The 144,179-nt window shown below is 38.5% G+C and overlaps 4 protein-coding genes, 1 long non-coding RNA gene and 1 pseudogene across 16 annotated transcripts in view; 3 read left to right on the top strand and 3 right to left on the bottom strand.

Annotated features, from left to right (window-relative positions):
- GYG1 (glycogenin 1) overlaps positions 1-25,186 on the top strand; it is a 39,708-nt gene extending 14,522 nt beyond the window's left edge. Inside the window, exons 6-9 of the mRNA XM_029938761.1 lie at positions 8,770-8,896; positions 21,702-21,921; positions 24,008-24,058; positions 24,323-25,186. Coding sequence (XP_029794621.1) covers positions 8,770-8,896; positions 21,702-21,921; positions 24,008-24,058; positions 24,323-24,496 — 572 coding nt within the window. The 3' untranslated portion in view covers positions 24,497-25,186. The remainder of the gene's footprint in view (positions 1-8,769; positions 8,897-21,701; positions 21,922-24,007; positions 24,059-24,322) is intronic.
- Positions 25,187-30,839: 5,653 nt separating this feature from the next.
- Positions 30,840-83,173, bottom strand: HLTF (helicase like transcription factor). Of its 6 annotated transcripts, none has more exons than XM_029940082.1 (26): positions 82,965-83,173; positions 81,718-81,925; positions 72,760-72,926; positions 71,141-71,274; positions 70,043-70,140; positions 68,304-68,378; positions 67,953-68,144; positions 65,264-65,359; positions 62,193-62,268; positions 60,778-60,868; positions 59,174-59,253; positions 59,047-59,088; positions 58,084-58,173; positions 55,377-55,474; positions 50,441-50,584; positions 49,491-49,629; positions 48,705-48,840; positions 47,048-47,227; positions 42,149-42,273; positions 41,522-41,712; positions 39,479-39,604; positions 39,046-39,158; positions 38,545-38,725; positions 35,689-35,769; positions 32,801-32,972; positions 30,840-31,980 (listed from the first exon to the last, which is right to left on the bottom strand). In XM_029940082.1, the coding sequence occupies exons 1-25, from the start codon at positions 82,982-82,984 to the stop codon at positions 32,820-32,822; spliced, it is 3,036 nt and encodes a 1,011-aa protein (XP_029795942.1). In that variant the 5' UTR covers positions 82,985-83,173; the 3' UTR covers positions 30,840-31,980; positions 32,801-32,819. The 6 variants fall into 6 exon arrangements, with proteins under 6 accessions (XP_029795942.1, XP_029795943.1, XP_029795941.1 ...); XM_029940083.1 differs by having other exon boundaries at positions 32,806-32,972; XM_029940081.1 differs by having other exon boundaries at positions 30,840-32,972.
- LOC115292149 lies at positions 35,018-58,308 on the top strand. The gene is made up of 4 exons (XR_003908823.1): positions 35,018-35,292; positions 46,763-46,854; positions 49,813-49,900; positions 58,114-58,308. It is a non-coding gene; the product is annotated as an uncharacterized LOC115292149 (long non-coding RNA).
- A 4,443-nt stretch (positions 83,174-87,616) lies between the features above and the next one.
- LOC115292792 lies at positions 87,617-88,322 on the bottom strand (annotated as a pseudogene).
- Positions 88,323-100,254: 11,932 nt separating this feature from the next.
- HPS3 (HPS3 biogenesis of lysosomal organelles complex 2 subunit 1) lies at positions 100,255-142,498 on the top strand. 5 transcript variants are annotated; one of them, XR_003908821.1, is made up of 19 exons: positions 100,256-100,597; positions 109,074-109,565; positions 110,094-110,265; positions 110,370-110,455; positions 112,423-112,615; positions 116,992-117,073; positions 119,961-120,115; positions 122,157-122,265; positions 124,039-124,220; positions 125,312-125,492; positions 126,673-126,906; positions 127,982-128,167; positions 128,521-128,709; positions 129,908-130,015; positions 133,520-133,726; positions 134,389-134,479; positions 138,371-138,561; positions 140,205-140,331; positions 140,750-142,498. XR_003908821.1 is itself a non-coding variant. In XM_029940078.1 (17 exons), the coding sequence occupies exons 1-17, from the start codon at positions 100,381-100,383 to the stop codon at positions 138,496-138,498; spliced, it is 3,012 nt and encodes a 1,003-aa protein (XP_029795938.1). In that variant the 5' UTR covers positions 100,256-100,380; the 3' UTR covers positions 138,499-139,211. The 5 variants fall into 5 exon arrangements, 3 of the variants coding, with proteins under 3 accessions (XP_029795939.1, XP_029795940.1, XP_029795938.1); XR_003908822.1 differs by lacking the exons at positions 140,205-140,331; positions 140,750-142,498 and having other exon boundaries at positions 100,255-100,597; positions 134,385-134,479; positions 138,371-138,458; XM_029940078.1 differs by lacking the exons at positions 140,205-140,331; positions 140,750-142,498 and having other exon boundaries at positions 138,371-139,211.
- The window catches only part of LOC115292146 (ceruloplasmin), a 65,520-nt gene continuing 49,623 nt past the window's right edge, over positions 128,283-144,179 (bottom strand). The window contains exons 18-20 of one of the 3 annotated variants that reach the window (XM_029940074.1): positions 143,709-143,871; positions 132,429-132,533; positions 128,283-128,706 (exon numbers count right to left, since the gene is read on the bottom strand). In XM_029940074.1, coding sequence (XP_029795934.1) covers positions 132,430-132,533; positions 143,709-143,871 — 267 coding nt within the window. In that variant the 3' untranslated portion in view covers positions 128,283-128,706; position 132,429. Of the gene's footprint in view, positions 128,707-132,428; positions 132,534-139,757; positions 140,218-143,708; positions 143,872-144,179 lie in introns of those variants that run through there. The other 2 variants (XM_029940075.1, XM_029940076.1) reach the window with 2 other exon arrangements.

Raw genomic sequence — 144,179 nt, 5'->3', positions numbered from 1 at the left:
GTGCCGTTTTCAATTTTGTTTAGATGTCCTGTCCTAGGCCTGGAGATAGGAACATTTCAGATGTTTCATTTCACATTTTCTAATATCCATGGGGATTCACCATCCACCCAGTTTTACTCCACAGGGGCCTTAGGACCCACCATCTTTGGATTGGTATTAAAGAAAACCCATTTGTAGATGATTGTATCTTAGTCCGAGTATTTTGCAATTCCTGCTTAATCTCTTGCATACGTTCAGCAAAAACTATGGGGCCTGGTGTCCACTGACAAGCCACACGGCTGCTGATGGCTGAGTGTTGGCAGCTGCTTTCACAGCCCTTCTAATGCAAAGGAATGTGGCTGTCCTGCTTCTGATCACCAGCCCTCTAATTAGTACCCCCCAGGGCCTCTGGCCAAGAGAATAACCCTGAAGTGGCAAATCATGCTAGATACCTTGATTTTTTTTTCCTTTCTTTACAAATAAGTATTAGAATTTACAACTAGTGATTTACACACTTCATTCATGACTGATGCCTGATTTTCTGTAGTGAAGTGTGTAAGTTCTATACTGTTTGTATTTGCAAACTGTCTTGGCACTTAAGTCATAGCTGACGTTACATGTTTCCTGAAAGTTGAACAATAACTGTTGTGAAATAGATATGCACTAACCTTTTTGAGAGTGTGACAAGATCAGGTTAATTCAGCAATGAGAGGAAGAGAGAGGTCATATTAGATACTAAGAAACAGTTTTGTCTCCACATACTCAAATACAACAAAGGTGATGCACGTGGCTCTTGAAACCAATCTGAGTGCGAGTTGAGGCTTATTTTCTTTTCCTCTGTTACTCTAAAGCATCCTAAAGAAAGGGTACTTGTACGGTTGGAGAGTTTAGTTGAAATTTTGGCCTATATAATTTTCAGAAAGAATAGGAGACCATAAACTGACAGTAGAATATTAGCCATGATTTTACTTTAAATAGAATCCAAAATCTTCTGTGGGGTCCTTATACCCACATGTTCCATATTCTGAGTGCTCACTGAGACCCTTAAACTAGAAGATGTTTTTTTTCTGCATAGAGATGTAGTAAACCAGGAGAGTATGATAAGTTTTTATTTTAACAGGATCTTAACAGAAAAGATCTGGTGTTAAATTCTTACAAATTGTAAAATGACCCCCTCAGTTAATCTTTTAGTTAGGCTTCATTTGGACCTGCCCAAAAATGGAATCAAGGTGAGAGGAATTTCCAGATAGCACTTGTTTTGTCCAACCCAAATGAGCTCAGAAATTCAAGTGTGCCTTATTTGGTTTGCTGACTTGATGGGTTCTACCTTGACAGCTGCCTGTAGGCTTGCCCCAGCTGCCCAAACACTGGGCTGCTTGTGGCCCTTAAGGTATTTCATCAATTGTTTTGAAAATTACTCTGCTCTCTTGCATTTGTAACCTTTAATTGATAAGTATCTTGAATAAGTGAAAAGCAAAAGTCATGATGACATGTAGTATCAAGATAAGTAAGCACCCATGTTTCTTCTCAAGAGCTATTTTTATCTCATTGTACCCATGAGTATTTCTTTTAAGTTAGCCATCTGTTTGTCTCTAGCCTTGTAACCACAGAGATCATGAACTGCGTGGGAAATCTAGGAGGGGGAAAGGACAGACGGGTTCTGCATGTACAGGCTCTCGTACTGGTCGTGCTCCTTTTTTACTTATTTCTTGGCAGTCCTGTGAGGGTAGGCATTCACTCATTAATGCACTTATTTAACAGGTAATTATTGAGGGCCTGCTGTATAACTAGTACTAGGAACCCCCTGCTGTTATGATTCAGGACAGCGACTTGCCCAGGGTTCCTTAGCTGGGGGTAGAGCCAGGTCCTAACCACACAGTGTTCCTTGACTCTCTGTGTGTGTGTGTGTGTGTGTGTGTGTGTGTGTGTGTGTGCGCGCGCGCTCCTTCCCTCTCCAAACTAGTTCATACTGTGGCATTCACAAAAATGTATCCTGATAATGATCTCTATTAACACAGGCCTTATTACAGATTAATTACTTAAAATTCCTTTCTCTGAGTGGTGAACAACTGATATATTCCACATGTTACAGATAAAGAAATGGAAGCTCAAGTCTCCTATCTCTACAGCTTCTTGCTGTTCTCTCCTGAACCACAGTATCGAGAAGTACTTTTCTTTTTAAATCAGTTGCATGGTTGATAGTCTTGCATTGGTTTGTGAGTTGAAGTATTCTTGGAAGTATTACTCTCTACATGTCTATAATCCATTTAGCATTTATATAATTTAGGGACTAATCTGGGCAAGATGCATTTAATGGGCAACAGTACACTGGCAAATAATTCAGACTTGTATCCTTGCCCCTATAAAGCTTCTAGGAGACCTTACAGGAATTTAATAACTTAATTCCATAACTCACGTAATCATGTAATTGTGAGTTGATAAATTCAGAGTGCTAAGCAAATCTAGACTAGGAGGGCCTGCCTTAAATTGAGGAAGTAAAATTTAAGCCAAGAAGAAATGCTCCCTCTCATTTATATATTATTTAATAAACATCTTGAATATTAAGAATCATTCACTAAAAAGTAAAAAACAACAGCTATAACATGAAGTGGTAAAAACAAATCAGTTTCTTTTGGCTTAAATGAGTTGAGGCCAGTGAGATGCAGTGAGAAACCCAGACTTGAAGTGCCTGGATTTCCATGAAACTACCTGGGGTTAATCCTCCCATCCTTGGTAAACCTCCTAGAAATATCCCCAAGATCTGGGCTGTTCATGAGCCGTAATCCTTGGCATGCTTGCTCTAGGCAGAAATGATGATTCTAGTATATGGTAGAAGTCCGTATTAACAAGTGAGTCACATTTTCATTTCAGCACTTGGCCCGTGTCTCTTATAATATATTAAGCATATTGTACTTTTCTTTGCTTGATATCTCCTCCTCTTCTCCTCTGTTAGATAGAGAACCATTTGAGAGATGAAACTTAACCTTACTAAGCATTCTATCCATAATGCCTATACCTGATTTGTATAATTTCAGACATTTTCTATAGAAGTGACACTGATTGCATTCTCTGATAAGATTTAAAAAAAAAAAGTCATTCCTGGGGCACCTGGGTGGCTCAGTTGGTCGAGCATCCAACTTTGTCTCATGTCATGATCTCAGGGTTCGTGAACTTGAGCCACACATCTGGCTCTCTGCTGTAGGTGCAGAGCCCACTTCGGATCCTCTGTCTCCCTCCCTGCACCTGCCCTACTCACGCTTGCTTTCTCCCTCTCAAAAATAAACAGATTAAAGTGTCATTCTCTAAAAGGTTCTAAACCAGTGCTTCATATATTCTAATGTGCAAAGAAATCACCTGAGGGCTAAAATGTGAACTCTGATTCTGTGGGTCTGCGTTGGAGCTTAACATTGTGCATTTATGTCAAGCTCCCAGATGATGCTCCTGGTGCTGAGACCTGGACCACTTTGTTGTTGTCGTTTTAATTTTTTTTGTTTTATTTATTTTCGAGAGACAGACAGTTTGAGAAGGGGAGGGTCAGAGAGAGAGGGAGACACAGAATCCAAAGAAAGGCTCCAGGCTCTGAGCTTGCTGTCGGCACAGAGCCCGACACGGGACTTGAACCCACAAACAATGAGATCATGACCTGAGCCAAAGTCAGACGCTTACCCAACTGAGCCACCCAAGGTGCCCCTGGACTGCTTTAAGTAGGACAATTCCAGGGGGAACATTCCTGTGGCTGAAACTTTGGCATTCATCTTTAAATCAGAATTGACCCATCCTCCCTGTTATCCACAGTAGGCAAGCCAACTGCCAACAAACACACAAATTTGAAAGACCGCAATTCATGCCATTTCTGTCTTATAAAAACTAGCCTGAGTTTCTGATAAATGCTGTGAGGTGTCTGTGGTTACCAGGTTCATGACCCTGCTCAAAAGACCTGGAAAATACCAAGTGGTTGTAAGGCTATTACTATACTTGGGTAGTCAGGTGGAAGGATGTAGAATCTGATATTTGCTCTTGTTTGCAAAACAGGGACCATGTGCCCCTTGTTCCATTTCCTTTCTATCTCTCACCTGTGTTGCCACGCCCCGGCGAGGTGGATCACAGCTACTAATCATGTTTGTCGGTTCACAGATGATTTGGATTAAAAGTATCTTAAGCTGTCAGAATAAATAATGTTGCCTCGGGAAGTCTAACTAAAATGCACTGGACTAAAAAGTCCTGGGGGCTTTGTCGTGAAAATTCAGCCATCTTCGTTGCTTCTCTTGTAGGTTTTGTAGCACAGACATGCTTAGATTTACATTCTGCTTTGAGTTGTGCTCTTAGGGACTTCTAAAAAAAAAAAAAAAAAAAAAAAAAGGTATACGTATAGATTTTTCTGACGAAGTTAAAACATTTGCCTGACCTTGAAATGTGGAATTGTGCATTTGGGAAAAGGATTGGAATGCTAAATTTAAAAATTAATATGAGAAGCTACAGACTTCCAAGCAGAGTTTAATTCTATTTTTAATTCATAATTTTGGGCTAAAAGTTGACCCTCGGTAGTCACATGATGAGGTTGGTGGCGGTGGAGGTTTCAAGGTCCATGTTGCGTGTAAGGATTTGCTAACTGAATGGGCTCCACTGGTTCACAAGTCATCCCTGCCTGTTCAGTTTCTCACTTGTTGCTTCCCCCACAGTGCGTCTCGGCCCTGCTGTGGCACATGGCTCAGGGACTGGTGATGTTTGTGGGATACCTGAGGGTAAACGGAAACAGCCTTTTGTGGCCAGAGGCAGCCGGCCAGGGGCTCTGAGGGATCAACAGCTCTGATTCCCGTTTCCCAGGATCATCCTGTCCGATTGGGAAGTTCTGCTTTACAACTACTATTTTGACCTTCATGGAATTTGATTTCTTCATTGTGCTGCATGTAAGCAGTAGTCCTTTTCAACAGAATTGCTTAACTTCAAGAAGGTCTTATAACGTGGCACTAAAAAATGGTAGTAGAAAAAAAATATATAGCCTGATCCCCAATTTTACAAACTTCAGAAACAAGTGAAACTACATATGTTGTGTGGGGATACATATATAGGTGGTAAAGCCAAGGAAAGCAAGACCATTAGAAACAAAATGCATGATCAGTAGTTATTTCTGGGGAACGGGTAGTGGGATTGGGTTAGGGAGCCCACACAGAATTTAAACAGCATTGGTAATGTAAGAGTTTTTTTAAATGAGTATTGGTAGAGTTTTATTATTCATGTGCTCTATAAGATACACATATAATTTTCTTTTAATAGTGTCATACTTCATAATGAAAATAAATGAACAGGTCAAGAATATTTAGAAAGAAGAGGTCTTAGCACAATTCTCATTCTTGTCCCTCATTGTATTATTTTAAAATTATAAAATTACAAAAGTAATAAAACTATACTAAAGAACAGTCAGGGAGAGAACATATCTGTAATACCAATCCCCTTATACTATTACTCTTTATTTCCTATGTGAGTGTTTATATTCTCGGTTATAATGATGTGTATCACTGTAAATATTACACTGCATGGTGGACTAATCATCTTTATAGCCATTAGTTTTAATGGCTGAAATGATATTCCCGTGAGTGGGTAGTATCCTAATGTACTAACCATTCTGCTATAATGGAATATTCAGGTTCTTTCAACTTTTCTGGTATTACAGAACGTCTTCAAGTTTCATTCATTCCACAGTAATTCACATATGTGTAAGGCATTCTACTAAGTGCTATAATTACAGTAGTAAGCAAAAACAGCCATGGTCTCTGTTCTTGTGGATTTAGAGTCTGATGATAAACAGTTCTGGATTGTATTTTGCATTTTAAGCACATTAATCCTTAGATTTTCAAGTAAGCTTATTTGGAGAGAATATACACATGCAGTTGTAAGAACCAATACAGAAAGGCCCCATGTACCCTCCACCCAGTTTCCCCAGTGGTAACATCTTACGTAATTCCAAACACAGGAAACTGACATTGATATGATACATCAGATTTCACCAGATTTACATGGTATGTGTATGTGTTTTCTGTTTAATTTTATTGTGTGTGTGTAGTGAGGTGTGACCACCACCACAGTTGAGGTAAAGCAGTTCCTTCAGGGGCATCCCTCATTCTCCCTTTTATAGCCATGACCGTTTCTCTTCATCCCCCCCACCCCTTAACTGCTGGCAACCACTAATCTGTTCTGTCTTTATAATTTTCTAATGTAAAGGATATTCTATAAATGGCACAATATAATGTAACTTTGCAGTACTGGATTTCTTAATACAGCATAATTCTCTTGAGATCCATTCAAGTTGCTGTGGGTATTCGTACTTTTTTCCTTTATATTGTTGAATAATGTTCCATTGTATGGAGATATCACATTCATACACCTGTTGAAGGACATTTGGAACTGTTTCCAGTTTTATGCTGTTATGAATAAAGCTACTCTAAATATTTCCTCAGCCTTTATTTTTGATGATTACATGTAAAAGGAAATGAGTAAGACTTCAGGCCTCTCTGTACCCCAACCACCACTGTCTATGCCCACATTTGGGGTATCTCTTTGTAGAATCCAAAGTAAGCCTCATGAATGGTATGGTGTTTGTGTCTCGATATGTTTGTGTCTTTGATATTTTGTGTCTCAAAATATGTTAAATTGCCAATACAGCTAAATTCTGCTTTTGTTCATGTGACCAGTGAAGCACATCCTGCTGGCGTCTTTATTGTCCTTTAGAACTTACGAGGGTAAAATCTCGATTTTCTGTTGATTTGTCCCTTGAGGAATGGGGAGCCTAATGCAAAGAAGTTACTCAATAGATATTTGTTCTACAAATGCCTTTGGTCCATAGAGTTGATTGAGGGTATTTAGAAAGGATGAGATGGGCAGAGGATAGATCAGGTACACTTGGACTTCAAACCTATTTCTTTGGTCTTCCTACTTAGTTCCAAATATTAAATCTCCAGATTTTTAAAAGTCTCTTTCAAAACCAGTGAAAACCAAATAATAATGACAGCCAGTTGAGCCTGCTGTGTATTTAGGAGGGAAACTGAGTCTTCAGGCAAAGCAGACTGAGGGAAGTAACTGCTCAGGTTACTAGTCTCATATTTCAAAAAGGCAGGATTCTCTCCCTGCCTGCCATCTCCTGTACACACACACACACACACACACACACACACACACACACACACACACACACACACAAATACACTCATCCATATGTACACACACCCAGACATCCAAACGACTGGTTTGCTGTATAGGAAGACTCTGGCTCTGTTCATGTTTTCCGAGCTCTCATGAGCCTGAAACAGAAAGGACGTGGGCTATTTAGCAGAATATGTTTTGAGGTGGCTTAGTGGCCTGTTTAGTTACTTGTGTGTTTATGATTTAAGTCAGATGCTTAGCTGTTTAGATTTTTATTATTTCTTTTGAATGACTGGCCATGGTTGGCACTTTCTTTTTTTTTTTCCATAATATTTTATTGTCAAATTGGTTTCCATACAACACCCAGTGCTCTTCCCCCCAAGTGCCCTCCACCACCATCACCACCTCTTTTCCCCCCTCCCCCTTCCCCCTCAGCCCTCAGTTCATTCTCAGCATTCAGTAGTCTCTCAAGTTTTGCATCCCTCTCTCTCCCCAACTCTCTCTCCCTCCTCTGCTCCCCCTGGTTCTCCATTAGGTCTCTCTTGTTTTCCTGCTAGACCTATGAGTGCAAACATATGGTTTCTGTCCTTCTCTGCCTGGCTTACTTTGCTCAGCATGACACCCTCAAGGTCCATCCACTTTCCTACAAAGGGCCATATGTCATTCCCTCTCATTGCCATGTAGTACTCCATCGTTGGCACTTTCTAAGGAAGAGTTGAAGATCAAGAGCCCCCAAGGGCTGAGCGTGAACTATGCTGTGTAGTTGTGAGCCCAGTGATGACTGACCTGGACCTGTCCAGAGGTGTGCTTGGTGGTAGGAAAGGTGATGTGTCCTTCTGAGTCACTTGATGAGCCAACAGTCAGGGGCTCTGGAAAACAACCCCATTATCCCAGTTTGTTCTTTTGCTTTTTACTACCCTCCCCCTCCCCCATTGTTCCTAACATAAAGTCTAAAATCTTTAACTGGGGATAGAGTCTGTGCTGAGCCCTGTGTGCGCTAGTCCATGCCCGCCTCTCTGAGACTCCCGCGGGCGCCATGTAAGCCCTTCCTGCATTCTGCAGTCCGCTTACAAAGGCCGCCTTCGTGGTCGTCTTCCCACAGCTTCATGTTCTTGCCCACCTCAGATCTTTGGTACATCCGTTCTGCCTGAAACACCGTCTGCCTTCCCTTCTCTCCTCCTGTGTTTGTCAAGTACTCCTATACTCCCCTTAGATCTTGGCTTCAATACAACTTCCTCATGGAAGCCGTCCCTGACCCATAGATGGTCTTGAACCACTCACACACGCCTCAAAGCGCCCAGGACTTGGTTTTGATGCCCTCCTCCCCATGTGTGATGATGTTTATGGACTCTTAGTTTGCTGGTACCAGTGTATCTTCTCTCCTCCTGCCCTGCCCATCATGAAGATATTGACCATCTTTGTTCACTGTTGACTCTTTAGTACCTAGTACAATGTCTGGCATATAGCAGCTGCTCAGTAAATGTTGTATTGTGAAATAATGAAAAAAAAGTGACCTTGGTAGGTTTAGCATGAAATTTCTTATTTTAACAGTGGAATTCATACCAGTTTTTAAAGATCCATTTATACATTTCTATAAGATTATTGACCTCTCTTTGAAGTATATGACTGTAATTCATTTTTTTTTTCTTTCAGGTGGGGACCAGGGTTTACTGAACACATTTTTTAGTGGCTGGGCAACAACAGATATCAGAAAACACCTGCCATTTATTTATAACCTAAGCAGCATTTCTATATACTCCTACCTCCCAGCATTTAAAGCGTAAGTGGAAATGGTTTAACTTTTGTTGGAGATGTTCTAGGGCAGGGGAGTGGGATTTAAGATTTTGGGGGTTCCTCATGATCATGATGAGGGCAATAACAAGTGGAGACTTTGATGCAAGTATTTCTCTTATGAGAAACATGCCTGTATCGGCAAAGTGAGGTTATCAATCCCTTTGTTTGCAGTGACCCAGAGAGCACTTAGCTGCCTTATGGGAAAAGGTTCCCATTGGTTCCTGGAGTGCCTGGCCCTCTGATAAGTCATCCATACCTTATGGTCAAGCATGCATACTGGGCACAAACCCAGCTTCTGCTTCATATCGGCTGTAGAGCTTCAGCTCCCTTACCTCTAAAACAAGGGTGTTCATAGCTTTCTCCGTGGTTATTATGGAGTCTAAGCAAGATGCTGGCAACAGTGTGGTGTCATGGTCAAGAGCAGGGGCTGCGGAGTCAAACTACTTCTGTTCACATTCTGGAATAGCTTCTTCCTGGTTGGTTAATAGTTACTGAACTTGTAGTTCAGTAGAAGTTAGACTAGTTACTGAACTTCTCTGCCTCAGTGTCCTCCAAAGCTATTTGTGATCATTAAGGGAGGTAATTCTATGTAGTGGTTAGAAGGGGACCTGGCCCACCCTTAGCACTCAGTAAATGTCAGATTATTGGTCTTTTTTTTGGAGGGGTGGTCTAGCACTAAGAGGGGTCTCTGAAGCCACAAAGGCAGGGTGTGTGTTGTCACTCTGCTGTTTACCTACTACATAGCTTAGGCTTTATGCCCCCATTTTCCCATATGCAAAATGAGAAGGAAAAGAATACCTACCTTCTGGACTAATCATGAGGATGAAGTGGATTCATACATACACAGAGCACTCAGTGAACATCTTGTTTCTGGCAGCATTTCTTGTTTGGCACTCCGCCTGCTGTGGTTCTGATTTAGCAATTAATACAACCTAGTTGCAGTGCTTGGTCTCAGTGAGGGCCTGAGCCCTGTTCTTTAGCCTCTGACTCACTGGTGTTGAACGAAGAAGATGATTCAGGTTTCTTGAAGGGAGGCCAAGCTGTCAGGTTGATCTGAGACACAGCCTTGAGCAGCAGAGCTCTTCAGTGAGTTGGGCTCAGCTCCCCGGTCTCTGTCCCACATGGGCATTCCTGAGTGAGCAGAAAACAAAGGGCTTTATTTCATTCCTCATATTTCATAATCCAAAGTCCTTTCTGTGAGTCTCCCACCACGGTAATGAGCATGTCTAGCTTTCTGTGGCAGAAGTGTTTCCTTTTCTGTTCTTTTCTGGGCAAACTCTGTCAACTTTCCCCGCAGATAAGGTTCCAAGTATGCTGTATTCTTTCCTCCCTAACTGTTCTCTTGCTATATGTCTCTGATGTGTTGTAGCTCCTCGCCTGTCTTCCCTCTCTAGAATGAAATGGGCAAACTCTCAAAGATGCCAACTGTGGTCTGAGTAAAGCGAATGGGATAGGATTCACGATCAACGGGTGAATTCAGAGAAGCATTTTTATTCATTTGTTTTGTGCCTCTCAGTCCTTGGCCTTGTCAAGTACTGACCTGTCTTGCTTGGAAATGTGGGTCTGATTCTTTTAATTTGCATTGCCTCACAACTCACCCTGCTACTTTGAACAGTGCTCTGCAGACCATGATAGCCTCACCCCCTAGCACTGAATTTGTTATATTAGGGCAGTTGCTTAATGTAATTGACTAGATTTGGCTGAGCAGGCAAAAAGATGAGAGGGTAAAGGAGCAAGAATAATTAGTAGTGTGAGCGATTCTACCCACCATTCCCCTTAATTCTGCACAGTGAGCATGTATCCTGGGGATGAATATGTTGAGATGTGAATCTGATATCCTTCCGGTTGGTCTCTGTTCCCAAACAGAGTCAACCTAGTGTTTAAAGATTTGTGTTTTTCATGTAATGTGGCCCCTGATGCCTAGCAACTGTCTCCCCTAAAGTTCATTTGGACTCCATCTGATTTTCTCCTTACTACTGAAATGGAACACGCTGCACTTTTCAGTGATAGCCTGATTTGCACAGATGCTGCTTGCATTTATTTTGTTTTGACAAAGGCGAACAAGAAGCAGGTAGAGCGGACTTAAGTTTTTGGGGGGAAGATGGACTTCCTTGCTAGAACCATGGCCCCTCTCTCAGGAACCCAGTTGGTTTTATATACTCTGAATGAATCTCCCAGAAAAACAGTTTGAGATCTAAACAGTGGAACTGGTTAAGATGGTTTCTTCTTCCTGGCTCAACAAATGAATGCTGATTTTGGAAATCTCGGTTTATTGCTCTAACTGTAGAGTATATGAACCACTGGGGACGCTGGGCGCAACTCCATCCATTAGCTGCACGACAGCTGGCCTGTGGCCTGATAGGAGCCACTGCTGATTGTGTACAGTCCGCCCTGGAGGGTGCCAGCCCCACATTACTGTGAGGAGACCTTTCAGGATGATGCTTTGTCTCACCCCATTGCTGCCTATTTAGGAATGTTGAAACCAGATCAGAGAACTCATTTTTCCCTTCCCTCTGCCAGAAACTGTTTTTGTTTTCTTACAGAGAGATCCGTCTCCATGACCTTTATCATACAGTTGGGAAGAGCTAAAAAAGACAGTTATTTTTTTTCTTTTGCATTATGCAAACATATAATGCAAAATTGTGACCCAGATCTTTTAAGCGAAACAGGATGATCATGAACATGGGGCCTGCCATGACTACTCCACAGATTGCCCTGTAGACCTCTGGCAGCCCAGCATGAATGTGAAGCTCCATTGCTGGGCTCAGAGTGGTGTTGGGGGTCTCCAGGACTGAGTGCCCTGGGTGTGGTGGCCTTCACTAGGACAGCATATGTGTAGTGGCAGGGAACGTGAGAAACTGTGGAGTGGTTCAGAGCAGTTTGCGCTTTGCAGAAGAAGTGAGAATTTGTCCAGCTCCAAGCGACCACGCGCCATGCATGAGGTCACCAAGAGGCCTTATAACAGTGCAGCCTTGCTATTATGTGAAATTTTTGCTAAAGAATGGGCTAATATGAATCCTATTTTTCATGAGTTTGAGCCATGGAGGTAGGATTTTTTTCTATGTTTGTTTTTGAGAGAGAAAGAAAGAGAAAGAGAACACGAGCTAGCAGGGGTGGACAGAGAGTGAGGGACACACAGAATCGGAAGCAGGTTCCAGGCTCTGAGCTGGAACACAGAGCCCAATGCAGAACTTAAACCCACAAACCATAAGATCATTACCTGAGCTGAAGTCCAATGCTTAATCAACTGAGCCACCCAGGCACCTGAAGGTAGCATTTCTAATGCCTTTCTCTGCATACCATTTGGATAGAACATAAAGGAAGCACATTTAATGGTTCTACCACTTTGAATGAATGTTCGAATCTAGCTTCTGAAAAACAAAATTAGTACTGTTTTCTATAATAGAAGACCCTCTTTAACACAACATAATTTGAGAGCTAAAATGCTTGGTTTAGTACTTTTTAAGGTAATTTATTATATATATATATATTGAGGAAAAAGTTCATAAATACATTTCTTAATGAAATGATATTTCTGAAAGTGCCTAGCATAATGTTTAGGAAAATAGGAGGCTTTTAGTCAACATTAGTTTCTTTTAAGTTTTCTCCATCTAGAGGGTCTGTTTCATTGATGTAGCTTAGAATTTCACTGGTGCATAGTGCTAGGCAAAATCTCATTAGCCTTTTAAAAAATCAGTCATTTACTTCCATTTTCACTTTCTATTCTATCCACTGACTGAAAGTTGTTCATGGTATTTCATGCTATAGAAAATGGGCCTAAAGCAAAGAGAAAGAATTTCCTGGTTTTGCTTCAAATTGCCTTGCAAATTAGTCAGTCATACTGATTGACTGCAGAACTTGTTTTACCAAATAATTTCCAAATATTTTGACTTTATCTTTTTACTTGAGTTCAGCTGTGATCTGAGACCTGGCCTGGTCCAGTCTTAGAAAGAAGGTCTACAGACCTAAAAGATTTGTTTCTCCACTTGTTGACTGCTTTAAATTCTTCTGAGGATAGTTATATCCATTATTTCTTTTTCAAGAGTGTGGCTTATTCACTAAGACCTTATCAGACCTCTTTGAAATCAGTGTTTTCCAAAAATGAAATTGAACCTTTGGTCTCCTGAATTCCGTTTGTTGTGTATTTCTGATTTGATTTTTTTTCCCTTGGCCCCTGAGACACCCTTGGGTCCAGCTCCACACTGTGACTATTGTCCTTGAAGACATAGCCTTTCTGTTCTCATTACTTTCACACTCTTAATCTTAACCTAAAACCCTGAGACCCTGTAGTTTGGATCAGTCTCATTTTTCCTGCCTTCTGTTTGTTCACTCACCTGTTCGTGCAGTTGGTAGGCCTGCAGCACGTAGCTGGTGCCCCACAGTCTGCTCCCAGGGGGCTGCAAAGATGAGTGAGGGAGCTAGAGTCCAATTGGCTTCATCCGCTTACCTGTGGGGGGTTTCCTGTATGTCAGTTGGTGGTGACTTGAGCATTGGAGAAGAATTAAGCAGTGGTTGCATGGCCGCCTTGTTCCTCCTTTAGGGTGTCAGTAATGCCTGTTGGGCCCCAGGTACCCCGGTTTCCAGCATAGCCATCTGCTCATTCTGACCTCATCTCTCTTTATCAGATGATCTGTCCTCAGCTCTTCATTCCACTCCCCTATCTCAGCCCTTATCACCAAGAGAGAAGCTTCCCCATCAGACCCAGCCCAGCCATTAGAAGCAGCTCTGACAATGGGCAAAAAGGGCACCGGAGTGATACCCCGTGGGCAGAGGTGTGAGTGAGAAATGCCTCAGTAGGAGATGGAGCTCACAGGAGGGGGAAGAGCGTGTGGATTGAGCAGAAGACATACCTTCCTCTGAGGTCTCAGACTAGTGGGTTGCCAACGATATTTGTCCGTCAGATGTATTTTTGTCTTCCTTACATAGTTTGTTTTTTTTTTTTTGGACTCAGTTGCCAATGCTTAAAAATCAGGAAATTTCTCATGAAACCTAGATTTTCAGTTTCTTTTGAAAAAAATCATATATTTGGTGGGATGTGGGAGAAAGCTGTCTGATGACTGTTATAGGTTTGGGACCTTGTGCAATTGGAGTAAAAAGGTTGCCATTCCCTGAGACAGAGAAGACTGGGGGAAACAGATTTGTGGGAGCAATACCAGAGATGTATTGTGTGTATCAGGGTTTGGTTGTATTAGGATTGAGGTTCCTAGTGAAAGTGTAGAATAGTCAGTAGATGTAAGAGTGGGGAGTTGAGAGAGGTCTGGGTGAGACACATGTATGGGGCGTCAGCATGTATGTGATATTTAATAGCCGTGAGACAGGACGGGATAATCCAAAGAGTAATGATGTAGGAAGAGTGCTGGAAGTCCTGAATCGGGAAAATGGGGAGGAGAAGGGGCCTGAGACTAGGAATGGTGAGGCCAGGGGAGACCCATGACAGTGAGGTGCTGCACCTGCTAGCCAAAGAAAGCGTTCCAAGGGGGAAGGAGGGATCCCTCTGTTGCAGATGCTGTGACAAGTCAGAGAAGAGGATAGTTAGAATGGGCGCTGACCTAGAGTGTGGAGCTCACCGGTGACTTTGACAAGAGCGTGTCTGGTGGAGTGGTGGGAGGAAGCCAGGTTGCAGTGGGTCCAAGAGGGGAGAATCGGAGGCTGGGGATGTAGGCAGCTCTTCTCAAGCATTCTCTTTAAAATATTTTTTAATGTTTTTATTTATTTTTGAGAGAGAGAGAAACCGCGTGAGCAGGGGAGGGTCAGAGAGAGAGAGAGGGAGACACAGAATCCAAAGACAGGCTCCAGGCTCTGAGGTAGCTGTCAGCACAGAACCTGCCGCGGGGCTCAAACCCAGAACTATGAGATCATGACCTGAGCTGAAGCCGGATGCTCAACTGACTGAGCCATCCAGGCACCCCATGAAGCATCCTCTTTGAAAGGGAGCAGAGAAATTGGTTGGGAGCTAGATAGGGATATAGGATCCAGAGAGGGTGGTAGAGGTGGTTTTTTTTTTTTTTAAAGGTGGGAGAAGTGTGAGCATATTGGTATATTGATGGGCATGATCAAGAAGGGCAAGAGTGAGTGCACGAATCATGCAGCAAACTGAAGGGAGACAAACTGAAGTCGTGCCTTTGTCCTGGTGCACAAATGGAGAAGTTCACATCAGATACGAGCCAGGACAGTTCAGTTCTTGTAACACAAAGGAAGGCAGAGGGTATGGATACAGATGAAAGTAGGTGGGTATATTTTTTGGTTGAATAATAAATGAGCCGGCAGTCAACCAGGAGTCGCTGAGATTGACATGCTACCAGGAAAGTCTCCCTGGTGGCCAGGCCTACTCTGAGGACAGGCCACCCTGGTAGATGAAGTAGTTGACTAGGCCCTAGTCTAGGTTATTAACGTCCACATTTGAGTACTGATCTGCTTTCCAGAGTGGGAAAGGTTGTTTAGCTTGAAAGGCAAGGAAAAATCAGGCGGGTCCCTGGTGGCCACAGATGTTTTCTGCTTATGTGTCCCCTGTCTTCCGGTGATGGGACATGTATTCACTTGTGCTCTGTGGTCTCCTTCACCAAACTGACTCCTCCCCCTGCATGGCCAGCACACCCCCTGGGCACTGGGCTCATGATTCAGACTGTGAGTGGGGGAGAGGGGAAAGGTGGCTGGCTGATGGTGAGAGAGGGGATTGTGCATCGGAAGGTGCAGGAGTGAGCGGCCGTGGGCCAGAGATCAGGAGTCACTGAGGTGGGCAGCTGGCAGCGCCCCTCATTTCCCAGGGAGAGGTCTCACAAGCGGTACCGTGTTCCTTGTTCTTGGCACCAAATTGAACACCACACGTAGAATGCTTCGTGAGAAGTAAAACGGCTCCTGTGTGCACTGTCACAGAGGTAGTTCCTTTTCCGTGCTGAGCACTTCTGTCGTCTTAGCCACACGTTACCAGCTGCTAAACTAGTCCTGAAAATTCTATCTGATCTTTTGGTAACATCAGGTCACAGGGATTATTTTAACGGCTAACATAAGCAGTATTATTGCTGGCTCGGGTTCAAACTATGTCTTGTGATCTGGACGTCTCTTTTGAGATTCTGTCAAGTTAAAATTAGAACACTTATTTTAAGAGATGTATGCAAGCTGAGACAAATCCCCATTACTGGGTCAGAGTGAATGGCTTTCAGTAATTTAGAGACAATTGTAATATGTACCCAACGTTTTGTTTGTTTGTTTGTTTTGTTCCTGGCTGGTAAAATTGGTCGATAAATCAGGCAGGGAGTCTGTGGTCCTTGTTCTGCACTGAGGTCAGTTGAACTTGATCTTTTGACATCAGTATTTCTCCTTATTCATTAGCTAACTATTTTGCTTTTAGCCAGGTGACATAAATTCGAACCAGTACCTGATTGTTGCTTTTGGTGGGAGAGAGAATTAGAAAAATACCCTGAGTTTACCCTCCTGTAAGAATATCCCCAAATTGGATTTAGGCGGAATTTTTTTTTTTCTTGAGAGAGTGTGTGTATGGGAGAGCTGGAAAGGGCACACGTAGGGCTCGATCCCACGATTTATCGTGAGATCATGACCTGAGCCGAAATCAAGAGACTCTCAACCAGCTGAGCCACCCAGGTGCGCCAGGCTAAAATACTATTTTAAACAAAAAGCAATTTCCCTTGTCAGTTATGACCTGTGCTTTTACTTCATTTTGATATGGCTATTTTGGATTTTCATAAATAATTGAAAAGTAGAATTGATTAAAAAGATAGAAAATAATATTTAAAAACATTCCTTGGGAAGCAGGATTAAGACAAACATAAATACATGAAATTCATAACTAGATTAATTGAAACTAGATACAAAAAGTGTTTTAGACCTTTTGCTCTTTTGTTTTGCAAACAAAGTGTTTTATTATGAAAGTTAATAGAGCAAGCCCTTGAGGCTGCTTTGCTGTGTAAATAAATACTGTTCTGTCTGTACAGCTAGAGCACAGTTATGTAGTTTTACTGATACAACTCATGAACCATCCTATAAAGTGGCCAGTGTTAGCCCAACGGCCCGCTTCTATCAAGTCAAGGGCGGCCCTAGGTGATCTCCAGGAGCACTGCTGCGTGTGACCACCTTATGCAAACCTGCAGGTCTGTCTTCACGTCCCTCCCACCGGCCTGTTGGGGCCCATGTTTCCCACTCAGCAGCCGCCTTGCATTGCACCCTGCCCCCATCCTCCCACCCTCAAAGGCCCTGTGGGCTGGCCGGAACCTTCCACATTCAGTGACTCGCCCAGGCCTGCCCTTCTCATAAAGAATCCTTGCTCTAAAACTTGTTTTGCTCCTACCCCTACTCATTCCATAGATATGTTTGGTGTGTGGCAGTTAGGTTAAAGAAATACCTCAGAACTTGTAAAAAAGAGTCCCCCTCCTTTACCGCACAGAGGTAGGGCCAATCATGGCCTGAGCTCCTGACCTCTGGAGCCTGCGCATGACTCCTGTGTTCCCCAGCACCTGCCTTACTTCCTCTCACCTGCATCTTTGGCTGTAACACTCCTGAATCCCCATGAGCTCTTTTTGGTCTGCCCCTTGGTACCCCTGGGCCGCAATAAGAACCTATTCACACCATGCATTTTATGGTTCATTTTGTTTTTCCTGAAATTTGGGAGCCCCTGTTGGGCGGTTACATCACACCTCCACAGTCCTGCTCACCTCTTGCCCCTCCCCCCATCTTACCGGCACCAGGGAATCCCTGGCTGTTGGGCACCAAGGCAGCTCCGTCTCATTCAGGACCCTCATCATCCCCGATTCCGCCTCAGGCAGGCTTCTCAGGGCCTTTCTTCAAACTAAGACTGCCGTCCGACCAGATGGTGCAGCGGATGCAAGTTTTTCATGGTGTTAGGATAGAACAGGTAAAGAAGGTAATTTTGAGAAAGGGAGATCCTCCCTCTAGCCACAGAGGGAAGGTATCCACGACTTCACATTAAGGAGACACTCAGGGATCACAGCTTCACGAAGGTGGAGTGCAGGCCTGAGCCACAGTGAAGTGCAGGGTGTGGACTGTCCCCGAATGGGGTTTCTGTTCACCTGCAAAGGGGAAGGCATGAGCCACATGGGGTGGAATCTAACCAGTACGAAGCCCAGTCGCCAGGCAGTTTGCAGAGGCGCCTGAGCACAGACAGAGCCAGGGTCAGAAGTGTAGACTCCTGCCTTGAGACGGGGCAGTCTCACTGGGCCATGTTTGCAGACCCCAGTGGCATTCTGCGCCGCACTGGGCACCGGGCCCTGCCTCCGCATGAGCTTTAAGGCCCAGGCATGGAGTGAGATGCTGGAGGAGCTGAGGTGCCCCTGTGACACTGTCTAGCACAGTCCACGTAGGGGTTGGCTGCTGGTCCTAAGCACACCGCCGTCCATTTCTCGTTCTTGTTCCCGCCCGCCTTCCCTGACCTTTGTGCAAACCGAACCTGGGAACAGTCTGTCTTCGGCAGTACTAAGTTGCTTGTTTTGTAGTTTATTTCCTAGTAGTAATTTTGCTCTGTCTTTGACTGTATTTGGAGTATTTCTAGGGTTCACTGAGCACATCCTTTCCACCTTTCAGACTGACCATCTGTAGGCAGGGAATTCCTGAAGTAACAGATGTCACCCTCAGATGACGTCCTTATATTTCTGGGAGTGTCTTTCAGTAACAGCCTACTTGTGGTTAAGAACCTTGGCTCGGGAACCAGACTGCCTGGGTGGGATCCCAGCCCTGTCGCTCACTAGCCGTGGGATCCTAGACAAGGCATTGCTTCATGCCTTGGTTTCCTCACATGGTTGTTTTGGAGATTAAATGAGCTAAACCGTGCAGATGTTAACCAGCGTCTGGTACGTGTGAGGCTCCATTTATGTTAGCTCTTGCTGTTTCTCCTGCCTGGTCTCTTGCAGACTGTCCGGAGAGCAAGTTAGGAAGACTTTCGGCTGTATTCACGTTTTAATATATTTTAGGTAGTATATTACCTCTCATGTAATGACTGTGTGACATTCATATTAGGGCTAGGCAAAACCATGGATTGAAATTAATGGCCAGTTGCTCTAGGAGCACGCAAGTGCTCCTTCCTGCTCCAGGCAGGACGAGTCAGGAGGGGGGATGTCTGAGAAGGCGGAGGCAACCCCTGTTCTTTCACACGTGCTCTCTTCTGGTTTTAGGTGTGTTTGTGTGGTAGGTGAGGCAGTGCCCCCCAGCCCCACATCACACACAGCATCAGGTCTCAGGGCTGGGCTCCCCCATCGCCATCAGGACGTTGGTCGAAGGGCCGTAACTGTGCCATCTTACCCGGGTCCTGCGAAGCCTCTTCTGAAAATCCCCACCTGCACTAACTGCTTTGGCATTTCCATAGCCCCTAATGTCAGCATTGCCCTGATAGCCCTGCCTTGTTGCCTCTTTTGTACTCTTGCTTCTTATTTTTTACGTTAGATGACCCCTCTCCCTGTTGGGATGGACACCTTTTGGGGTCATGCGCGGAGCATAGTGCCTTATATGTGTAACAGATGCTTATTTAGTTTAACAGTCCTGTCTGCACAAATTTTGAGCTTTTTGACTTCTATCCTTTTAAGGAAAAAATTGAGAGTGTTTGTATGCATGTGTGTGTGCACCTGTGGGCATGTGCATGTGTGTGCAAAATACCAAGAGTAAACTTGGGGATACCAGGTATCTACTGTGAAAAAGTCCAGCGGTCTTAGGAGGAAGTTTACAATAGGCTCTATTTTTCTCAGTTTTGGAGTGGCAGTACGGTAGGATTGGTAAGAGGACAGACTTAAGAAAGAGGCAGAACTGTGCCAAATCGTTTTTCTGCCACTTAATAGCTGTGGAGCTAAGGGCAACTCACGGGCCTCGAAGGGCCTCTGTTCACACAGTAGTAAGGTCTAGCATGCTAGACCGTTAATGTTCCCAGGCATGTTCCTAACAGAATTCGGGCCCCAAACATAGGAAACTCTCAGATAGTGAGAGCTATGTAATAGGTCTTTGCCATGAAAGCCAAAAATTTTTTTTAAGATCAGAGAAGTTACATGAATAGAGTTTGTATTGTTTCAGTCTGTACATCATGCTCAGCTACTTTGGTTGCCTATAGGATAAATCCAGTAAAATTCAACACTGGAGTCCAACACCCACGGACCTGTCCTGCTCCTCCTTTCCTAGCAGAGTTTGTTCTTTGGCTCCGCTGGGCGGAGCCTCGGTCTAAGCCACACATGCTCAGCACTCGCTATCTCCCCGCCTACAATTCTCCATGTTGTCGCCAGCCCCCCAGCAGGCTGTACGTCCCTGCCCCACCGAACCTGCCCTCATGACCCCCGGCCTCTGCAGTCCCAGGGCGCCCGCCGTTCCCATCTCTCTTTTGGCACATGTTATATTCACCTTTATTATTTGGTTTTATATACCTAGATTTCCTCCAGCCGGAACAGGACTGCTCTTTAACTCTTAGTCTTTTTAAGATACTCTTGTGAGATGCAGTGTATACACGGAAGGGTATGTATAAAAAATGTGGGTGTTTTTTTATCCATGTTAAAAAGTAGAACAAAACCAGTACCTCGGAAGCCCCTGTGTCTGTTCCCCCAGAGATAACTAACGTCATGACACATTGATCACAGTTTCTACTCTTTAAGCACTACTATGTTTTGCATCATGTAAGTGATTCATATGTATGTCTATTTGAATTTGAATTTTTCATATTTTTAAATTCATCCATTTGCTACATTAGCTATAATTTGTTTGGTTTCACTGCTATATTATATTCCACGATCTGGATATATCACAGTTGTCCTTTAAAAAGATTAAATGGGGTAGATCAGTCAGTTAAGCATCCAACTTTGGTTCAGGTCATGATCTCGCAGTTTGTGGGTTTGAGCCCCACATCGGGCTCTGTGCTGACAGCTCGGAGGCTGGAGCCTGCTTCAGATTCTGTGTCTCCCTCTCTCTCCGACCCTGTTCCTTTCGCTCTCTCTCTCTCAAGAATAAATATTTAAAAAATAAAAGATAAAATGGACAAGTAACCATAAAATCTCAGTGACATTCAACAGTAAATATGCATGTCTTGCTCATACTTTGGTGGATGGGCTGGGGCAGCTTTCGTCACCTCAGCAGGGCTTGGCACCAGGCCACCAGTTTGATCCACATCTGCTCCATGGGTCTTCTCCCTTCTACTGGAGGCGGTCACAGCTTCATCAGAGAGAAGCAACAGAACTGAGCAGGGGTTTTTGTTGTTTGTTTGTTTGTTTGTTTTTTAAGAAGGCAGTGTCACTTTTGCCCCCATTTCATCGCCAAAGGCAAGTGCTGCGCGCATGCCCAATTATCAGTGAGGCAGGAAACTCCCCCTGTGGAGACTGGGAACAGGAGTGAACACTTGCTGAACATTCTTAACCTACTAAGCGATGGCCACTTGGGTTGTTTCCAGTGATGACTGTTTCAAACAGTGCTGCTGCTGTGAACATCCTGATGACGTCTCCTGTGGCACATCGGCTTTAGGATGTGTGCCCAGCACCTGAGCTCCTGGGTCAGGGGCACAGGCGTTGTTGGTGTTACCAGCTAATACCAAATGGCTGACCAAGCGTCGTAACTTTCCTGCAGGGGACTGGTGTGTCGGTTGTTGCACGGATCCGACGCTACTTTTAGATTTTCATGTATACTTTACAATTGAATAATTTTACAAGTATGTCTAAAAGTTTGTCCATGAGCTTAAGCTCTTCTCCAACTGCTACTGCAAGGTGGAAGGTGCAGTGTTCAGGCTACAGAACAGAGTGCTGTTCATCTTTTTGTCCGGGCTCGGAATCCACTAATGGCTTCAACTTGTGTTCTCTTGGCAGATTTGGTGCGAATGCCAAAGTTGTGCATTTCCTGGGGCGAATCAAACCATGGAATTACACTTACGATCCTAAAACAAAAAGTGTCAAAAGCGAGTCCCATGATCCCACCATAACTCATCCAGAGTTTCTCAGCCTGTGGTGGGACATCTTCACCACCAACGTTTTACCTCTGCTTCAACACTTCGGCCTTGTCAAAGACCCCCACTCGTACCTAAGTGTGGTAGGTGCTGTTTTTTCCTTTCAGGTAATTTAATCCTGTATTCTTTAAAACTTGGTATACTGGTAGAGGTCGAGTATTTAGTGGTATTTTACCATAGGAGACTCTTAAGTAGAGAACAAACTGAGGGTTGCTGGAGGGGAAATGAGTGGGGGGATGGGCTACACGGGTGATGGGCATTAAGGAGGACGCTTGTTGGAATGAGCACTGGGTGTTCTATGTAAGAGATGAATCACTGGGTTCTACTCCTGAAGCCAATACTACACTGTATGTTAACTAATTTGAATTTAAATTTAAATAAATAAGTAAATAAATAAAAAGAATTTTTATATAAAAAAATTGTCCATCTTAGAGGGGAGAAATAGTGCCAGCAAAGACTGAAAGTAGATTTTGTGGCAAACTTCGTTAGATCTGAGAGCATAAGAAAGGGTTTTAGAGGCTTATACATCTATGTGTGTGTGTGTGTGTGTGTGTGTGTGTGTGTGTGTGTATCCATATGTAATCCTACAGAAATCTTAGCTCATTATCCTGAGGTTCTGAGATTATTCTTAAAGTCTAGATATTTTTGCCCTCTGCTTAGAAGAATGTATTTTCAGTGACCATCACAATAACATGAACATGCAACAACAGATACTTTTTTAGGATTATGGTTTGCTGTGTTTGTGCTCTTGTGGTTACATAGGATCTTGAAAAAGAAATCTTGTAAGAGGGAGATGACATGAACAGTTAAAACAACAAACTGTTTAGCCTCTTCTGACTTTATTTTATTTTATTTTATTTTACTCTGAGGTTTATTCTTTTGGAAAAATTGGAAGATGAGAAATTATACTTTTATGCTGCATAATTAAGATATATAAAGAATAGAATTCAATGAGTGAATCATAATCAAGTCTAACTAATCAGTTAATTACCTTGCTCTAATTATAAGAGGCTGAAAGGTTGTAAGAGATCCTTTTATTAGCCATAGAAGAGATTTTAGCCATTTTACTTACTAGCACTTAAACCAATCTATAAAATGGAGAAAGGGAAAAATAAGTACCACTAACATTATTACTCTAATTGCTTTATATGGACCATGAAATAATACTTGTACAGTACTTGGAATGTTGCCAGGCACAAAGTGCTTGAAGAAAGTTGGCTATTATAGAACCCATACAATTTATCAAAAATTATTGTTACTGTGCCCTTTTTTGTATGTTAAAGTTAACTGAGGCCTAACTTCTGCTGGTTGTATAACATACTCATCCGAAGCAGAACTGGGACTCAAATCTAAGTCTGCAAGACTGCTACCTTCTGAAAAACATCATGAAGTAGAGAATTCTGGGAGAACCTCCCTGCATCAATCCCGTTGCAAGTGGAAGCAAAGGCAGGGTAATGTAGGGTAAGGACTTATGTTGCTTCAGCTATAAAATAATCCCATGGAATCTGCCCAAATACTTTGGAGTTTCAGTATATACACACACGTATACACTCACATATATATAGCAACAAAAACCAGTAGTCAAAAACTCTGTTCTGCCGTTTTCTCTGTTAAAAGCAGCGCCTGTATGTATTCATTCACCTTCCTTTTTCTCTGCTAGTTCTAATACCTTCTCACCTCAGAGCTTTTTGAAGAATAGTTTTGATACTCTTTTATTGTACACTTGAAGTTAATTGCCTTTCTAGAAGTAATGAGAATCTAATTTAATGTAGGGTAGGTTTCCTCCATATCCTGCACATTTACCGTTTCTTCCACAACCCCAGGACTGAGACTTAGGAACCAAGCAAAAGCGATGGGAATTGAAACAGTTGTTCCAGATTAAGCAAATGAAACTAACACAAGCTACAGGATAAGATGCTGCTTGATAACAAGCTTGAACAGGCGGAGACGTTTGGTGCATAGTCTCGAACCATTTAGCTCTCACATTTATAACGTGACAGCTTGTGTGTGTGGTGCGGCTCTCTGGTTAGGTTCTTTCTGATGCTTAAACTCGGGTATCATTTTGTTTAAGTTCTCAACCTTTCAGGGCCCACACAGATCGAGAATTTTATCGTGAGACTTGTGTTCCCTTGTCCATCCATCTTACACTTTCTAATGAACTGTTTGCAGCTTTCAGACTTGGTCTATACACTGGCTTTCTCTTGTGGCTTCTGTAGAAAGGTATGCAGAACTTAAACATTAACCCTAATTACTTTGTTTTCTCAATGTTTTCACCGAGTCCAGAAGTCTTCATTTTGTTAGGAAAAAATCATATGACCTTTGTATTTCTGTGTCTTTTTTGTTTGTTTCATGTAATGCTTTTCAGTTTTTGCTACTTTGCATGATAATTCATCCTGGCTTTTCTCACCTTCTTCAACTTCCTGCGTTCTTTAAAACAGTCTGGTTTTCAGCTCTCAAGGAGTGTGATTATGCTCTCCTTTTTAGGAAGGTGTCTCGGGAGCCGTATCACATCTGTCCCTTGGGGAGATCCCGGCCACAGCACAGCCTTTTGTGTCCTCGGAAGAACGGAAGGAGCGGTGGGAACAGGGCCAGGCCGATTACATGGGAGCAGATTCCTTTGACAACATCAAGAGGAAACTTGACACTTACCTCCAGTAGAAACGCTGCCATTTTCCCATGGACACCCATTTCACAAGCACTTGTTTCGGATACTTAGTATCTAGAGCTGGGTTAAGAAAGGTCTTACAGTTGCTAGAAGCTTTGCTAAAATTAAAATTCATCAGATGAGGGGATTTTGCAGGACAACAGGTGAGAACTGGGCAAAAGTGTGAAGTAGCAGTTCTGTTATGTGGACAGCGTTCTGCTTTTTAACCATAGGCTTCTTCAGCAAATGGGTCAGAAATTCTTAATTTTGCTGACTGCCAACATATGTGGTAAGGGAAACTCAAACTATTAAAATGGCTGTATCGACCCTAAAACCTGCCAAGGCAGCCTCTCAGTCCGTCTCCCTTAGGACGGGACAGGGTGTCTATCTCTTGCTTGCTGTCGTACCTTTGACTAGACCCGCATTTTAGAATTGCCCAGAGGCCGCCAGAGCGATTGTAATCGTGCTTTCAGGTAAAGACAGCCTACAACACTGCTGAGTGACCGACTCCTCAACCTATCAACAGATGGCGTTAACCCATTTTATTTCCCTAGTTGTAGTGTCTGAAGTCACCAGTTTTCTGTACAGTTTATGGCATGCTAAAACAACGCTTTTGTTCAGTTCTGTGTGTCTGTAAACAGCCATGTGTTCTCTGACGGCTACCTGCAGCGGCACCCTGTATGAAATAAAGACTTATTGCCATATCTTGGTTGTCTAATTAAAGGATTCTCGTTCCCCTTGAAAAAAAATGTATCGTATTTTTTCATAATTTTTAGAATTTGTCAGTGTTTTAAAAACCAGTGTAACACTTGACACTGGAATTGGTTTCTAGATATCTAGAAATATTTAAATCTCGTGTTCTTCAGTGACGGTGATGGGTGAAGGAAAGTGAGATCAGACTTATCTGTCACCCCATTTTATCTCCATATTCAGGTGAGTACTCAGATTTTAGAAAACATTGTAACATTAAAGTCTTAATAGGGGCGCCTGGGTGGCTCAGTCGGTTAAGCGTCCGACTTCGGCTCAGGTCATGATCTCACAGTTCATGGGTTTGAGTCCCGCCTTGGGCTCTGTACCGACAGCTAGCTCAGCCTGGAGCCTGTCTTCAGATTCTGTGTCTCCCTCTCTCTCTGACCCTCCCCTGCTCATGCCATCTCTCTCTCTCTCTCTAAAATAAAAACAGTGAAAAAAATTTTTTTAAAAGTCTTCATAGGTTCATTGTCAGTCTCTAAACATACTTGATAATCTTTCAGACTGTTAGTACTGGGACTAGTGTCTTCTAGTGTTTTTATCCATGAATTAAAATGGTAGAAGTATAAAGGATATTTATTAAATGTACAGATGATTCTAGGCCGCAAGGATGTGGCCAAGCCAGGGCAGGTTCCAAAATGACCTTTAATTTTTTTTAATGTTTATTTTTGAAAGAGTGAGTGTGAGTGGGGGAGTGACAGAGAGAGAGAGGGAAACATAGAAAGCAAAACAGGCTCCAGGCCTGAGCTGTCACCACAGAGCCCGATGCCGGGCTCACATCCACAGCTGTGAGATCATGACCTGAGCTGAAGTCACTCTCAACTGACTGAGGCACCCAGGCCCCCCAAGATGACCTTTTAAAACCAATGTGAGTAATCAGAGATCATTCTATTGGAGCAGGGGAAGGGGAGGGAGAAAAGACCATGATGAGAATAAACTTGAGAGCATTAAATTGGGGAGAAACTGCAGTGGCTTTTATTTCCTAACCAACCAAGGTTGCCCTTCTTTATTTCCACATCCTGTGGGTTACACAGGTCAGCCCTGTTCAGTATGGGTGTGAATGAAGAGAGGGGCATGGAATCCTGGAGGCACGAAAGGGTGGGGGCCACCTTGGAGGCTGGCTATAGGAGAGTCCAGAAGAACCTAAAGATTTACCTAAAATTATAAAATGTTAAATGCTAAGTGATTTTTGAAGAGACACTATAATTATTTGGACTGGTGGAGAAGGAATTGCTATAATCAAGTATACAAAGCACTACCCCAGATTTAAGTGGCTCCGTGTGGCAGGTGCTGTGGTAGCTCTTCTCAAGATACACCTAAATCCAAGGATCTGTGCACTGGGGGAGATTATCGAGATGTAACCCATCATAAGCTGAGGAAGATGTGTATACAAAGTAAGGAACTGGTTTCCTGGCATCCTGCAAAGGTAACCAATGTGATTTTGAGGGATTATGTTCTAAGCATCATTATGAATTAATTTTAATGTTGTTAGATTCACTCAATTGCAGTTATTCTTAAAGATCTAATTGCCTTACCTTTAGGATTTACATTTTAAGAACACTCCTTTTGCAGCTGGTGGAAAACAGCTTGAATGAAGGACAAAGGAGTTAATGGGAAGGACAGTTAGTTTGCTGTAGTGGTCCTGGAGAGAGAGTGGTGATCCAGAAAGCTTTCACCAAGATGAAGGCAGTGAAGTCGCTGATGGACTGGATGTGGAGTGAGGAGAAAGGAGTAACAGAAAATGAGGGGCTGGAGCAACTGTGTGTCTCCAACCTCACTGCTCCCTAAAACACTGGAGACTTAATTGTAAGTACAGTTTCTTACACCTCATCACTTACAAACTGATTCAGTAGGTCTCGGTTGAGGCCATAGTATCTCCGTTTCAAGTAAGTACCAGGCAATCCAAGACTGTCCCACGTGACATATGAGAATCACGTGATACACTGAGGTATTTATACCAGATACAGCAGGGAGTGAGGTTTTCAGCAGAAGATGCGTGAGGTGAGGTGGTGGTTGCACAGCAGGGGGCTCACCTTCTAATTAAAGCCTTTTTCAGAAGACCATCTCAGCTCTGAGGGATATAGGAAACATTACCATAAAGAACATCTACAAATGTATCTGTGTAGTATTTACCTTTTTGATGTCACTGAGACTTGGAGCATTCCATTAAGTAAGATTTGTCTTCCTTAAAATAGTCTGTTATGGTTTGCTTTTTTCTCTGTTATTACAAATACACAAATGCATTACAATTTTTTTATACTTAGGTAAGTTATTTGATTAACTTATTTCTCTGAATTTCAGACACTGAAATTCAGTCTCCTCTAAATAAAACTGTAAAGTGGCAAAAAGGAAAGAAAATTTACTGGGCATTTGCATCTCAATTCTCATATCAGTCCTATGAGGTATATACAGTATACTCATTTTGCAGGTAACTAGAGAATGAGAGGTAAGTAATCTGCAGATGGTTTTGATTCAGATTTTTGTACTCCAAACTCCATAGCTCTGCTCTATTTCTATTCAAAAATAGAAAAGCTTTCATTTTGCTCTAGAGATTAAGACTGGCTTGAAATAGGACTTGGGAAATAACTTTTTACAAAGGCTTTCCTAAATTGACTGCCTGAAATTATAATGTAAAAATAGGTAAAACCCAAGGATAGAATTTGTTGTGAGTTTTGGCCGAGACCAAAATGATTCAGCTTCTGAACATAGAGACTTTGTATCCTACAACCGTCTTTATTATCCTGTTTTCAGCAGTTTCACGGGCCTAGAAGAGGCACTACTATTAAAGACTGCGCTGGAACATGGTGACGTATCTGAGGTCAGCGTTTACCTGTAAGGGCAAGGCCTCTGTACGTACACCTTACAGTAAGCAGTTCAACTCTTGTCGTCTACTCACTCTGTATTCAGTTGTTTCTTGACGTTCAGGCTGTCAGCTACCATTTCTCGCTATGGTTTGCCTGGAATAAAAATTCTAGGGAGAGTCAAATGTTCAGAAATAGGGCCTTTGAATGGTAGTACAGTTGACTCTCGAAGACGGGTTGAACTGTGAGAGTACACTTATACATGGATTTTTTTTGAGTGTACAGTGTACTTTATGATGATTTTAATCATTCTTTTCTCCAGCTTCATTATAAGGATACAGTATATAATAGGGGGTTGGTCAGTTAAGCACCCAACTCTTGATTTCAGCTCAAGTCATGATCCCATGGTTTGTGGGTTCGAGCCCCACATCGGGCTCCATGCTGACCGTGCAGAACCTGCTTGGCATTCTCTCCTTCTCTCTATGCTTCCCTCCCCCCCCGCCCCCACCTGCTCCCTCTCTCAAAACAAACTTTTTTAAAAAATACAGTATAAAAATATATATACAAAGTATGTGTTGAGTGTTATCAGTAAGGCTTCTGAGTAAGAGGCTTATTAGTATGTTAAGTTTTTGGAGAGTCAAGTTTTATTTAGATTTTCAGCAGCACATGGGGTCAGCACCATATACAGTTGTTCCAAGGGTCAACTGTGTATGGATTTTACCGAAGGCTATTATTTTAGGTGATCAAAGCCATTCTGGCTCTTGGGTCCCTGGTTGAGATGAACAGAAACCGTCTTCAGACAACAAATACTGCTTTATTGTGGCCATGCAATATGTAATCCAGATAATTAAGTGTATTTTGGAACTGTCTGTAGCAAAAAGAACAAGATTCAAAGCCTTTTTTCTTTGTAACTGAGAAAATATATCAAAACATCAAATTTGGCATGTGAGGAGGAATCAAACCTATGACTGTTTTTTGTCTTAGTATTTTTTGCTTCCTGTGTTTTACACTGCCCAAGAGATAAATCTCTAAAGTGAAAATGCTTACATACTTTCTTAGTATTTATTGAAGGCTAATTAACTTTTGGAATCTGAAAGGAGAAGCAAACCATAGAAAATAGCATATAATGGGCATAAAAGTGTCAAGAGGCTGTGAGAAGTCCCTGAACTAGGCTAGACAGATTTCCTTCCTTCATCTTCCAAGGATATGCCTTAAGGTGAAGTACTAACTTTTCTGTGCAAAACTGCACAATTACACTAAAATCTTTTCCAGGGATCCTCAAATACCAAAGTACACCTAGTATAGATGTGTAAAATGGCAACAATAACTCAAATTATAACATTTGTAGAGGATCAATATATCCTTTGTTTTTTAATCTCCTTTTGAACAGTAGTATAACAGCTTTAGGCTGTAAGACAAATTTGCCTACACAGAGGTCAGGTCCATCCATGCCTTTGGCGATCAGCTCCATGCTTGTTCAGGGTCTGTAATTCATGTACAAAATGAATGTTTATCTTGGGGCCCCTGGGTGGCTCAGCAGCTGAGTATCTAACTCTTGATCTCTGTTAAGATCATGATCCTAGGTGGGATCTGTGCCAAGCCTGCTTGAGATCCACCCCCCACCCCCCACCCTGCCCCTCTCCTTGCTCATGCTTTCTCTCTAAAATAAATTGTTTAGCTCCTTACTTCTCCTTTACCTGCAAGAAGCCTATTAGGTCTCCGTCTCCATGAAAAGAACACTTTTCATGAGATACTTCCCTTTTTTAAATCAACATATTGATACCAGGGCAAGTTTTCTTGAAAAACCTACAATGGCACTATAACAGAATGGCCCTTCCCTTGCCTAACAAAGAGGATGAATTAAGCATTCAGGAACCTTTATACTGGTTACTTTTATCTGCCTTTCGTTTTAAATTGACTAGATTGCTGAAAAGATAGCAAACTTACTGAAAACCTTCCTGAAATTTCATTCAAATCTCTTCTTAAGTATAGCACATCCTTAACAATATATACTCTTTGATGACTCTTAATATCCTTAATGGTCACATTAAATACCGTCTTAGAATTGAGTTTCAAACCTGCAAAGACATGTCCCGGCATTTTTTTAGCCACCAATCTAAGCAATCATTTTGACATTTGGTGGCCTTCTAAATGAAGTCCCAATGTAACAGTAGTTATTATAAACATTTGGACCCCTGGTTCAGGTTAATGGGGGCATGGCCTGTGCCATATATACTGAAATACAAATGTCATTAAATTGTATTCCTTTCCTATAGAAATCAATTTTTGTATTAAAAGTAGAAGTGGGATTAAATTTGTCAGAAAAATCCTTGATCAGGAAGGTTGAATAAGGAACTGGAAAAAGAAGATTTAAACCTATAATTTTTCAGGGGCACCTGAAGATAATTTCACTGGTACTCACTAGCAATAAATGTATTTTCCTGATTATCAAGCCTGGATTAGAGCAAAATCTACGATGCTGAGTGCTATCCTAATGACACCACTGTACACAGGTATTACTCTGCCTCCTTTTATTCCTGGGAGATGAGGAAGTGAGACTTGGAACCGATGTTTTAGAAGATCAAGACATTTAACACAAACTTTAAACACATATACACTGATTTCTAAGCAAGAAATTTAACCAAATTGAGCAAAATTAAAAAGGTAGAAAGAATAAACTCGTTATTCATAGTACTTTTTATGTAGTCTGTAAAAAAAAAAAAACTGTAATATATCTTCACAGAAGCGTGAGGTTTATAAAATTTTCTTCAAAGGAAAAGATCACTAAAATTATGGCACTGAAGAAGCCAATTTTTAAAACTTTTATTGATTTTAAATTTAAAACAAAATCCAGTTTGAACCACAAGGGGTAATACAGTGTCTCCAAGATATTGCTAAAGCTATTCTACATAATGATGAAACAGAACTAACAGCATTGCATAATATGAACTTTTCATTCCGGTGGCTTATAGATTTTCTTAGGCAGAATTAAATTTTGTTATCATTATGAATGTGTTTTAAAACAAGTCTATAAATGGGTAAAGTAGCAAGCAAAATCTTCACTTTTATAATGTTTGCAAGGCTCTGCCTTTGTAAAGCAAGAAGAGTAGATTATATATATATATTTTTTTTTTTGCTGAGAACTTTTTGTACTTAAATCTCACAGGAGTATTGGCATTTAGAAATCCACATACTGTATTTCATGAGCTTTTGATCAATCTGCTTTTGTGTAATGCTAGTTCTACAAGGTACAGAAATTCCCTATTGCTCCTAATGCCTGGGAACAAACCCAAAGTTATTATTCCTTCCTCATCTGTGCACAAAGTCTGTTGATCCTTTTAACCAGCCCTCTGCCTTACCTGATGCCAAAGAGAAGAGGGACTGGGAAGATTCTTGCTGTCTAATCTACTGTTCCCTTAGAGCAAGAGACAGCACAGGGAGGGGAGAATTTAGCTGTTGACAGATTTAGCATATATCTAGATGTAAGCCCTGGAACACAACACTGCCTCCAAACTCCTGTAAGTGAAGCCATTTCTTAACACTATAAACTATACTGTGTTCTTAAATCTGTATCATGAAACAGGAAGCTTCTCCTATTACAGTAATTCTTCCTTTGGAGTAAAAGGTTACTCGTAAGGAAAAATGCTACTGACTACCTAACGTGATTGCCAAATGTAGAGCTTGTTTTAAATGTGACTCAAAGAGTCATCTAGAATGTCATGGCAACTACTGAGTCTGCTTATTAACAAAAAGGAAAAAGAGGACTAATTTTATAGATAAATGTAAGGATGAATTACTGAGGTTCCAAAATCAAAGTCTGATTCTAAACACAGTAACAAAGAAATGTTTCCATTCAGGATTAAGATGTCTTTAAGAGTTGAACGATTTTGGAGGTCATCCAGCCCAACTTCCATCCAGATATCACGCCTCTCACATATAGTAGTCTTCTGAATTATAAAAATTTATAAAGTTATTTTAAAAAGAAGCTACATAAATAAAAATTATCTATATATATAGAAATATCTATTCAGCAATGCCATAATTTAAATATTCAAACTGGGTAGAAGTAGTTACTTCTCAACCCCACAGACTGTATTTACACACTAACACATCAAGTTACATGTAAACAATAATAGTACTAACTGGACTAAAATGGAAAAAAAAACAGTGTTCTAACACAGTCCATAGTATTTTCATAAACATAAAACTGCAAGTCACTTATGTGAATTACATCTCAAACTGTTAAAAAAAAAAAAAAAGTAACTTGCTAACCTGGACTTCGGTCTCTCATTTAAAGTTTGATTCTGGAATGCAAATATGGTTTTTCAAAGTAGTAAAATCTCTTGTACATAGTCTATATATACTAGTCGTTTACAAGGACTGTGACTCTATAACTGCATCACAAATGGGAAGCTCTAGTGATTAACCAAGTATGTCCAACACAGAAAATAGCTCTTTATTCTGTCAAAAGTATAAAAGGTTTGACCTTATTTGAAATATGAAAATGCTGAGTACTTGAAAGATCTATGAAAATACTCAGCAAAGATACTATGAAAAATTGAAAATAACTTTTTTCTCAAAAAATTATTTTAGGCCACAGTATGTAACAACTTACTGCTATTTAAAATATCATTAAAAATAGGTTCATCTATAGAAGAGATTATGTATCAGTCATACTTTACTAATATAAAATGATATGTTCCTTTTAGAAGACCTAACTCTCTAGATCTCATTTCTAAAACTCTGTATATATCTAATCAAACTGACCTTACCAAAATCCCACAAATTATAAATCAATTAAAGTTCTGATTTCATTAATTTTTGCTTGTTTCATCTCATTAGCATTTGACTTTTTAGTTCCAAAGGCTCCAGCAGCAAGTTCTCTCTTTGTGTTTTGTATTTTCAGCATATTTTCTTCAACAGAATCCTTCACAATGAACTTTAAAAAGAAAAAAAAATGGTAAGAACTTTTTAGGTTACAATATTTAAAATGAAAATTAAGACATGATAAAATGCGGGTCCACTAAAAAGAAATCTGCTTTCTTACTGTATTACAAAGGTTTTAAAATTTCTCAATAATCTATCAAACTGTTTAGCTCCCCCTTTTTTCTCCATATGCAGTGAGCACAGTTAGAACATGAATAGTAACTGCTGCTGAATACTGTTTCCCTCATCACTCAACATGGTTTTCTTGTATAAAGAATATGGCGGTAAGACCATAAAGTTAAATCTTAACATATAGCACCAAAACCAGCAAACTTCATAGGCAATTCTGTAACTGGAATATTAGTAAAATATAAATTTAGCATTATATTTAAGTAGCCAAATGAGACTTTCCCAGAAATGGAAGAATAAGCCTTTATCTGACTTAACTTGTAATCTGAAAAAGTTGAAAAGAGACATTTTCTCAACAGAAGCATTTCTGATAGGGGCACCTGGGTGGCTCAGTCAGATAAGTGTCCCCACTTTGACTCAGGTCATGACCTCATGGTTTTGTGAGCTCAAGCCCCACATCAGGCTCTGTGCAGACCCTGGAGCTTGCTTCAGATTCTGTGTCTCCCTTTCTCCCACTCGTGCTCTATATCTCAAAAATAAATTTAAAAATTTTTTAAAATTCTGATAAAAACCTTGATTAAAAAATGTCCTCAAACCTCAAGTATATTGTAGTATAGAGGTGGAATTTAGGGAAAGGTATTAAGCAGGCTGTGTTGTAGCTTATGAACAAGTAATAAATTGTATCATGTATCTTGAATGTATCATAGATAAGCTGCTATATAACGATCGCCACGTCAGACAGCTGTGAAATTAGGTGATTAACTAGTTGTTACTTAACCTTCTAATTTCTGTATAAGTCTAATTACATGGAATAGAAGTTGGGGTTTTGATTTTTTACTTTGCTTTTCTGTTTGGAGTGTCATTGTAACTCCTGTAGCGTAAATGATGGAAAGTAATTGCATATGTTAAAAAAATAAACAGGAAAAAAAAATGTCCTCAATAACCTATAAATATTATACAACATTAAAAGACCTGACTAAGTGTAGAGAGATACTAAATTCTTATATGGGAACACTCCTTATTAATAAAGACCACCATTCTCAAATTGATTATAAATTCAATAAATCCCAAAACAGATTTCTGAAATGGGATCTGGTAACTTCCAAATCCACCGTTCAAGAGTAAATCATCTTTGCTCAAAAAAAGGGTTAATGAGATCACTTTGCCTTGATAGACATCAAAGCATACTTTAAAAAACCATAGGAATTATAAAAGTAATATTGTCTTAGAATTAGGAAATTAGTGAAACCAGAACACAGGAACAAAAGTCCAGAAAGAGACTCACATTAATATATATAATTTGATAAAAGTGATTATTTCAAATCAGGAGGAAAACAGGATATACTATTTAAAAAAAAAAGATGGAACAAACAGCTCTTCATCTGAAAAAGGAACCATATCTAAGAAATATGGGAGAGATTGGTTTTTAAATTTGAAGATAAAGCCTATTCTAAGCAATATCTTAAAATCCATTAAGATATTTTTAAAAAGCTGACCTGTTTTAAAATCATAAAAAAAACACCCAGTTCAAAGGAAAAGCTTGATATAAATCATTTCAAATATACCTAACAAAAAAATTTTAAATCAGAATGTATAAAGGAGTCCTTTATTTTATAAAACTATATTTGTATTTTATGAAAACTGGGCAAAAACCAAGCGATTCACAGAAAAAATATTAACAGGCAAGCAAAATATAAATATGCTGATAGTCTTAGGTATACATAAATTGAAAGGGCACTTAAAAAAAATTTTTAAGTTCATTTTTTGAGGGAGGGAAGACGAGAAAGTGTGAGTGGGGGAGGGACAGAGGGAGACACAGAATCTGAAACAGGCTCCAGCTTGTGAGCTGTCAGCACAGAGCCCAAACACAGGGATCTAACTCATGAACCATGAGATTGTGACCTAAGCTGAAGTTTAACCAACTGAGCCCCTGCATGCCCCAAAAGCTGTAAGAATTCTAAATCCAGAATTCTAGTTTTCTTAACCTATCCTGAAGAAGTACTTGTATGTCATATAATGCTAATTATGGTAGTTTTTATTAGCAAAACATTAGTTAAAAGCAATTGTTAAAAAGAATGGGTTTGTAGAGTCATCAAATATACAGAGGCAGAAAGCAGAAGGGTGTTTGCTGAGGGCTGAGTTTCCATTTGAGATGAAAAAGTTCTGGAGATGGAGGATGGTGATAACGGCACAACAGTATGAAAGTAAGTACTGCCGCTGAACTAGACACTTAACAGTATTTACTCTAGCTATTTTTATGTATACTTTACTAGTATAAGAAAAAGAATAGGCTCTATATATACTTACATGGTAGTTCCCAATAAATACTGAGGAAATATGATATAGAATAATAAAGTATGACTCCACTTACCTTAAATTTTTTAAAAGAGAGATGTATACATACACATGAATCTATGTAGACTAGAGAAAACCACCATCAGTAGTTTAACATGTTATTCAAAGTCCCTTTCTCTAGAGATTAAAGGTGATCTTCATATTTTGTTCTGCATAATTCTGCAATCTTAATATATTTATGCATTATCTGTGTAATTTGAAAAACCTCATCAACCCAATTTTAAAATAATAGCTTAAAAACTCACTTTTGTGATGATAACTTCTTGCTTCTGGCCAAGTCTATGGCATCTGTCAAAGCACTGATCTTCAGCAGCTGGATTCCAGGCCTAATAAGAATATGAACTGCTTTATTACCACCCTGATCCATGAGTGTTTGGCACCTATCTTTTCATTCCAGTAATACTCATTCATCTCTTACTGACTGAAATTTCTCTGAGTTAGATTCTGACATAAATGCTCTGGGAACCCCACCCACCCCACTACTATGACAGGCACCTCCTGTCCCCATCATTTCACTCCACTGCTGCTAGTATACAGTTACAGTGCCTGATCAATAGAAAGCACCCAGCATAAGTGGTTAACAACAACAACAACAAAAAAAGATACTATTTGATGTTGTTGATCTATGTTTACATCATTAAAGATATGTAATTGGGTCCATTTATGAAAAGGTTTTCTCCCCTCTTGCTGGTCTTTAGATTTTCTTTTACTGCCATGTGTTTAAAAGTACAAAAATTTACTTAGGAGTAATCAAAAGTCCTAAAATTAAAGACTCTGTTGATGTAATTTTCTATATGTATATTTGAATCTGACTTCAAAAATGAACTAAACTAACATTAAACAAAGACATTATCATGGAGACCTTTTTTTTGGGGGGTGCTGGGGAGAGGGAGAGAGAATCTTAAGCAGGCTCCACACTCACGGGGTAAGGCAGGGGGCGGCTGGGGATGTCCTTGATCCCACAACATGGGATCATGTCATGATCTGAGCTAAAATCAAGAGTTGGATACTCAACTGACTGAGCCACCCAGGTGCCCCTTCGGGGACTGTCTTAAAGTGAAGAATAAAACAATGAAGCAAAGAAAAGAATAAGCAGAAATAATTCTTCAGTCTAGAAAGAGGAGTCAAATGGTTTGAAAATACTATTATGAACTATCAGAGCAGGAATCATTAAATTTTAAACTATGGGATGATTCTTAAAGCTGAAAATGGGTGTTTAGGGAAAAGGAACATTTACACAGCAAAGTACTACCTGAAAATGAAACAAAATCATAAATGCACATGGAAATATTTTCTTCTATTTAAAGTTCCCTTGAGTTCTAGGGAAAAGGAGATATTACCACTGTTGTTGATTTGGGTGGTTTTTGTACAGAAATCATATTTTAAGAAAATACTTGGCTTATGGTTTTCTAAAACTAATAATCACATTTTGTACATATTTTGTATTTCACAATTGGACAGATTTAGAAACAATTATACCAACAGCCCAGGTAAAATGATCTGTTATATTTTATCTAGGAACCTTCTAATGAGCTGACAATATACATCTAGTATGACTACCAGGAATTTAATCATGATGTAAAACTGAGAGCTTTCATTCTCACATTAACTGATGAAGGAAGGTAATTACCTTTATCAAAAGTTCATAATCAAACATTTAAAATACATCTTAACTCTTAAGTAACATTCCATGAAAAGGTCAAAGAATTTTATGAGTAATCTTATTTTTCTAGAACCTGGCTTTCATTTCAAAGTTAGAAACATTTGAAATGTTCAATGAAAATCAATTTACTATGAATTGCTAAAACACTGCAGTTTTTGTAAAGTGTGAAAGAGTATAGTTTCTGATCATCAGTTTTATAATACTATATTTGGTATCAACAATCTTATCAGATCCTTATCAGATATTAAGCTTATAACCAAAGAAGAAAATTGGGAATCTGTCCAAAAATCATCTTTTAAGAATATCATCAGGTCAGTTAAAACTCTAGCAAAGATTTAAAACTTCATCCACAGAACTAAGGCAAGAAAACACAACAAGCCACTGCCACCCAGGACATTTATGTGAAATCTGTGAATGCCAAAATGTGGGTGTCACTACCCTCAGGTAAGGAAAAAGCCTTAGTACTGGTAACAGATGCATGCATAAACTAGATGGCCTGACCAGAAGAACTCAAATTTGTATCTCTGTAAACTTTGTTATGAAATTTTCTGAGTTTCAGTCTACAAGCTCTAAAACCACAAATCTTAAATTTATGAATCCCACAAATAGCAAATAGGATTGCCTCTCACCCAAACAGTAACTCAGTGCAAATTAGAAACTGACTTAGTCAAGAATGCCTGCAGCTCAAACAGCCTCTTTGAGCAATTAGAACAAGGTGCTGCTTCTCTGTGGATGTTCCTCCTAGGCCAGTTTAGTGAGTAAAGTTGAGACTGAACTTTAGCTCTCACCCTACAGCTAGACCTATATTATACCAACCGCAAGGGACTGCATCCTATTAGATGCTAAAATTTGTCCAAAATATTCCATGAATGGCATTAAGTTTCTAAAATTGTGATGCTGGACACCTGCACCTGAATTGGCTATGGTCTATATTAAAACAGCTTCCTGGGTCTCATCTAAGAACACCTAAATCTCTGAAGATAGAGGTCAGAAATTACACTTTACCTAATTCTTTCCACATTAAAACTTGAGACTATTTGCGCCATGATGGTAGCTACTGTCTACCTTGTTTATAGCCAGATTCCTATGCCTATGAGACTCCCTGACATAATGCAGGACTGCATTATTTGTTGGCCAAATGGATGAAACCACTACATTAATTTCATATATAGAAGTAGAAAACCACAGCACAGAAATGAAGAACATGGACTCTGATGGGCAAGTTATCTTACTTCTCTGTGCTTCAATTTCCTTACCTGAGGACAATAAGAAACTGACTTCCTAGGGATACTGTGACAATTTCATTTGATATATGTAAAGTGCTCATCTATTTCTAAAGTTTGCCTAAGAATTTTCACAATCAATGACTTTTTTGCCAAATAGTTCATTTTTTAAAAAAGTTTAATAACATCAAAAAAAAATCTAAAGAACTACTTACTGGATCCATTAAAAACACCCGAGAAGCTGCCGAAAGATTTAAACCAACTCCACCTGCTTTTAAGGATAGAAGCATTATAGTTGGAGATCCTGCTTCAGTGTTTTGAAAACACTGAATTGATTCAACTCTTTTCTTCTGTGCCATTGAACCATCCAAACGAGTAAACACAAATCCAGAGGCTCTAATGGAAAAAAGAAACAACACTTTCTATACTATTTTAAAAACTTGTCGATTACAAATTTCATTTAACCAATTCTTCCACTCATTTATTCTGACAAATATTTAACCAGTCAGTCTTACATATATACTATATAATCACCAGTCTTCTTTTCTGATAAACTTAGTCTTTAAAATCCTATACTCCCAAGAAATATTATGTGGCTCTATCATTTTAAATAGATGAAATGACTAACTGGTAAGACAGTTTTTTTTTTTGCCATCCCAATCAAAACACTTACATAAAATCCTTTTACTCAAAGTGAGAAACAATACTGAATTTACCTGAGTGGTGTTTCTATTAAAGACAGGAATGTTGTAAACTGAGAAACAACTAAACTTTTTATGTTGGGGTTGTTCTTTCTTAAGTCAATCAATGCATGCATTAGTGCATTAATCTGCAAAAAAAATATTAGGACACCTGTTAGATTCCATTTTGAATGGGCAAAATACATATAACTTTTTTATTAGGAAAAGAAAGGCCCTGCCACATTATTTCCCTAAAATGCAAGACACCTAATATTTTTAAAAATTAAGACAAAGAATATACTCATAAACTGAAGCTTCTTTGCTCTCAAATTCACCACTAGAAAATTAAGAAGTTAATACCAACAGAGTATATTTAAATGACAGGATTAAAAGCAGAATTATTTTAATACATGGTATCCTTATACAAATGTAAAACAAATATTCAAATATTTGCTCATGTGTATTTTACCTTTGAACTGGACGTCCATTCCATATTAGACTTTTTCTCAGTGTCGCATGCCAATTCTTCTGGAGGACATTCTAATAAATTGTCTCCATGTATATCATTTCTGCATAAAGGACATTTAGCATGTGGCTATATAAGAAAGAATAAGATATGAATGAAGCTGATCAGCGGAACAAATCTAAACTTACCCAAAAATGTTTTAATCAAATTTATTAGAGAGAAAGCATGTGCATGCGCACACACATGGTGGGGTGGAGAAAGAATCCCAAGCAGGCTCTGCACCATCTGCAGAGCCAGATATGGGGCTCAAACTCATGAACTGTGAGATCATGACCTGAGCTAAAATCAAGAGTCAGATGCTTAACCCACTGAGTCACCCAAGTGCTCCAACTTCCCTAAATTTTTAAAAAGCATGGTAAATTCTAAAACCTTAATAGGTAGCTAGCATTTTATTAGACTTTTTATTAGATTCATCCATTCAAGATAAATCTATACATGCTGAACTCCAGACAGATGTAATGTTCTAATGTGTAACGTGGGGGGAAAAGGAGCATAAGTATGTCATCTTGACTACCAACAGGAACTTGAAACAAATATAATACAGTTTGCCCCTGAACATGGGTCTGAACTGCATAGGTCCACTTATGAGGATTTTTTTTCAATACAGTACAGTAAATTAATTTTTTAATGATTTCAGTATTTTCTCTTACTTTACTATGTGTCAACTGTTTATTTTACAGTAAGTCTTCCAGTCAACAGTAGACTTTTAGTAGTTAAGTTTTAGGGCACATTTTCAACTGCACAGGGGGTCTGCTTTGTTCAGGGTGAACTGTACTATTTGCAAACAAGTGAAGATACCAGAAACAACAGTATCTTGAACCGAACTACAATAAAGCACACTAGTTGGAACTGTTCTTTAGAAAAAAAAATTTCTGAGGCACCTAGGTGACTGTCGGTAAATGTCTAACTTTGGCTCAGGTCATGATCTCATGGTTTGTGAGTTCAAGCCCGGCATCAAGCTCTCTGCTGTCAGCACAGACCCTGTTTTGGATCCTCTGCACCCCCCGCCCTCCGATGCTGGTTCTCTCTCTCTCTCTCAAAACCAACTTTAAAAAACTTTTTTCCTTCTTAGATGGCTTATAAAGCTAGTTCAGACCTGTTATATCCTATCAGGCTCATTCAAAGCAATATTTTTTGTGTCCATTTGTAACAAGACATGCGAATAAACGGTCTCTGAAATAACGACATAGCAAATACTATTATAATAAAAAAGATTGTGAAACTAAATGTTAAAAGTCAGTTTAGTGGGGTTACCTTTAGGGAAGAGGGAAAAGGTAAATGATTGTAAGGGGACATAAAGAGAACAGAGCAGCAGTTAAATGGATGTGTTTACTTCATAAGTCACTCAACTGTACAATCATGACTTACATATTTTTTCTGTAAGTATACCAATAAAAAATGTTTTAAAAAACTCTACCTCAGCTGAAGACTGCTTAAAGGATTATTCCACCTCAAAAGTTCTACCATATCGAAGAATCTAGACCTACCTTATCCAAAAGCCAATAAACACATGTGGCAGTTAAGCCCCTGAAATACAGCAAAGCCAAACTGAGATGTGCTGTAACTATATAATACCTCCACGCTTTGAACACTTAGGTTAAAAAATCATGTAAAGATCTCAATGTTTACTTTTTAGATATACTGGATAAATAAAATGTCACTAACTTCACCTATTTCTATTAGAAAACTGAAAATTACCTTTAGGTCTCACATTACTGATCCACTTATTGGACAGCAATGATCTTAACAGAACTAGGATGTTAACTGTGAACATGCCTCCAAATGTGTAGTGTCTTTTTATGTTTAAAAGGGCTTAATTATAAGAAATAGATTAACTATAAAATACTGACATGATTAACTATAAAAGGTGCATTGGTAAATCCAAGTGAATAACTTCTTAGTCTGTTAAACTTAGGTTTTCATTACACTCAAGACTGATTAGTGCATTCCATCAAACCCCGACTCTGTACCTAGCATAAAACTAACCTGCTCGTTCTGAATCACTTGGCAAATGCAGGGTTTACAGAAGACATGAGCACAGTGTGTTATGACAGGCACTGTTAAAGAATCCAAGCAAATTGCACATTCTTCATCAGAACCTGAGCTCAGAATTAATTTCATCTTCCTTATTAACTTCTTTCGTAGTTCTTCAGGTGTATCATTTCCTAGAGGAAAGGCTGAAAAATTAATTTCACACCAAGATTTATAATATGATAAGAAAATCTTCTTTATATGGGGAAAGTTTTGCTTGGGCTTTTTCTATCATAGACAAAAAGCATGTTTTAAATTTCAAGAAAATCCAGAAGCTAAAATAGTAGCTAACCCACATCATATACCTTACACAATAGCATCATTATAGTCTGTACATACTACCACAGAATAAAAAACAAATCCAATTTGTCACTGCTAAGAGTACCTATCACTGGGAATCCTCGAAGACATGATTATTATTCCATCTCATTGGTAAGAATTTGTGAGTCTATTCTTGAGTCCTCTTCTAAAAACAATGTCCATTTGACAAATAAACTGTATTTACATAATATGAAAAATTTGTCATCCTGATTTAAATATCCCTAACCAATATAATAGTGTAAGCCAATCACATCTACTTACCTGAGGGACCGTTGGGAGACACTGCATTTGTAAGAAGGTGAGTATGACAACAAATCTGGCGCAATCTAAGCAAAAGTCCCAGGACATCTGCATAGTGTGCAAGGACAGTCCCTTCATTAAAATACCTAGAGATAAAAATGTTAAATATCATGAAGGCCTTTAAACAATGTATTTCCTATTCTAAAACAGTGGGATACAAATCACATTGTTCTTTTCTTCTCTGGAAATCAAAATAGTGGAAAACAGAAAACAAACTACCTTTAATGAAACAAGAGACTTGTAACAATAAAGCAAAATATATGAAAAATGGCTGCCAATTACAACAGAAGTTGGATAGAAAATACCGAGAGAGATGACTGCAGATCTCAAACAGACCTGCCAGAGTACAATTCTTCAAAACACATAGCATGGCCCTTAGGGGAAAATCAACATCTTTCACGTGCAAAAACAAAACAGGGTACATGGCTGTGGTCTGAACTCCTCTGGACAAGTTTTATACTAAAGAGGAAAGACAAGCTAAATAGGGAAACAACAGATCTACTACTGTGTTTACAGAAAGGATTATGGGCACAAAATTCCATTTTATAAGGAATCTACAGCTTCTGGTCTCTGTTGTATAAGCACAAATAAACCTAAAAGACTCAGCTATAACCCTAAGTCATAATTAAATATGAATACTTCTAAACTTCCTACTAATCTGCAATATAGCTATGGCCCTCTCCCTTCATATTAACCTCTTACAAATAGCTAAGCCAGAAAGAACTCAAGACATTCAAATATAAGTAATAATCAGCAAAGAGTAAGGGAACAACAAATGGCTGTGAAAGAAAACTCACCAAATAAATGCTTCCATAGAGCAAATAAAAATTATGAACAAGGATACTGCCATGATTTACTATCACAGCAAAACAACAGTGGTAGTACAGTTCAGAAGTGTGAAAGAGAAAAGTGAACCATCAGAGAAATGAAGGCCACACTGAAACCAGCATAAGAGAGACAAGCCACTGACAGACACATAATATGGAAACAAAAGATAAAAAGTAAAATTAATCAGGGGCACTTGGGTGGTTTGGTCGGTTAAGAATTCAACACAGGTCATCATCTCCCAGCTTGTGGGTTGGAGCCCCACATCATGCTCTGCGCTGAGGGCTCAGAGCCTGGAGCCTGCTTCAGATTCTGTGTCTGCCCACCCCCCTTTCTCCCTTGCTTGTGTTGTCTCTCAAAAATAAGTAAACTTTAAAAACAAAAAAGTAAAATTTAACAAAGATACAGAGAATTAAAATGATACCAATGGAAAACAAAAAACATCTAAAACATACAAAGATATAAAAAAATGGAACAGAAAACAACATTTAAAGAAAACTTTCCAGGAAAGGGAGGTAGGAAAAAAAGCCTAGAATCTACAGATTTAAATAGTATCACATGTTCCAGGAAAAAAAAAAAAAAAGAGAGAGAGAGAGGTCTTGGTGCTGGGCTTTAAAGAAAAACCTAAAATAAAATCAGGGTTTTCAACAGAAACATCTGATAGAAGATACAGCAGAACAATGACAATACAGGTGTCTGAAAGAAGAATGGATAATCCAAAAATTATATACAATCACATATTTAAGTATATTAAGGCAACAGAAGAAGTACAGCTTAATGATTAGGAGCACAGACTCTAGAGCTAGACTGTTGAAAACCTGGCTCTGCCAATTTAACCATGAAACTCTGGGTATGTTTCTTTTTCTTTTCTTTTCTTTGAAAGGTTTGAGACACACAGAACATGAGCTGGGGAGAGGCAGGAAGAGAGAGGGAGTCACAGAATCCAAAATGGGCTCCAGCCTCTGAGCTGTTAGCACAGAGCCTGATGTGGGGCTCTAACTTACAAACTGTGAGTTCATAACCTGAGCTGAAGTCAGACACTTAACCAACGGGGCCACCCAGGTGCCCTTGGGTAGGCTTCTTAACCTGTGTCTTCAGCTGTCTCAGCTTTACAGTGTCATGGTAATAATACATACCTCATATGACTGTTGTATTCAAAGTTAATACATGGAAAACATTCAGAATAGCATCTAGACTATGATAAGTCATATACATCTATCTACCTGCTGTTATTATTAGTAATAGTAGGAGTATGTCAACAATTTTAAATACTCAACAGTACAAAAAAGAGAATATAATATAAAGGTTACACTCACAAGCTCTAGAATCAAACTCCCCAAATTTAAATACCAGCTCTGACATTCACCAGCTGTGTGACCTACTACAAGTTATTGTGCCTCACTAGAAAATGTGGATAATCATTGTATTGACTTAGTAAGATTTGTTGTGAATTAAAACCTATAAGCACTTAAATGAATGCATAACACCTAGTAAGTGCTCAGTAAACATTACTAAATGTATTCCATATTAAAAAGAATACTTTCAAAAAACCTATTTTCTGTGGTTTCATTAAAGTTATTCTTCTCAACCTTTTCAAACAGAATAACCTTTACAACCAGTCTATTCCTTGGCATGGTCACTTACTACACAAATAGTCAGCATTTCAGTTTAACCAATTTCTGTTGAGTCCCAGATAAGAGCAGAAGCCTCCACCAGCCACTCCTGTCTTGTTAGTAAGAAACTTCACTTACTCTCTTGGTGATCGCATCCAGTCTCATGCTTTAATTACCATCTACACACAGGTGACTTCCAAATTTATATGAAGAACTATCCCATGAATGCTAATTTCCTATCTATGAGACATCTCCACTTACAAGTCTCACAGGCATCAATGGGTCCAAATCTGACCTTCTGATGTTGCCTGAAAAAACTCTGCTCCTCCCACAGACCTATTTCTGCAAATGGAAATTTCAACTTTCTAGTCACATTCATGTGAAAAACCTCAGTTATCTTGGACTCCTGTCTCCCTTCTCACCAAATATGAATCAGCAAGGTCTGTTGACTCTGGCTTCAAACTATAACAGATTTATCCAGCCCCTTCTCACCCCCTTTATCACTCCTCTACTACAGTGACACCACCATGATCTCTTACTTTGATTACTGCCACTCTTCTCCCTATCTATACCCTTACTCCTAGAATCTAAATCTTAAGATAGCAGTCAGTGATCCTTTTAAAATATAAGTAAGACTGTATCACTCGCCTGGCTCAAAACCCTTCAAAGTTTTCTAAACTAAAAAAAGTAAAAGCCAAAGTTCCTGAAATATGCAGTAATGCCTGATAAACCCACCACGTAGTCCCTACTTAAATCTCTGGCTAACATCGTCAGTTCTCCATCTTCCTCATATCACCCAGACAAACTTACTTCTTTGTCACTCTTGAAGCTCACCAAATATGCTCCCGACTCAGGGCCTTTATTTATACTTGCTGTTACCCGTCTGAAATGTTCCCCAATTCCAGTCTCTTTTAGACCTTCCCCACAGACCACCTCAGTAAGGTCTTCACTGAAATACCTATGAAAACAGCTTCAGCACTCCCTATTCCTTTTTTCTGCTTTTTTTCCATAAAATTAAATTTTTTAAAATTGTTTCTGGCCATTAAAATGTAAACTCCTTGAGGGTAAAGACTTTTGTCTACTTTATTATGCTGTATCCCAATATATATTACACAGGGACTTAATAAACTTTGGTTGAAAGAATGAGTATGAAGGAAATTTCAATCACTACTGCAAAATCTTGAATTCTGAAATCACTTGCTTAGTTAGAACAATGTTTTTCAAACTAATTCCTATTAAACCTGCTTTGTATTTCAATGAAGTTCTTATATTTTGAAGACTCCCCTATTTTTCAGCCCTCTTTTGCCTTCACTATCTCCTACTCATTCTGTATCCATAAGCACTCCCATCAAATATTTTCTTGCTTGGACTAGAATTTCTCACCTTCTATCAATCCCCAGTCCCTTTATAATCTACTTCATCAGCTCCTATTCCCAGATTCCACACGTTGGAGAAGTCACTTTGACTTCTACATGTATCCAATACTACATGAAGCCTACATGCCACTCTAAGAACCTGAACAACTTTTTATAATGGCTGCAAATTCGGCTATCTTCAACTTCCCACGACCTTTCTCTGTAGATACCCTTTGTCTCATATTTCACTGATGGCACTCTTTCCCTCCCACTAGGCTTCATTTTTATCCACCAATGTGCTTTATTCTCTCTTCTATGCTTTCTTTTCTCAAGGCAGAAGATTTTTCAAATAAAATGCAAAACAGAGCAACCAACTATCAATCCTATGTACCAGTCTCACTGTCTTCTTCCTTTTACAAACTTCATGAAAATGGTCTACCCCTACCTACAGCTGCTACTTCTTTGCAATTCCCTTACACCTACAATTTGGTACACACTTCACTATTCTGGTGAAACTACGTTGAGATTTTACACCAAAAACTTCTGTCTCTACACTACTGACTCTCCTGACCATTTCCCTTTTTCTTCATTATGCTCCTTCCTAGGGTTCTCTGTTTTCTTCACTTTTCTTCATAATTCTGCCTTTGACAAAATCTTCTACAGTAACTTCTCTTTATTTTCCTATGTCTTAAATGTGGATATTCCCCAAAGTTTTGGTCTTTAAATAGGTTTATTATCTCTATATATACTTCTCTTAATGTTCTTATCTGCTCCCATGACAGAGAGCCAGGAATAGAAGCCAACAAGGTCTCCTGACCAGCCATTCAGAATCCATCATTTCATTTGTTTTCCTCACTTAAGGAATTACTTATTGGTAAGTTGTAATACTATTTCATTTACTTCAACCACTAATTCATAAAAAACACTTTCAATAAAGAAACATTATCTTTCATTTGTATTCATTTCAGTATACTTCAGACTTTACTGTTGACATTTCTAAAAAATACTAAGTTAAATAGGAAAGAAAATAAAAATTATTTTCTAAAATGGCTTTCTTTTTCCAATACCTTCCAATAGTAGCTCTGCCTTCATTTTTGACAGACTGATAAATTTTTCTCTCTTCATCTGAAAGTGTAATGTGCTGAATAAATACTTTACGTTCTGGTAACTCCAAAACAGGTTTTCCTTTAATTTTGCTTGTCTTTGTTCTTCGAAGAGTAATATTTTTAATTAGGGACTGTAAACGCCTAGTCAAAATAAAACATAATTACATAACTTTTTATTTCTGTAGAAGTTGATTCAACAAAAACAAAAAAGTATTTTAATATGTTACTGTTCTATAACCTACTAAAAGTTTTTAAAATTTTTCTTATTTGGAATTTTATCCAATATGATACCATAAGACATATATTCTACAAATAGAAAATTGTAGCAACAATGCATTGATTGCCCCCCATTCAATACCTGTCAGTTTAATCTTCCTTTAGCTTGCCTTTATTTTTCTTAACGTCTCCATTTTTGTTCTAATCACTAACCGTTTTACTTATTTCTGTTAACTACATCACTCAATATTCAACACTCAAAATTCTTAAATACCTACTCTAAGTGCAAGGCATTATACTAAGTATCATGAAACTATGAATATAAGAAAGCATCTTACTTTCAAAAATATTTTTTCAGTAATATGAAAATCACAGTACAAAAATAAGTAATTTTTACAAAGAAAAAATTTAAAAACTTAAATTGCACAAAAAATTAAAACACAAGGTGACAATTCAGAAGAAGGGACAAACGTCTCCTAGGTTCTACAACCTTCACACTCCCTCCTCATTATCAGAAAAAAAGGAGGCACATCAATTCTTTAAGGGAAAGTTTTCCTAACACTGAAATATAAATACAATTTCTTAAATTACAATTTACATAGTTGGTTCTGAGAGTCAGTACTACAAACTAGGTTGGTGGCTTCTGAACTTTTTTCACTATAACCACAATAAGAAATATATACCATCCAGTAAACATTATTATATAAACACACATACACACATAACAGAAACATTTCACAAAACAATACTTAACTATGTGTGACATGCTCTATTTTCTTAAACCTTCTATTCTACTTCATTTGGTTTTATAAGGCTAGCTGCCATCTTTATATTGATTTCACAACCTACTAATGATCCCAAACTCTGAAAACCACTGCTCTAGGCAAAAACCTTAAACCACATTACTGGCAGAGTACCCTGTGAAATGACTATCACCAAGTTGAACTCTATTTATGTCTCCATGAGAAATACCTTTTTCTCTTAAACTCATTTAGTGATGCCAGTGTATATCCTACCATTCAATTACCACTAAATAAGGTAAGTTATGAAAATTTAGTGCATACTACATGCTCAGAGCGCATAGTTTTTCCTGCCACTGTTTAACCAATTAAAGGTGTTTTCAGGGGTAACAGCAACACACAAAGACCATAAAGTTCTGCCTTTCCTTTTAATCTGACTAATATCAAAGAAAGGAAAGCCTTGGGTTTTAGGGGTAGTTAGAAATTTTTGTCTTCCCAGCCAACAATCACTAGGTTCTGAGAGCCAAAGGGATTAAGCTATAAATGCTTCTGGGAGAAGAAAGCCAACAATGAAGTTAAAATAGTATTCAAAGTGGCAACTGGTTCAAGCTGCTTACAGTTATTTGTTGCTAATATTAATCCGTTTTCATGAAATTACTTACCTAAGTCCCCCTTCATCTCCCATTGTGACAGGACGCTGTATTGTTCTATGCCACCATTCTCTATCAAGAAATGGCTTTAGTTTTAAAAAGGAAAGAAGAGACCACAAGTCCTTTAATGAATTTTGAATCGGAGTACCTAAAAATAACAGAAAACTGTTGTAACTCCATAACCAGAATATCCATTCAGAATATCCATCTGACCCAATCAGAGAAAACAGCCAAAAATGGGGATTCTGTACTAGGCACACCCACTATCAAGCTATACCTATAATCCTTTGCTAAATATATACACAATCTTAAAATATAGTTTTGCTCTACTTTTTAGCTCTCACTTGCCATACTAACCAAAAAAAAGACCACAGGTCCAGTAAATTCAACTTTCTCCTTATCCAAGAACACGTGTTCATTTGACTTTAAATCAGCAGTACTAACAGGAAGGAAAAATTAATTTGAGTTTATATCCTCTTCCCCATCTCCTACTAGGGGAGTCACAAGTAGCAGACAAGCTTGGCTTCAAGATGAGAAATAGAGAAATCAAGATTCTGACTAAGAATTAAAGTGTCTAATGAATCTCCAAGGTTCAAAAAGAAATCTAGTGATTATTCCATTATATTATTCAGCGCTGCTATAACATGGGCAACTGGGAAGAACAAGTCAAAATATTTTATTAAATGACCTCTATGATTAATTATGGAACAAACCTTTTATACCACATAAAATTTACAAGTTATCTAACTCACTTAATGATACATATTTAAGATTTTTAAAAAAATATAACCTTTTTACCTGTTAATACCCATCTTCTCTCTGTTTCTAAATCAAGTACAGCTTTTGTCTGCTGAGCATTTGGATTTCTTATGGCATGTCCTTCATCCAGGATCACTCTTAGCCACCTTATGCTATGTAATGGACTATCACCTTTAGTCTGAAATAAATGTTTCATGTGAATTAAAAACACAGGGAAGTAAAACAGTATTTCACGTAATTTGGTAAATACTATTCAATATCAATGCTTACTACGTGGTAGATACTGCTTTAAGCAGTATATATGTTAAGTTACTGAATGCTCAGAAGCTTACAAAGTGTTATTATTACTCCTATTCTGCAGATGAGAAAACTGAAGCACCGCAGGGTGATGCACACGTGCTGCTCGCAGCACTACAGCAAGGAGCAGCAGAGCCGGCATTCAAACCCAGGTGGCCTAGCTCTCTGAGATGTTGGTTTAATTCACTGAGCTAATTCCACCTCAGATTAAAACTGTGATGATAGTCTCTTATATGTAATAGTTAACGTTCTTACCAGAAGACCAAAATTTTGACAGTAAGGTATTTTGAAAAATGTTTTAACAACTGGAATTATAAGTAAACAATTAAACTTCTAGAACTCTTGGAACTTCAGCTATTAAAAAAAGTTTGTTTTTAAACTAATCAAACCATTGCAATAGGAAATAATATCCTAAAACACTAGAAAAAGCAGAATTCACTTACAAACTGCTATCTAAACTTAGTTACAATTCTAATTTACAATGAAACTTTAAGTGTTCTAAATAGAAAATATTCATAATTAGTGGAAAAAAGTTCAACCTTACTTTGTAAAATATTAAAAAACAATTTCCTATTTACTTCCTACATATTCTTAACTACTTAGAGTATAAAATTTGAATTTTAGAACACTTTAGAAACCTACAGCATATTTCTCAAATTCAACTTCTGAAAAAGGAGTCTCGGCATACTTACTCCATAGTCATGAGTTAAAATGTTGTATGTAGTCAAAACAATATCTTGTTTTGAAAGCAAGGCTGGGTCTCTTATACGATCGGGACCATAATAAACACAAAAATTCAAGTGCACATCTGATTTTATATGTTGTCCAAACTGATCCTAGAAGAAAATTAGAAGTATTTTAAATAATAAGCAGATTAGTGTCAGGTATAATATAAAAAAATATTGTCTTGGCAGTAGTATCACAAATCAAACTATTAAAATTGCATAAAATTGCAAACTATTAAAAGTGTCCTGCAATCTAAACTAAAATAATAACCATGATAATAATATTAATTATTTTATTGTCAGGAAAACTGTCATATATGCAGTAACAATACACTATATAAATTTTGCCTGGCCTTACCAATGAGCAGCCACTTCATTTTTTGAGGAAAAACCACCAAATTTTTTTAATACAGTAATTAATTTTTAGAAAATTTAGTATTTTACCAGAAAGGTTCTACTGTTTCCAGGAATTAAGCTTCATAATATCAAAATTAAACAGTAAAAGGGCAATCAATATTTTCAAGAATGTAGGCAGAGATTTAAGCACAGTATCTACTTTTATTCATTTATCACAGACCTACTACCAGCCAGGTTGGACAGTATAGCTAAAAAGAAAAATCAGAGCTGGTCCCTGCCCTCTCTGAGGACATAATCAATTTAATTTAAAACACTTGATTTTTTTTTTTTAAATCATGAAAACAATAGGTGTGAGAGATACAGCAAGAAAAAGAAAGTCATGATTAGACTGGGGGAGAAAAGGACACCAGAGAGAGAAAGCTCTCACTCTTAGGTGAGAGATGATAAAGCCCTTAACCAGAATGTCAGAAGTAAGAACAGAATAGAAAGGACAGGTATGAAAGACACCAAAAAAAAAAAAAAAAGAGACTGATGGGACTTGAGGACTCATAAATATGGAATATGAAAAAAAAAAAAAAAGAAGCCCTTAATACTTGAAGTAAGTGCCTAGAAAAACTGTGTGATAAAGATATAAGGAAGTTTAAAAAAATGAAGGGGGAAAGCAGGTATAAAAATGGGAAAGAAGTAATAAGTATTACTATTTTAGACATTTAAAATTCTTGGCCACTACAGAATGTCTCACTAGAGATGTATACTCTGAGTATTTAGATAAACTTTATAAAGTTATCAGCAGAGAGTACATGAAATGAGGGGAACGTATAAGATTTTCTAAGAACATGTACAAAGAGAAAAGAAGGTGGGGGCAGAACCTACAAAATGACAGTCTTTAAACAGTTGGCCTCTGTTTCTACTAAAACAGGATTTAAAATATTTCAGCAAAGAAAACCTAAAGCAAATGTGGCGAACTTGAAATTCTTGAATCCTGTTTAAGTAAATACAGATTTCCTTAAAAAGTTTCCTAATACTTCAAAAAAGATACCATGCTTTAGGCAGGGGGGAAAAGCAGACTAAACAGAAATCATGGGAGAAAAGCAGTGGTCAAGAACCTGGGGGAGCAACAAAATCAGACAGGGTGAGAGGGGAAAAGTAACAAAATTTCAAGAAGGAATACAATATCAATTTTTTAACTTGGATTTATGTTCATTCCCTCTCTCTGAAAAAGGTTTAGGGGCACCTGTGTGGTTTAGCTGGTTAAGTGTCTGACTCTTGATTTTGACTCAGGTCATGATCTTACGGTTTTTTGAGCCTGAGCACTGCATCAGGCTTTCCACTGATCGCACAGAGCCTACAGATGTCTTACAAAATAAAACATAACAAAATGCTGTATAAAGAAAAATAAAAGTCAGAGCAGAGGAAAAGAAAAAGGGAACTTAGTGAACATGGCAACAATGAAGTCACTGAAGGCCTTCACGGTTACTTACTATAGAGGGTGAGAGCAAAAACCAGACCACTATGAGCTGGAAAAAAAAAAAAAAGATACCTGAAATAGTAAAGGAATAAATACTAAGAGGATAAAAGATGGAAGAGTAAAAGGTGAAAATGCAGCGAATTTTATTAAGAAATTTGGTGGTAAAGGAAAAGAAAAAAATCAATAGAAAACTTAATCAATGGGCTGCTTTGAAATGCACAGGAGCACATGTACCCCAATGTTCATAGCGGCACTGTCAACAATAGCCAAAACATGGAAAGAGCCTAAATGTCCATCACCTGATGAATGGATCAAGAAGATGTGGTATATATACACAATGGAGTACTACATGGCAATGAGAAAGAATGAAATCTGGCCATTTGTAGCAAAGTGGATGGACCTCGAGGGTGTCATGCTAAGCGAAATAAGTCAGGCGGAGAAGGACAGATACCGTATGTTTGCACTCATAGGTCTAACAGGAGAAACCTAACAGAGGACCATAGGGAGGGGAAGGGGGAAAGAGAGTTGGGGAGAGCGAGGGACATAAATCATGAGAGACTACTGAATACTGAAAACGAACCGAGAGCTGAAGAGGGAGGGGGGGAAGGAGGTGATGGTAATGGGGGGGGGGACTTGTGGGGAGAAGCACTGGGTGTTATATGGAAAACAATTTGACAATAAACTATTAAAAAAAAAATAGAGGAGAATGTTATTTGTGGAAGGACTAGAACTGAAATAGAAAAACATTAACTTTACTGGAAAAAGAGAACTATAGTATTGCGTTTCTCGTCACTGGGCTAAGTGTTCTGTGTGAATAAAATAGGTATTGTTTCATTTTTCATTGGGAGGATAAGTAACTTGTCCAAATATCCAGAGTAAGCATGTGGTGAGAGTGTGATGGTATCTTACAGCTTAAATGGATTCTTTCCCATATCTGAAGACAACAAATGGATGATAAGGTAGTTCTATCCTACTCATTAGAGGGCTAGGTCATTTACTTGGGAGCTAGGAAGAGAGTAGCCTATTTAGAGATTGCAAAATTCTAATTCTTGGCCAGGATTCCATATATGCCCAACCAGCCCTCATTCCTTTAGAAATCAGTTTTTTCCAAATCTCAGTAGGCAAAACTTTGCCAAGGTTTCCTTTCCGAAGTATATATTATCAAAAGCTTTGCTGTTTTCAATATAAAATTATAATGAAATACTGATCAGCCTTTTTAAAATACATATCCCAAACCCAAGTTCTTAAAGACTCACAGTTCAACTGTTTATACTTCCATTAATACTTGTAAACCTCACCCTGAAACTGTCATTCTAGAACCTGTGTACTGTCCTTCCAGTATGGACTACATCTCAAAAGAAAGAGAATAGTATTGTTGGAATTTAAAAAAAAAAGAGCAAAAGGGAACTAAACCTTACTCTGGTCCTAAGAGAAAAAAATGACACACTGATCTGAAAAAGGTGTTAATTTTTTAAAAATATATATACACCAAAAACTTATAATAAAAACACAAGAACCAAAGAAGGCAAGAGTACATAAAAGTCAAGAAGAAAATAAAGTGGCACAGAATTGACAATTAAATAATAACTACTAATCTTTTCCAAAGGGGTGCCTGGGTGGCTCAGTCAGTTAAGCATCCGACTTCAGCTCAGGTCATGATCTCACTCAGTTATGGGTTCGAGCCCTGCGTTGGGCTCTGTGCTGACAGCTAGCTCAGAGCCTGGAGCCTGTCTTCGGATTCTGTGTGTCTCTCTCTCTGACCCTCCCCTGCTCATGCTGTCCCTCTCTCAAAAATACATAAAACTTAAAAAAAAAAAAAAAGCCCAAAAAGTGTGATAGAAGAAAAAGGTACGAGCAGCAACTTAAAGGTGAGAAATAATCAAGAGGAAGTATTTAAAAAAATTTTTTTAATGTTTATTTATTTTTGAAGAAAACAGAGACAGAACATAAGCAGGGGAGGGGCAGAGAGAAAGGAGACACAGAATCCAAAACAGGCTCCAGGCTCTGAGCTGTCAGCACAGCCCGACACAGGGCTCAAACTCACGAACCATGAAATCATGACCTGAGCCGAAGTCAGTTGCTTAGCCTAGACTGAGCTACCCAGGTGCCCCAAGAGGAAGTATTTAAAAATGAAAAAGATCTGAGTATGTTTCATAAAAGAGCCAGTGGGAAGAGACTAAATAACCAGGCAAAGAGAAAAAGATAAAACGCAAATGTGGAAAGAGATGGGATCCAATGTATAATGGTCTTACAAAGAATAGGACCTCTTCCACCTCTAAGATTAGAGGAGAAAAGGCCAGGAGACATGCAAATAACCTTGGACATGGAAAGAACAGAAGTTCCTATCCAGTGGTCTAGATGTTCATAATGCTTCCTATAGTCTTTATTTCATTAGAACATGCAGCTTGAAGCTCAAACTGGAAAGAAAACATAACCAAGTTGCTCTTTATACATAACACATAAAGAAGTTCTATTCCAATGTATGTTTTAGAATAGAAAAGCAATCTGAGAGAAAAAAAATTTCTGGTGAGTAGCCTTAAAAGAATAGGCTCTAGAATTAGAATGTTGGAGACTATATCCTACCTGTATCATTTATTTATTCCTGGTCACCAGGGAAATGAGAATAATAGTTGTGAAGACTAATGAGAAAAATCAATGAGAAGAGCTTTGGGAAAACTGAGTACATAGGAGCTCACTAAATGCTACAAGTTGTTATATAAACAAAAGTTATTGCTAGTGTACTTCTTAGAAGACAGAGTTTTCAATAGTTCATAAACATAGTGGAATCTTAAAATTAAATACCTTTCCTACCTTAGGGGACAGAAATGGCAGAGGAAGAAGTATAAACGAAATCTTATAATAACAATTAATGATGTTTCTTTCTCTACCATAAATCTTCAAAAAAAGAATTACTTCAGTTCAGTAAATAAAACTCTGATTCACCTAACAATTATTCTGACTTAGATATAAAGTGCTGACCAAACATAATTCTCCCAACAAATGACTTTAACAAAATACTTGTAATGATAAAAACTAAAATATAATTAGGTCACATTTTAAACAGCTGTGAAGACTTACAATCCAGTTGCTTAACACAGAAAGTGGACAGATGATCAGTGTTGTTCTTGGTCTCTCTTCAACATCAGTTTTCTTTGAACTCTCCACTGCAGATGCTCCTGAAAGAGTGTATCAGTTGAAACAGGCTTTAGCTTTTTTCCCTCATATATATGAAGTCAACAAAGAGATGGCAATATTTGCTTCTATGAAGAGTAATTAAGAAGAATTAAAATGAAGCAGATAGACTTGTTTCCAGCCATGATGAAGTAACAGGAACCAGATTTTTACCTTGTCGATTTATTATTTTTTACCTGTCACTTTAACTACAACTCTAGATAGTGATTACTTATAGGAGGAGGAGGTAGAGAACTGTGGGGCACATGAATATTTCCTGATATGTACTTGTTATTCATAATTATTAAGATAACATTTCTGGTTTTTTTAAACATGTTTATTATTGAGACAGAAAGAAACAGAGCACGAATGGGGGAGGGGCAGAGAGACGGAGACACAGAATTCGAAGCAGGCTCCAGGCTCTGAGCTGTCAGCACAGAGCCCAAGGTGGGGCTTGAAATCATGAACCACGAGATCATGACTTGAGCTGAAGTTGAATACTTAACTGACTGAGCCACCCAGGTACCCCAAGGTAACATTTCTTCTATGCAGTTTTTAGAATCTGTGCTATAGTTAATGTGGTAACCAGACTCCAAGATGGCCCCCAATAATATCAACTTTCTGACAGTCAGAAAGTGGTACCCTCCCACACTCTACGAGGGATATGTCAAAAGTGGTGGTATATCGCTTCTGAGATTAAATTTCTTTCTCTCTCTTTCTGATCACTCCCTTTGAAGTAAGCCAGCTGCCATGTTGACAGGATACTCAGACAGCCTATGAAAGGACACTACAATTTTATTCTCTATTCCCTACTGGGAATTTACATTATTTCCAGTATTTTTCTAAAACAACACAGTAAGAACTTTTTTTCATGCATCCTTTTACATATCTAGGTGATTTACCTATCTTCATTATTTTTGGCCCGATTGCTTACCATGGTAATTTATACTCCATAGTGCATGAGAGTTCCTGTTGCTGCACACCTTGCCTATACTTGGCACTGTGAGATTTTTTAAATGTTTTTAAATATAATGGGTGAGATAGTATCTCTCTGTTTCTTTAATATGATTTCCCCAATGACTGAACCTTCGTATCTTTCCCATGTTTATTGGTTAGTTGTGTTTTCTTTCTTTGGAATGTACATTTATATTCTCAGTGGCTATTCTCCTACTGGACTGTTTTCCCAATGGATTTGTAGAGGTTTCTTTACACATTTAAAATGCTAAACCTCTCAAAGTTACACTTAACAGAAATATCTTCTTCAGTCTTATCATTTTTTACCTCATTTATGATGCACTTTGATGCATGAAAATTTAAGATGTAGTAGAATTTCATCAATCTTTTCCTTATGAGTTTTTGAGTCTTGCTTTAGAACACACTATCTACCATATCACTTCTTTTATCACTCACTGATTTTTTCTATTCTGCTTTTCTTCCAGAAATACGCTTGTTTTTTTTTTTTTTATTTTTCAGAGCTTTAGTATTTTAATGTTTCTCTCTTCTATTATTATGGCTATGTGCCTACAAAGAAAAGAAACTGTGTGGGAACTTAATTCTATCCGAATTCTATCTTAATTCTATCTCAACAAAAAATTCCACATGTCTTAAAATTTCTAAAATTAGGGTCCAGAGTATTCTACCTAAAATGTCTATTATTTTCTATTCCTTCTTTTTTTAAGTTTTTATTTATTTCTGAGAGAGAGCAGCATGTGTGAATGTGAGCAGGGGAGAAGAGAGAGGGAGAGAGAGAAAATCCCAAGCAAGCTCCATGTTCAGCATGGAGCCCAAGGGGGGCCTGATCCCATGACTGTGAGATCATCACCTGAGCCGACTGAGCCATCCAGGCGCCCCTATTTTCCATTCCTAACTGTCTGATTCTTAAACCAACATCATTCTGTACTGGGTCAAATAACCTCTTTAACAGGTCCCTTTCATCATTCTTTACCTTACTATTCTCCTTTATTTTATTCACAATGCTTATTATTTAAAGTTATGTGTTCACTTATTTATGTTTCCCCATCATTAGACATAACCTCCATGAAAACACACTTTTGTCTGGTATATCCCTAACATGTAAAACAAAGGAGATGAAGGCACAAAGATATAACAACTCCTTGATCTCCTGCATCAAAGGGCATCTGGGTGGCTCAATTAAGTGTCCAACTCTTGATTTTGGCTGAGATCATGCCGCCACAGTTTGGTTCATGAGATCAAGCCCCACGTAGGGCTCCTCACTGACAGAGCTCCTCCCTCCCTCTCTCTTCCCTTCCCCTGCACACAAGCGCTCTCCCTCTCTCAAAATAAAGTTAATATATATTTTAATAAAAAATAAGAAGCCATCAATTGCTCTGGGCCTTCAGTGGAAGAAAACATTTCTGCTACTAAAATGAGTAAAGGACTTCTTTCCCATCATATTTTTGATCTAAAATAAACAGAATTAAGAAAAGGTAAAACACATAAGAAGGAAAACACATAAACATGCACTTCCAAGAACAGGATTCTGTCCTGTTTTTTTTTAAACTTCTTGTACCATGTTATTATAACTTTTGTCATTAAAATTTTTTGCAGTGAAAAACAGAAAAACAAAAGATAAAAAACCATGAGATTTACTGACCTTTTTTCAACATTTTCCTTTTTGTTGCAGGGGTAGATGAAACAAGTGCACATGCAAATTCTGCATCTTCTTTAACCTTAGAAGATCCTGCTGAAGTTAAAACCACAGAACCATTAAAATCTCGGAAAATGAATTCTACTCTGTGCTTAGGTACAGGTACCTCCTGAGGACAGTAAATGGAAATACCACTTCCACCCTCTATATCTTAAGAGCTTCTACTATTAAATCAAAACAAAATATCTGGTGGCCTCTCTGACACTAAGCATATCATTCCAACTCAGAGAAGGAATACGTAGTCACTTATCAAAAAGTGTTACTTCTCTTGAGAAAAGATGTGAAAGTAGGAACAGCCATGTGCAAAGTGAATCAGCTTCCAGGTGAAAGAATATTTTCAAGGAAACAGGTGTTTGACTTTTAATGATGAGGCTACCAAATTTTCGGATCAGTTGGTGGTAATCAGTTATTTTCCAAATGCAGTACAATTTCTCAACTAATTATGAATATAATATGATCTAATTTACAAGAAAAGAAAAATATAAAGTTATGGTTTAAAGTAACAGGTAAAAGTAATGATAATGGTTATTTTTACAACTGTATGACAACATGAACTAACAATATTACCCAGAGATGCTCCCACCCAACTTTTGTAATTAAAATTTATATATATATGCACACACACACATACAAATAAGGTTCTATTGAAGTCATTTTATAAGTAGTAAAAATTACTCTTTAAAGTTAGTTTAAATATTTTCTTAGATTTTAATTTGAAACCTTTCAATTTGCCTTATTCATTTATCACCCTTGATAAGTTCGATGGAACAGTTCAAATGTGAATAGCAGTTAAGTTTAAGATCTGTTACTAAAAAATTCTAAGCTAGAGATAAAAACCTATGGAGTTTTACTTTAATAATCTTTAAGAGCAGATTACAGATACTGAGATGTATATACATATGTACATACCCTTTACTCTTTTAGTCTCAGACTGTGAATTTTTCAGTTTGCCTACAACAAAACCAAATATAAAAATGGTCACACTAGGAAATTAGAATATAAGACACATTATCAAATTAAATCCATTTCACATTACCTTTCATTTTCTGTGGCAATTCACTTGTTTCAATTTCTTCTGAATCACTGCTTTCAATATACTGGACAACAGTTTTTTTCCTAAAATAAAGTATACATGAATTTTTTATCAAACCAAAATAAAATGAGATATGAAAACATAAGGTTTAATAAAAGTAGTACAATCCTTCTGTGTTGCCTGTTTATTTTTTTTAATTCAAGGAAAATCTGACAAATGAAAGTAAAATTTCCTAAAAAGCATTTTGCTCTCATAAATATACATTTACATACAAATTCAGTACCATTTGAAAAATGTAAAACATTTTGAAAAAGTAAACATTCTAAAATAGTAATCATTTTAATACTGAATTTAATATTCATGAATTCAAACAAAACACCTATGTAAAACTGGAACTAAGAAGATATAACTCTTATCAAAGAAAATAATTCCAACATAATAAAATGAGCAGCTAAGAGGCAAAAACATAATTCTTTCACAATGAAAAATTTTATTTATTTTGTGTAAAAAAGTACATTACAGTGATGAAGCTCCTAAAAATCATGGACTCTGGAGTCAGGGCTACCTATATTCAAATTCTCATTCAGCTACTTTAGGCAAGTTATTTACTATTCATCTATGCCTCAATTTCTTTATTTGGAAAATATGAGTAAAAATACAATTCACTTCATAGGATAAAATGTGTTACTATATGCAAAGCCCCTAAAATAATGCCTGTTGTACAGTAAACATATATGTATAAATTATCATATATATTGGTTATTATTTTATCCCATGTCCTTTAATCTTATCTGGTCAACCTAACAGTGCTATTCTCAGGCTCACGGTCAATTCATAATTGTAAGATATGAGATCTAGATGAGAAACTGAGAAGCCCTGATTTTGTGCTCAGTGTAAGATAGGTGTTAATGAAGAAAAACAATTAAAAGCCCCAGTTTTGAGATCTTTATTGGACTAGTAACAGAGACTCAGATTTGAAATCACATCTGCAGATATTAATGGTAGACAATACAAAACAAAACTAAGTCATTTAGACCTACGTCAGAGAGTAAATTAAATTTATAAACTTAAAAGATTCGAGTTAACATCAGAGGAGCATTATGTGCTTTATTCAAACTCCCCCTCTAGTCTACATAATACAACAGTCTCCATAAATAATTTCATCCCATCTTATTTCTACTAAAGGTGAGGAGAGAAAGAACTGAGATAACCAGTGTGCTTCTATCAAGTCATTTAATAAATAGTTGTCTGTTTTTATGTCCTGAAAATGTAAGGAAAACTCTTCCAAAGTCAACAAAAACAAAAAACTTGGAAGGTAGATCTTAGTTCCTATGTTAAAGAACAGAAAAGAAAGTGGTAGAAAGGTAAGTGATTATTAAAAACAACCAATTCGCTTCTTTTATAGATTAGAATTACTTTTCTTCACCTATAAAATGAGAACACCTACCTGCCTAAGTAAAAATGATTTTGGCAGTTTCAAGTAACAGAATGAATTTGAAAAAACTATGTTACTGAGACAAAATGGTCTTATCTCTCTCCTATATATAAGAAAATAGAGAAAGAGTTTAAACAAATGTTACATACAATCAAACCATAATAAAGTTTACCTTTTGGGGCGGGAGCTAGACAATTCTGACTTGGGATATTTATTCTTTCCCTTGACATCTGAAATACTGGGTTCTCCACTACATCTAGATCCTTTCATTTCAAAGAAAAGGACAAATATACAGAGTATTAGTAAATTGTCTTGACTACAAGTATCCTTAAAACCTTGGTTTTCCAACTCAATAGTTCAACTTTCATAATATCTTCATTCCTATTCTTTCAATCAGCCAGCTAATTCTCTCTACTTGTTTTTAAATATAGTATATTCTCACTAAAAAATACCTTCAATTTCTTGTACTCAGTCTTTTCCCTGTAGTCATCCAGCCAATTCCCAAACTGGCTGAATTTCCTGCTGTACACCAAGGCAGCTAAGAGCTGCTAGAGAAAAATGAATAAATAGGTGGCATTACAAATTTACATTTTCAAATCTGAGCTGTTGCTTGTGTCACTTAGCAACTCTTTTATATATCACACAGGCTCCCTACCCACTTACCACAATGGTCTATACTATACTGGATCCTTTATCTAGATTCTTAACTCCCTGGACTCCTATGTGATGACCTACTTAACCTTCAAAGAAAACCAAATGCCATCTTATATAATCCCAGTTTTCCTACCGTTTTAAAATTCCCTCAATTATCTATATTTTCCATCAACTTTACTTCCTTTCCCGTCTAATGCTAACTCACCTATCTATGCTCTCAGTCTCACTGCCCCCCACAAGAGGCCTAAAACTTATTCTCTCCACTGTATCCCAAATCTCTTACCCATGAATTTCTTTCCTAATGCTCCCCCCTGCAAAAAAATAACCCTCAATTCTGCCTTCATCTCCAAAGGTTTTTCCATTTCTCTATTTCAAACTTATTAGCAAAATACAGAAATGGCATACAACTGTTATTTCCAATTCTTCACCTACTATCCTATCTTAAATATTTTCAGTTTTGCTCTGCTCTAACCAATCTTCAGAAATTAATTTTGTGAAGATCATTAACAGCTACACCAGCTATCAATTGCCAAATCCAGAGATCTCTCTTCGTTTCTCCTCTAATTTCAGAATTTGGTTCTAACCTACCTTTCTATCATTATCTGCTGTTATTCATGCATATTACTTTATAATTACCATAAACTACTCTGAGGCCCCAGAACAAAACAGGCTTTATGTTGCTGTTCTTTTGTTTATACTGCCCTTTCATGAAATTTTTTTCTCAACCAAAAATGTTCTTCCTTAGCTTCTCTGGTGTACAAACACCCAATTCCATCATGACCTCCTTGATGAAATTTTTCCTATCCGTTCTCATGAGATTTTTAGAAAAAAAGACCTAAAATTTGTGTATATTACAAAGCCAGAACTTGAATTACATCAATAAACTGGAAAATTTAAATCAAATATGGGTCATGGTTCAAAAGTAAACTTTACCTTTGATTAGTCCATCTGCCTTTTCACTGGTATTGTTTCCTCCAAGTTTCATTGTTTGATCGTTAACATTACACTCCTGGATGAAAAAGCATATTTCTTACAAAGCACTGCTGTCAGTTTTAAATAAAGTTAAAATGCATCCTATTTTATACTGCTTTGCTTTACATAATAAAGATTACTTAGATTTCTATCCCATTCTGGGGCAATGGGGGGAGATGCATTAAATGATAAGGAAAAATAAATTGATTAAAAACTTTTTCACAGGTATCTCAAAAGAGAAAACTAGTTGGTCTTTATCTGTTCAAAAGAAATACAAATAACAAAACTCAATTATAAACAGCATATTCATTACTATAAGAAACATCTGTGAAATGGAATTTACTTTAGAATTAAAGGAATTCTCAGACTAGAAACTTTCAAACCAAGGTTCCCTACTCAGTAAGTAACTGATCTTTAATGAGGCCCTCATTGCCATCTTTGTTCTCTGGAACACCCAGGGTAGGCAGATGGCAACAGTACAGATTGTAAAGTACCTCCTACCATACTCCACTGAGGATTTTCTTGCCAGCCCTGACTTTTTCTTTTTACCCTTCAAGTATATCCCTTTGTTTAAAATGTATCAATGTAGACATGAGTACAAAAAGTTCTATAGAAGTGTAATTTTATACTTCTTTGTAAAAATATTTGTAGATTATTCTAATAGAGCAGGGTTCTGCCATTAATTCTTCACTTAATGATTGTGTAGGCTTTGAATTTAATTCTTCCAGTTAAAAAAGAAAGATAGGTGACGAAGTCATATTGACAGAGATTAGAACCAGTGAGCAAGAGTAAAAAGTAATTTGAAAATAGGGCTAAGAATAGTCTGATTTTAGTTTTTTAAAAAAAATACAATTTGAAACATCTTATAAGATTTCAATCAGAGTTAAGTTTCACTAAAAATGTAGGTAAAAAGACCAATCCCCTTCTAATGGTAGGAGTCTAAAATTGAAAATCTAAAATGTAACATATGTAGAAAAATTTAACTAGAGGAATCATTTTAGATAATTTTTACTTTAATCAATGTCAAACATTTAGTATTTAAGACTGCACAGCCATTATTAAAATATTAAAAATATTAAAATATTAAATATGATATATAGCAGCCCAAGGTTGTCATTTTTATTATAGCAGTATTACACCTTTTTTTTTCCTCACAAGCTACACAAATGGATTTTATTTTTTTCACCAAGTTTTAATTTAAAATCCAGTTCATTAACATAGAGTGTAATATTAGTTTCAGGTGCATATTTATTTTAGTGATTCATCACTTATATACAACACCTATGGCAAGAAACTGATGTTAAAAAATGCTTCTTATCAAATGTTTTACCTAGTCTTCTTCAATAATTAGTACAACCATTTATATTTAACAACATGCAAAAAAGAACCTAGAGGTTCATCCACAAATAAAGGATGTCCTTTATGTTACTCTTTTATATTAAATGATTTTGCTTAGCAAGTTTTTTCTTCAAAGTTCAAAAATAAACCTACAAAGTCATCCTATTAAAATCATACTACACTACAATCTAATGGAACTTAAATCAGTGACATTTTTTTTCATTCTGTAAGCTTGGAATATCTAAATCTACTTAAAACAGTGTAAATTTTGTTGCAATAAATTCTTAGCTGGAAATCACATTTTTCAGCCTCAATTTTAAACTAAATAGCCTGAAACTGTCCTGCTGAAACATAATACCTTAAATGCATGGCTGATTGGGGCGGGGGAGCCTTACTGATATTAGATAATTTTTAAAGCTGTTAATTGCTACTGAGGCTGTCAATAGTCTTAGGTGCTGTTCTTCTGTTTTAAAAACCAAATGTAGGAAGAACAGGATATAAAGCATCAAACTACTCATGGTAAGCAGTTGAATCTCAGACATTCAAATAAGAGAGTTAAACTCCCAATAAAAGTACAACGAAGGAAATGCAACTAAGTGCAGTTTAATAAACAGACTCTCAATATGCAGTGGCAGGAAACTGATATGCAACCTCTTTAAAAAATAAAAAATTATGGGATGCCTGCATGGCTGAGTCCTTTAAGCAACCAACTCTTGAGTTTGGCTCATGTCATGATCTCCTGGCTTGTGGAGCCCACGTTGGGCTCTGTGCTGTTAGCTCTGTTAGCACAAAGCCTGTTTGGATTGATTCTCTCCCTCTCTCTCTGCCCCTCCTCTGCTCTCTCTCTCAATAATCTTAAAAAAAAAAAAAAAACCTAAAGGAAAACTTTAATAAGTCAAGAAAAGAGGTATTTTGCATATGCCATTTTCTGTTATTTCCTACTTTAAGTTCTTTGAATTTTCATCTGTGAATGAAAAATAATTGTTTCGTTCTAATAACATTTATTTTTCCCATAAAACAAATTCATTTTAATTCTTAGAAATTAAATATAAATTTACTGTGTTTCTATACCATATATAAAAAAATATATAAATTAAGTATCAAGAAAGTCACCCATGTTATCATCACTAGGACATAATTATCACTATGTGTGACTATATTCAAACATACATAAATATGCCTTTCCAAAATGAGGACTCAACTAATAAATGTGTAACTGGCCTTATTTTTTTAACTAAAAAATATCATAAAAATAAGTATTCTTCAAAACTAGGATTTTGTAGTTACATAATATTAAATTTTATGATGATTTATTAACATAACTGTTACCTTATTGAAAGTTTCTTTTCTGCCTTTAAAAAAATGCTGGGATTCAGGGGAGAAATTTGTACTTTTTTAATCTCTTAAAAATGCATTTCTATTAACTTCCTTAGGTAGTTTCTCTGAAATGGCATTACTGAACCACAGATTATAAACACTTTTAAGATTCTTGACATACATTACCCAATTACCCTCAAGAATTTAGTACCTATTTTTCACTCTTATCAGCAACACATGAGAGAGGTCTTTCATTGCTTCTCTGAAAACACTGGAGATATTACCAATTTTTTAGCAAATTATTTTTTAATGATAAAATTAAAAGGTCTTATAATGAACCAGACGGAGACTTCAGAGAAAACACTCTAGTACTTTACCTTCTTCAGTTGACTTTTTTTAATTCTCTCAACAGGAAGAGGTTTGCCATCATGGAAGTTGGTAAGAATTACTGCAATGGCTGTCAAAGTTTTGCCCTTTTAAAATGATTTTAAAAGACAAATGGTCAGATCCTGAAACTGAGATGACCAGAGACCATTCCAAAACCAATTTAAAAATCAAGTAAGCAAATATCATTCAAGGCCACAAAAACATCCTGTTGTATTAAGTAATTAATGTATTAATGAAAGTATTTCATTGATTAGGAAATGCCTTCCCACGTTGTATTACTAGGAATTATTAAATGGCTTACTTCATAAAGTACTATAAGCATCCCTGAGAAATGTCATTCTATTAAGTGATTGCTATTCTAAGATTTTACATTAACCCTGAACTAATAACTTTACCAAGAAACTACATCTATTTGTTTGCCATGTAGTTCAGAGCTAATTTAAAATGATTAGTAATTCCAATATGCACATGATATAATCATTTTATTATTTCATTTAAAGATAACTACGACTTAAAAGCTATAACTTATCAATAAAGCATAAAGAACATATTTCTTAGCCTTTTTTCTTAAACAGAAACATGTAACCTTTCATTATTTTCCATAGCTGAATTTAAAATTAGCAACACAGAAAGAAGTCTCTGACAATTTTAAAATAGTTAAGGCAACAGTTTTCTAAGTATAGTCCACAGGCCCTAGGATTTCCCAAGACCCTCTCAGGATTTGTGCCATCAAATCTATCTTCATAATACTACTAAAACATTACTTGTGTTATATCTTTGGTAATGTCACAAAAGGGAGGTGTAGGTAAAACTGCTGATGCCTTGGCATGAAACAAAGCAGCTGGCACTACATTATACAGTGTATTTTTAGCTGCCACATACTCAGTTTTTAAAAAATGCCAGTTTCATTTTAAAAATGTTTTATAAGAATATTCTTGATGAAGCAGTACACATGAATTTTATTAAATCTTGCCTCCAGTACACACCTTTTAAATATTCTGTATCAGATGGGAAATATATATATATAAAATACTTCTGTTGCACACCAAAATATGAGGGATATCTACAGAAAAATTACTTGTAAGACTGAAGTTATACCCTTCAACTAGCCACCATGCATCATCACTTTTTCATGCATCACTATTTCTTCTTGAATGACCAACAACCAGTTATTCATGACTGAGTGGTATACTTTTGAAAAATGAACAAACTAAGGCTATCTTCAAGGGAAAATAATTAACAGATTTGGTGTTAATGGTAGTATCTGAACTTTCAAGCAGAAATTAGAATGTTAGAAAACTTGCATCTGACACCATGAGTAGAGACAGCTTCCCAAAATATAAATGCCTAATATGATCAGCAGTAATACCAAAGAATAGAAACTTTAGATTCTATACAATGAAACGCACAGACATCTGCCAAATCTGTATAATTCAATGAACCAATATTTTCTAAATAAGCAATGCCTGATGTTACAAAATCATGCATGAGTAAAATATCCATTCAATTGGCAAGCTAAACCAATGGATTTTAATGGAACAGAATACAAAAAGCCCACTAATACCATTTTTAAGTTCCACACTGTAACTGCTAACTTTAATAAACTAGTATTTGCTTCATTTCACTGTTGTATCAAAGAATTATAAATGTTATCTAAAAGAGCTATTAAAATCCTTCTCCTGTTCTCAACTACATATCTGTATAAGAACTAATCTTTCTGTACCTATACCAAAACACGGTATCACAACAGACTAAATGAAAAAGCAGTCAGAACAATTCAAAATTCATCTTATTAGGCCAAACATTAAGGTTATTTGTAAAAATGTAAAACAATGCCAGTCTTATCAAAACTGCTTTTGTGTTGTAAAGTCCCTTTTAATTTAAAAATATGCAATTTATGTTAATAAGTAATGAGTTCATTAACTATTATTTTAAAATAACTTAAAATTTTGTTTTAATATCTAATACTACAAATATGTATATAATTCACAAAAACAAAAAGCTCTGAAATTCTCAAAAATTTTTAAGAATATTAAGAGTTAACACGACCAAAAATATAAAACCTGCTGGTATAAGGAATCATAAATATATATTTAATACTCTGTATATCACAATACTGTGATACAATAAAATTTCATGTAACATTATTGTCTTTCCTTTTTTTTTTTAAAGAAAATCCACGAGGGGTGCCTGGATGCCTCAGTCGACTGAGCATCCAGCTTCAGCTCAGGTCATGATCTCGCAGTTCTTGGAGTTCATGGGTTTAAGCCTCATGTCAGGCTCTGTGCTGACAGCTAGCTCACAGCCCAGAGTCCGTCTTCAGATTCTGTGTCTCCCTCTCTCTGACCCTCCCCTGCTCACGCTGTCTCTCTCTCAAAAATAAATAAACATTAAAAAGAAAATTTTTTAAACTCCGTGAAAGATAATCTACTTGAATTTGAAAATTGAAAAACATGTTTAAACATTATTGCTAATTAACTGTACCTCAACCAAATAAACCAAAATAAAAAACATAGCCTCATTTTAAGTCAAAGACCTAGAGAAAACTGTTCCATATTTAAAAGTGAAATCTAGTCCCACATTGGCATCAACATACTCATATCTCTATTTAGTTCAAAATTAGTTCTATAAAATCGTAATTATAAAATAAAGTTTTATTAATAAGAAAAGAATAATTACCAAACCCATATCATCGGCTAAAATTCCCCCATGGACATTTTCTGGTCGATCCTTCTCAGAAAAATTTGTTATTGTGTTGTAGTACAAGTCATTTCGCTGTTCCCAAAATGGTGGAAGGTCTTTACTGTTTTCCCGTGAAACCATCCAAGCTAGAGCTTGTTTTTGATGTGGAAGCAATGGTGTTTCAACAGCCTATAAACAAAAAGAATGTCTTAAATAGAAATAAAACAAACCCATTTTTCCCCCCATGCAGATTCTGTAAAACACTTGATCTTATGCTAAAAACTTTAAAGACACACAGCATATTTTAAAATTCTAAATATTTTAAAATAGAAAATATTGGCTCAGTACCTCAGCTGGCTCCATTTCATGAGTTTTATCATCTTCTTTTAAATCTTCAAATAATTTGTCAAATTCTGTTTTAAGCTACAACAAATAACAAGAAACACCATGAAACAAACCAATTAAAATAATAACTTCACTTAATTCAGAGTTTTCAAATCATTTAGTTAACTAAAAGATTTGAATAACAAAAGGTACCTAAAATATTCTCTGAGTTGCTGCGCTGCTCATGGAAAGCAGTATGAACAGGTACTGTGTATAAAAGGTTACTGTGGGGGCAGCTGCGGGGCTCAGTCGATTGAGTGACCAACTGCCGCTCAGGTCATGATTTCACAGTTCATGAGTTCGAGCTCATAGGGCTCAGTGCAGACAGCTCAGAGCCTGGAACCTACTTCAGATTCTGTGTCTCCCTCTCTCTGCCCCTCCCACGCTTAGGCTCTGTCTCTCTCTCTCTCTCTCTAAAATAAACACACACTCAAAAAAAAATTTTTTTTTAAAGGTAACTGTGTTAGAATCCAAAGACTACAGAAGAGATAAATCTGAGGTTTATCCCAGCTCTATCACAATCTAACCCATATACAACACTGGATAAGAGACTTAAACCTTTATGGTCCTTTATCTTATTTCTGTAAAATGAAAGGGATAATTTAGATTTAGAACGTCTCTAAGGTTCCTTCTGCCACTGAAATTCTGTGATTCTATTAAGTTGTATTCAAACCATTTTGGCAGAGCCTACCAGGTACATTTGACTTTTTTCTTGTCAAAGACATTTCATTTACTATTACTAAAACAAAGAACTTGCTATGTGCTACAAAACATTAAGAAATGATTTCATTCTTATGTTAATTTAGTTGGGACTGATCTAGTCTATGAGCACCTGGGTGGCTCAGTTGGATGAGCAACCGAGTTGGGCTCAGGTCACAATCTCACAGTGAGTGAGTTCCAGCCCCACATCCAGCTCACTGCTGTCAGTGCATAGGCCACTTTGGATCCTCTGTCCCTCTCTTTCTCTACTCCTATCCTGCTCATACTCTCTCTCGAAAATAAAAGCATTAAAAAAAACAATAAACTGATCTAGTCTAATTTTATAGTAACATGTATGTCTTGTAATTACTTTTACAAATTACCACATGAATAAATTTAGGCAGTAGCCCAGAAGAAATGGGGCCAGATCAAAAAAGTTAGAGAAAGGTAACCTGGGGTTTACCCACCAGGCACAGGCTCAAGCCCTACTAATAATGATCAGGTAAAATATGGCAAGTACAACTAGATAAAAGGGCTAACACAGATGGATGAAGACAAAAAAGATTTGATGTAAATTGTAAGCTAATCTCCATAAATTTATTTTACATCATTTTTTCCATTAACTCAGCTTAACATTATATTAGCTTACAAATTAGACAAAGTTAAGAACTATACCAATGCTAAAATTTGGAATTTCTTTTTGCATTTCATTTGCAACCTTACTGAATGTTTTCAAATACAAAAACATTAAAACATAATAAAACATTCCATGTCTATATAATCATGTATGTGTTTTAAAATACGTATGAATGTGTATCCATTACTTATCACTGCTTTCTTTTTACATGTTTTTAATATACATTCTATTGATTCTATAGCATGTTTCATAACTTAATATACCTGAAGATCACAAATACCAGCACATATGTATCTTATTATTTTAAACATCAATCTTCAATATTTAACATCCACTCTTAAGAATACAAAATAAAACAGAAACATACCTGTTCAGTTGTCATCTGTACTGCAGCATAAACTGGCATACTATAGCTTGGTCCAGCTCTTCCAGAACCCCAACTACTTTCTAAACTGAATCCTAAAGCTGTAATTTACAAAGTGAAAAGAATAAAATCACCAAATGAATTATCTTTTAGTAAGTAACTTTTAGAACCTGTCTAAGGTGGATTAAAAAAAAAATCAGGGGCGCCTGGGTGACTCAGTCGGTTAACTGTCCGGCTTCCAGCTTCAGCTCAGGTCATGATCTCACGGTTCGTGGGTTTGAGCCTCACGTCGGGCTCTGTGCTGACAGCTAGATCAGAGCCTGGAGCCTGCTTTGGATTCTGTGTTTCCCTCTCTCTCTGACCCTCCCCTGCTCGTGCTGTCTCTCTCTGTCTCTCAAAAATAAAAACATTAAAAAAAATTTTTTTAATATATTTAAAAGATTTTTTAAAAACTAAAAGTCTTTTGGGGAACCTGGATGGCTCAGTCAGTTAAGCTTCCAACTTCGGCTCAGGTCATGATATCTCACGGTTTGGGAGCTCAAGCCCCACATGGGGCTCTGTGCTGACAGCTCAGAGCCTGGAGCCTGCTTCCGATTCTGTGTCTCCCTCTCTCTCTGCCCCTCCCCCTTCAAGCTCTTTCTGTCTCAAAAATATTAAAAACAACAACTAAGTCTTTTAAAAACAAACATTATTAAAACAATTCCACATTATTTGAATAAATTCTTGCCAGATAATATTACTTCATTTGCTATTGGAAGGTTATTTTTGTCTATAATTTATCGAAGATAATACTTAAAATCAGGGATCTCCAGAATGTATCATTAGGGGAAATTAGAGGAGGGAATATAGGACCGCTTTGTACATATGTGTGCATGCAGGTGTGCAAACACACACAAACCATCCTATGAATCTACAATTATTTCAAAAGAAAAAGAAAAAAATTTCAGGATTTCCTTAAAAAGATTCCTGAGTGAAGTTATAACTCAGAACCTTCAGCACAAATTAGTTTAGCCAAACTCAAATTATTACTCAAGAAGAAATGTTTAACAATTCCTGCATCTTATGATATCAAAATAATAGAAGCTTAAATCCTAAACTTACTTTTTGGTGCAGGACCCAATTTAAATCCATGTTTCTTTAACTGATCTAAAACCGCTTTCCTATTTTCTTCTTTTCCCCAAAAAGTCATATGGAGAGGCATGGTAAAAGAATTGTTTGCACCAAAAGGAACGACCCTATTATATTTAAGAAGAGAAAAAAAGGGGCAAATTAGAACTGTTACTTTTCACTTCCACGAAGAATGTGACTATTAAATATTATAAGTGTGGCATTTTATTTTTGCAAGGAAGTAAAATAAAGAACTATTTGGACAAACCAGAAAGACAGAAAAAGTACAAGGAAAAGGATCAACAACAACCAGAAGATAAGAGTGATTTTTAGGAACAGAAAGTCAGAAGAAACTGAGAGGATGGAATAAAGCAGGATAGCCTATAAATGAAATTAAAAGAATGGTTAAATAGTAAATTTAATTGAGAAGGTGAGCTTTCAGTAAAAGAACCACTAAGAGTAGCAATTATTCTGAGAATGGGAATGAATTGCAAGAATTACATGTGACCCTTGATCAACATGGTTTTTAGGTATGCTGACCCCTGGTGCAGTCAAAAATCCACACAGAACTCTGACTCCCCAAAACCAACTAATAGTCTGTTGTTACCAGAAGTCTTAGCAATAACACAGTCAATTAACACATATTTTGTAGCTTATGTATTATATACTCTGTTCTTAAAATAAAGAAAACATTAATAAAATATTTTCACATTACTATGCTACATTTATTTTTAAAAATCTGCATATAACTGGACCCATGCAAGTCAAACCATGTTGTTCAAGGGTCAACTGTATTTCTGATCCAGGATTCACTAAAGTTTATTCTCAATATCTGAAAATTTTAATAAACTGAGGTTGGAGAAAACAAGTAAAGTGAGAAGATATTACTGAACATTTATCATCAAACTTCAGCTTTTCATATCCTCAACATTCCACTCTTCAGTTGAAATCACAAACTAAATGCCTAAAAGAGAAAAGGTAACCAAGGAGACTGGGAGTTTAAAAAAAAAAAAAGAAGAAGAAGAAGAAGTGGTGGTAGAACTGGGAGAGGCAGTTGGGGCATTAGGCAGGGTATTAAAGCAGGAACTGCTACCCTGCTCCAGTCAACTAATGTCCTGTGAAAATAAAAGTCAGCTCTTCCATTTGTCAAGAGAAATTTTCATATATAATTTTTCCATTAGGGAAAAAATTACCCTGTATAAAATGTTGAATATACAGATATTTGAATACTGGAAATAAATGAAAAATTGTAAAATATTCTGTAGGCAAAACGAAATGCACCTACGTATGTTCACAGGTTACCAGTTTACCACTCCAGGTTTAAAAAAACACTTCCAAACTCCCAAATCTATGCACTAAAAGGCTTAGACAGATGGTGTGGGCTTCCTAATATTTGAGCAAAACCTATTTTTCTCTGTGGTAATAATTCAATAGGAAAGTGAGAAAACTGTTGTTTCATGGCTGAGGTAGTAAAGGCAGATGAGAAAAGACAACACACTAATTGAACACAAACTAAAGACACAGTGATAAAAGATGTCAGGGCAACTATATAGATTCTTAACAAATTCAAAGATCACAATAATTATTAAAACTAAACTCTGAAAGTACATTACCCTTCAATTTGTGCCAATTTGTTGTCCATGATATAGGCCAAAGCAGCTGCAAGCTCTTTCTTTAAATGGCCAACCTGATTTCCATTCACATTATTTACTTTAACTGCATTCTTATCATAGGGGTTATTGGGTTCTCGTTGTAATGCAACCATTTCATTATTATTAACCTAATAAAATAATGAACAGATAATATTATAAATAATAAACAATAGGAGCGTTCTTCATCAAACTTTATCTGGGATTTCCATTCATTTTTTTAATGCTTACAACACTGCATATAAGAAATATGTATTTTCTTGGGTTCATATTTGTAATAGTACTATTATTTTTTAACTCACTACATTCACTGGAAAGTTAACAAATCCTTGATTTCTGAAAGATACAATCAAAACTAAGTAAAAGATTCACACTATCTAAACTTTCCAACATCATAAATTCTGGAAATAGGTAATCTTTACCGAGTGCTTATTACATACTATTGTTCTAAATACATAACACAGATCTGACTTTTTAAATCCTCACAACACTATTTGTAGATACTGTCATTACACCCAATTTTACAGATTAAAACTAAAGCATAGAAAAGTTAAGTAACTTGCCCAAAGTCACAAAGCTAGTAGTAAGCAGCAGAGCTAGAATTTAAATCCAGGAAGGCTAGTTCCTAAGTCTCATTTCTCCAGACTCTAAAAGGGGGGAAAGATACTAATTATGTCAGAATGGAGCTGAATAAGAAAATATACCCAACCTTCATCTCATGCCATTCTGATTTCACTTGATTAAAAGTTGCCTGACATCACTGAAAATGGAAGAGTAAGGACTTTTGAAAATTCTTGTATGAAAGCAATGAAAAAAACTGGCAATAACTGTCAGAATCAACTTTTCCAGACATCTAGAAACCAGCCAAAAGATTGGAGAAACCCTGGGCAGGGGTGTTAATTCAAGAAAAACAGCTGAGAGGTGCCTGGGTAGCTTGGTAGGTTAAGCGTCTGACTTTGGCTCAGGTCATGATCTCACAATTTGTGGGTTCAAGCCCCACATTGAGCTCTGTGCTGACAGCTAGCTCAGAGCCTGAAGCCTGCTCCAGATTCTGTATCTCCCTCTTTCTCAGCATCTCCACCACTCATTCCCTCTCAAAAATAAATATTTTTAAAAAATTAAAAAGAAAAATAGCTGAACATTAGTACCTTAGTCCCATCTCCAGCTTTCAGAGGCATGACAGCCTTTAAAATAACCTTCTGGAGATGTCTGGGTGGCTCAGTCAGTTGAAGGTCTGACTCTTGATTTCAGCTCAGGTCATAATCTCATGGTCCATGTGATACAGCCCCTCAGACTCTCTCCACTGACAACATGGAACCTGTTTGGGATTCTCTTTGTGCCCCCACCTCCACTCAAAATAAACAAACATTAAAAAAAATTACCTAAGAAAACTCTTGGTGCAGTCTAGCAGTCACCAGCAAGAGTATAATGGAACAGAATCTTTCAGATTTATTCCCAAAGAACTGTCGTTATTTGACCTGTATAATGGTTCTCCAGAAGATCCCACGTGCAAAGTGATTTCTATTTGATCTCCGAGCTCATTCAGCACCAAAAAAACCTCCCTTGGGTGGATGTTTGTTAAAAACAATTTTACAGGCAGCAGATAACAACTGGAGCAAACAATACAACAACCAAAAGGATTAAAGGAAAGCTGAGGAATAAGATATCAATAGGGGCTTTGAAAAGCTCTAATACATTCCTGGGAATGTAGAAGACCATATGCAAGCATAGGGCTGTATGCATGCACAGGGCTATACACGATCAGGAAAAGATCTGACATGACCCTAAACTCTCACCTCTGGATAAACTTGAGGCTCTGAACAACCAGGACATGAAGGTTAAGGCAGAGTTGTCAACTGCCTGGCTGAGTACTAAAGGAGTGCTGCAAATGCATACAGACCCTCTCTTACTAAAGACTAACAGAAGGGCACCTGGGTGGTTCAGTTAATTAAGCTTCCAACTTCAGCTCAGGTCATGATCTCACGGTTTGTGAGTTCAATGCTGACAGCTCAGAGCCTGGAGCCTGCTTCGAATTCTGTGTCCTTCTCTCTTTTGAGAGACAGAGAGAGAGGGCGCGAGCAGGGGAGGGTCAGAGAGAGAGGGAGACACAGAATCTGAAGGCAGGCTCCAGGCTCTGAGCTAACTGTCAGCACAGAGCTCTATGTGGGACTCAAACCCACGAACCATGAGATCATGACCTGAGCCGATGCTGGACACTTAACCGACTGAGCCACCCAGGCACCCCCCCAAAAAAAAATTTAAAGAAAAGACTGGTAGATTTACTGGTTCTGTGCTAACCATGCAAAGACATCAGATTATACAGGTTAATTCAAAAAAGTCACTAAACAAGCAACAATTATGAAAATCAGAAACAACAAACAACTCTGGAGATAGAGAAGAATCTATAATTTTTACAGTTGCCACATTATTTTAAATGTCCACTTTTCAACAATAATAAAAAATGAGATTTACAAAGAAATGAGAAGGTATGGTTTACTCGCAGGAAAAAAACTATCAACTGTCCCGAAGAAAACACAGATATTTGCCCTAACTAGAAAAAAAAATTTAATTTAAATTTTAACTATGTTCAAAAACCTAAAGGGGCACCTGGGTGGCTCAGTCTTAAGGTTAAGTGTCCAGCTTTGGCTCAGGTCATGATCTCACGGTTCGTGGGTTCGAGCCCCGCATAGGGCTCTGTGCTGACAGCTAGCTCAGAGCCTGGAGCCTGCTTCAGATTCTGTGTCTCCCTCTCTCTCTGAGCCTCCCCGGCGCGCACTGTCTGTCTGTCTGTCTGTCTCTCTCTCTCTCTCTCTCTCTCTCTCAAAAATAAAAACATTTAAAAAAAACCTAAAGAAAACCATGTACTAAAGGATAACACAAAAACTAGGTCTCACCAAATAGAATTTATGTTGTCAAAAGTACAATAAAGTCAAAAAATTCACTAGAGAGGCTTAACAACAGATATGAGGAGGCAGAAGAATCAATGAAGTTAAAGACTGAGTCTAAGGAAAGTTACAGAGTCTGAGGAATAGAAAGAATGAAGAAATCTGAACAGGCCTCAGAGACCTGTGGGACAATGACAACCCTATCTAACATTCAAATACTGAGTCTCAGAAGAAAAGTATAAAAGGGGTAGAAAGAACATTTGAAGAAATAATAGCCAAAAACTCCCCCCAAAAGGATGAAAAACATTAATCTATATATCTTGGAAGTGCAATAAACTGCAAATAAACTAAACTCAAAGAGATCTAAACCCAGACACATCATAATCAAGTTGTGAGAAAAAAGTCTTAGAAGCAACAAGAGGTGCAACTTTACAAAGTGCTTCAAAACAACTTCAGCCAAGATTTCTGTATCTGATAAAACTATCCTTCAAAAGTACAGAAGAAATTAAAACATTCCAGTTAGGGGTGCCTGGGTGGCTCAGTAGGTTGGTTTGGCTCAGGTCATGATCTCATGGTTTGTGAATTCAACGCCTGTGTCAGGCTCTGTACTGTTGGTGCTTGGGATTCTCTCTCTCCCTCTCTCTGTCCCTCCCCTGCTCATACTCACTCTCTCTCTCTCTCAAAAGTAAATAAACTTAAAAAATAAAAATAAAATAATACATTCCACTTATACAAAAATGGAGAAATCACCACCAGCAGACTTGTCGTACAAAAAATATTAAACGGAGACCCTCAGGCTGAAATCAAAAGACTAGACAATATTTGAATCTGCACAAAGAAACAAAGACTTCAGGTAAAGATAATTAAATAGGTAAATATAAAATGTATAATTTGTTCTGGTTGTAACTTTTTCCCTTCCATCTGACTTAAAAGTGCATAAAACAATCATCATAAATCTATATTGATAAGCATACACTGTATATTAAGATGTAATTGGTTAACAGCACAAAGGAATGGAGGTAGAGAAAAATAGAGCTTTCTACGAACAAAATTTTTGTACACTATTGAAATTAAGTTGGCACTAATCCAAATTGGATTCTTATGAATTCAAATATTATCTTTAATTCCCCAGAGCAACAACTAAGAAAACAATTCAAAATGTATAATAAAAGAAATGAAAAAGTTAAAATGGCCCACAAGAAACTATTAACACAAAAGAAGGCAGTAATGAAGGCTAGACTCAAGAGCCACATATTATACGATTCCATCATATGGAATGTATAGAATAGGCAAATCCACAGAAATAGAAATAAATGAGTGGAACCAGGGAATGAGAAGGAGTAAGAGGGCGATTTAGAATTGGGTATGGAGTTCTTTCTGGAGTGCTTAAATGTTCTGGAACTAGACAGTGAGGATGGTTGCACAATCTTGTGAATAAAAACCACTCAATTGTATGTACACTTTAAAAATAGTAGATATGCTGTGAGAACTGCCTGAAAAAGACATAGGAATGCTGCTTCAAACCACTATCAGCGTATCTTGAGTCACTCAAGAGACTACAGCCTGAACAAATTATCAAATTCCTCTCTAGGCCTTTGGAGATATTTCATAAGGCACAACTCTATTCTCTCCCAGCCCCATCCTCTCCACCAATGCCTACAGCAAGATCTTTTTATGCAAATCCTGGGAAATATATAACTCCAAAAAAGTTGGGCTAAAAACTAACATATTTTTGAGCATTTCATATCAAACAAGAAAATTTTCATTTATCATATTATCACTTATTAAAATTAGAAAACTGTCATTTACTACAGATGATAGCTAACTACTAGTAGAATTTAAAACAGAATACACTGGGAAACCTGGATGGTTCGGTCAGTTAGGCATCCAGCTCTTGATTTTGGCTCAGGTCATGATCTCACTGTTCATGAGAATGATTGAGTCCCACATTGGGCTCTGCACTGACAGTGCAGAGCATGCTTGGGATTCTCTCTCTCCTTCTCTCTCAAAATAAATAAATAAATAAAATAGAATACACACAGGTCAAAATGTTGGAGACTATAAAAACAAAAAAACCATGGTCCAAGCACCACGACCCAAAAAAGGACACATTAAAAAAAAGATTAAAGTAACAAAGAAACAAAATTACAATTATAACAATACTTTTAAAATAGGAAAGAAATAATCTACTTTATTATAAAATACTTTGATATATCAGAAATAAAAAATTTAACCATAAGCTTACCAAAAACACATTTAAAAAAAAGTTAAAAATTAGCAATGCCAATGTTACATATCAAAACTTAGAAGATACAGCCAATGTAGTACTTTGAAGAATGTTTTAAAGATTAAGATTTTTTAAATTATTAAATGTTCAAATCAAAAATCTAAAAATAAAACTAACAAAAATAGGATAACAGAATATAAAAAAGAATGAACAAAGAAAAATAATAACCAGAGGAAAAAAATCTAAGGAAGGTTGCTTGAAAAGATGAAACAGATAAATATCTATCAAGGCTAATCAATAAAAACTAGACACAAATACATGAGGTGCCTGAGTGGCTCAGTTGGTTGAGTGTCCAACTCTTGATTTCAGCTCAGGTAATGATCCCAGGGTCATGGGATCAAGCCCTGCCTTGGACTCTGAGGATGGAGCCTGCTTAAGATTCTTTCCCTCTCTCTCCCTCTCTCTCTTTCCCATTCCCTCCTCTGCCCTCCTCTTCCCCCCGTTCCACCCCTCTCCCTCACTTGGGCTCTCTCTCTCTCTAAAAAAAAAAGAAAAAACAAACAAAAACAAAAAAACTAAACTAGACACAAATAAATAACACAAAGAATGAAGACAGGCAGGTATATAACCATAAACACAGTTAAAATATTTTCAAGTATAAAATTTACTAATACTCTGTAGAAATACACTTGGAAATTTAAATAAAATAGATGTTTTTCTTTAAAAATATAAATTGCCACAAATGACTTAGTAAGTATTTGAATCGTGGAGTTTGAATGAAGCTAGAATTAAATGGTACATACTGTATGATAAAATGCATTCAAAGCTCTAGAACAGGCCGAATTAATCAATAACAACAAATTCAGATTGTAGTTGTTAGGGCAGGTATAGCAGAAATGATTATAAGACACAAGAGAGCTTTTAAGGATGATGGAAATAATCTATATCTTGACCGGAATGGTGATTATCACGTATATATCTTTGTCAAAACTATTAGAATCATATACTTAAAAATGTGTGCATTTTCCTATGTAATAGCACATGTCAATAAAGCTAGAAAGAAGCTGAAAATAGTATGAAAAGATAAATACCTCAATTTTTATTTCAATATATTTTCATAATACTGATTAGCTCCAAAATGTCCACCAATAAATTAAAGGTACAAATACACACTTGTATTAATGTGAAAAGATATTCCTAATACTTTATAAGAGAAAGAAAGGTAATCACTGTAATGGGCATATTATAATCTCATTTTTAAAATGCATACTGTGATTCCAATTTACATGCGTATGTTTGCAGAATAAAGTGTAGAAAAATAAAATGAGTACGTTATGGTCCAGGATGGTAAATTACAAGGAGATTTAGAGCTTTTTCTTTTAGACATTTTAAAATAATATGTATTACCTATAAAATACACATTTTGAAAAATTAAAAAATTAAGTGATGATTACTTTTAATGAGCTCACCACATTTACATTAGCTTACCAGTGTCACAGAAATTATTCTAAGATCAACAAACAGTGAATGTTCTAAGATCAGAAACAACCATAACTCCAGCATTTCACGGTGGCTTAAAGTAATTTTGAAAACAATCTTAAGTTTTGAAAAGATAACACAAATCGGAAACAGGAAAGCTCAGAGATGGATATAAGAACTAAAGAAGAGATGGATATGATAAGAACTGATTTCAGGAAAAAATTAAAAATGAATAACTATTTCAGAAGTAAAAACTAAAGAAGAACACAAAAGTGCACAGACCTTACGAAAAACATGGTATGGGAAATAAGTGACAAAAAATTAAAAAGTGAAAGAATATGACAAGTATTCAGAGGAAGAAATAAGCATATACACAGGCATACATATATATGCAAAGGAGATCTAACACATAGACAGTAGAATGGAGTCCCTAAAAAACAGTATTTAAAACTGTAAGTAAAATTTTGTAACAGAAGAAAATGAAGTTATAGAGCAATCATAAGACATACACTAATAAAACTACTAGACTTCAAGATTACGAAAAATACCCTTTCAGTTATCAAGGCAAAACTTTCCAATTCACTTATATATGGGAGAGAAATAACGTTAGCATCAGAATTCTCACCAGCAACATTTTATGCAACATCAAATTACCATGGAGAGAATATATGGGTCAAGGACTTTATATTCACCTAAAGTGCCCTTCACTTGAAGGGCACATAAATATCACAGGTAGAAACATAAAAATTCAGGAAATCTTGTTCTTTCCTAAGGAATCTTCTAGATAACACATTTCAGACAATTATAAAATAATCTAAGAAACTCCAATATAAAAAAAAATGCAGTAGAATCAAACAGTAGGCAAATCCATACCATGGAATTCTTTCCTGAAGAATCTCCTAAGAATCAGACAACCAAAAAACTGATTTGAGACACTTTAACAAAGAAAAATATGAGGGAATAGAAGAACTAACAAATGCAGAACCTTCCAAAGCACAAAAAATGTAAAATAAAAAAGTAAAAAGTAAAAAATACCCACAAAACAAATGTAGTTTCTGTAACAAATCAATGACATGAAGAAAAGGAGGGGTGACTTCCAAAACATAACCACCAAAAGTAATATATGAACTTTTTTTGATGTTTTTTTAAATGACCTATAAAAAGACATTTTTAAACAATTAAGAAAACCGATTACGGATTAGTTACTGGATGTAATGAGAAATTATGATTTTGTTAAGTGTGAAAATGACAAGAGAAATCTGAATTTTTTAGAGATACATACTGAATTATATGGATGTAAACTAATACAATAGAGATTTTCAGTACTAAAGGACAAAAGAAAAAGTGATGAAACAAATGGGCAAAAAATGTGTTCACTGCTGAATCTGGATCCTGGGTATATGGGTTTACTACATTATTCTTTCACACATGTTTAAAACATTTCCTAATAAATTAAAAAATAAAACTAGAGACATATCATCCAAGTAACACAAAAACATACTACATAATCATAACAAAGACAACTACTGACCAGAGAAAGTCATATATTTTCTCTCTCTCTCTCTCTCTCTCTCTCTCTCACACACACACACACACACACACACACACACACACACACCCCACACACAAAGACAGAAGTAGGGAGAAAAACTGGGAGACTGTCTTACTACAGAAAGAAAGAAAAAAAGGACCTAAAAACAGACGATTCCCTTATCTAGAAAGAATTAATCTTCCTAAGTTAAAAATTTAAAGTACAGAAACTTCCGGAGGGACAGAAGAGGAGAAAGCAAATAACTGACTTGGAAGTCATTTTGCAAATGTACCCCTTGTATCTGTGCTTCCTGAGCAAATCACCTAATCTTCCTAAGCTTCAGTTCCTCAGTTACAGAGAGAGGCTAATAGGGGCCCCTGGGTGGCTCGTTGGTTGAGCATCAGACTTGATTTCGGGCTCAGGTCATGATCCCAAAGTCATGGGATCAAGCGCCCAGTGGAGCCTGCTTAAGATTCTCTCTTCTCTCTCTCCCTCTGTCCCTCTCTCACACTTGAGCCTCTCTCTAAGATAAAAATAAATAAGAAAGAAGATAACAGATGTCCTATCTGCAGCATAATCATTGCAGCCATCAAATGAGACCATTTAAGAAAAAGTGATTTGTATATTACAAACACGATACAAATGCAAAAAAAATATTAGTCATTAGATATTTTTTATCTTTTGCCCAAATACACCCTCATTACTTAAAATAAGCAGTAACTGTAAAACCACCTTCCAATTCTTATCTTCCAGATATTATCTTCTAAACATTCCATCTTAATATCTAATATAATACTCACTACTCCTGTGTAATAGCGTAGTCCAACTACATGACCTCTCAAAGTGCCAAATAAAACTGAATCTAGCTCTTCATCACTAGTTAGGAAATCGTCTGGAGGTATAATATCTTGGAATTCAAAACGGTGAAAAAAAGTTGGATACGAGAGGCGTGGAAAATGTCCATGGGCTCCATATTGGACAGTCTGCAAGTACTTCCAAACAGGATCTCTATTATCAAAGAAAAAGCAGAGAGAAACGATACAATATTTAATCAAGTATTTCTCAAAACCGAGATATTTTCGGCCATTTGTTTTGTCCTTTTATTTCAACATGTTAAATCTTTAGTGGGAATTGCTGCATAACGATTGACAGAATCTCTGGATAAAGCCGAGTTTGGAGTGGGGAAGGTTCCCAAGACCCCTACACGTTCAGTAATGCCTCTTCTAAACCGACCGAGTTCTCAAAATGAAAACAACAAGCGTTTGCAAATCTCTTTCCTAGTGAAGATCATCTATTTAAATTGAGATGTATGTGATGTCTGTAACTCTAAATTACATACCAAATTTCAATAGAAAGTGATCGACAAAAGGCTTGCAAATACAGATTACTGTACGTGAAGCCATTTATACCACTACACCTAACTCGAGCATCCACTATTTTACTTCTCTGCAAACAGAACCCTTATTGTATTCAGGCACCCCAACCATTTACTGCCATGTAAACCAAGATGAAAAATGAAAAGAAGGCGAAGTCCGCTGAGGTGCTTCCAGGAAGTTTCCGCTCTTTGAAAGACGGAAGCTATTTCCCCGCGTTTTCCTTGTACGCCGCACATTTCCTCTTTTGGCTCCACCGAAAATACATGTATTTCCATGCCTATGAATGCACACAAACTCCTGCCAAGAGGTACAAGGGCTGTTTAATAGGCCCTTCATTCCGCGCACATCTCCTAGCGCACAGTGGTCATCTAACGGGTGTTTGCTCAATCAAGATCCGAGCTAAAGAGGGGAGCTTTGAACCCAAAGACCGCCACAGCCCTTAAGAAAGATTTCCCCAAGGCCCTGGCAGGAGGCTCGCCTGAGAAGCCTCCCCTCACCAGCCAAGACTATGCATTTATTTCTCCCGCGGCAATACGAGCCACTAGGAGGACGAATACAAGCAGCACTGGGAACGCGAAGGGAACTCGAAGGGAGTGCGGGGAAGGTCAGGTTCATTTGGGGACGCCGACAGGCCGTTACCCCCTCCGCCCCACCCCCGCCGCCCCCTTCACCTCTTGAACATCCAGGACATGGCGCTGAGCGGGTGACGAGCGGAACCCTTGGGCGCCCCAAATCGCTCTCAAGCCGCCTCGATAAGCCTCCCTGCAGGCCACACAGCCGAGAAGCCGAGGGAAGATTCCGAGTGCCGGAGGAAGAGCGCACGACTGGAAGTGAGACGCGAGTCTAGTCAAACGTCGACGCCGTCGCCTTCTAGCAACAATCTGAGAGATCAGCGCCGCTTTGTGACTGACACTGGCAAAGTCCAATCGCGAGGAAGGAGCCTCGGAAAGCAAGCCAATCAGAGCTCAGAAGGGAGGGCAACCCCGCCCCACCCAGGGATTCAAAGACCGTAGGGGGTCCCGGCTGCAGGGGCGGTTCCATCCGGGTTCTTCCCCGCTCCCAAGGCGGGCGCGCGGGAAAGCCTCGCGGCTCTTGGAGCTCGCGTGGCGTGTTTGGCGGTATCGGCTTTTTGTTTGATTCCTTGGTTCAAACACAGAGAGACGACTCTCCTTTCCACTGTTTGCCCCAGGCCTCACGTCTCAGCCCCCTTCTTCAGGCCTTACTTCATTCTGCCTCTAATTTTCTCATTTGACGTGACCTGTAATGGGGTCTTCTAAATAAGCTCCGTGATTTACCGAGCCCTGGAGATATCAAAGCAGTTGCTTTCCTTCACTTCCTGTGAACCCCGAGTGTTTTGCCCTCAAACTATGCATTTTAAGTGTCGCTAGCGAATCTGAGACATATGGAGTTCAGGAGAGCGTCCTGCATTTTTTTTTTAAGGAAATTTTTCATTTCTAGTAGAGAAAAGGCATAAAATGATTGATACGTAACTGGTGACGAGTGCTGGTAGTGGTGAGGGAACCAGCTGCCCCTGAAGCACCTGGCTGCCCAGGTGCATAGGTGGGAAGCAGCTTATTTTCCTCAGGGAACTATATGTAGGAGGAGCTCCACAGTCGGCTTTTGTGAGGGAGTCTGAGGACAGTGAGGGAACTGGATTTGTGGTGGGTTGGCCAGGGGGCTGGCTGCAGCTGAGCGGCTGGCAAGGCTGAGCTCTGCACCTCGGGAGCCCAGAAGAGGCTAATTTAGGCGGCCTTGTAGCTGGTGCAGCAGCAGCACCAGAGTAAGCAGCTGATAGTGGCTTTGAATTGCACTTCGGTGTCCCTGTAACTGTTAAGAGAATTGCAGGATCAGAGGAAATGTATTTGTGAATGTGATTGGTATTGACACTTGCCCTTAAAGAGTAGTCCATTTTACTCTTCCACCTACAGACGATATGGGGTAGTCAATGAGGCAGTTTTTCAAGAACCATTTGTTTGTTTTCTTAAACTATCACCTGTAAGAACGAACTAGCAGTGGAAAGAGAAATTGAATTTGCAGCAACTTTAAGAATCTTCATTTCCAAAAGTCTTGCTGTGATACAAAAACTTCCAAGTTTATGTCATAACTAATAGGCTCCGGAAGACTATATGATGTTGTGTTTTTGCTTGTTTGCTTGCTTTATTCATATAAGATTTAATAGATGGAGACAGAGATGGGAGGAAAGAAAGAGACCACGTTATGGAGCCAAGAAAGCCTTTATTTGGGGTCTGCAGTCCCCGGGCGAGGTTCTGTGACTCGAGTACTGGGCTGAGTCGGGGAAGTCGAGCCTAATAGACGATGGGGGGGGGGGTGGCCTATGGGTGAGGGGGTTCTGGGTTTGATCTTGGGAGGGCAGATTATCAAATAAAGGCATTTCAGGGATGTGTCAGGACGGAATAGGTTGCCTCCTGTCAGGGTGATGGGAAGCTGGAGCTTCATGATTGGTGTTTCCAAATGGGGCAGGACATCCCAGGTCTGCAGGTGAGGGGGGGAGGTCGTCTGTGCATGTGTTCTCCTCCAGCCCCCAGAGAAATGGCCGCTAGGTCGCCATCCCAAGGTGACTCCCAAGGTGACTCTTACAATTCACCCATAAGGAGATAGTGACAAAGTTCAATGGAAGAGGAGAATTTTCAGGAAAAAACATATGAGAGTTTAAAGAGTAAATCTCTTAAGTGTTATCTTAGGGAAAGGGTCAGAATGCCATCAGCCTAAGCCATGCACGACAAAGGAAGGGATGGTGATAGCCCAATAATTTCCGAGATCCCATTAAAAAAGGAAGCTATGCTTCATTTTCCATATTGTAGCCTCACAGTTCTGCAGATCTTAAGAGTCTTAAGAGATGAGAAATGTGCTACGGTAATAAAGGAGTAAAGGCTAATAAAGGGGCTCTGTTAAAGGGCTCAAGGGCAGCCTTTCAAAATCTTAGGATAGTCCCCAGTGAGTCTCCAGCTCTGTGAAGGCTGGAGGACTTCACTAGGTCATGGTTCTAGCAAACAGAAGTAGGAGGCTTGTGCCTAAAGATGAGGTGGGTTAAATTATATCTGTAGTCAATGCCTGCTAAAGATGAATGGAGCCCAAACAGAAAACCCCTAGAGTAAGAGAAAGGGGACTGAATCTGAAACCTGTATTTAGTGGACTTGAAATTTTAACATGCCAGAACTACCTGGAAGGGACTAAGGTATCTCCCATTAGGCAAAGTGAAGGTGTAAGACAAATAAATTCAGTTTTTAAAAAATGCAAAGCTTTATCTCTCCAAATGGAGTCCATGATTGAAATTAGTACATACTACACATCCATATACACATACCTCAGTGAATTTACACCTAGGTATTTATAGCAGATACCTCTAGATGGTTGAGGTATTCATTTTCTTATTTTTTATTATATGCATGTAAAATGTTCTCTGTATTGAAAATGTATTTTTTTGCCACAATAAAATAATAAAGATGTAAACTAAATTGTAAAGAAATTATAGTTTTTCAACTTTGTTTTGTTTCTTACAGAAAAGCTGCAAAATACAAAAAGTTTCCCTCATACCTTTTACCCCATTTAACACTATACACACTATTTCTGAACTTTTTTTTTACATTTATTTATATTTGAGAGACAGAGAGAGACAGATCATGAGCCGGGAGGGGCAGAGGAAGGCGTACACACAGAATCGGAAGCAGGCTCCAGGGTCTGAGCTCGCAGTCAGCACAGATCCTTACTGACACGGGGCTCAAACCCATGATCTGTGAAATAATGCCCTTGGCCGAAGTTGGATGCTCAACCAACAGAGCCCCCCAGGGGCCCCTGAACTTTTTTTTTTTAATAAAAAAGAGGAAAAGATCAAAGAAGATCTTTTGTGACTTAGTTATTTACAACGGAATCGTCTCAAACTTAATCAGGACCCCAACAGATTCTGGGGTAGATTTCTGGGTACATCAGCTGGCAGGGCAAAGGAAGTAATATAAAATGAATGCCAAGTAAAAGTCTTCTTAATAATATGATTATCAAGTGCCTGCCTTGAAATATGTATCAATAAATGATCTGTAGTTACTATTATTGTAATAGAATTATCATCTAACGAGTCCTCTAGCATTTAATAAGAAATACAGTTAACTGAAGCTTATTTCCTGGTGCTCAGCAGTTGGGTTATTCCTAAATACCAGAATAACACTGTTTCCAGAAGCCAGTCATTTTCCCAGAAGTGTGTCCTTGATCAGACTGAACTGTTTCATCAAGAACTCTGTTCCCAACTCCCATTCTGAGAAATCTGAGGTGTTCCAGATTACAGAAGCCTTTCTCAGGAGATAATTGTTTCCTCCTCCTTCAGGCCTTGACTAATGCTCCTACTCAGCAGAAGACCAGAGTTGCTGAAGAGTCAGGTCTGCCTGGGATCCTAACTTCAGAAAAGCAGAACTCTAGGCTATGGATTAGGCTTCTTGTGATGGCTATGGTGAAAGTTCTTATTTTAATGAATACTGCAAGGATTGGTGAATATTTTTCTGCCTCCTTTATGGCTGGAAAAGTAAAAAACCAAAACCCTAACTCTGAGTACACTTTAGATATTATCAAAAATACATTTTTAATGTGGGAAACTATATTGTACTAGCAAATCAGTTTTTAGTCATTACAATTCACCAAACCACCACATTCTACAACCATAATCCAAACCAAATCCAAAACTAAGGTTTAACTTGCTGTCCTTTAGAAAGTTAAAAAAAAAAAAAAACTGCAAATGTGAAACACATTTCTGAAATTTGAAGAAAAAAAGAGCATTTGAGTACATATTTGGAAGAATTTAATCTCCTGACCTAATAGAATTAGAAATTCCAAGAGGCTCAAGTTCATAAACAGATGAAATTTTAGGATAAGAATATATTAATATTATGCTTGAATTGCTAATTTTGTAATACTTACAAATGAAATTTTCATTTCTCAAATATTTTCTGCAGGTGTCTGTTCAAAGAGAAATAAAGTCAGAGGTACCCCCAGGTGAACATTAAAGTATTGATGACCTAGGTTAGCATTGTAAAGTCAACAGAGATGGCTGTAAATAATCAGAAAATTGAGCTTATCAGGAAACAATAGTTGACTACATTATAAACTTGAAAAAAAGAAAGATAATTAAAAGGACAAGACCTACATTTTTACCTGTAACATTAATACAGATTTTTGGGGAAACAATGTGAAACGAAGCTGGCCTGGTGTTCTAAGACATGCTTTTTCAGATACTCTGGTAAGAGATAAAACACCAAAACCTTGTTTAAAATTACTCTTTATTTGAAGGAAATTTTGAATTTAGAAAAGAAGTGGCAATACTGATACATATATTTTAAAAAATATTTTTTGACGGTCATAAATTGTTTTTTAGGCAAGAATTTTACAAACGTCTACTTACATTAGCAGTAACAGTGGAGCTGGAGAATACTGTGTCTTCTCCAACCTGCCTCACATGGAACTTGTGACTTTTTCCAAGGCCATGCCTTTTGGGGCCTACAGATGTCAATTCTTGAATCGCCCTGTGCTTGAACGCTGGTTTGGTGATCCCCTGAGAGTCAGAATTCTCCAGATAGCTTTATTTGTATGTGAAATCTTCACCATCCAGTAAGAATTCAGGATTCTCAGAACCCCATGGTGGTGTCCAGCTCATTCCTAGGCAACAGAGTGACGACTTGGGGCAAACTTTATAGCTGGTTAACACCATGATGGACAGGCTTGCCATCGGTCGCACCTTTAGGAACTGGGCACTTACGGTCACCACAGTGCACGTGAATCCGATAAATGACAGGACCTTGCTTGGCCTTGTATCTCAGTCTGGTGCTTTATCACTCTGGTTTGAACGGGGTACCCTGTAGAGCGCAGAGTAACTGGCCAGTAGTGCAGTCCGAAAATAAAGTGCATTACATCTGACTGCGCTTCCCTCCATAGCTCCAGAATGTACTTGCAAGCGCCCATCTTGGTTGCCTTTGAGTTAAATGGCTGCTGCCAGGAGGAAAGGAAAAGAGCCTTTCTCCCATAATCCCTTGTGGGCTCTTCTCAAAAACTTTTTTTCTAAGTACTAAATAGAATAGTTCTCAATGTTTTACCCAATCCCTTTATTATTGAAAGATCACCTAAAACTTATTCAGGTTTTTAATCAAGAGTTTTAAATTCGCTTTTAACAAACTTGAAGTCATATTTTGAGTAAAAATACTTCTGAAAAGCTTTTTTAAATGTATACTTATTTGAGGAGATATGTTTAATCTTTTTTTATATACCAAAAATAGGCAGATAAATATCATTACCTTTTCCAGGGGTTCCTTGCCTCAGGCTGGGAATTACAGAGGTCTGTGTGCCAGACACTTGTATATACACATACAAAAATGAATAGTAAATTGTTATTAAGAATAAAAGATAACTTGTGATGAACAATCGGTGCTATATGTAAGCGATGAATCACTCAATTCTACTCCTGAAAACAAATTGCACTATATGTTAACTAAAATTTTTAAAAAATAACTGGGAAAAAAAAAGAAAAAGATAACTAATATATAGTCTCTAAATATACAAAAGAAAATAATGCATGTCTTGCACGGGGTTATAAAGCAGCAAGGTACAAAAATGAGATACAAATCACTAAACTGCAAGGGAGATTAACAAAGCGGGGCAATAGAAATAAAAAATACGGGGCTCTGGGAACGAGGGAAAGGAGGCTAGGAAGCAGCTAAACTGGAGGCAGATGATGATTTCACTGGGTGTGTTGCAAATTTAAAACTGGAGAAAAAAGCACCAAGTCAGAGAAGCAGCCCATTTAAAATATGTTGGAGTGCTTATTTTGGGTAAAAGAATGTCTAATGAGACTGTATAAAACAGAAATGAAAATCTCATCCAACTAAATGCAGAAAGAATAAAGTTCTGTATTTCTCAATATCAACTTAATGTAGAATTTGGGGTGGACTACAGCAATAACAAAAGAGTAAATGTTTTCCCAAACACTAAGACTTGACATGATGTTTTTCCTGTTAATTAGCCAATGGCCTGTCCTGCTGTCCACCACCCATCCCAGGAGTCCCTTGCTATCAATGCCACATTTAGCAAGAATCTTCCTGAATGGATATCATCTCTGCCCAAAACAAACTACACACCTTATTCAACTTATTATGGAGTTATGTCCTGATAAACCTATCCTATGTTGAAAATGCATTTAATACACTTTACCTACAGAACATCATCACTAAGCCTGGCCTACCTTCCAAGTGCTGATTTGTTAGCCTACAGTGGGGCAGAGTCCTCTAACACAAAGCCTATCTTAGAATAAAGTGTGGATTCTCTCATGTAATTTATTGAATGCTGTATTGAGAGTGAAAAATGAAGTAATTCTAAGTTTATCAGTTGATTGCCCCTGGGATCACACAACTGGTTGGGAGCTGCGGCTCAGAGCCACTCAGTGCCTCTTCCCAGAATCATGACAGTATCACACTGCGCATCAGTAGCCCAGGAAAAGACCCAAATTCAAATTACGGAGTGCGGTTTCTACTGAACGCAATTGCTTTTGCACCACAGTAAAGACAAGAAAATCATTAAGTCAAAGGATTGTAAGTCAGAGATCGCCTGTAAGACAAAAACAGTATGAAACAAAACGAACACACATCCAAAACAAAATGAAGAGACCATCACAGCAAGCTTTGACCCCGCAGAGCTGACCTGTACCCCAACATATTTGCTCTTGTACTCCCTCCACATTAAACACCACTCAAACCTAAAAATCTTGCTATAATACTACTGTATAACTAGATGTTGTCATCTTCCCTCTCTTTCTATTTACAAAATATTCTCATTCATAAAGCGAGGGAATCATTACAAATATTATTGCTTTAGCTTTCTATCCTTGAGGTAGTTCTAAGTCCCAGAACAAGCACAATAAAATTACATAGTTTTCTTATTCATCACCGAATTAATTATCCATGAGGTCTACAGTCTAAATCCCCATTTCCTGATTCAGAGTCTAGTGTAATGTTCTACCTCCATCATACAATTTAATCTAACAACTGAAAATATACACAAAGATGTTAAAAGTCACACAAAAATCAAATGTAAAGAAATGCAAAAAAAAAATTTCTATACGTGCAATCACACAGGCTAAAAACTTAGCTAAAGATACAAAAATGTACTTGTTTTACTAAAACTGAGAAATTAACAGTTTATAAAAATAGGGCAAAAAATTTATGTGAGAGCACAACACTAAAACCACGCCATACTCGACCAGAAGCCTTAGCCCCACCTGGACCCCTGTCTGGCTCCTGACTTTCGGTCCTTCTTGTTGCAGCTCCAACTTCAGTTGCCCTGGGAAACCTTTCTCACCCACTTGCTTCTGCTCAACACAGCAGTTAAAATGCACGCTTTTCTACTCATGCCATTTTGTAAGCTTGCTTGTTAGGCCTTTCCAGATTGTGAGCTCTGGGATGAATAAATCCATGCCATAGGAAGGTCAGACAAAACCTCGATCAAGAAGCAGAGGTAAGAAGCATAACCACGTCCGCCACCCTTCAGGCTACACTAGTCCAAGCCTTGGCCTACGGCCGCACGTGCCCACGTCGCGAGAGAGCAAGTACCAGGCTCAAGAGCGCAATGCGCATGCGGAGTTGGAGACCAAAAACTCCTCATCCCAGAATTCTCTGGGAATGCATCATCTTTATCCAGGACTTTGTTTCGCAGAAAGCCCTGCAGGGTTTCAGTATCTGTTGGGAAGCTTTTCTTTCATCAGAATGCAAATGGCAGGATCAATCCCTTCTCTCGAGGGAGTTGCAATCCCTAGCTTTCTCGGGATGGCTTCAGTGAAGCCTCATTTAGACTGGTTACTGTTAGTTAAGACCATGATGTCATTCGAAGTTCTGAGAAATCGAGATTTTGCTAAAAGTAGGAGAGGGGAGACAGCTGCGCCTGACCCTGCCTTGTGCCAAGCAAGGACAGATGGCTGAGGACGCCCAGGTCTTCAACTTACACGGGCCAGAATGGTGTCTTGGTCCCCAGAAGCCCGAATGTCCTGGGAGTCACACTGTGGTGGCCACAGGCTTCTGCTCCCGAAGTCTTTGTAGGGGCAGTGGAGCAGTTGGCTGTTCTCAGTCGCAATCTCCAGGGGAAAGACCTAAACAGGACCCCAGACCTCCCTTCTCCTTTGCTCTTAATTCTTCAATTCACTCCATTCCTGCCTCAGACTCAACTCTGCAAGTCCATCTACAAGGATCCACTCCACCCCTTCTCCCATCCTCAGTCCCCAAATCTTCAGCCTCTGCCCTCCAACACTGATATCCTACTTTCTTTTAGACCCTACAACCCCATGCTTTTGTTAGTATTGTGGCATCACTTATTTTTACCTCATATTGAAGTAATCTCTAGTGCCCCTTAGTGCTGAGGCTTTAGGTTAGACAGGGGCTTTGAGATGCCTGCCTGGAGAAAATAGTTCTGTACTTGGGCTTCAGTTTCCGCACATGATATGTAGCCTTTTGGGTTCAGGACGAAGAACAGAGGTGTGTCAAGATGAATCACCTCTTACTGATGATGGCAATACCTTTCATTGGGCCTCATTCTCATTTGTAAAATGGAGACTGTTATTGCCTTACCCAGAAGGCCCAGTCAGTCAGACTTTCCTAGCCAGGAGTGTAACCTTTCCCTTCTACCCCACAGAAGAAATGAAAACCCTAGCTCAAGTCAGTTATGTGACTGTGTTTGGCAATTGCAGGAATCAAGAGCATGCTTGGGAGCTAGAAATAGAACCCGGAAGCTATTGGTGCACACTGGTGGTGCTGATACTGGGAAGTTGTGAAGATAGCACCACTCTGGGGGAGGACGCCCTTGAGAGAAAGGGGAAGTTGGAGGGCCAATTACGTTTCAGTTTCACAGCTATCAGTGATTCTTGTGTGATCCTGATTAGCTTACACTCTAGACCTAAATTAACCTTTCTAGATATGTGTATAAAAATGGTAGAGGGGCATAGAAGCGGAGGATAGTCCTCACGGACCCTTTTCCTGTATTAAAGGCAGTCTTGCCACCCAAGGAAAGCAGATTATTTTTAGGTTTTCATCAAACCACCAGAGGGCACTACTGACCGTCTGAATAGCAGTTTACAGCTTGATCAGCCCTGTTAACTGTTGTCATAGTTTTTACGCACATTACTTAGAAAAATGAAACAATGTCCCAAATAAAGTCATTAATTTATTCAGCACCAGCATCAGAAGGAAAACCAGTCTGTTAAGCCAGAGGTTCCCAACCTTGTGTCATTGGAATCTTTAAAGGATACTGATGTGTGGCCCCTGTCTCCAAACATTCTGATTTCACTTTGATAAGGGGTGCAGTGTGAGCATCGGTACTTTGAAAAGCTCCCCAGTGATTCTAATGCACAGCAAAATTTGGGAACTGCGGCCTAAGTCCTCTGCTCAGTTTTAAGAAAGGAGTGTGAACCTGATCTAAACTTTATATGTTACCAACTTCATAAGAGAAAAACAGGAGTCCTCAGGGAGGCAGTTCTAGGAATGCACTTAATGCAGTTTCAACTGAAAGCAATAATAATAGCCTCTCTGTACTATTTAGTATTCCCAAGAACAAGAGCCTTACTGGAGTGACCAGGGAATTAGGTTGAAAGATGATAATAGCAGCCTTCACGTACTAAGCTTTTATAATGTGTCAAACAATTGATAAGATTCAGATTCATCCAGCCAACATGTTTACAGAATGGTTCTCAAAGTGTGGTCTGGAGATTAGCAGCATTAACATTGCCTAGGCATTTGTTAGAAATGTAGTTTCTCTGACTCTACTGTGGACTTACTGAATCAGAAAGTAGGGGTGAGGGGCACCTGGGTGGCTCAGTCGGTTAAGCGTCCGACTTCAGCTCAGGTCAGATCTCACGTTCGTGGGTTCGAGCCCCGCGGCAGGCTCTGTGCTGACAGCCAGCTCAGAGCCTGGAGCCTGCTTCCAGTTCTGTGTCTCCTTCTCTCTCTGCCCCTCCCCTCTCATGCTCTATCTCTCGCTGTATCAAAAATAAATAAAACATTTAAAAAAAAATGAAAAAAAAAAAAGAAAGTAGGGGTGAACACAGCAAAAAGTAATTTAACAAGCCCTCCACGAATGTCTGATGCATACTCAGGTTTGTGAACCACTGGTTTAGTGCCAAGTGTCTATTTGGTTTAAGAAATATATAACTAATGAAAAGACTAAAGATTTTGTACAATGGGATTTTTATACAGATAATCAGATAACCTGTTTATATATTACCTTTATTAGGACTTGTCTGGCCCAGAAACAAGAAAATGGTCACTTAAAATATTTTGTCTTCCCCTCTCTCTCTGCCCCTCCTTGTTCGCTCTCTCAAAAACAAACATTTAAAAATATTTTGTCAAAAATCCAGTTTCTACCATAAAATTATTCCCAAGAATAACTCTGAAAAGATACAGGATTGGACTCTCATGACAGAAGCAATACAAAGCCAGCAATTGCAAGTATATGTATTTAACAGATACATCTTAAAAAATTAATACAGGTAGTTCATAGAAAATTCTGTTAGTTCATAGTTCATAGAAAAATAATGTTAACTCATGAAATAGATGTATTTATACGAGGTATAGTTAATTTATATATGTTTGCCGGTGTGGTAACACATATATATGTGTTCTTTCAAGTTAGGAGTCATTCCACATAAGGAAATTCCAGGAGGGGCTACTCTCTCTCTTTTTTTTTTTTACGTTTATTTATTTTTATTTTGAGAGACAGAGACAGACAGACAGACAGACAGAGTGTAAGTGGGGGAGGGGCAGAGTGAAAGGGAGAGAGAGAATCCCAAGCAGGCTCCACGCTGCCAATGCAGAGTCAAACTCATGAAACTGTGAGATTGTGACCGGAACCAAAACCAAGAGTCGGACACTTAACCAACTGAGCCACCCAGGCACCCCAGGAGGAGCTGCTCTTGACTATGATAGAAACTGAGTGAGCTAGGGTAAGCTAGGCATAACGTAATCTGGAGGTCACCAGAAATGTAAATTGTCTCTCTGAGCAAAGGAGGCATCTATTTCATTAGTCCTGCTTTATTAGGTGAAAAGGTAGGGAGGGAAGTGTGTGTGTGTGTGTGTGTGTGTGTGTGAGAGAGAGAGAGAGAGAGAGAGACATTTGCATTCTTTAGGGAAATTGACAACTGTAGCTCAGAGGACTATTCTGAGAACTTTGTGAGAATTTGTGACTTTTGAAATTTACACATCTTTGTTATTTACTGTTTCTGCCTATTTGTTTTGTTTTCCTAGCATTAAGTAGGAGTAAATATATTCAAAACTCAGGTACCTGAAGATTGATTTTAGGAGTAGTCCTGTGGGAGAAGGAATCACAAGGCAAAGACTGGGTAGGGATGGAAGCTGCAGAAAGAAAGGACACCACCGGCCTGGCTGGGCCTCAGTGAAGGCACCAGGGTGAAGAAATCAAAGGCCCATGTGGATGTTGTCTTGTGCCATGCAGGACAGTAGAAAAATGGGAGTAAACGTTGGTTTTGGTGGCAATTTGGGCATATGTGCTGTTGCTACCTGACATTCTAAATGTTTATTTTTATTCTGAGAAAAAGAGAAAGAGAGCATGAGCAGGAAAAGAGTCAAAAAGAGAGGGAGAGAGAGAAGCCCAAGCAGACTTCAAACTGTCAACATGGAGCCCAACATGGGGCTTGATCTCAGGAACCATGAGATCATGACCTGAGCAGAAATCAAGGGTCAGACGCTTAACTGACTTAGTCACCCGGGTGCCCCCCTACCTGGCATTCTAAACTATCATTCACCTTTTCTTTAAAGCCCAAGACAAGTTCTGGACACCATTATACTTGGGTTGCTATAGAAATCCCTAGGTTCTACTTTAATAACATTTGGTATTTTAAACTTTCAGAATGGCTTGCCTACCCTGCTTTGTGCCCTAGTTAGTTGGCCTCTTTGAGTGAAAGACTGCAAAAAGACATGAGGTGATATACCAGTAAGAAATTCTGAGCCGGAATACTTTGTTCCTTTAGATAGGTGTTTCCCGAGTGGCAATTCTCAAAGATGCACTGAACATTCATGTTTTTAAAACACAGTGTGTTTTGACTTCTATATTTTTAACTGGAATGATTAAAATAACTATAAATGTCCCATGAAAGCAAAACACTGTGAAAGACCCTAAAAGTTTTTTCAGTGGGGAATTGGGACATGGAAGAGATCAGACGAGCATGTGCTGTGATTACTCTGTATATGTTGCGCACTCTATTCTGTGCTCCGTGGGCCTGGGAACGTTACCAGAAAAAGGAAGAAAGTCATGGAGGTCAAAGAGGGAGACCAATTTTCTGCTACGGCAGAAAACTGAAAGGACCGCATTTTATGTGGAAGAGGCTCAGGAGTGAACATGCAAGAAAGCACTGCTCTATATTCCTTCTGGTCTCTGTATGATGCCTTGATGTCTGTCTCCAGGCTTGTTATATTCACCAATCCCACAAATGTAGAAACCAATCCCAAACTTTTCTTCAGGGTGAAAGATGGCCAATCCAACTTCACTAACTCTTCCCAGTCTGTTAACAAATGATGAGGTACTAGCAAATGGTGGGGGTACCCATAGCACAAGTGTGGGTTGATCAATAAATGAAATGCATGGTGTGATTTTGAAAGCAACTCTACATTTTTATAGATGCCAGCAAACTGATCTAAACACTAAACATAGTAGGGTCCACTTGAATAAAAGATTATGATCTTTGTGTCACTTTATTGTCTGAGTAACAGCCTCGGAATGCCCTAGTTTTGCACATGCTGGGGTCTAAATGCCAGGCCACCAGTGGAGATCAGGGATGCCCAGGCAAGGTCCTGGCAGTCTTCCAAAAGAGCTCCACAGCTGGCACCTACTTTTGCTTACGACCTCTAAAATTCCTGCTAACAATGAGGGTTCAGTTAAAATAATATGTCTTCTAGAGTTGCATTTGTGATTATTACTCTTTCATTCAGTAAATCCATAAAGAAGAAAAGTGAGTTCACACGGTCTGGAAGGCATGTTACATGGAATGTCAGGGAAGTAATATTAGAGAGGACCTAAAGAGAAGGAAGACAGTAAGTCTGGGAACAGGTTCTAGGTACAGGCAACAGCAAGTGCTAAAATCCTAAGAGAATGAGTACCGGATGTTCAGAAAACAGAGAGAGGGCTTCTGTGTCTATGGCACCATGAAAGGAAATGAGGTTGGAGAGAGGATGAGGTGGACTAGAGCATGTAGGGGCTCGCAGGCCAAGAAAAATTAGTTGTGATCTGAATATCATGAGATGCCATTGGAACGTTCTGAGCATAAAAGTGGCACTGTCTGTTTCTATTTCTCTTTTCTATAAAATTTTTAAACGTTTTTAAATTTATTATTGAGAGACAGAGAGGGACAGAGTATGAGCAGGGGAGGGGCAGAGAGATGGGGAGACACAGAATATGAAGCAGGCTCCAGGCTCTGAGCTGTCAGCACAGAGCCCGACACACTGCTCAAACTCACAAACCACAAGATCATGACCTGAGCCAAAGTCAGACGCTTAACTGACTGAGCCTCCCAGGCATCCCTGTTTCTCTTTCTCTTAATTAAAAAAAAAAAAAAAGTTTAATTATTTCTGAGAGACAGAGAACAAGTAGGAGAGGGGCAGAGAGAGAGAGGGAGCCAAAGGATCTAAAGCAGCTCCATGGAACTGACAGCGGAGAGCTGGATACGAAGCTCAAACTCAGGAACCTTGAAATCATGACATGAGCCAAAGTCAGACACTTAACCAACTGAGCCACTTAGGTGCTTGCCCTTATTAAAAATTTTTTTTAGTCTTTAGAATTTTAAAATGTTTTCCTTAATATAGCAAATAACTTAGAACACATTATTTACCACTGAACTCCAGTCAACATCATTCTTATTTTAAATTCTAAAAGAAATACTTAATGAAGTACTATTAAATAATTGAGGTTCATACAATGAGCTTCACTTTGCCTCTAATTAGCAATATGATTTGAGTAAATCTCAGCTCTTACATGTCTTGTAGTCTTTAAAAAAATCCACATATTTAAAGTACACAATCTGATAAGCTATGACCTATGTATTCACCAAGAAACCATTACATAAATCAAGATAATGGACATACCCATCATTCCCAAAGTTTACCCATGTTCCTTTGTAATCTTGGTCACCTCCTTATCTCTCTCTCAGACCCAGGCAGCCAATGTTGTCTGTTACTATAGTTTGTATTTTCTTGAATTTTATATAAATAGAATCATCTATTTAAAGAAGAGTACATTCTATTTTTTTGGGTTTCTTTCACTCAGCATAATTATTTTGCAATCTATGTGTGTTGTTGTATGTACCAATAGTGCATTCCTTTTTATTGCTGAGTAGTATTTCATTGTACGGATAAAACAAAATTTATTTAACCATTCATCTGTTGATGGATTTTAGGGTTTTCCATTTGTGACTATTACACATAATGCTGCCGTGAGAATGTACAAGTCTTTTTAAGGATATATGCCTGCCTTCAGATCTCTTGGGTAAGAGAATTAGGTGTAGAATGGTTGGACCATATGGTAGGTGTAACGTCTAATTTTCTGAGACTGCCAAACTGTTTCAAAAATTATTATACCATTTGACATCCACCTCCCCATGGATGTTGCTCCATGTCCCCACCAACACTTGCTATGATCAGCCTTTTTAATTTTAGCTATTATAATAAATACATAGTGGTCTCTAATGGTAGTTTTGACTTGCATTTCTCTAATGATAAATGCTGCTGAGCACATATTGGAATCTTAAATGCCCAATGCGATGGTGATAAAAGGTAGAGCCTTTGGGGCTGATTAAGTCATGAGGTTGGAACTCTGATGAGTAGGATTAGTGCTTTTATAAAAGAGCTTCCACAGAGCTCCCTAGCCCCTTCCATTAAGTGAGAACACAGCAAGAAGTCAGCAGTCTACTACCTCAAAGAGGACTCTGATCCTACTCTATGCTGGCACCTTGATCCTGGAATACCCAGCCTCCTGAACTGTGAGAAATATAGTTCTGTTGTTTATAAGCTTCCTAGTCTATGATATTTTGCTATAGCAGCCCAAATGGATCATGACAGTGGCTCTCTACAAGCCAAGGAAAGAAGCGTTAGGAAAAGCCAGAACTGCAGACACTATGACCTTGGACGTCTGACCTTCAGAATTGTGAAAAAAAAAATCTGCTGTTTAAACTCTCTAGTCTGTGGTATTTTGCTATGGCTACCCTAGAAGACCAATACAGCCTCCCAGAAGGAAATTATGGTCTGCCCATTGCTGTCCCTGCATTTGTAACAAGAATACAAGCATGCAACTCCTGCTTGTAGGTGCTGACGTATGTGGAAGCCAGGCACACCTCCCACCTTCCCTTGGCCGTCATGTCTATTCCTTAAGAATCTTAAACAAGCCAGGTGCAGTGGCTCTCTCTAGAAGGGATTGGGGTTCTGCTGTGGGCAAATCTCACTTCTTTCTCCAAAATAGACATTTTTAATGCAGGAGAAATTACAATAAGATTGTAATTTTAGTCTTAAAATTTTAATTTAGTCCAGAAATTATAATTTTCAGTCTTGAAGAAGAAAATTTAAAAAGAATATGGCATATATTTGTGGAGAAAGGGATGTTCATGAGTGTTGTATCTAAATGAGTTACTGTAAGCAGTTCTTAGGCTCTTTGTTTTCTATAGGAGCCTTCTATAAGTTTTCTGCCCTAGCTTGATGGACAGAGTAACTTCCTTGTCCAATTCTCGGCCTCACTGAATTTGGTGAATGGTGTATCCCAAAGAGTTCCTACTAGTTGGATTAGGTGAAGGAGAGTACCATACTCCTAAGGGGTACTTTTATTCATCTAGATGGCACAGGAAAGAAGGTAGAGTTCAACTTCAATCCAATTGCACCTAATTTGTAAATTCTTGGAAGAAAGGGCTTGTGGGGTGACAAACAGAATTTGAACAAAGGAAAATGTGCCCTTCCTTCTAATTTTAACTCTGCATAAGTAAAGACACCAAAAGTAAGAGAGCATTCCTTAATCCATACTTACATACATTATTTTCTGGATAAATTGTAAAGAGTAGTTCCAATGCTCACTTCATCTAAATGTGTGTTTTTGTTTTTTAAGTAGGCTCCACGCCCTGCACGGAGCCCAACGTGAGACCTGAATTCACCACCCTGAGACCAAGAACGGAGCTGAGATCAAGCATTGGATGCTTAACTGACTTAGCCACCCCGGGAACCCCATCTAAATGTGTTTTGTCTTGTTTTGTTGTTGTTTTTTTAATTGGGATTGCAACCACAAGCTCCACAATGAGACATCAGGAATAGGTACAGGCCAGATTGCAGGATAATCTTAGGTGCACTGGACTGAGAGCTGGTGGAGTTCACCTCTTCCATCCTCTGTAGCTCAAACTAATCTTTTCTCAAATATGTGTTTACTAGGTGACGTCCACGATACTTTAGCAAAAAAAAATAATAATAATAAAATTTTTTTTTCTTTTGCTAAGCACATTCTAAGTGTTGCCCTTCCCAACAAACACCGCTTCTGTAAGTGTAGCCTGGAGTTGAGCCGGGTGCACTACTGCACTTCAGTTTCCCCAGCCCTATTCTCCAGAAGCTCACAGGCTCTGGGGAGACATGAGTGATCCCCCTGAGCCAAATACAAAATGATACAAGATCCCAGGTGATCAAATGTTTAAACGTACTCAAGGGACTAAACATCTCGCCCAGCCCAAAGCAGGACCTGGAAATGACAAAGGAAAGACACAGAAGCCTCTGTGCCGGTCAACCGCGCAGCGCGGAGCGGTGCCAGCACAGGGCGGCTGGGTCCAAGTCCCCGGACTAGGCGCCTGTGGGGCGTGGCGCGCCGGGCGGGGGCGACTCCTCCCCAGCCCAGCCCAGGGCCCGTAGCAGCCACTTTAAGAAGGGGAGCCGCAGGCGACCCGAGTAGAGCTCACGTGACTCGGCTCTGTGCAATCGCTGGCGGAAGTGGTCCAGCCTCGGCGACCGTCACGGGGTCTCCGGGCGCCCCGCGGGGCGTGCAGGCGGGAGCCGGCACCGCCGGGCTGCCCCGTAGTGGGTCGCCAGGATGGTGCAACTGTATAATCTGCACCCGTTCGGGTCGCAGCAGGTGGTGCCCTGCAAATTGGAGCCCGAGCGGTTCTGCGGCGGCGGACGGGACGCGCTCTTCGTGGCGGCAGGCTGTAAGGTGGAGGCGTTCGCAGTGGCGGGACAGGAGTTGTGCCAGCCGAGGTGCGCCTTTTCCACGCTGGGCAGGGTGCTGTGCCTGGCCTACAGCGAGGCCGGTGAGTAACGGCGAGGCCAAGGCGTGCCCAGACCCCGGCTTGGGGCCTCCTTCCTAGAGGACCGAGCGTCCTCGGCGGCACTCTGGGTGGAGGAAGGTCTTAGTACCTCCCGGAACTTGGTGTTGGGGGTCGGGCGGCTGATTGGTGAAGGTGCTCGGAGCTGCGCCGTGGTAGTCGTGGCAACCGCAGCTGAGCGCCTGCTTCTAGTGGGGGGTTGGGGAGAGGGCGGGTTGCGGCACTGACTGCTTTTTATCTCGCGTGCTCATCAGAACGGCCCGGCCCGTGGTTGGGTGACTGGGTTCCACTCAACCCAGGCACTTAAAAGCAAACAATAAAACTACAAAAAACCCAAACTCAAAATTTCAAACACGTACGAAAGGAGGGAGAATAGTATCCTGCACCCCAGTACTCCCAGCTTCAATAAATATGCCAACTCATGGCCAGTCGTTTTACATCTTTACCTTTATCCACCTGTCGGTTTTTGAAAGCTCACATTATATGCTGGGTTTTAAATCTATCTATATACGTGGAACTGCTGCCATAGACCCCTCCCCCCCAAAAAACAGTGTAAAAGCATCCATTACCCTTTTCCCACCGAAATGTGAAGCAGCACCAAGAGATATACCAGGTATTGTGTGGGTATGTCTCTATTTTAGAAAAATCTAACATTTAAAAATAGGTGGTACTTAGATTACAGAAGGATTTACCTATTAACTGCCTAATAATACACTTAAAGTTTGATCCCTGCGGGGTGCCTGGGTGGCTCAGTTGGTTAGGCAGTCAGATTTCGGCTCAGGTCATGATCTCACGGTTCATGAGTTTGAGCCCCGCCTCAGGCTCTGTGCTGACAGCTTACACTTGGAGCGTCCTTTGGATTTTGTGTGTGTGTGTGTGTGTGTGTGTGTGTGTGTCCCCACCCCCTCTCCCACTTGCGCGCTCTCTCTTTCTCTCTCTCTCAAAAATAAATACATAAACATTAAAAAAAGTTTGATTCCTGCTTTTCTTTTATATATATATATATATATATATATTTTTTTTAATTTATTTTTGAGAGACAGTGCAAGCAGGAGAGGGTCAGAGAGTGAGAGAGACACAGAATTCGAATGACAGGCTCCAGGCTCTGAGCTAGGTGTCAGCACAAAGCCTGACGCAGGGTTCAAACCCAGGAACCGTGAGATCATGACCTGAGCTGAAGTCGGAGGCTTAGCCAACTGAGCCACCCAGGCACCCCAATGATTCCTACTTTTCAAGAGTGGTGTAAATGTATAAGTGGCAGTATTTATGGTGGAAAAGCTTATGGCTGAGGGGCTTACTAATGAAGTTAGAAGCATGGACCTGGATCTCTAATTCCTACTGTGTCTGCAACTGGTTGGGTGTGAGTGTATAGAAACTTTTGGGTCTCAGTCTCTATTTTAAAAAAAAGTTGAATTACTATATCAGTGACTTTTAGACATTGGGATTTTGTGGCTCAGTAAAAAACTATGGGGTATCATACATAGTATGATGTATATGACTGTTCATTTTGTCGAGTAAAGATACATATTTTTAAAAATGAAAAGCCCGACTATTTATTGAAACCATAAAAGAAAAAACAGCCTGAAACATTGGATGTCTTTGCTTTATGAGCAACTTACTATGCTGTTATTATTACTTTTTTTTTTTTTTTTTTTTTTGACTAGTGAAGACATCAACAGAAGGCCCCACTGGTCCACAGATACGTTTGAAAACCACTCATTAGATCTGTATGTCCTCTATCAGCAGAAGATTCTGACTTTGGTATTTCTGCTGAAATCTTTCTTTTAATCATCTTTCAATATTGGTAGTTTTCCTCATCTAGCTCCCCTTTTAAGCATGGAAGTTCTCACCTTCAAGAGATCTTTTGAGTGGCAAACTTATCAGTATCAAGGTGTGGGGTGTGGGGTGTGTGTGTGTGTGTGTGTGTGTGTGTGTGTGTGTGTGAGAAAGACAGAGAGGGGCAGAGACAGAGACAGGCAGACATATTTACATGATTTGACCTATTCTACCAAATCAATATTTATTCTAGAATTGGAAATGGCAGGCATGTTGTAAGCCTCTGGTTTTCTTGTCTGTGAATTGTGGTGATTTTGGGAACCCTTAGATGTTACTACTTCTGCATCAGAATCACCTAGGGGAACTTGAAAAAACGTGGATGCCTGGACCGTAACCTCAGAAAAACTGTCAGTTTCCAGGGGCATGGCCCAGCACTGGGATTGGTCGAATATTTAGCCAAGATTGAGAACCTCTGACCTAGAGCCATAATGGCTGCTGGAAGCAGCGAGTAGCATAGTAACCTGATTAATGAGGCCTTGAACAACAAAGATGTTTTTATAATCCAGTTGGCTGCCCTAAAGAAAGTTCAGGAGTCATGTGGTATGGCCTTAGCATGGGTCAGATAGCTCAAGGGTAACTTTCAGTCTTTAGCTTGAAGAACACAGGGTACAATCCTTGGGTACAGCTTCTATTAGCCTACACAAAGCTGACTCCCAGCTATGCTGATATCCAGATAACTTGTCTTCCACTTTCCAGCTTTTTCCTTTTGGTCTCTTTCTCCCCATTCACAGTAACGTAGACATGGGGATTCCTGCTGTAAGTGCCTAGCAAATCTCTTTTGCAAATCTCTCCCTGTCAAACACAGAGTGAATTTTACATCAGCCATTTGTATTTACTATAAGAGCTTTGCAGCTCTCTTACCCAATTAGAAAACATTTTCATTTTTTAATCTCTAATTAGTCAGATGTCATTCTCTCTTTTTAAAAGTTTGGGGTGTTAGGGAGAAAGTAGGTAGAGATTTTGAAGGATGGTGTCCCTTACATCACTATCAGTAATGAAAACTTAGTTTAGGCTTTCTGTGTGGAGTGAGGAAGAGGAGACATGAGAACTGACTGCTCCCAAAGGAGAAAGACCTGGTAGCCAGGGCTGACTGCTGTGTGGGGAGCTCTGGTGTTAGACACTTGCTCATGGGGTGTCTGAAGAGGGTAGGGCAGGGAGGACAAGGCCACATGGCCATCACTGCCTGTTCTTTAGCACAAGTGTATTAAATGAGTCTGTTACATCCCTCCCAAGCCCTTCTGCCTTTTAACTTTTCTAAAGCCATAAAATGTATTTTAATGCATCCTTTATTACTTCTGCCTTCTGATGTCAATTTTGTCATAGGAGTGCTGCCTTTTCCTTAATCTCGTATTAGTGTTAACCAGGAAGTTTCTTATTTTTAAAAATCAGTGACTCGTAGCTTAAGAATAAATATGAGAGCGGCACCTGGGTGGCTCAGTCGGTTAAGCGTCCAACTTCAGCTCAGGTCATGATCTCATGGTTTGTGGGTTCGAGCCCAGCGTTGGGCTCTGTGCTGACAACTCAGAGCCTTGAGCCTGCTTTGGATTCTGTCTCCCTTTCTCTTGCCCCTCCCCCACCTTATTCTCTCTCTCTCTCTCTCTCTCTCTCTCTCTCTCTCTCTCTCTCTTTCTCAAAAGTAAATAAACGTTAAAAAAAAGAACAAATACGAGAACATTTTTCTAATTTACTTAACAAAGACAGAAGCTGTTGTAAAATAAATAAAGTCCTGACCATATAATGCTTAAAAAGTTTGTAAGTCAGACAAATACAATATGATTTTTTATATATAGAATATAGAAGTAGGAAAAAAACCCAAAGCTAATTGGTGGGTCCTGTGAGAGAAATAGGCAAACTGGTTTTGTCTGTTTAAATAAATTAAATTAAAAGAGTTTAGTTTCTTTCTTTCATACAGAACTATTAACCTCCACAGACTCCTCTAGACTTGTATCTCTTTTTTAACATTTTGAGGAATAGTATTATTGGGGAATGAGCATCAGCTGTTGAGCTAACCAGATCCATGTTTAAGTCCCAGTTCTATCATTTGTTGGCTGTGTTGCTTTAGGCCAGTTACCTAGCTTGTCTGAGTCCCAGATACCTGATCTATAAAATGGAGAATGAGATTGTATCCTGAAGGTTTGTTGTGAGGATTAACTGAGAGAACTCTAAGTCTCTGGTCATAATGCTTGCCAGGTAAAGACACTTAGCAAGTTCTGATTCATCATTTATAAAACAAGTTATTAATATGAAGACATACGCAACAATATCGGCACTATCTACAGTTTGGAGATTATATATAAAAGATATACAAACTTTATCAGTGAAGTAGGTATGTGTTTATAGATGCATGAATAAAACAATTTTGCTCAACTAAAAAAATATTCTTGGGGCTCCTGGGTGGCTCAGTCGGTTGAGCATCCGGCTTCGGCTCAGGTCATGATCTCATGGTTCGTGGGTTCAAGCCCCGCGTTGGGCTCTGTGCTGACAGCTAGCTCAGAGCCTGGAGCCTGCTTCGGATTCTGTGCCTCTCTCTCTTTCTGACCCTCCCCTGCTTGCACTTTCTCTCTCTGTCTCTCAAAAATAAATAAAATTAAAAAAAATATTCTTGGCTTTAAAATTCATTTACTAACTTGAATATGCAAAGCACAGGCAACAAAAGAATAATGTCAATGGGATAGCGCCAAATTAAAACTTTCTCACATCTATAAAAGACAGTAGGACACTAACAACAGATTGATAAGGCAGTCCACAGAATGGAAGAAAATACTTGCAAAGCATGTATCCAACAAGGGATTAATATCCAGAATATATAAAGAACTCCAATAACTTAATCACAACAACAAAAGCCAATTCAAAAATGGCCAAATAGGCATTTCTTCAGAGGCCAACAAGCCCATGAAAAGATACTTAACATCATTATCACCAGGGATGTGCAAGTCAAACTCGTAGTGAGATACCACTTCACAGCCATTAGGATGCCTATTATTTATAAAAAGAAAGAAAATAGCAAGTGTTGGTGTGAATGTGGAGAAATTGAAACCCCTGTGCAATGATAGGGCTGCTGTGGAAAACCGTGTGGTGTTTCTCAAAAAATTAAACGTAGGATTACCTTATGATCCCACAGTTTCACTTCTGGAAGTATAGAAACAAAGTAATTGAAAACAGGGACTTGTGCAGATATTTGCACACCGATGTTTATAGTAGCATTGTTTATGAGAGCCAAGAAGTGAAAGCAACCCAAATGTCCATCATGTGATGAAAAGATGCACAAAATGTGGCATATGCAGATCTGTACCTGCATGCTCATTGTAGTATTATTTCTAATAGCCAAGACATGGAAACATCCTAAGTGTCCTTCCTTACAAATAAGTAAACATAGAATCAAATATTATTCAGCCTTAAAGAAGAAGGAAACTCTGATACATTTCACAACACAAATGAACCTTGAAGACATTATGATAAGTGAAATAAGCCAGACACAAAAGGACAAATATTGTGCAATTCAGTTTACATGAGGTACCTGGAGTGAGACAGAAGGTAGAATGATCACTGCCAGAGTCTGGGGGTGGGGAGGATGGGCGGTTACTGTTTAAGAGGTACAGAGTTTTGAGGAAGATGAAAAAGTTCTAGAGAGGGGTGACGATGATTGGTGGACAACAATGTGAGTGTACTTAATACCACAGAATTGGACACTCAGAAATGGTGAAAATGGTAAATTTTATGTTATGTATATTTTACTGCAATAAAATGTTTTTAAAGACCATTAACTGAAGGGGCTCCTGGATGGCTCAGTCAGTTAAGCATCCAACTCTTGATTTCAGCTCAGGTCATGATCTGACAGGTCATGGGATGGAGCCCCGAGTTGGGCTCTGCCCTGACAGCGCAGAGCCTGCTTGAGATTCTCTCTTGCTCTGTACCTCTCCCCAACATTCTCTCCCTCTCCCCCCCAAAATAAATAAACTTAAAAAAATAAAAAACAAAAATCATTTATTGAAGAAATTCTAGGAAGATGGAGGCTACAAGGCATCTTTAGACCCAACTCCATCCAAATGTCTCTGGAATGGAGTAAGAAAATTTATGGAGTCTGCAGGGCACATTTAGGCATTCTGCCAGGATTCCCAGGGAATGATCAGGTGCAGGTTCCATTTCTGTGGTCAGAGGAACCAGCATCAGGAAAAGCCTTGCCTGTCTGGAAGGTTGGCTCATGTCGGATGAGGAGGGGACCTGACCAGCCCAGTGAGGGTCTGCAGAAAGGGGCTGCTTGCTTGCTGCGTGTGTCCAGGGAAGTCCTGATGCTGACAGCAGCGTTTCAGTTCATTGGAAAAGGGCTTACTTAGCAGATAATGTTAGTAAATAGTAGATTCTACATTTGAAAAATCCTTGATGTTTCTCCCCCTCAAAGTTCTAAAGATTAAAATTTTAAATTAAAAAGCCACTAAAATAAAAAGTATAACTGTGTAATTTGGAGGACATGGGAGACTGTTTAAGCAAATTAGGAAGCTCAGAGGCCACGCAGGAAATTATACATATCTGACTACATACATATCTATTTTTACTGTGGTCAAAGATGCCATAAGTGAAGTCAAATGTCCAAGAATAGACTACCAAAAACAATTTGCTATTTATGAGCAACAAAAAATTAATATCATTTTTACCCAGGGAGTTGTTATTTCTTAATAAGAAAAACAAATCAAACATTCTAATAAAGTAGATAACTGGCAGAAGATAAATTATACCTGGCTGATAGACATGGGAGAAGACAGCCAGCTTTAGAACTGGTCTGGAAAATATAACTTACAATAACCCTGAGAGTCCACGTTTCCGCATCACATTGAGTCAGTGCGAGTGAGGAAATGGGGAAACAGGCATGTTCAAACAGTGCTGCTGGCAACAAGATTCCTGTTACGTAATTGTGATAGAATCTGGCAGTATTTTTTTTTTTTTTGAGCTGGGTTTTTTTTTTTTAAGTATTTATTTATTGTGTGTGTGTGAGAGAGAGAGAGAGCGAGCGAGAGCAAGAGCGCAAGAGAGAACAAGCACGTGCACACACAAGTGGGTGAGAGGCAGAGAGAGGGAAAGAGAGAGAGAGATTGAGAATCCAAGCAGGCTCTGTGCAATCAACACGGAGCCCGATGTGGGTCTCAAACCCACGGACTGTGAGATCGTGACCTGAGCCTAAATCAAGTCAGATGCTTAACCGACTGAGCCACCCAGGTGTCCTGAATCTGGAAATATCTAAAAATTTAAAATGTACGTGCCCTTTGGCCCAATACAGACGTGTTTATTACAGCATGAAGTATAGCGGCAGAAAAACTGGGAAAACCTGGATGTGTATCAATAGGCGAATTGCTTAATAAATTACAGCACATGTATACATCCAATATGCAGATAATTTTTAATAAAAGGATATTAGATCCCCATGTATTGACCTGGAGGCAAAGGTTTATTGGTAATTTTTAGAAGTTGTAGACTGTTAAATATATTCAGTGTGATTCCGTTTTGGCAAAAAAAGAAAAAAGAAAGACAAAACACTGCTCTGTGGTCTGTGTGTATTTGAGAAAAGTGTAGCAGGACGCGTACCAGGCTGTGTGTTAACACTGGCGCCTCACAGATTGGACTGCAGGGGGAGGGCTTATGCTTTTCTTTTTGTATCTCTTTACCCCTTTGATTTCTCACAAAAGAGAATAACTACAAAATTATCATTTAAAAAATATAATAAAATCAACAATTGAGGGAAAATCAACTTGGATTTAAGTTTTACTCAATATGTTCAGCTTTATCCTGTTTCTCAGAGTTGACAGGAAGGTGTGACATGTGGGAAAGGGGATTCAGAGCTACAGGAAAGATTCAGAGCTGAGATAAGGAAAACTGTAAACTTTCTATGTAAACTACATGAATCACTAATGGATTATCTGAAGACATCATGGGGAGAGATTTATTTCAGAACCTAAATGCCTAAGGTCAGTTAAAAATATACCTAAAGTCCAGGAGGCATCTGGGTGGCTCAGTTAGTTAAGCATCCAACTTTGGCTCAGGTCATGATCTCACAGTTCTTGAGTCTGAGCCCTGCTTTGGGCTCTGTGCTGACAGCTCAGAGCTCAGAGCTTGCTTTGGATTCTGTGTCTCCCTCTCTCTCTGACTCTCTCCCACTCACGCTCTGTCTCTCAAAAATAGTAAACATTAAAAAAAATTAAATATAGGGGCACCTGGGTGTCTCAGACGGTAGAGCGTCCAGCTTCAGCTCAGGTCATAACCTTGCAGTTCGTGGGTTCAAGCCCCGTGTCAGGCTCTGTGCTGACAGCTAGCTCAGAGCCTGGAGCCTGTCTTTGGAGTTTGTGTCTCCCTCTCTCTCTGACCCTCCCCTGCTCATGCTGTCTCTCTCTCTCTCTCTCTCTCTCTCTCTCTCTCAAAAATAAATAAAACCTTAAAAAAATAAAAAATTTTTAATTAAAAAAATAATATATATACACACATACATATACCTAAGATCCTATTGGTTAGGGTTTTGTTTGATCAAGGTTTAATTCAGCCATTCACATTAGAATTCACTAATAGTTCCTTTGCATGGCACAAGGTAAGGGGTTGTTTCTAATTGCATGTTCTAAGTGTAATCTTACTTTCTTCTCAGGAGACTATTTGGCAGCAATTGAAGAGAAAAACAAAGCTACGTTTCTACGAGCGTATGTGAACTGGAGAAGTAAGAGGACTGAAAACTGTCGCGTGTGTATCCGGATGGTTGGACATAAAGTGGAGGCACCCTTCAGCGACACCTTCAGAGACCAGATGTCTATCATTGAAATGCCACTTTCTGAGGCCCCCTTGTGCATTTCCTGTTGCCCAATGAAAGGAGACCTTCTTGTTGGTTGCACAAATAAGTTAGTCTTATTTAGTTTGAAGTATCAGCTCATTAGTGAAGAATTCTCAATATTAGACTTTGAACGTTCTTTAATTATACACATAGATAACATCATTCCTGTTGAAATTTCTTTCTGTGTTGGATATGTTGCTCTCATGTCAGAATTAGAAGTGTTAATCGTGAAACTGGAATCAGACCCTAAAAGTGGAGAGAGTGTTAACTACCAGCCACCTAAGACCAACAATCCAATGAAACAGACAGAAGGTAAATGAATTTAGCTTGCTTTCTTATTTTCAGTATAAATTCTTTTGGAAATCTCTGAAGGGTTCTAGTGTATATATATGTCACCAAACCATATTATTTATAGATTCCTAATGCATGGGGTTTGGGTTTATGATCTGGCTGCCCATATCTTACTCCATAGCATGTCAATGTGTTTTAGTATATACTTGTCAGCAGAAATCGTGGAAGAGCTGAGGAGCAGTTTCTGGCCCCAGGTCTCAGACTTACAAGTTGAATGACCTTGGATTAGGAATACCGTCTCTGAGTTTCAATTTCCTCATGTATAAGATTGAAATGATAATATCCTGTTGTACTTTATCAGTTGTGAGGAATAAATGAGGAAGTGCTTAGGCTTTTCGAAACCATAGTGCCTTGTAAATATATGAGATGTCTGTGCATATAAATAAAATTACTATATGTCTAATTGATAGGAGGATGTTGTGAAATTTAATTTTCATTCAGGTACTACTTGGAGTTATTAAACTCTTTTCTTAAATTTTATTTTTTAAGGCATCAGTAATGAAGCTTTGCAGCTTGAGTCGGATGATTTTGTTATCTGTCAAAAGCCCGTGGAACTTCTTGGTGAAAAAAGTAGCCAGTCTGGAATATCCGTTACACTGGAGTCAACTGGATTAGCTGATAAAACCATAAAATATTACCACATTCAGCACCTGCTTTATAAGTATTCGAAAGCTTTTTATTCACACGCATTTAATATTTATTACCTGCTTAGAAGTACACGGAAATTAGATCTCTCCTCCTTTCTCTCTCTCTTTAAACTCACAGACGTTTTGCTCCTGATATTTCATCCCTTGTCTTATCTGATGACATCAGGCTGCACTCACTTCAGCTGCTACCCATTTACCAAACAGGTAAGTATGGCAGTGCTGCAGTGCAGTGAGGTGAAAAGCCTCTGGGCTGGGAGGAGAGGCTGCTGTGGGTAATATGTCAGGTTCTTCTCCTGAGCCTCCCTGGGGCCTTACACAAGCTCTTTAGCAAATACTGCGAAGCAGGGCTCCTGCGAGCACTGGAAAGGGAAGCTGTATCTGCTAGGAGAAGCCATGGAGAGGACGTGACGGACAAAACCCATTTCTGTCTTTGAAATTGTTACTTGGCCCAAAAAGGGAAATTGGAGCCTTTTTATAGCTGGGGTTTAGCTGAGTGTTAGCTGGGTATTTGGCAGAGCTCCTTAGGATGGCCTTATGAACAAGGTGGGAAAATGTGGACTGAATGGAAATTCGTTCAGTGTAGTGGTTTTCAGCCTTGCTGCACATGGGGTTTGCTTGGCTGCTTTTAAGAATACCGATGCCCAGGCTCCACATGCTGGTGGTTCTGACTTAACTAGTCAACTATGGTGCCTGGGCATGAATAGTATTTAAAAGCTCCCCTGGACCCTAATGGGCAGCCAAGACTGAGAATTGCCCTTGGGTTTTATACTCAGTTCTGGCCTGCTTCACATCTTTGGATATTGCCTAGAGAACAATATACATATTATTCTGATTAAACGTGTTCATAACCTTCCGTTAGTTTTTTCTTTCTTTTAGTAAACATGTATCGACTACCTACTGGGTTGGGTATTGGGCTGAATACTAGGGAACAGTAGTGAACAATAGTAGGCAAAGTACTTGCACCCATGGAGCTCATGGTCTCGGGAGTGGGTGGGAGCATATGTTAACTGAACAATCACAAAAAGGAGTATACAGTCACACACTGAAATGAGGGCTCTGTGGGAAAAGAACCCTGCCTTGAGAGCCTGTAACAAAGTTATTAACCTCAGCTAGGGGTCAGGGAAGGCTTCCTGAGAAAGAAGATCTGAAGAATGAGTCAGGGCTGACTTGGGGATCGGGATGGTGCAGAGGAAGCAACAAAGGCGTTGTGGTAGAGGGAGGGTCTTGTATTTGAGGAACTGAGAGAAGCAAGATGGGGAGAGGAGAGCAAGGAAGAGGGGGTTGCTAGACAAAGCTGGAGACCAGACAGGGCCACTGCCATGCTAGAGGGTCAACTTCTCCCTTTTTTTCTCTTTGCAGTCGATTTAGCAAGAAGTTGGATTAATGCCATAGAATTTCCCATAATCTGAATTTTGCTGATTGACTCCCCACAGAGTCATTTAACATGTTCCTATATCTCCAATATTTCCTGTGATTTGGTAGTTAGATCTAAAACTATACTATTCAGTATGGTAGCCATTAGCCACCTGCTGCTGTTGGGCGCTGAAATGTGACAACATTGAGATACAGTGTTAAGTGTAAAATTCACACCATATCTTGAAGACTTAGTACAGAAATATATACATATATAAAATATCTCAGGTTTTTTTGTTGACTACTCATTGAAATGGTAATATGGATATGTTGAATGAATATAATAAATTATTAAAATTTTGCCTGTTTCTTTTTACCTTTTAAAATGTGATTACTAGAAAACTTTAAATATGTGGCTCATGTTATATTTCTTTTGACAATGCCGGTCTAGACTTAGTCTTGATTAGATGATGCTGGTGAAGATTATGAAGATGATGATTTGGTAGCACAAGTCATGCTGACTCATGTTGGAAGGTACCTGGTATCTGGTTGACTCTTTTCGTGATGTTAATAGCATTGATGATTATTACCTAGATCTGTTAACTTATTAGGGGTTGCAAAATGGTGATATTTTAATTATATCACTCCCTTTTCATTTCTTACTGGCATTCTTCTGTAAAGAGTCCATTCCTTACTGGCATTCCCTAAACAACTCTTTGGTTATCCACTGACAGACATTTTTACTTTGAAAAGTGAAGCTATTGATTCCCTTTATTTAGTGGTTTCATAGTATTTTCCACCCTTTTTTTTTCATGCAGGTTCTCCTACATCTGATGGAAAAAAATTGTCTCAGGAAAAAGAGTTGCTGAGTCTCTTTTGTTTTTTCTCATTACCTCATGTGGGCTATCTCTACATGGTGGTCAAATCTGTTGAATTGATGTCAGTTTACCAGTATCCTGAGAAGTCTCAGCAGGCAGTGCTCACGCCACAGTTTTTGCATGTCATTACAAGGTATGTTACAGCGTCACTTGCCAGCCTTTGAGTTACTTACTCTTCTGTAAATTCCTGACATGCTTCCCAAATCTTTAAATGAAAATTGTGTGAAATCATATATAGTACTGTAAATAAATGATGTATATCTGTCTTTTGATGGCCCATATCTACATTCTCAATGTGAAAGGTTTGGATTCTGGTTTTGCCTTTGTTTTATTTTCTTAGATTAGATAGGGGTCTTTGTAATGAAGTATACAGTTCTTCATAAGGAAAAATTTTCATGGAGAATTTTAATGAAAAGTCAATGGAGCCAGTCAGCACAACTCTAGATTTCTTTTCAGATTTCCTAATTTTTTTACTCTGCTGTCATATCCTTTCTATATGAGTTGAGTTATTTCATAATGGCTTAGAACTGTGAGGGAGCTAGAAAGACTACATGATTCCACCCTTTGGTTAGTACAAATGGGGAAATAATACAGAGGTTGGAATGGACAAGGTCATTTGGCTAATTGGTGGCAGATGCCTTTTGAGTTGCCTTACCCTGATATGCTGGCATGTAACCTGGGTTCCTGAGCAGGATTTTTATCTCATTTCCTTTATTCTCAGCAGTAACTGGTGCTTTGGGTTCTATTTCCTGTTTTATGAGCTTAGATTATGTGCAAGCCACTGCATTGGGCCCTCTAGCCAAGCAACTGTGAATAAGGTACACCATTTGCTTTCCAAAGCAATAGTGTAAGAGAAGATCAGAGACACATACATGGGACACAGACACTAGGAGATCAGTGAAAAATGTCTTAAGCCTTTGTGAAAGTGGTGTAGGCACTGGAAGGAGGGAAATTACTTCTGGCTGAGTCATACCGAAAGTTTTTTGTATATGAAGTGAGAGAAGCTAGTTAGAATTTGACAGGTGTAGATTAAAAGAGAAAGTCATTATAGACACAGGGAAGACTGTAACAAAGACTATGTCTCGTTTTGTGGGAGCATCCAATAATTAATTGCATAGAACAGTGATTTAAAAAATTTTTTTTCAACTGAATGGTAGTATCAGAAGCCACAGAGAGTATATTCAGACAGCACAGAACTCACCTGGAGATTCTGCTGCTCACTCGTATTGTGGTTGCTGCCTTCTCCTCCTGTTACCTGGTTGGTGTAAGGAGAGATGCTGTTGTGTGTTTCCTAAGTGAACCCTGGAGGTAGCTAGTCTCCATTTTCGTCACTATGTTGTGCATAGTTACGTCCTTTAACTATGAAGAAGCTGAAATGCAGGGAAGTGTTACAAATAATGCTTGAGAGAGAGCTCAAGGGATTGAAAATTAAGGAATCTTTTAAAGTTTTGATCAGGAAAGTGATATAATAAGAGCATTGTTTTAGGAAAATTAGTGGTGGCCGTTACGGGGGATGGATTGAACATAGATGAATCAGCTACTGATATGCTTCAGGCAAGGATAACAAGGGGCTGTATTTGGGCAGGGCAGTAGCCGCGAGAGGACGAGGAAGAAGGGATGGGAGAGGCCTTGGCGAGAAAATGACAAGACTTGGTGTCCAATGGGAGAGTGGGAATGGAGGACCCATGGGAAACCCTGCCTGGGCCTTCTTTTATGAAAGAATGGAGGCTGGTGTAGTTTAGGCATTTGAGGCGCTTAGGGGATATTAAGGGGGAATGTTAAGTAGGCTTTTAGACACAGGACCAAAGATTAGAAGAGAGAGGAAACCGTAGATGGTTTATTACCATCAAAAAAGAGCTGATTATCAAAGCAGTGATCATTGCCCCCAAGAGTGTGTAGCAGAGAAAAGTAGTTGGAAAAATAAACTCTGGTGACGGTCATGTTCAGAAAGTGAGAGAAGGAATAGAAGGATCCTCAAGGATGCAAAAGAACCTAGGAAACTACACCATCTTAGAAACTAAAGAAAAACTAGAGGGAGAAAGAAATAAAATATTAATTTCTGTCCCAAAATATTGATACAAAAAGACTATCATCTCTATCCGATTGTGTAGATGTAAAGTCAGATACCAAACCAAACTGAGCCACCCAGGGGCCCCTAAATTTACATTCTTAATGAGGATCCCCATGCCTATTTTTGAAATCCTATACTGTTGAACTTATTTTTACATACTATTTTACCCAAAAGATATGTATTTTAGATATATCTTGATTTATAAGTTCATCTTGAAAAGTTTCTTGAAGACTGGTATGTTGGAAAAAAAAAAGCAACAGAAAAAATTTTTTAGTGCCTGGGTGGCTCAGTTGGTTAAGCATCTGACTTTGGCTCAGGTCATGATCTTACCACTTGTGAGTCCGAGCCCAACGTCTCGCTCTGTGCTGACAGCTCAAAGCCTGGACCCTGCTTCGGATTCTGTGTCTCCCTCTCTCTTTCCTCCTCCCCTGTTCGTGCTCTTTCTCTCTTTTAAAAATAAACATTAAAAAAAAAAAGAAAGAAACTAAGCACAATATAAAATCATGAAAAATGTCATCCTTATATAAATGGGAAAGCTCCCCAGCCCCCCAGAATCCTACTCCTCAGAGTCAACCATGTCAACAATTGGTGTATATTCATCCAACTTTAAAAAAAAACAAAACAGTACGTTTAGTACTATGGTTTGTTTTTTATGGAAGTGGATCATATGATGTCCACTGTACAGCACCTTGCGGCTTCACTTATAGCACATCCTGGACGTGTTTCCACACCAGCACATTTCAGTTCCCTTCATTCTTCTCTTATACTTCTGCTTAGTAGTCCAGCAATAGCCAACAGCAGGATTACCGTAGGTGGAGGTGAGTCGGAGGACCAGCCTTTTTATCTCCGGACCCGAGCAGTCATTTATCTCTATGGTCATAGGTACTCTCACCTGTCATTCTGGCCTTACCACAGGTGCTTGTTTGCTTCTCACCGTCTCAAAGTCCCCCCTCTATTTCATTTTACTTCCTGGTGCTGATTTCCCATTTCCTGAATAGGGAATAACTCCCTATTCCTGATTTCTAAGTGGTGGTGCTACTGTTCCGGCTATCGTCATGACTCCAGAGGTCATGTCCTACATTTTGTGGAAATGGGCAGAGATGGCAGTGGCCTGAGACTACAGTGGAAACCCCCAAAACACAGAGGGAGAGTGCCCTGACTGGTGCTCAGTCTCCCAACTGTGAAAATGTCAGAAATGCCTTCCATATCAAAGAAGTATGTCTTCTAGGATCAACGCCAGGTTTGTGTTAGTGCTTTTTGTTTTTTGTATTTCCACACAGTTCATTTTTAATTCTCCTACTTTTTGTTTTTAAAAATTATTCCTGTGAACTCACTACAAGATGGTTTTTGTACTGGAGTGCCTGGGTAGCTCAGTTAGTTAAGCATCTGACTTCAGCTCAGGTTATGATATCATGGTTCATGAGTTCGAGCCCCATATCAGGATCTTAGTGACAGGTCAGAGCCTGGAGCCTGCCTTGGATTCTGTGTTTCTTTCACTCTCTGCCCCTGCCCCACTCAGGTTCTGTCTCTCTCTCTCACAAATAAATAAACCCTTTAAAAAGATTATAAAATAAAGGTTTTTTTAGCAGTTTCTAAGTGAACTCTTAACTATTTTTGATGTCAGAATTGGAGTGTTGATTTATCCACCAGTCAACAAGCATCCATTATGTACTGACTGTGGGGTCCCTGGGTCATTTTACTGTGCAGAAGTGTCTGGACTTGTGGAAAGAACTAGAGGAGTGTGAGGAGTAGAGAGACCTGGGATCTAATTTTGCTCTGTCCTTCAGAGATGCCTTGGACCAGTCATGAACCTTCCATGCCTTCATCTTTAAAATGAGCTTCTAGAGTGGATAATTTTGAAGATTCCTTCAGATAGTCTATAATTTTCAGTTCTACCATTGGATATGGTTTGCAAAATCTAAGTGTGTTGTATAGCCTAATTCAGGCTCAATTTCATCCTGAGATGAGTGGGATAGAGATAGTAGTCAGGAAACTTGAGTTCTAATCTTGGCTTTGATAGTCATCTCTTTGTACATTGGGCAGATCCTTAGGGCATAATTTTTTCTGTAAAATGAGATATTGAGCTAGATCCATGGTTCTTAACTAGAAGTGTACAGCAGAGTCACACATGGACTTTGTAGATATGTACATGTCTAGATTCAGCTCTTAGAAATAATGATTTCTAGGGGTGAGGTGAGGACCAGTTATATAGTTTTAGAAGCACTCAGTGGTATTCTGAGGTTCTCTCTTTGTTAAGAAGCAGACTATTAATAATCACTCCACGAATGATTTAATGAATCAATAATCATTTGATGAATACTTGAGTCTTCCTTCACTCCCACCATTGCTCCATTCTCCTCTGTGAAATCCTCTGAACTATGGGCATGTTGGTTACTGGCCTCTGTTTTGCTCAGTGGTGTCTCTCTCCTCTTCCTTAGCAACAACCTGCAGTGTTTCACAGTGCGGTGCAGTGCGGCGGCAGCGCGTGAAGAGGACCCATACGTGGACACCACCCTGAAGGTTAGAACTGGTTTATGGCCACAGCAAAACCTTTAGGTCAAAAAGGAAGATGTGAATGCTTGCAGATTTGCTCTTGGGTCAAAGTGGGTGAACATTTGAGCTCTTAGGCTTTTGTTTATTGAACTAGACCTTTTGGACGTAAAATAGTAAACATTTTGTGATTCATGGTTTAAATGACAATTTTTGATATTACTTTGAAAACATTTCACTTGGAATTTAGGTATAGTGCATAGTTTTTAAAGTTTGGTAAAGAATATGTTTAGTGTAACTTCAGAGAGAGTACCTCACAACTATAGTATACTACAATTTTATTCTTTTCTCATGGAAACAATGGTAGCAGTGGTACATAGCTATTAACAAAACAGTACAGAAATCAGTGTGTTCAAGACTACAAATGCACTAAAATGATTTATTTATACTATTATCAGATATGCCTATAATGTATTTGTGTAGTCTTAATCTAAGAGTTAATGTGCTAGATCATTAACCTCATTTTTAGTAAGAAGTCACATGTTTAGTCTCTGCAAAGCTCTTGACTACAAAATAAATGTAGGTAATTTTATGATAAAATTCTATATTTCCTTTTTTTTAAAGTTTATTAATTTATTTTGAGAGAGAGAGCAGGAGAGGAGCAGAGAGAGGGAAGAAGAGAATCTCAAGCAGGCTCCACACTGTCTGAGCACAGAGTCTGATGTGGGTCTCCATCTCACAAACCATGAGACTCTGACCTGAGCCAAGATCAAGAGTTGGATGCTTAACCAGCTGAGCCACCCAGGTGCCCCGAAATTCTGTATTTTCTGACCCTGAATTTCTGTTCTCAGAAATGTACTGATCATTCATGTGATATCATCATATTCTCTTTCACCTTTGAGGTATAAGCTACTTGTTTGTTATGAAGCTACATGCTATAGGAAACTCCCAAATTAGATAGATGATAGGTAGGTAGGTAGGTAGGTAGGTAGGTAGGTAGGTAGGTAAGTAGGTAGATAGATAGATAGATAGATAATAACTATCTGGCACCTCGAACACCTTTTCCTGGAAAAATAAGTGTTCAATCATGATGGTTATGTTGACAAGCCAGAACTTTATAGTGCTTAATGTGTCTGAGGACCTCTACCCCTATCATTGTCACTCCAATTGTGATATGTAATAGCATTTTATGTGATCTGAGACTCTTTCATGCCATGGCCTGCCTGTAGCTTTCTGTTGCTGACCAGGCATACTGCCTACCTTCAACCTCCTAAGAAACCAGAATCACAGCTTTCCCATGCCTTTCTGCCTATGTTTAAGATACACACATAGCCTTTTTAAGAGCATATTTTAGAAATAAAGTTTATTTCCTTAGTAAAAATGGAAAACTGATAGATTTTTTGTCCCTTGCTTCTCCCCAAACCTTGCTTTGCGTTTTTGTTTTCTGTTTTTCACACCTCAGAAAAACATAGGCTTACATAAGTGGTGATGCTGGAGTGAGAAGTGCATAATAGATTGAGGTAGGATCAATCTGCATTTGAAATTAAATCATGTTCCAGGTCTTCTCAGAGTCTCCTAAAACCACAGGGAAGGAACAAGGAAGAGAAGAAGGGAGATTAGAAGAGAAATGGACAGGGGGGCTGGGGGGCTCAGTCACTTAAGCATCTGACTCTTGTTTCTGACTCAGGTCATGATCTCACAGTTGGTGAGTTCAAGCTTGCATCGGGCTCTGCACTGACAGCACGGAACCTGCTTAGGATTCTCTCTCTCCCTCTCTGTCTGCCCCTCCTTCACTCGTGCTTGTGTGCTCTCTCTCTCGCTTTGTCTCTCAAAATAAATAAACAAGTAATTTTAATAAAAAAAAATAAGCGAAATGGGCAGCTAGCTGGTAGGGGACACTGCCCTTGCAGCCAGTCCTCTTGAAGGTGGCAGACAGAAGGACAGTGATGGTCACACCTCACGGCTCCCCACTTCCTGCGACACTGCCATTCTGAGATCCTAGATACCACCCGAACAAGCACACATTTAGCCCTCTTGCTAACTCAGACTTAGGGAGCTCTGGTGTCTGAGAAAGATTTCACAGCCTCAGAATTTGGTCCAGAGTGCACATCTTACCTCCCTTTCCTCTGAGATTCCAGCTCCTCAGCACTAGCTGAGGCCATCTTATCTATCCTTAGGAATGAAAAAAATAGTTGGAGGTGTTTCCGCAGTCACTTTGTACAAAAGGACAATGAAGATGAGCTCAGAATCAAAACAGTGTTAGTGTGAGAGAGGGCACAGGCGTGGCAGCATCATTTTGTGAGCTCCCAGAGGCAGCCCTTCTATGATCTTATCCATTTTACTTGAACTGATGCTCCCTTACAGGGACAGGAGCCTCGTGGCTCCTGGTCCAGGATTTCCTCCAGCTTACCTGACACACCCAGCCTGTCATCCATTCTAGGCAATGTTCACACCTAAAGAGTAAAGCCAGGGGCCTTCTGAACATGCAAGCATTGCTCTTATACACACCCATCCACTAAGAAACCAGTTATGTTCTGTCTGTTCAGGAGAATGACCTTTTATAGCACCTGAGTTTTCCTGGAAACCACATTTGGCATTTCCCCCAACCAGCCCACCGGTAGTGGGGGTTTCTCCTGTGGCAGGTTACCAGCCCACAGCGGCATCCCTGGAGCCACTCTGTAAGCCACAGCTTACCAAGGAGTTCTCACAGCTGGGAGGGCTCAAGTGCACCTCTGTCTGCCTTCACTCAGTCAGCAAATACTGAGGAGATCTTTGGCAGGCACATATGGAATAGGTAGGTAGTGGGTTACGCAAGTTTAGGCAGGATTTTATCAAATAAACAGACTGATTTCTGAAAATTAAAGTTCACGTACCTTTATTCCTTGGTTAAAGTTGTGATTTTTTTTTTCTTTACTAGGCTTGCCCACCTGTCACTATGGATGTCTGTGCTTTAAGAATACAGCTTTTCATAGGCTTGAAAGCCATGTGTCACTTTAAAAACCACCTCATACTTTTGACCAAGGCAGACCCTGAGGCCATTCCAGAGACAAGAGAACCATCCAAGAGGCTCCTGTAAGCTTCCGCTCACCTCCATACATTCCTGCCAAAGTTTCTGGAGTGAACTGTTACTGGTATATTTTGTGTGTTCTAGTTTAACTTTTTAGAAATCAAAACTTTGAGTGATTAGATGGTTTGCTATGGTTTTTTTTTCTTCTTCCAGAGAAAGAAAAGATAGTTCTAATGATCTCCATAATACCCTTTATAATTGACCTTGGAATTTTAGAAGAAAATGAATTATAAAATAGTTTCAATAAAAATCTATGGTATTTTAGATAAGTTAAAGAACATGATTTTTGGTGTAATTAACAGAAAAGACAGAGCCTCAAATGCTAATCCAAACTACAAGGCTCTTTATTACTTTTTTCTTTGACCTTTCAATGTTTACATTTCTTATCCAAATATTATTTTCTGTATTTAAATTCAAAAGAAATTAATAACACATCTCTTACCTTAAAGCACATTCATGATGTATAGGCCCGTGCTGATCTATCCTAAAGTTAAATTGCATTTTGATAACACTAATCTCTGGTTGACTCTTGGGTCTCTGGCTTTTACGCTGTTTGGAATAGAATGTTTAATTCCAGACTAGTTATGCTTCTGTTCAGCATGATCTATCCTATGAACTTAGTGGTAGGGATGAGATGATTATTGTTATTTTTGTACATTTCCTTTTGCATAATTTAATCAGGGAAGAAATCTGCCTGCAGGAAGAGAAGCATGTATTGTACAGATGTGTTAACGATAGTTTGACTTGCAGTTTTTCTGACTTTGTGCTGGAGTTGCACGCAATGCCCATTTAGTAGACACTGTACTTCAAATTTTGATTTTTTTGGATTTTTGTGTTGGATTTTTTTCTGCCTAGCAACATGTGGTATGATATCCTTTCACGGTGCTGGGCAGGGAGAGCAGCAGCTCCCAGGCAGCCGTGTGATCACCAGGGTGAACACCTGTACACTTACATCCATTCTCAACCATACGACCGTTCTGTTTTTCACTTTCAGTACAGTATTCAATAAATTACATGAGATGGTCAACACTTTATTATAAAATAGACTTTGTTACATGATTGCTAATGTCAGTGTTCTGAGCAAGATTAAAATAGGCTAGCCTAAGCTCTGATACACCAGCTTAAGTGTATTTGACGTATGATATTTCCAGTTTACATGCGTTTATTGAGATGTAACCTCATTGTAAGTTGAGGAAGAGCTGTATTTCCAGCCAAATGCCAGTTTTTGTTTTTAACCTAAGTGTTTGCTTTTTCAAATTTTTTCGCCTCTGCTTTGTCCCACCAACAGGAATAATCAGAGGTTGATTTTGGGTAACGGGTCACTTAGAGTGTGCACAGAATGGTCTGAGACTGACTGTAAAAGCTTTCTGACAAGAGGAAAAACATCTTGTAGTCTTGCACATTTGACATTTTTAAAATATTCTACCTTTAAATGATTTTTTTTTAAATCCTGATTTATTTGGAAGTTTATTAGGTCAGAGGTTTACATTTTAAAAAGACTGTATACTAAAGCAAATGCATCACATAGTGAAAGCAAGAGATAAGATAGTGCTTGAAGCAGACCCACGGTTGTATGTGTCTTCTGCCTTTTCCCAGCAGCCCTGAGTATTTGGCCTATGGCTCTGTTGGAGCGGCTGCTTAGATTTGTGGCAGAAGACGTGCTGGACTCACGAAGGCCATATGCCAGAGAGGTACTGGGCACAGGGACTTTCACAGCCGAGCCTCTCTTCTTCTTGACAGGTCTTGCCTGTTCTTTAGGCTTCTTGCCCATTTATGACTTTTTGTGGAGTAAATTAGAAGCAATGGGCTTATCGATACAGGAGAGCCATAGAATATTAAATGCTGTAGGCCTATGTAGCATTGTGAACTACATGTAGATCGAATGTTCTATAAAAATCAACTGTACAGTGAATCACTGAAGAAAATAGTAAATGAAAATGATTTCAGAATTATTTCATTTCAGGTATCTCATATCTACCATTTAAAATTGCCATTTATTAATGCTGTGTCTTACCTTTCAATTCTTGTCCTTTGTTTTGCCTTTAGCTCTAGAAAAGGAACGACTGTTAAGCTTAAAACACCTCCTGTAGCTGAGGCTGGGTGGAATTTGTATGTTGTGGATACGATCTCACCAGTACAACTGTACAGAGAAATGGTACTCCTTTCAGACTTCCAGTTCTTATTTGTAGAAATTTAGAGTGCAATTCTTGGCTAGACATAGATTCTAATTATCACACATTCAGAAGGCCACAGCCAAGCAGCTTCCAGGCTCTGTCTGACAGTAGAGTGTGTATCTCTCTTCACCTTCTCACTTTCATGGCTTTTGACATCTCAGGAGCCAGTAGAAATCCCCTTCACCAAAATAAGACTTCCTTATTCATACTCACCCTAAGAGGATTGATTAACCAGTCTAAACATAAATAGCCTTTGACCTTTACTTTGAACCTAGCAGCGAGAACCAGGAAATGAAGCTGAAAGAAGTCTTAGATCATCTTTCCCTGTCTCTCTCTTCTTGAAATATGAGCAGATTATCCCAGGGTCCTGCAGCATCTGAGCATTGTCCTGGGATAGGGGCCCAGAGAGAGTATCTCACTCCTTTTTTAAGAGTGACAGCTGCCTGCTCATTAGTGGCAATTTTTTAAACTCTTTGTTTTGAAATAATTTCAAACTTACAGAAAAGTTGCAAGGATAAGAATAGCAGAAATGAAACCATGTATATTCTCTACACACATTCACCCATAGTCAACATTTTACCCCTTTTGCTTCTCTCTCTCTTTTTGTACTCTTGTACTTTCTAAACACACACACACACACACACACACACACACACACACACACCCATCCATTGGAAGGTAAATTGCATGCACGATAGCCTAATGCCCCTAAATACCTCATGGTGTGTTTCCTAAGAATCAGGAGATTTGTTTGCATCACCACAGCACAGTCATATGCTTCACTATATTTAACATGACACATATTCTAATTTTGTCAGTTGACTCAGTAATGACCTAATAATATTTCCCTTCTTTAGTAGAGGGCCTAGTCTATTAGGTAGTACATTTAATTGTCATGTCTCTTTAGCTTCCTTTAATCCAAAAATAATGTAATAGCCTTTATTTGTTACGGCATAGATATTTTTGAAAATAAATTTTTGCCCCTCTACCTTTAAAATTTTTTAATTATTTTTTCTTGTTAGATTCAGGCTATATATTCTCATTCACATCCAGAATATGGCAGAGGTAATGTTGTATCTTCTTCAGGGTGTTACATCAGGAAGCACATGATATCCATGCCTTCACTGGTGATGTTAATTTTTATTTTGCCTGATTTGTCCTTGGCATTTTAATGCTGATAATTATATCAGCTTTGCCCTGTCCTTTTAAATTTGCTTAATTAAAAGTCTTGGACTTCATCTAGATGATTTGCTTACTGGAGTCAGAAAATACTGATAGAGTCAGATGAACTAGCAATTTTAATCAGCCCACTGTGAGCCACAGAAATACATATAGTGGAACCTAAATTTACCCACTGAAACTACAATAAAGGAAGGATACTCAGTCTAAACATGAGAAAGATTTAAATCACAGAACTTAAAAAGTTAACATTTCACGTATGTTTGTTGGCCTTAGCAACCTGTGATCAATTACTGCCAAGCTAACAGTATTATTAGTATTGCAGTATTATTTGTGATAATGATTAGCACTGTCTAACAAAGGAGTGTTTACAATCCTGTATGTATGAACCTGGCTCAGGGATTATGAGGGAAGAGAACATTTCAGCCAGGCCCTGTCAGAATGATAAATAACCACTCTTCAGCTTTTAGGATTTAATGTGTCCATTACTAACGAAATCTATAGATATTCTTAAGAACCAGGAAATTTTGGCTGCATTTCTGCAGTGAGATTAGCTGTGGCGTTTTCTGTTTCAGGTAGACTACAGTAATACCTACAAGACTGCAAGGACCCAGAGCTGCATCCACCTTCTTAGCGAGGCTCATCTGTTAGTGAGGGCCGCCCTGATGGATGCCAGTCAGTTGGAACCTGGAGAAAAAGCAGAGCTTTTAGAAGCATTTAAAGAAAGCTGTGGGCACCTTGGAGACTGCTATAGCAGGTTGGTGATGCCTCTTGGAAACTTGTTAAAGAAGCCATCTTGAGCTTTGGGTGTACTTACTAGCTTTTCCATCTCCAGTACCTACTTGATGAATGGGAGAAGGCAGGAGGGGACATGGTTCCTTTATTCATTCATTTCACAAGCATTTGTTGAGCACATATTATGTGCCAGGTACTAGGCTAAGCTTAGAGTTCCTGAAATGAACATGGCTGTTTCCTGCCTTCAAGGAATTACAAATTTTTTATTTATTTAAAAAAACAATTAAAAAATAGTTTGTTTTTTTTTTTGAGAGTGAGAGAAACAGAGACAGCATGAGTGGAGGAGGGGCAGAGAGAGAGAGGGAGAGAATCCCAGGTAGGCACAGAGCCCAATGTGGGGCTTGAACTCATGAGCCGTGAGATCATGACCCGAGCCAAAATCAAGAGTTGGACCCTTAACCCACTGAGCCACTCGGCACCCCTAGGAATTATAGTTTATTAGATGAACAATGAATCTTGAGTTCATGAGTCTCCCTCCACTTAATTTAAGAATTAAGTTTCTTTCAGGCTTTCTGGACACACTCATGGCCATGAAAATCTCTCAGACAGCTATTATTTCTTCTTTATTGCCTGTTAGGCTTAAGAGAGAGATACTGGTTGGTCTGTGACTTTAATCTTAGTAGTCAGTGCTTTTATGATTTCAGGAAGAGACTGGGATGGATAGTGGTTTTTATTTTTGAGAATGATCTTTATAGATTTTTTTTGTATATGATTATTTCAAAGTCTTACTTGACCCATGGGAATGAGTATAAACTAATAAAATAGACTTTTCCTGTCTGTCAAACACCATTATTTTAGAGCCACATTGTATATTAAAATTCACTTTCTGAATTATTTTTCTTTTTTTATTATGAGCATGCAAAAGGATACTATATTAATTAGAATAACTTTGCGGAAAAAACCTTAGGAACTTCTTCCAACTACTAAAAACAGAAGAGTGTTTTGAGATTTATGTCATCTGGAAAGCATTATCTGTATTATTATCAAATATGTTAGACGTCCAAGCTTAAGAGTGACAGATTTAAGGGGGTTTTTTGCTTCCTTCCTCTTTAGGCTTGACACCCAGCATTCCCACCTTGCCTTGCCATACTATAAGATGTCTGGTTTGTCTATGGCTGAAGTTTTAACCCGAGCAGACTGGCCACTGGAGGCTGGATTGCAGAAATACGAGAGGGGATTAATCTTCTACATTAATCATTCACTCTATGAAAACCTGGATGAAGAATTAAGTGAAGTGAATAAGAGTTTTCTACTCAGTTATAGCTAAAATTCCTAACTTTTCATTTTAGCAATTTATTTTATGTTATACTGTTTAGAAATCAAGTTCCAAATATTTTTCTTTGGTATTATATTCTTCTTTTCCTAAAAAGGTCATGAATGTGTCCTTGTCTTCATTAATAATCCTAGAATGGTAGCTTGGGAAAGAGCTTATCATCACCTTCCCCTCTTTCTCATTATATAGGTGGGGGAATGTGGTGCATTGTGGTTGAGTGACCTGCCCAGTGTGACAGGGGCTTTAGAAGAATGACCTGGGCCCAGGGACTTGCCCTCCTTCTCATCTGCAGCCCTTTGCACAACCTACTTCCCCTACTCTCCCAAGTGTCTGAAGCTTCACTTAGGAAATCCCAGGCCAGTGACCTGAAGACATTCTTTAAGGCTTATTTTTAACTGGTCATGTATTTTTAAAAAGAATTGAATACAAATATGCAAAGCTGGTCATTATGATACCAAATGTTTTAAGGTTTTGAGATAAGTGAAATTTTCTCATATAAGTTCCCTCATTAAGTATATTTTGTGTTAAGCTGCAATCTTTTATAATGGACTTTTAAGTGTAATTTAATCAAATATTTATTTTCTTTTAACCTCTTGTTAGAATTTGCTATGCTAGTGCTAGCTACAACTTGGTACATATTTTCTCTTTTTTTTAATTTTTTAATGTTTATTCATTTTTGAGAAAGAGAGAGACAGAGAGAAACAGAGAGAGACAGAGACAGAGCATGAGCAGGGTTGGGGCTAAGAGAGAGGGAAGCACAGAATCCAAAACAGGCTCCAGGCTCTGAGCTGTCAGCACAGAGTCCGATGTGGGGCTCGAACTCACAAACTGAGATCATGAACCTGAGCTGAAGTTGGATGCTTAACCAACTGAGCCACCCAGGCGCCCCACCTTGGTACATATTTTTGTTGCTTTTTCTTCATTACAACTCAGCAAAGAGATCACTTCATGTCATCTCAAGTCTGCCACAGTATCACCTTGCACTCTGTCTTTTTTAAATCCAAATGTAATACATATAATTTTGTCTTCTTTGGAATGTTTCTATCTTGGCTTTTTTTCTCTTTTTTTTTCTTTTTTTTGCTGATTTTGTTGTTCTCCATTGGCTAACTGACTTTTTATTTCTTATTCATGCTCACCAAAGGAATTAGCAGCAAAAGTGGTTCAGATGTTCCATGAGGCCGAGCCAAGACAACTGCCCCATGTTCTCTGTAGTCCTTCTATGAAGAATATTAATCCGGTAACTGCCATGAGCTATCTGAGCAAGCTGGATACTTCTGGGTTCTCATCGATCTTAGTGACATTGACCAAAGCAGCAATGGCTCTGAAAATGGGAGATCTTGACATGCACAGAAATGAAATGCAAAGCTATCCAGAGGTACAGTGTCCAGCTTGGTACTACCAGCAGGCTGAAACAGGACCCAGTAGTCCTGAGGTGTTTAGCTTTCTTCTGGCTTCTGTCCAGTTCATTTTTTCTCAGTCATAAAGGAAAATAGACTTAATGCTAGAAAAGAAGTAACCCGAAGCGGAAGTGCTTGGGCTTTGGATCTGGCAAATAAAAAAGAAATAAGAATGGTAAATGGTAGCAATGGGTACCCAAAGATCTTTCAACTTTGTGTCAGGCACGTTCAGAGCACAGCACTTGGTACTGAAGAATATGCAAGATGTGCCCCAAGCTAACAGTGCGATCTAGTGTGAGGGATATCGTATGTCCACTGAAACAGAACAAACTGATGGGTATTCAAGTACAGCAAGTGGGCTCTTAGCCATAAGCCTTGGGAATCTAGTAGTAGTAGTCACCTAGTTGTAGCCCATTGCAGATGTTATCTTATTTAATTCTTGCAACAATGCTCTAAGTTAGATGTTATTATTACACCTATTATACAGATGAGGGAACTAAGACAAAGAAAGAATGAATATGTTGTCCAAAATCACGTAGCTGGTGAGTGGTTGAGCCAGAATTTGAAGCAGACAATCTGGCTCCGCTCCTGTGCTCCTGTCCTGTTGTGTTGCCTGTGGTCAGATGTCCACGGTATGATTTTAGTTTCTAAAACAAGAGAGCAGAAGTGCTTTTTTGCTGCACAAATGATATATTGTTTGTAATGAAGAGAGCGAGTCAATGTTGAGGTATCCTCTGCTTTGAAGAGTAGAATTTTAGAAAGAGGAATCTTCTTTCCATAATTTTGAAAAAAACTTAAGGTATATTATTTTTAAATCAAGTAGACACATAAAAAGCTCTCTACAAAAGTAGGATATCCTGATGCTGAATTAAATATTAATAGCTTCTTTAAAGACATTTAACAATGATGCCCTTCTTAGAGTGAGAATTTTGTAGTTAAAGAAAAAAATAGATACTGAAATTCAAGGTTAACCATGAATCTTGAATGTACTGGCATTATTTTCAAGATGAATCCAGTGTACATTTTGATCCTAAGTTTCTTGTTTATCTGAAGATGAAGTTGGTATGTGGCTTTATCCTGGAACCTCGGCTACTGATTCAGCAGAGAAGGGGACAGATTGTTCCAACTGAACTTGCAGTGCACTTGAAGGACATTCAGCCCGGACTGCTCGTGGCCTCAGTTCTGGGCTTACAGAAGAACAACAAAATTGGAATTGAGGAAGCAGATTCCTTCTTTAAGGTTTGTCACTTTGAAAATGTAATGGCTCTGAATGCAGCCTAATAAAACTGGTGGGGGACGAGAAGTGGAATAAGAGACTGGGGTTCCCTTTGTTTATTGAAAAAAAAAACCATACTTACACATAACAAATTTATACAAGTACAGATTAAAAGAACATATGTAGAAAAATTCCACTCATGCAACCTAGAATCTGTTTTCTATTCAAATGTCTCAATCTACTCTGCCATCGCACTAATGCTAATGATAAATCATTAAATGCATGGCCCACATGATGGAGTATTACTCAGACTAGTTGTAACTTGATCAATACTATACTGATGTGGGATGTGGGGGCTTATCTCACTATCTTCAAGGTGCTTTGTGGTAAGGACAAAGACACGATTCCTCAGCTCTTGGTAGACCTTTGGGAAGCTCAGCTCGTGGCCGGTCTCCCAGACGTGGTTCTCCAGGAGCTCTTTTTCAAGCTCACATCACAGTACATCTGGAGATTGTCCAAGATGCAGCCCCCTGACACCACACCATTGCGAACATCAGAGGATCTGGTGAGAGAACAGAATAATATGTTAAATGAAACTTGTATATTACACATTATAGTAATATACCTTGTTATTTTTAATGGCTTAGAATCAAACCTAATTTATAGTACCAGGTATCTTTTTTTTAAGCAGTCATTAAAAATACCCTTAAAATTTGTCCATGAATAACATTGCTTATATATAACGGGTTTTTTAATATTCTTTTTAATTTTTATTTTTAAGAGTGAGAGACAGAGAGAGAGAGAGAGGGAGACAGAGTCTGAAGCAGGCTCCAGGCTCTAAGCTGTCAGCACAGAGCCTAATGCAAGGCTCGAACTCACAAACTGTGAGATCATGACCTGAGCTGAAGTCACTCAACCTACTGAGCTACCCAAGTGCCCCTAGTTGTTTACATTTAAAATAATTTTGTTATGAAGAATGCCCCCTACTGCTCCTATATTACTTGCTTGCAGTGGTGCCTCGTTAGACAAAGCAGGGGGGAGGGGCTTCCCCCAAATACGTCTATACTCCCTGGGGGGATATTTACAAAGTAGAACATCAGAAAAGACACATCTGCAGACCTCCCTGACTGGAGAGGAACTACAGAAGGCTTGTGGGAGGGAGACCCATACCGGACTCATTTCCTGTCAGCTGCACACACAAGAGCTATACTGGAGGCCTTGTGGGAGCGCTAACTACTCTACTCTACCACTTCCTGGCCCTCCCCCTCTTGTCCTTTTTGCCTCTCATACATGCCAGGGCTAATGTGGATCATTCACTGGAAGTCACCGACTTCTGGAATAAGGGGGCTTTATGGAAATTGTCTTGAGAACTTATGGAAGAGCTTTTGTCTACCAAGGAAAGTAGTAGAAACAAAAATTCTAATATTACTGTTAATTTTTTTGAGTAAAATTGGCTTAAAAGAAGTATTGCTTTTTTTGCTAGAGAGTTTCTTAGCAATATTTTAAAATGTAAAATATAAGGACATATTTAGCATATATATTTTTTTATTTTTGGTGTAGTTTTATTCAGTGAGCAGCAGCAAGTCTGAAACTTTTCTAGGGCAATAAAGAGTTTTAGAATAAGAGACTTTTGTTCACATTCCCAGGAAAGTATATACCTAATTCTGTGATGTGACAGATGATTAGCAACCTCTTGCTTTTTTTGAATGGATGAAGAGAATCTTGTTTTATTGTACTTTGTTTATATTTCTTCTACATTTTAGATAAATGCCTGTAGTCATTATGGCTTAATCTATCCATGGGTTAATGTCTTAATATCATCTGATTTCTTAGCGGATAAAAGTTATACAGAAGACCTTTCAAAATTACAGGTAAGTAAAAACTCCTCTTTTTTTATGAATATGCATATTATAATATAGTATCAGATTTAAATTTGGTGAGCCCTCAGGTGGCCTGTTAATCTAGAGCATATACTCTTGGGGGACAAAATCCGCCCTTAGGTATACTCAGGGGCGCTGGAAGACATTCCTGCCTCGGCCTGAACCTGTCAGAGGAGGGCCCCCGAAGGCTGGTTCTGTTGCCTGTAGAGAGTGAGAGTGAGGTCACCAGGTCACGTGACTGTCTTGCCTCATTTTCAGAGTGTGCTTGGAAATACTTTGTGAAAGGAAAGCATGGCAAACGTTTAACAGTGTTTTTATGGATAGGATTCATTTTTTGTATGGCGTTCATTCGTACATGTTCGGCCTCTAGCCCAAGCCTCCCACTACTCTCTGTTTTATAGAAAGTAGGTTAGAGTGGCCAGTTTGTCTCGCTCCTGAAACAGAGTTTCAAAAAAATAAGTATGATCAGGAAATGTAGATCATCCTGCAGGAATTCTGACTGTGATGGTGTTTTGACTGCAAATGCAAAATTAAGTCCACCTTTGACTTGGTGGATCAAGCTGGGCTAGATGTGGATGTGATTTTATTTAACATAGTTCAGCGGCCCAAGGACTGAATGTAACTCCCACATCTGCCTTGTTTGGTCTGCCCAGTATAGTGCCAACATATAAACATTGGCATTTCAGATGAAGAATTCTGAGTTTCAGTCTTTTCTCGGAAAGTTCAGCAGAACTAGTAACCGTGGGCTTCAGTGTCTCTGAGACCCGAGAGTTGGAGCCAACTAGTGGCTCCCCCCATGGTCAGTGCATGTGTTGTCCTGTCTGCCTCGGTTCTCATCTCCATGTCTTCCTGGTCCAGATACTCTGTCTGGTGTCCATTTTCCTTATACCCAGCTGTCTCCATGCATTTTCATCATCTCCTTTGGTCTCTTTAGGCTTTTGAGTTTGCAGCCCCTGGTTTATACTGGAAACTGGCATAAGTGTGGTTACTGCCTATAGAAACCAAAATGCGAATTGGGGATTGGGTCAGGGAGGGAAGCACAAGAGCCCGTATTGCTTAGACGCAGCCTCTAGACAGGCCTGTGTCGTCTCCAGAGATGGAGTCACTTACATTTGTAAAAAATTGCCAGAGAAAAATCTTGTTGGTTCATATCTCTAATACCCTTACCGTACAGAGGCTCCTTAGGTGTTGGCCTCAGATATGTTCATTCAACACATATTCCCGGAGCATGTGCTGTAAGTGTGGTCTGTGGCCTTAGATAAGCCAGGCAGGCGGGGCCTTGCCCTCCCAGAATAAGTGTGTTAATTGCATATTTAAAATCACAGTAGCAACAAGTGCTGTTAAATCTCACATGATAAAGCTTCAGAGCTTTTGCACTGCTTGAAAAAGTATAATTGAATGATCTTTTCAAACTTATTTTAAAGTTTTTAAAAAGAATACATTGTTTCTGGGAATCTTCACTATTAAAGCGTAGAAGTTTAGTCAGCCTATACTCTTAAAAATCCTCTTCCTAATTATATCTCCTTCTAATTATCTGTGGGTTGATTAGTCTTAGTCATTAAGAAAAAAAATAACCATCCAGAAACAAATGATGTCATGTTTTCACCTAGAAGAACAGGAGATTAAGCATCACCTAGAGAGCTTTTTCAGGATTGTATGATTTGTCTCTCCCCTGTGTCCCCACCCTCTCGCACAGATTTGACAGGAGTCTCTGTTTCTTGCCCTCAATCACTATAATAGTATATTTGTGGAAAACCTAAAATAAAAACCCACATGTCATAAAAGCCACTATTTGGAGTCACACAGTAGCTAGTAAATGCCCGGCCTTTTGCCATAATTGTCATGGTCCCCTCCCCCACTTCCTTGCCAACCCCCATCCTCAGATTGTGTCGGTGGAGAAGACGACAGGGTCTGTGGGCTCCAGCCCCGCAGAGTTGGCTGCAGGTGAGAGATCTAGATCAGAAAAAGCAATAAATAGTTCGTGTGTTAGGTGTGAAAAGGAATCCATTTCCAGCACTGAAAACAAAGGGAGCACTCTGCTAAGGAGCAGACAACATTAAGAGTGTTTTTAAAAAGTAGCAGTAACCTTTGGAGCATTTTTGATTCAGGAATATATGTGTTGTCTGGTGTTTCTGATTTTTGAACTTCTTGATGATACGGATAAAACTAAGTTCATGGGTAATTAATTTTGCATCAAGCTTTGACTTGTCTCATTTTAACCATGCCGCATTCCTTCCTGCCCTGCCTGTTACCCCAGTGAATCAAAAGTTGAATATAGAAATATCTGTGTTTTCTTTCATGTTGGGAGATCCTACAAGTGACAGATTATTGTGTTTGCTATGTTGTTGTCGGGAATATTCAGAGAAAGGTGATTATTAAACTTGCAGGAAGGAAAGGCACCAACCTTATACTCCTAGCCACTCCTTGGTAAATATTTGGAATAACATAATCGCAGTGACTGTTAATGGATAGTTCACATTCCATATCGTCTTGTGCGTCAGAGAAGATGCTGTAGTAAAAAGGATACAGGAAGAAGAAAATTAAGATATGCCCATCTCATCTTTATCCAGAAGAAAGGGAAAGAGGAGATTATTTCAGTGGTAGAACCAAAAGTAGTATTTATAGTTTAAATGCTTCAAAGTAAAATATTGGCAAAGTTCTGAATACTCAAATACTACCTACTCTATGTCTATGAGCTTGTGGCAACTAGTATGGATACAAATTATTAGGTTATTAACAATTGCTTTAGTTATCTTAGATGTTAAATTTTATTTTTGGTTATTATGTAGTGCATGTGTATTACAGAAAATTTGGAAGATAGAGGAAAATGGGAAAAATTATACATTGGCTTTGTCATTCCATCGATCTGTTTCAAATTTCAGTGCTCTTCCAAAGGCATTTCTGTCTGTGCATGTACCTGTATAGATTTTACAAAATTGATCATGCTCTAAATACAATTTTGTATTAACATTTTTTACTCATCATCCTATTATGAGCATTTTCTCATAAATTAGCCTTTGAAAATAACTTTGATAGCTATATAATATTCCATCATATAAATGTACCATAATTTTCCTTTTCCTTATTTGACCTAGATTCTAGCTCTTCAATATTATAATCAGTCTTGAAATAAGCATCGTTGGACATAAATCTTTGATCACAGTGTTAATTATTTCCTCAGGATAAGGTCCTCAAACATTCCCATTAGTTTAATTTGCAGTCCATCCAAAGCCACTAAAATTATGTAGTTTAGATATGATTGCTATTAAACAGATTTTTTATTCTTTAAACTAGAGGTGGTTTCATGATTATTTAATACTTCAGGACATTTAGACTTATAAGTAAATATTGTGTGCATATACTCCAAAACTACATTCTATAGGTTTCCTTTTTTTGGAAAGGAAGTTTTGGTCTTTTTTAAAAAATTGTATTCTATATGTTATACCTTATTTTTTGGGTGCCTCATTCCATAACATTTCATTTTTCTGTTCATAGTCTCTTATATGTGGTCCTTCATTTGACATAGCTTCCATTATTCCATTCCTGGAACCACTCTCAGAAGACACTGTTGCTGGCCTCAGTGTCCGTGTTCTGTGTCGTACGCGTTTGAAAGAGTATGAACAGTGTATAGACACACTGCTAGAAAGATGCCCGGAGGCGATCATTCCATATGCTAATCACGAACTGAAAGAAGAGAATCGGGTATGCTCTTCAGCTTATGTCTTTTAGGCTTGATTAGTGATAATCAGATTTGATAATCTTGTAGCAGATTATATAAATCCAACCTCACAGGTCTGTGTGGGTCAGAGAAGCATATATGTTTCATATGTTATATGCTGTAAGTACTGTTCGAATCTATTAAAATGTATGGTGATTGTATGTGATCACAATAAAAATCTCTTGTTTCAAACTGAGGTAGGCCATTACCTGAAGATTTGGAAAAGAAAATATTTTCTGGGCTATACGTGGTCTTTTGCTTAAAAATTAAAAGAGTTTAAAAATCTTTTTATGTTTTTTTTTTAATTTATTTTTGAGAGAGAGAGGGAGACACAGAATCTGAAACAGGCTCCAGTCTCGGAGCTAGCTGTCAGCACAGAGCCCGACGCAGGGCTCAAACCCAGGAACTGTGAGATCATGACCTGGGCCAAAGCCAGACACTTAACCAACTGAGCCACCCAGGCACCCCATGTTATAATTTACACAGAAGATGGGCTGCTAATATAACTTCTGTTGTAACAAAGTTTGGCACCTTAACCAAGATGATGTATTTTTGCCCTGTGCTTTCTTTCACTGTCTTGTTCTTGTTGGACATCTGAATGTAAATTGCATCAAACTTAAAATTTATTTATTTTTTTCTAAGATAGACTTTGTGGTGGAAAAAACTGCTGCCTGAACTTTGTCATAGAATAAAATGCGGTGGAGAGAAAGGTCAACTTTACCTGTCATCATTAAAAGGTAAAATGATCTCTTATGCCTAATTATAAATCTAATTGAGTCTTAATTTTAGTTTCCATAACTTGAAGCCTTGCTTTCTGTTTTTTTCTTGTGAATCTCAAATGAGGTGAAGCGTGTCTTAGCAGCATCATCTTAAAAGCTTATGTCAGCATTTACGTGCTCCCCATCACATTTGATATTTATCTATCTCTTATAACTAGGGAGCTGATTCTTTTAAGTTCATCTTTTCAAACACTTAAAAAATTATCATGGTCATAGAAACACAATCTCAGTATTTAAAAACTTTGAATATCCATGAAGAAAATTACATTTTGTATTAATGATCTGAGTACTGAATTTACTACTTGTAGGAAATTAAGATTATTAATTATACTTGAAAGCAAGTATTGGGGAATAACAAGGTTCTCAAGGGATTTAAAAGTTGAGTATCTCTAAGTCATGCAGTGTTTTATAGCACAGGGAGTTATTGTTTGAATTATCATAGTTCATAGTCACTTATAAATTTTGATAGATATATGGTTCTCAATTTGTCTAGTCTTATGTGTTAATATGACTAGATAATTGTTGGCCTGATGACAAAGGGTATGGTTATATTGATTTCAGTGTGCATAAAAGATTAGAAATTGACACTAGGTTCTACTCCTGAGACCAAGACTACACTGTATGTTAACTAACTTGAGAATAAAAAAGGAAAAAGAAATTATATTTATAAATAAGAAAGAAGAAATTGACAGTGTTAGAATTGTCTTTTCCAGCTGACATAGTTGATTTTTTTTAAATTTTTTTAATGTGTTATTTATTTTTGATACAGAGAGAGAGACAGAGCATGAGAGGGGGAGGGACGGAGACAGAAGGAGACACAGAACCGGAAGCAGGCTCCAGGCTCTGAGCTAGCTGTCAGCACAGAGCCTGATGCGGGGCTCGAACCCACGAACATGAGATCTGACCTGAGCCAAAGTCGGAGGCTTAACCGACTGAGCCACCCAGGCGCCCCCATAATGGATTTTTAAAGTGTTAGGCAGAGCCAGTGGCCATTGGAGGGTGTTTTTCTGAAGATGCCCATTTAAGTAAAGTTGTATGCTTGTAACTGGGAAGTTGTGGCGACTTTTCATCCCACCCATCTTCCTGTGTGATTTTTTGGTTTTCAGAAGGTAGAAGTGTCAGATACATGATTGCCTTGTCCCACTTGGGTCACGTTTGTCACCTAACTTTGAACTGATGACTTGTGTGGAGGGATCACTTTCCAGTGCAAGCTGTCCCATATCTTCAAGCGTCAGCAGCGTCATTGTCTCAGTCAAAAGACTTCATCTTTTCCTGATCCACATTACATACTCTCTACCCTTGACTCACCCATCATCATTCCTCCAAATGTTCCATTTTTCTATATAATGCGTATTTCTATAAAATACGTTAGTATACATACATATAGGTATGTATGTGGCTCATGACACTAAGTGCTGTGTGTGATTTACATTTGCTAGACTTTACTACCTCAAGAGTTGGTAGCATTTTATTCATTTTTCACATTGCACCCTCCTCACCAGCACTCCGCCTCTCCATAGGTAACACTCTGTAGTTATTGATTTGAAGGGGAGACACCTGAATAACTTCAGGGCCATTTCCAAGGGAGGCTGTTTTGTCAGCAGCTGCAGTGCACCAGAAGGGACCAGGACTGGAGTCTGGGGACTGGAACTGAGTTCCAGGTCTGCTATTTATGAGTGACCTGAAACAAGCCAATTTTTTAGTATCTCGACACTAGTGAGAATTTCGGGATTGACTCTAGAATAAATGTTAGGCAAAATCGGAAGACGTTAACTTTGGAGATGGAGGTCAGGAATCTATACAACAGATTCAGTACAATATGCGGAGGAACTTCTACTTCTTATCTCTCTAATGCAGCCTTTCTCAACCTTGGCACTGTTTACATTTTGGACTGATAGTTCTCTGGCATATGTGTAGGTGTCCCCTATGCATTTCGGGATGTTTGGCAGCACTAAATACCAGTAGCTCTGCCCCGGTTATGATAAGCAAAAATGTCTCTAGACATTTCCAAATGTCTGAGGCAGGGGCAGGAGTGCAAAATCATACTGGGTGAGAACCATTGCACTAATGCAGAGACATTGAAACTGAGGTTAGTGATTGGCTTGTTTTCAGGAAATATTTGTTACTGTTTTTGTGGTAATGAGCTGTATGTACTAGTTAAAATTTTACTACTGTTGTAAATTATTAAAATGAAGTTGAAAAAGTCACTTAAAATCTCATCATCCAGAAATAACTATTTTCTGCACCTGATGAATATTTTCTAGACACACTGGAGGACTTAAAGTACTCTACAGATTTAAGATTTGACCTAATTCTTGGAGTCATGACCTGTATTATCCCCTCATTGGTTGGCAAAAGTGGAGAATTGGGCAGTGACAAGATTTTTATTGGCTCTGTAATGTCTATACTGACCCCCAACTCAGTTTTTTAAACCTAGGATACTACTTATTGGCTCCACATTTAGGCTAAATAAACTAGTTTGATAGGAAAGTACTGATAAGTCACGTTTTTCATCTGGGTTTTGCAAACTAGTTAGTGTCATTGTTTATTAAGTTTCTACTAACATTTTAAATTTTTTATGTTTTTTCCTTTATTTTTGAGAGACAGAGAGAGACAGTGTGAGCAGGGGAGGGTCAGAGAGAAAGGGAGACACCAATTCTGAAGCAGGCTCCAGGCTCTGAGCTGTCAGCACAGAGCCCAACAGGGGGCTTGAACCCAGGAACCGTGAAATCATGACCTAAGCCAAAGCCGGACACCAACTGAGCCACCCAGGCGCCCCTCTACTAACATTTTATATATGCATCATTGTATTTTAATTCTCAAAGGACTCTAGAAGCTAGTAGATGATACCACTACATTATAGATGAGGAAACTAGGACTCAGGAGGTTAATTAAAGGACTTTCCTAAAGTCACAGACAGTAGGTGGAAGAGTCTGACTCCTTCCAAAGTCCATCTGATTCCAGAGCTAGGGATGTTTCCCATATATCACTGCTGATCCATTCATTAACTTCTTAGCAACATTGGCATATGTAAGGGAATGATTTAGGTAAGGGAATGATGTAGGTAAGGGATTTTGTGTAAGGGATGATTTAGGTGTCTGGATATTAGCAAGATGACTTTAGATGGATGCACATACATCTGAGCAGGAGATTTTATATTTTAGTCAACTGCAAATAGTCAAAGTGGCAGGCAGATGAGGCTCACAGGGCAAGAATGGCACTGGTGTTTACTGCACTGTTCTTAAGTGTTACCCCCTTCTCTTCCCAGCAGAGGGCAGAATGTGTGTTTCAAGAAGCAATAGAATCATAAAATTGCATAGTTCTATTTACAAAAATGTTTACTAAATCCCTTCATAATTAAAGATGTACACTAGAGCACATTATTATACAGTTTGGAAAAAAGGGTCATAAAGACAGATTTTTGCTTATTAAAACACAGAAATCTCATAATAGAGAGGAACTGATTTAGGAAAATGTCATCCAACAATTTATAGTATTTCCTGTCCTGCACTCTTTGTAAGTTAGCTGCATATTAGCCCTAACATCAAAAGACAAATGATTGTATTTTTCTTGAGAGGCTAATAGAAATATATTGAAAAATAATGTAATAATCCAGCAATGAAACAGTAAATCAAAATCACATGGAACTAATATAACAAACTTCAGGGTATTCTAGAGAGAATGAAGAAGTTGTTAAAACCATAAGTAGTCTGTGGATTTAAAAAACTGATTGTTTTCCCTTTGTAGGTATAACATTCTGTCACCTGGACTAGCTTCTAACTGGCTGAGTGATGAGAAATTGGATGACAGACTTTCAGTTCTAACTTGGATCCTCTGTCCCCCCAACAGAAACGCTGTCGGTTGTTGCCGTGGAGCTAGAACTAAGGGATTTCTTGAATGTCCTTCCAGAAGATGGCACCGCAGCATTTTTCTTGCCATATCTTCTTTATTGCAGTCGAAAGAAGTCATTGACTTGAAGGTATCATTGGAAAAGTATCACAATGCCATAGGAGACGGACGTTTTTAAAAACGAGTGTCAGGTAAAAATGTAAAGGATTTTCATATTGAATATGGACATTTATTGCAGATGCTTTCAGACTGCTCACCTTACTGAGAGTAGTAGTATTAGTTTCTTAACTTATGACCTGAATCCATTTAATTGTCCAGAATGGGGGAAAGCTATAAGACTTCAGAATTTCCTCAAAGGCAACATAATGTTTTTAAAGGTGGAGGCTGACTTTTATTACAGGAAACATCAAATCAGTATTGCCGGACACATGACAATCTTTTTCATCCCAAAAACACAAAGAAACATTTTGTAGGTATGTTTGAAAGAATGTCACTCCCAAGTGGTCTAGAATTTAATCTTGACTTTTCCAGATTTCTCTATTAGAGAAAACACTTTGGGTTTGTTTTGAAAAATCTTTGTTGAGAAGGAGATTAATATTTTCCCACAGTAAAAGATTTCAAACTTTACTTTTTTGTTACTTTTTAAAACATGCTGTGGTTTCTCTTTGAATCAAATGAAGCAGAAATTTACAAAGCTAACGTTCTTGCTGTCTGGGCATTAATGTAATTTGTTGAATGCATTTTTTCAGCCAAAGCCTTGTTTCTATTTTTTGTTGATGTGTACTTCTGTTCTTTTAGCTAGAGTATGTGAAAATAAAGGACTATATTATTGTATTCAAAACAGTGTCTTCTTTTTAAAACTCTTATGAAACAATTTTGAGTCCAAGTTCAGCTTATTGATAGTTTGCTTTGACTTAGTTAATGCTAGAAAAATGCTACTCACCCAGCATCTGCCACAGGTCTATATTGAAACTTTTTTCCTGATGTCAGTGTTCATCTTTACCAGGATTTAATCTATGGACTTGTTTCTCAGTTCTGCCTTTCTCCAGTTCCGATTACTATCCTTTTGACTGTCTCTTCAAGGGTTCACAAAATCCAGATAGACTGGCATTATTTTATTTATTTACCTTGTTTATTTTATTTTGTTTTTATATTTTATTTTAAAATTTTTAATTAAAATTTTAATTTATATTATTTTAAAATTTAATTTTTTTAATATTTATTTTTGAGAGAGAGAGGGAGAGAGAGAGGAAGACATAATCCAAAGTAGGCTCCAGGCTCCAAGCTGTCAGCACAGAGCCCGATGCAGGGCTCAAACTCACAAACCATGAGATCATGACCTGAGCCAAAGCCATATGCTTAACCGACTGAGCCACCCAGGTGCCCCTAAATTTTAATTTTTTATTTTACTTTCTTTACACTTATGCCCTCTTGTCTACTGATTCATTAGGAATGATGTCAGCGTCATATTAGAGGGATTGATGGAAAGCCAATGGTTGGGAATATTTCAGTGAAGCTTAACAGTGAACCTTTGAGAAGCATCAGGGATAACATTTGGTCATAGAATTTGGGGGAGTGGAAAAAACAGTTTTGCAAAGTCCTTCTGGTGGTGGTATGAAGGGCCTATGTAAATCAGTTATGAGTGTATTAGAGTTAGGTATCTGTTGATCTTTTCATATGAAATGCAGGAAAGTGTGTTTTCAGTCTTTTTTTTTTTAATGCTCATAGCCATTCCAAAGTAAACTTCTTCTTCAGCACTTTCGCATAGTTACGAATCATTGTTTTTTCTTTGTTTTTTTTTTTTTTCCACTTATCATCAATTTATTTCTTTCAGCCAGACTTGGTCTCTATAAGAAGAGAAATTTTAAGACCATTATTACAAACAGTACAGTAGTCCCCCTTATCCATGGCTTCAGTTATCCTTGGTCAGCTGCAGTCCAGAAGCAGGTGTTCCTCCGAAGGTAATAGCTTAACGCTACGTCATGATGCCTACGTCATTCACGTCACTTCACCTCATCACAAGAACAAGGAGGATCAGTACAGTAAATGTTTTGTGAGAGAGAAACCACGTTCGCATAACTTATTACAGCAAATTATTATACTGTTCTATTTTATTTTTGTTTTTATTAATCTCATACTATCCCTAACTACAAATTAGACTTTATCCTAGATATCCTAGATATCCTAGATATCCTGTACAGAGTGCAGTACTATCTGCGGTTTCAGGCATCCTGTGGGGAGATGGATAAGGGGTGGGGGGTGTATTTATCATACAGTTTAAATGTATTCTAATTTTTTAAATGTCATTTTGTTTAATTGTTCTTGATTCATTCCTATTTTTCCTTTTCTTTATATGTTTAAAAACATGTCTCATTCTAGTACTGCTTTATTTAAAGAAAAATTTCTTTCCTCCCGGCAAGATCTTCATTAATTATAAAGGGAAAAATAATAACTTTACAAGAATAAAACCTGGAAGACATCTCCTTAATCAAATGCTCAACATAATCACTAAGAGAAAAATCAACACTGGTGCCTCTTGACACGTGTACTGAGAAAAAAGTATCACTTCTGTGAGAATCCTGCTCAAAAAAATGCATAACCTCAATCTGATAATGAGGAAACACTAGACAAACCCACACTGAAAGATGCTCTACAAAGTCACTGCCCTGTGTTCTTTAAAAATGTCAAAATTATAAAAGACAGACTGTTTCAGACTAAGAAAACATGCCAACTGAACACAACGTAGGAGTGGGATTTTCTTTTCCTGTGAAGAGTGTGATGAGAATAATTTGTGAAATTTGAAAAGGGTCTGTAGTATTGAATCATTTTTAACTTCCTGACTTTGATAAGTGTATTGTGTTTATATGTGATAATCTTGTTTTTAAGAGAATAAATAGATGTATATATGTTTATGAATGTGTGAGGGGGGAATTTTGGTAAAAGGTATATGGGAATTTTTGGTAGTGCTTTTGCAACCTTTCTCTTAAGTGTGACATTATGGCCAAAAATTTTTTTTAAGTTCCTTTTTATTGAACATTTAGATTCAGATATTTTTACCAAGCAGAATATTGGATTTGGGTACTTACTAGAAATACATAATATACAATCCCTGCCTATGAGTACCTAAAAGTTAAGCAAGTTTTCCTACAGACTTCTCCAAAAGGTTATCTGACTGTCATAGAAATGTCACAGTCTAAAAAAAGTACCTTTTATATTTGTCAGAGGAGGTCTTTATTATGCTTCTTGTGGTAGGGGAAATGAAGTAGTACATTAATTAAGTATGATGGTATAGCCACAATTCTTTTCTAGTGATGTTTTTCATTGAGGTGGAAATTGCCTGTCTCCCGGCACATAATATTGAAACATTTTACTCCAACCTCATGTACTCTCTTTTCTGTGTTGTGGTAGGCAGAAAATTTTCCAAGATTCAGAATTCATGTGGACTTATCCAAAGCTTTATCAAACATTTATTTAAAGATAATTCAGACTGGCAAACATGGCTCTCCATTTTTTTGTTTAGAGTTCAGACTGTCTTTTTTGTTCATTACTGCCTCTTCCAGTCCATGCAATACCTTTTCTTTTTGTAAAAGCCAATTTCTTTCATCTTTTCTCCACTGTGTGTTTTCCCTTCACATTTGCACTTTGCTCTACAGTTTTTCCTTTGACTTTTAAAACCAGTCTCCCCTTTCTTAACCAAGCAGTCATCTCCCTCTGCTTCTAGGCTGTTTCTACAGGAGGACTTTCTAGTGCCTGGGTGTGTAGGATTAGCCTGTAACAGCATCCTCAGGCATTTGCACACATGGATTTCCAGAATGCCTGCCTCAGTGTCCCCTCACTCTTGGGTCTTTTTTCTCTGAGCAGGACCGTCCTCTTGTATGCTGATTTGTGTGTGTGCTGATGTTCTTCAAACACTATTTATAAAGTTTTCTTTCTCATCTTTGACTCTTCACCTTCTTCAGTAGTTACTGGCATTAAGCCCAGTGGTTTATTAGCCTGTTCCCCTCTTTGGTGTTATGATGCCTTTGTTCCCACTCTTTGTAATAAAGGGTTTTAATAGAATAGTTTTTCATGTTACGACATGTTTGTATAAAACCCCAGGAGCAGAAAATAAAACATCATTTGCAGTAATTGTTGATCTTCCAGTGATTTTTAACTTTTAAGATATTTATTCCTATATTTTCTCCCATCTATATATTCCTTTCTACGCCCATTTGGAGGAAGAAACAGAAGGAAGTGTTTTCTCTACATCATTTTCCCTCGTTGGATTTGCCATTGCCAATTCTAATACTTCTGAGCCCAGAGGACCCAAGATACATAAAGCCTGCAACCACACAGTGGGAATTTCACGCTGTAGGACACAGGTGGTGAATATTTATCCACTAAAAGGCTGTTCATCCTCCTGTGCTTATGTGAATGTACACAGGAGGGAGGATTCTGCTGGGGTGGGTGGGAAACGGAGCTTGGATTCTGTTTTTTTTCCTGGATCTTCACTATGGTCTAAATGTTTGTATCCCCCCCAAATTCCTATACTGAAAACCTAATGCCCATGGTGACAGTATCACTCGGTAGGGCCTCTGGGAAGTGATTAGGTCATGAGGGTGGAGCCCTCATGAATGGGCCCCAAAGAGCTAACTTGTCTCTTCCATCACGGGAATAAGTCTGCAACCCAGAAAAGGGCTCTCACCCAACAATGCTGTCACCCTGATGTCAGATTAACAGCCTCCAGAACTGTGAAAATAAATATAGTTTATAAGCTACCTAGTTGGGTATTTTGTTACAGCAGCCTGAATGGACTAAGACAGTTTCAACAATCAATAATCAATAATGCTTCCCTTTGCCCTAGAAGTGCAGAAAGACATTATTTCTGTCTGATCAACTATTTGAAATTATACTGATTGGGGGGAGGTGGGTAACTTTCTTGTGTACCAAGTGCTACCTAGAAAAAAAGTTAAATATTTTCTATTAGGAAAGAAATTCTAAATGTGTCTTTTGTAAGTCACAGTTAGCGTCTTGGCAAATAATATGACCATTCATTCCCTTATATCAGTTTTAGGAATAATTACATTGGTGCCTCACATTGGTGTCAGTTGGTACTGGCCTAGTAGAGCACCTACTGGTGCTGTTATCAGGACCAGCTATCAGAAGATAAGCAGTATCCCATGCATTCAGCAGTAAAAAAAAAAAAATTAAAATTAATTCCTGTTTGGAGGTAGAGGAGGAAGAAATCAGAGCAGCAAAGTCATAAATGCTTCATATTGGGGGAAGTATTTAGGCAAAGTAGTGCATCTTAATTATACTCATGATATATGACTTCCAGAATTACTAACTCAATATTCACCTTCGTTTGGCAGAACTGTATAAGTAGTTTCCATTCCAGCATGAATGTGGTCAGTCACATGGCAGTGGAGTAACCAGATTCCAGGTGTTTTTGGAAACATCTCTACAGTTTGGAAGGTCCCAGGGAAAAGGTCGAAGACATCAGACCTATAAATGCCCCTGTGCTTAATTAGAAAAATTACAAATATTATATAATGTGTATTATATGTGAGGGTTCGTTCAAGTTATCTTTCGTGGGCCATTTCAAGGATATTAGAAAAATGGATGAATCTGTTAAAAGAAGAAGAAGAACGAGACCCTGTGCATTTGACACTGTGCATTTCTATGTTTAATACAAACAGTGAGATATGTGGTCTTTGTACTCCTGCTAAATGCTTGGAAGTGTGGTCCATTTAGTGGGTGTGAAGGAAGGATGTGATGAGAGTGAATCCATCCATTAGAACCATCTGGCATCTCTGACCCTTCACCTCTG

Source organism: Suricata suricatta, chromosome 5 (genome assembly GCF_006229205.1).
Source record: "Suricata suricatta isolate VVHF042 chromosome 5, meerkat_22Aug2017_6uvM2_HiC, whole genome shotgun sequence".
NCBI lineage: Eukaryota > Metazoa > Chordata > Mammalia > Carnivora > Herpestidae > Suricata > Suricata suricatta.
This window is presented reverse-complemented; position numbering and strand designations above follow the sequence as displayed.

Bases quoted from the DNA above. Each gene is read 5' to 3' on its own strand.
- HLTF (XM_029940081.1), bottom strand. From the start codon at position 82,984: ATGTCCTGGATGTTCAAGAG. The intron at 68,379-70,042 runs GTATGTTTCTGT...TATTTGTTGTAG, and splicing joins TACAGATGACAACTGAACAG to CTTAAAACAGAATTTGACAA. The intron at 59,254-60,777 runs GTAAACTTTATT...ACTTTATTTTAG, and splicing joins TCTAGCTCCCGCCCCAAAAG to GAAAAAAACTGTTGTCCAGT.
- HPS3 (XM_029940078.1), top strand. From the start codon at position 100,381: ATGGTGCAACTGTATAATCTGCACCCGTTCGGGTCGCAGCAGGTGGTG. The intron at 110,266-110,369 runs GTATTCGAAAGC...TTAAACTCACAG, and splicing joins ATTCAGCACCTGCTTTATAA to ACGTTTTGCTCCTGATATTT. The intron at 120,116-122,156 runs GTAAGCTTCCGC...TTTTGCCTTTAG, and splicing joins GAACCATCCAAGAGGCTCCT to CTCTAGAAAAGGAACGACTG.